We start from the raw sequence: 144,179 nt of genomic DNA, 5'->3' as shown, positions 1-144,179 counted from the left end.
ATTAATAAAAAGAAAAGAAGTCTAAACAGTCTAACCTTCAGCATATAATCCTCTTCGTCAGAAACAGACCTCCTCAATACTTCGATTGTTGTTGGTGACCGCTCTGCTGAAGTACCCTGCTGCAAATGGGACAAAACATTTACTATAGCAAGGGGCGTATATTTTTGTGCAAGTTCTGACGAACAAGTGCATTTCAAAAGTCAGAAAATTCACCTTTTTCTCAAACAACGCAAAACCAGCATCTGCTGCTGCAGACTCCTTCCGCTCGTCCTCTCTAAGCCCCCCAATGGGCTGGAAGCTGGTTTTGAAATTTTCTTTCTGTTTGTTCAAACTCTTAGCCCATCGTTCCATGTCTTTGGCAATCTGAAAAGACATTAACAAATTAGCATCTCTTTTCAGCATCAACATCACAAAAAGCAGCATTTGGTGAACTGAAACATGCATAAACAGGAGAGCAATAAGGCAAAGGTTAGCACATGAGCTCAGTGTGCAGTGAACTGATCCATTAAGATTGCTCAAAAATAGGTTCATGGCACTTCCAATTTATTTTGTTCTCCTGCCTCCTCTGTACAACAGAAATTCAATTTCAGCAAAAGGCAAAGGAAGAAAAATATTAAAAGACGTGACAGTTTGTTGTATTCATCTGCTCCACAAAGTGGAGGTGAAGTGGGCTGGTTCTTGCCAATTTTAGAAAGGAATGAAATCCTGAGCTGAAATTTAGGCTAACTGAAAATGTCATTTTAGGACACACATTTCTGACTGATTGGGAATTTTTAAGAGTTAATTCTCAAAGATTAGCCACCCTAGAATATTTTTTTTTAAAGGGAAAACGTTGAAGGTGCTAAATCAAAGAGGGAACTGGGATACTAATGAGTGGGTCATTGAAATTGTTCTCTGAAATAATATACAAACACGTGAATTAGGAGGAGTATTCTTCGAACCTACTCCAGTCAATAGAAGATCGTGGCTGATCTGAATATAACTACAATCCCACATTACTGCCTACCTTCTGATAACCTTACACCCCTTTGTTAATCAAGAACCTATCAAGCTGACTTCCGGTAGCCGCACGTTCGGCAGCTCTCGCTAGAAACGGACTTTTGGGCTCTTTTTAGGGCCCCCAGCGGTGCTTGATCGACGATTCCCGACATGGGAAGGGGTCTGCAGTAGATCCCATGGGTTCTATGGTCCGGACCAGGAGTAGGGCGAGCAGAAAAGCAGTGGCAGCGCCTCTGGAAAAGTGGGGGAAGGAAAGCAAAATGGCGGCCGGCGGAGCCCTCGAGGAGTGGAGGCAGTGGGCGCAGGAGCAGCAGGAGACTCTTCAGCGCTGCTTTCAGGAGCTTAAGGTGGAGCTGCTGGTGGTAGTTGAAGGCTACCACCGGCAAGCTGCTGGAGACTCAGACAGCCCAGGGGGCCGCAATCTGGGAGCTGCAGCAGCAAGCCTCCGAAAGAGAGGATGAGGCCGCGGCCCTCGCGGGGAAGGTGGAGATGCACAAGGCGCTCCATAAAAAGTGGCAGGAGCGGTTCGAGGAGATGGAGAACCGGTCGAGGCGGAAAAGTTTATGGATCCTGGGCCTCACGGAGGGGCTGGAGGGGTCGGACTTGGCGGCCTATGTGGTTCGTTTTGCTGAACTCGCTGATGGGAGCTGGGTCCTTCCAGGGACCCCTGGAGCTGGAGGGGGCCCACAGAATACTGGCCAGGAGGCCCAAGCCGAATGAGCCGCCACGGGCGGTGCTGGTGCGGTTCCACCGGTTCGTTGACCGGGAGTGCGTGCTTCGGTGGGCAAAGAGGGAGCGGAGCAGCAAGTGGGAGAACACGGTGGTGCGGATCTACCAGGACTGGAGTGCGGAGGTGGCTAAGCGGAGGGCCGAGTACAATCGGACGAAGGCGGTGCTCCACAGACAGAGTGTGAAGTTTGGCATGTTGCAACCGGCGCGTCTGTGGGTCACCTACAAGGACCGTCACCATTATTTCGAGTCCCCAGAGGAGGCATGGGCCTTTGTGCAGGCCGAGAAATTGAACTCAAACTTAGGGTCAGGGATGGGGGTTTTGTATGTAAATGTAACTGTGTCTATTTTTTGGAGGGGGGGGGGTTCTCTGTTTCATGCAGGATGTGTGTTGGCTTCAGGGTGGGTGGGGCGATGTCGTTTTGTATGGGTCTGGTGGACGGGTTAGGGCAGGGAGGTAAACTGGGAGTGCGGGGAGCTGGTGGTGGGGACCGGCAATGGGAGCTGCCCTAGAGGAGGCGTGGTTGGGCAGGGCGAAAGCGCGGACTTTCCTCTTGTTTCCCGCGCTGCGGGGTGATGGGGTCGGGGCTGAGAAGCGTGGGCCTTTGCTTGTTTTTATTTTCCCGCGCAAGAGCGGGGGGCTGCTGATGGGCACGGAGGAGTAGTAGCCCCACGTGGGGAGGGATCAGAGGTGTGGCGGGAGTCGCCAGGGTCAGCAGAAGTTAGCTGGGGGGTTACCGGGTTGCTGCTGAAATGGCCAGCAGGAAGGAGCTGGAGTATGCAGGGGGTGCTTGGGGGGAGAAGAAAGAGAGAGAGAGAGAGAGAGAGAGAGAGAGAGAGAGAGAGAGAGAGAGATGCCGCCGTGGGGAGCAGGCCGAGCGGGGGGCGCTGGCCAGTGGCGGGCAGGGGGTGGGTTATGGCTAGTCGGCAGGGTAGGGGGGCAGGGAGCCCTCTGATCCGGCTGATAACTTGGAATGTGAGGGGGCTGAACGGGCCAGTCAAGCGGGCCCGGGTGTTTACGCACTTGAAGGGTGAAGGGGCTGAAGGCGGATGTGGCCATGCTCCAGGAGCCGCACCTGAAGGTGGCGGACCAGATTCGACTGAGGAAGGGATGGGTGGGCCAAGTATTTCATTCAGGGCTGGATGCGAAGAGTCGGGGGGTGGCGATACTGGTGGGAATGAGGGTGTCGTTTGAGGCGTCAAATGTGGTGGCTGACAGTGGCGGGAGGTATGTGATGGTGAGTGGTAAGCTGCAGGGGGAGCGGGTGGTACTGGTGAATGTCTACGCCCCGAACTCGGATGATGCAGGGTTTACGCGGCGCATGTTGGGCCGCATTCCGGATCTGGAGGCAGGTGGCATTGAAGGCGGTGATCAGAGGGGAGTTGATTTCCATCTGAACCCATGGGGAGAGGGGAGAGCAGAGAGAGAGGGAGAGATTGGTGGGAGAGATTGGTAGGGGAGATGGTGAGGGTGGACAGGAGATATGCGGAGGCTCCGGAGGAAGAATTGCTGGGGGTGCGGCGTAGCCTTCAGTCCAGGTTCGATCTACTGACCACCAGAAAGGCGGAAGCTCAGTGGAGGAAAGCACAGGGAGTGGTGTATGAATACGGGGAGAAGGATGCTGGCACACCAGCTCCGAAAGCAAGACGCGGCCAGGGAGATTGGGGGAGTGAAGGATAGAGATGGGAAGGTGGTGCGGAGGGGGGTAGACGTTAATGGGGTCTTTAGGGACTTTTATGGGGAATTGTACTGGTCTGAACCCCCGGTGGAGGGAGGGAGGGAATGGGGCGCTTCTTGGACAAGCTGCGATTTCCGAAGGTGGATGCGGGGCAGGTGGAGGACTGGGGGCGCCGATTGAGCTGGAGGAGCTGGTCACTGGATTGGCAGCATGCAGTCGGGGAAGGCGCCGGGGCCGGATGGGGTTCCGGCCGAATTTTATAAAATGTATGCGGACCTGTTGGGGGGAATGCCGGAGGTGATGAGGATTCTCGGCTAATTTGGGGGCTTTTCCGGGTATAAGCTCAACCTGGGTAAGAGCGAGCTGTTCGTTGTGCACCCGGGGGATCAGGAGGAGGGGATTGGTAGGCTCCCACTGAAGCAGGCAGGAAGGAGCTTTAGGTACCTGGGAGTCGAGGTGGCTAGCAGCTGGGGGGTCCTGCACAAGCTTAACCTCACGAGGCTGGTAGAGCAAAATGGAGGAGGAGTTTAAAAGGTGGGATATGTTACCGCTGTCGCTGGCGGGTAAGGTGTAGTCCGTCAAGATGACGGTGCTCCCGAGGTTTTTGTTCCTGTTCCAGTGCCTCCCCATCCTTATCCCGAAGGCCTTTTTTAGGAGGGTCAATAGGAGCATCACGGGGTTTGTATGGGCACACGGGACCCCGAGGGTGAGAAGGGTGTTTTTGGAGCTGGGCAGGGATAGGGGGGGGCTGGCGCTGCCCAACCTGTGTGGGTATTACTGGGCTGCCAACGCAGCAATGGTGCGTAAGTGGGTAATGGACGGGGAGGGGGCAGCATGGAAGAGGATTGAAATGGCGTCCTGTGTGAATACGAGCCTGGAGGCGCTGGTAACGGCGCCGTTGCCACTCCCTCCAACGAGGTATACTACGGGCCCGGTGGTGGTGGCTACCCTGAAAATTTGGGGGCAATGGAGACGGCATAGGGGGGAGGTGGGGGGCTCGATGGAGTTCCCGATACGGGGGAACCACCGGTTTGTCCCGGGGAGCGTCGATAGGGGGTTTCTCAGCTGGCACAGGGCAGGTATTAGGAGGTTGAGGGACCTGTTTATAGATGGGAGGTTTGCGAGCCTGGGTGAGTTGGAGGGGAAGTTTGGGCTCCTCCTGGGGAACATGTTCAGGTACATGCAGGTTAGGGCGTTTGCCAGGCGGCAAGTGGCGGGGTTCCCTGTGTTGCCCCCGCGGGGGGTTCGGGACAGGGTGCTCTTGGGGGTGTGGGTTGGAGGGGGGAAGATTTTGGACGTGTACTATGTTATGCAGGAAGTGGATGAGGCCTCGGTGGAGGAGCTGAAGGGTAAATGGGAAGAGGAGCTGGGTGACGAGATTGAGGAGGGGACGTGGGCGGGTGCCCTGGAAAGGGTGAACTCCTCCTCTTCTTGTGCGAGGCTTAGCCTCATACAGTTCAAAGTGCTGCATAGGGCTCATATGACCGGGACGAGGATGAACAGGTTCTTTGGGGGCGAGGATAGGTGTACTAGGTGCTCGGGGAGCCCAGCGAACCAATCCCATATGTTCTGGGCATGCCCAGCGTTGGGGGACTTTTGGAAGGGGGTAGCAAGCACAGTGTCGAGGGTAGTAGGATCCAGGGTTGAGCCAGGCTGGGGACTCGCGATATTTGGGGTAGCAGCGGAGCCGGGAGTGCAGGAGGCGAAAGAGGCCGGTGTTCCTGCCTTTGCGTCCCTAGTAACCCAGCGTAGGATTTTGCTTCAGTGGAAGGATGCAAGGCCCCCAAGCGTGGAGGCCTGGATCAATGGCATGACGGGGTTCATTAAGTTGGAGAGGGTGAAATTTGCCGAGAGGGTCGATGCAAGGGTTCTTTAGGCGGTGGCAGCCTTTCCTGGACTTCCTGGCGGAACGGTAGGGAAATAGGCCGGCAGCAGCAGCAACCGCGGGGGGGGGGGTTTGGTTCGGTGGGAGGGAGAATTGTGTACATGGGTTTGTTGGATGTGGCAGGTGTTATCTCTTTCCTTTTTGCTGTTTTCTTTTTTTTTGTTTTGGGGGGGGGGTTGGTTTTTGTTCTTTGGTTTTTACTATGGTTGTTTGGTTAATATTGTTTTGTTGTTTATATTTTGTGAAAAGCTTAATAAAAATTATTTTTTGGAAAAAAAAGAACCTATCGAACTTAGCCTCAACAATATTCAAAGCTCTGTTTCCACTGCCTTTTGAGAAAGACTTGCGACTCGGCGAAGAAATTTCTCGTGTTTGAAATGAGTGACCCCTAGTTCTAGCTCTCCAGCAAGAAATATCCTCTCCACATTCACCCTGTCAATACCCCTCAGGATCCTAATCAAATAGCCTTACTCTTCTAAACTCGTGGCTAAAAACCCAACATCTCCAACCTTTCCTCATAAGACAGCCTACCCATTCCTGTATTAGTCTAGTGAACCTTCTCCGAACTGCTTCTAATTAAGTTACATATTTTCTTAAATCAAGTGACTAATACTGTACATAATACTCCAAATCTGGTCTCATCAATACCCTGTACAACTGAAGCATAACCTCCCTACTATTGTATTAATTTCCACTCACAATATCATGGGACAACAGGTAACGTTACTATCTCATTTCAGATTTAGGAACTCAAGCTTTTGGACACTTAACAAAAGGACCAAGATCTACAAGATTGAAGAGACCTGGTTAAGTCAAGTGGGTGAAAGGAGCAACCAAGCCCAAGGCAGTTTGCCTTTTAAAAAAAAAATTGAGCTGACCAAATCTGGTCTGATTTGATGCCAAAAGCAAATGCATTTATCCAGCTCAACTAAGACAGAATTACATGGTTCATTTTATTTACTTTTCATGTATAGATGGGGATGGAAGTGAAATTAAAATGCAACTGTTAGAACTGCTGTTTCTTGGTCCTAAAATAAAACTGCATATCTAAAAGTGTTACTCAGTTTCTCATTTTGAAGATTCGAAATTTGCACATGCAGGGATCACAACACCCTTCTCCTATAACAAGGGTTCCAAATGTTACAGATTGCAAATTTAGATACTGGAAATGAAAAGAAAACTTGCTATTGTAGGTAGCGTGATATCACTTGTACAAGACCAGTGGCACTACTTCGAGGTAGATCTGAAATGCTTTAAATAGAGCTCTAAACATTAGAGATGTCTGCCGTACATTTTTTTTTTTTTTACCTGCTGTGCAGTTTTGCTCTTTGGTTTTTCTTTCTTCTCTTTACCATCTTTATTAGCTGCACTAGCAGCAGCATTCTGCTGTGCAGTATATTCGGATGCCGGCAGGTACTTCTGCTTTGCTCCATCCCAGTACAAATATTGTTGAGTTTGTGCATTGTAGTAATACTGAAACAAGTCAAAAAGTGAATACAACTGCATCATCTGGTGTTGCTTTCAAACACATTCCAGTGATTACATATGAACATTAATCGAAGTAGTTTGTCATTTAGAACCAGAGAGTTTGAAGCATGTGACTCAAGGTAGGGAAGGAGTGTTTTTTTTCTTGAAGCTATCAAGAAATAACATTGCAAGGGCAGCACGGTGGCGCAAGTGGTTAGCACAGTTGCCTCACGGCACTGAGGTCCCAGGTTCGATCTCAGCTCTGGGTCATTGTCCGTGTGGAGTTTGCACATTCTCCCTGTGTTTGCGTGGGTTTCGCCCCCACAACCCAAAAGATGTGCAGGATTAGGTGGATTGGCCATGCTAAATTGCCCCTTAATTGGAAAAATGAATTGGATACTCTAAAAAAAAAAAAAAAAATGTTTTAAATAACATTGCCGAAATATATGAGTTTCCTGGGTCTTTGAGCATAAGTGACACCCAATAAATGAGTGATCATAGAAAGAACTTTTTTTTTTAAATATGCTTCTGCATCACAGAAGGAATCATAATAAGGCATTGAAAAGATGACAGTGCATCACCATTAAACTGAGGGAAGATTATTTTAACCACACTGTCACACAAAACATTTTCTACATTATATTTGGAAAGATCAGCCACGGCTCAAGCCCCATTCCAGAGATGGATTTGGATGAGATCCTATGACAATGTGCGAAGCAGAGTAGTGAAGTACACCAACCATCCTGAAAAAGGAACAATTCCTTAATCAACACCACTAACGCAGGTTATTTATCTCTGATATTTGTGGGTCCTTATTGTGTGAAAACTGGTTGGTGCATTTGTTTATAATTGCTGCAATGATTACAACACTGGGAAAGTGGTGTGAAGTGCTTGGAGTTGACGTGCTCATTTGAAAACCATTGTTTAAATGAAAATCCTTTCTTTCTTTTGTATGGTGCAAAGACATTTTAGTGAAGAGAGCTTTTACCTGTGAGCTGGGATCATAGTAGAGTCCAGTCTGTTGATCATAGTAAAATCCAGATGAATCATCGTACTGGTAACTGGAAACATCAGGTACCGCTATAAAAAAAAGGGCACCAGTACATTTAGGGATGGGATCCCTGACAGTTATAAAAAGTGTAAAATAAACTCAACTTACTGGAACGTGTCAACCGATTGACATTCCCAGCATACAGAAGTACATCCAGAATTGGAAACTGTGTATGGATATTTTTAGTTACAAATAAAATACTTTCAATTGTTTACTTACAGAATTTGGATTCTGAAGCAGCAGAACCTGGATCTGTAGCCTGTTGACCAGCAGGTGTCGACGGCCGTCCAGCATCAGCCTGCAGAGTACAAAGTAATTCCATAGCATTGCTCTGTAACTTTACTAAACTTCACATTTTAAGCATTCCTTTAATAGACACTCAGTTCAAAAGATTAAAATAGATTTACAAAACATTTTAATAGTTCAGAACGCAACAGGATATTTCTGGGCATTAGGGAACATGATGTGAGGAGCCTGGGACCATTTCCAATCCACTCCTTCAACCCTATATATGAGCTTTTAATGGGAAAAAAGGTAAAAGTGGTTTTCTGAAACAATGAGCATCAAAGCACAAAAATGCTGATCTCCATTGCAGAGATCCAATAAAGGGATAGAGAATCATGGATTCATGTTTAGACAATGCACAAAATAGAAAATGCTAGAACTGGAGATTATGTTCAGAAATCAACGTTTTGAAATGAAACACAGCTTTCTTTCCACTTCAACAATCCTTTTTTTCTGGCAGGGGCTGTTTTTTTTGGGGGGGGGGGGGGGGGGGGGGAAAGAAGACAAGAGAGAGAGAGAGAGACAACGACAATGATATTGGAGTAATTTCTACATAAAATGTTTGTTCAGTGTGGGTCATGGGTCTGCGATGTATGTGCACTGCTCCCTCAAGCTAATTTCTATGTCTTAATAGTAAAATCACTGACCCACACAAGGATAAGAGATTAGGTAGTCGTAAACACTAGGATGAATGCATGGACATGGCTTTCCCATTACCCAAGCTAGAGGAAGACCTTTGATGTCAGAGCATCTGAAAAGTTCTTTCAATTTCTTAACATAATGCTGTCTATCTTTGTCAGAGTAGAAGGAACAGCAGAGGCAAGGACAATGCAACTTTTGAACAGCTCAAATGATCTTACCTGAGCACTTTGCTGGTAGCTTTGCGCACCTTTTGAATATACCTGAACCTGTGATCCAGGTGTGTTTGTAGAAGTATTAACAGCACCACCTGCATAAAAACAAGGTTTTTTTTCTTAATAGCATTATATAGTGCAATGCAGATTTAAACAGAAAAATAAACCCCACCAGCTCTACGTAAAATACTTGAGCTTGTTGAATTCAAAGCAGCATATTTTTGATATTTAAAACAAAACATGATTACATATGCAGTTAACTATTAGGATTTCCATTCCATATCCCACCTAATATCCCTATTGTTTATCTTTGATTCATGGAAAGTTAAGAACACATCATGACTATTGCTGCTGCTGTTGCAAAAAAAAACTTGCTACTGTCACGAACCAAATCCTTTTAATAAACATCCAGAATGGAACATTGTTCCAACTAGGAATCAGCTACGGCATATATAAATACCTAAAATTATTCAAGATTTTACAGTTGTCTTTTTAAATATTTGGGAAAATAGCACAAATTAGAATGTAACTTAATCTACCATATATTTCTGCAGTCAACTTCAATTACACAGACAACACAACCTACTCCTCCCTATTAATGTTCCAAGAGTATAATTTGGAAACTGGAAAGCCCTTGCCAATCAACTTGCACTATATTTAAATCGTGCACATTAACCAGTTCAGATGAATTGAATTCCAAACATTCGTGACTAAATAGCATTCCAATTGTCGAAAACAGTTCACAATGTACAGCACTGCAACGTACCCAGTTTTTGAAAGCGAGTAGACCAAACCACTGTCTGTTTTGTACATCACCTCTATTAATCAATCAACCAACACAATCCTAAATGTTATAAAAGGATGTCTCAAAACTGAAGTTACTGGAAATTACTAACCCATGGCATTATCTTTATGTATCCTATGGTGTTCTTGAGCTACAATGCTTTAAATGTTACGTTAAATATACTTTTCCTACAAAATGTTCTATATCTCATCCGATGTTACATGGATCAAAATGCTCTCTACATAGTGCATACTATATAGCACACCACAAGTGCATACTCTCTTAATTGTTCTCCTGGGATGCTTTTCTACAGTACAAGTAGACACAGTACAATTACAAATATTGCCATATTCCAGAAACTCCGAGTGACCTTGCTGCAATCAGCAACATAACAGAAAATAAATTACATACACGTGCATGTTTGTTCAAGTCAGTTTCTAAAACATGGAAACATATACCAGATTGTGTAGGGACTACATAATGGTATGGAATGTATTCACTGCTCCATTACCCAAAATACCAAGATAGCAGCCAAAAGTAAATCTTGTTAAACAGGTTTATGCTGATATTTGGATATGTTTGAAATGGCTGTAGGTGAACAGAGTCAGTCACATTTGTAACTTGCAGTTTACAAAAAAAACCAAATTAATTATACATTTCTCAGGACTCAAAATTGCCAACACTTGCATAATTTCTTCTTTGGCTAAACCTGATTGAATGGTTTAGTAAAGGAATAACATTGCACCAACCTCTCAATTCAGTCTTTCATTCTGAAAGAGAACGCTGACACCCTACCTGTGAGAGTAGCAGCTGCCTGGTATGTGACAGGTGGTTGTTGACTGGGGTCCACAGAGCCTTGTTGAAAGTACTGGTATTCCTGCGAGTACTGTGCCGATTGCACACATTTCATAGTTAGTGTGGTGCACATAGAAGAACTCTAATTAAGATGCACTTTAGAATACTGGTATATAAAATACATACAAGGCACTGTCCTGCGATTCCCAGTGAAATAAAACAGAGCAGAGTTTATGGGTTTGCTTTTTTTTTTCCTCTTCCCTTCACCTTTTCAGGAACACCTTTGCCAGCAACATTACATGGATGAGAAGACAGGACAATAACCTGTTCCCAGGTTTTTGTCAGTGTTGCTCCGTAACTGGCAACAAAGCGCAAAAATCCATCCTAATGTGACTAATTTATTATTCCTTCTTTTTGTGCAGAGTTTCTCCTGATAACTGCTCTATCACCCACACCCACTGTTGGTAAAACTTCATCTGATTTGTTTTTAACTGTTGAGACTTTTAAATACTAATGTCCAGTAACAATATATTGTATGTATTATGAAGAACAAATGCACAGCAATTTAAGATAATAGCATGCTCCAGGACTGGGGCCCAACATAAACTATTCAAGCTTTGTTTTAGCAGTTTAAAGCATCAGATCCCCTGGACTATTCAATTTGTCACATTTGTCTGACGCATTTAAATTTTTGTCAAAATTGGGGAGCAGGCAATGCTGACTGCACAGAGCAGCATATCCACACACATCACTTTGTTGCCATTTTTGTGCAAGTTGGCTCATGCCAAGGTCTGGAGCACTTTATATCTTATACAGTTTAAAGTGAAGAGCACGGAGCTCTGTACCAGGTTGGCTCACTTCCTTCATTGTTAAAACTGAAGTTCATTGTACCCCAAGGTAGTATGAAAATATCTCTGGTGGTTGTAAAGTTAAGTAAGGCAAGTCGGGGCAGTGTAATTCCCTTCCAAAGGGTATAAGTCACAAGCACAAAATAAACAGGAAACGGGCAACAAGTTGGAAAGCTGACTCAAGCTCAACAACTGGCCCAACTGAACATGATTTGGCAAGGCAGGTTCTTAACAGCAAGTACCCAAAGTGGAAAAAATCCCATACCACTTATATTCCTCTGACACTGAACATAAGAGCGTGCCTATATAAAATGTGAAAATAAATTTCCTAGGGCTGGGGTAGGATACCATCTGGCTGCACAGAACTCACAACTAACAAGGCCCCAACTCAAGAGTACCTCGAACAGTGTTAGCATAGCATGCCTGGCTGAAACAGGCAATCTGGATATAAACCATGGGGTCATGAATATAATTATCATTGAACTAACTATATTTCACATCATGGCTTAAAATCTTCTTTTACCAGAAGGAAAACTAAGCTTGGAAATTTCTGCTAAAAAATAACCCCCCCCCACCGGAGGCAAGATATTTCTCACTTAGCCATTATGATAAAAGGAGTGCACATTTTGGCACACAATGGGGAAGAAAAACATTAGTATCACCAGGATTGTGTGAATGTCTCAGCAGCCAGTTAAACAGCATGGCTGTTTGTTTTAAGACCCTGGCAGTAGTTAAACATAGTCACACAAGAAACATTCAAATGCCAGATCAAATTCAGGAAAGCTTTGAAAGGGGCAAGATTCCTAGTGCACCCAAGCACAAAAGAACAAATCCCTATACAAAATCAGACTCCAAAGAAAGGACGCCAAGTCAAGCTAAATAAATAGCTGAAAAATTGTTGAGCACCATTCTGATGATGTTACCACAGCAGTAGTTAACATTTATATTAATAATAAATTGCTACTACAATTTAGTTACCTTTCTTTTCAGTTATTTCTCCATGTTACAAGCTCCATGTACTGTAACGCTGGCAAAAAAAGATACTAAAGAACCGGTGCCAAAGTCTACTCTGTAACTAGGGGCTGGTTTAGCACACTGGGCTAAAGAGCTGGCTTTTAAAGCAGACCGAGGCAGGCCAGCAGCACGGTTCAATTCCCGTACCAGCCTCCCCGAACAGGCACTGGAATGTGGCGACTAGGGGCTTTTCACAGTAACTTCATTTGAAGCCTACTTGGGACAATAAGCGATTTTCATTTCATTTCACTAACCACTTGAGTGAGTGGTCTTTGGAGGCAAGTTATCATCGATCTCTCTGATGTAGTATTTCACCACTCATCCCTCCCTCCACTGGTAATAGGGGTTGCTTGATTTTGTTTTTGAGCATAAGACAGGGCATCTGAAATACTGCACTATTTCCAGATCCAGGCTTCAAATCCTGCAATTTTATTGATTCATCAGAAGTAACCACAGGAAATTCATAGGATCATAGAATTTACAGTGCAGAAGTCTGCACCGGCTCTTGGAAAGCACCCAACTTAATCCCACACCTCAACACTATCCCCATAACCTAGTAACCCCACCTAAAGTTTTGGACACCGAGAGGCAATTTATTAAGGCCAATCCACCTAACCTGCACATCTTTGGACTGTGGGCGGGGAGGAAACCGGAACACCCAGATGAAACCGACGCAGACACGGGGAGAACGTGCAAACTCCACAGAGACAGTCACCCAAGGTCAAGAATTGAACCTGGGTCCCTGAAGCTATGAGGCAGCAGTGCTAACCACTGTACCACCTTGCCGCCCGATTCACACAACAGTTAACAGAATGGCTTAGAAGGAATAAGTGGATAATTTGCATGCATAGCATTTAAACACGGCTCAGCTCTGTAAACTACTTAAATAGAGTGCAGCCAATTACCAAATTTTTTAAAAATTTAGATTACCCAATTATTTTTTCCAATTAAGGGGCAATTTAGCGTGGCCAATCCACCTACTCTGCACATTTTGGGTTGTGGGGGCGAAACCCACGCAGACACGGGGAGAATGTGCAAACTCCACACGGACAGTGACCCAGAGCCGGGATCGAACCTGGGACCTCAGCGCCATGAGGTGGTTGTGCTAACCACTAGGCCACCGTGCTGCCCCCAATTACCAAATTTAAAATAACTTTATTCCTTCAGAGTTAATAATCTCAAATCACTAACCTCAAGTGGTTTTGATCTCAACTGTTAACGTATTAGTGGTCAACAGAAATATCAACTGTGTTCTTGAATGTGGGCTTAATGAGACAAATTTAAAGTCACATTTATGCAACATGCACTCAGTCATTTATGTTCCCTCTGCGATTTGAGTCTTCATTGTGCAAAATTTAAAACCTACACTACCCTGAGTAACTGATGTGGGTCTCTTTTTCCCTTATTCCCATGGTTCGTACAAAGTTTTTTATTGGGTTATACTTATTGCCCCGGATCCATTACCAACCTGTGTATAATGTTGACCACAGCTATCCAATCCAGATGGTGGGGGGTAATTGTAATCCACCGGATCTGAACCCTGCTGAGCCTTAAAGAAATTACACAAAATTGAACAAGTCAAAAGTAGAAAGCATTATCAAAGAATTGAGAAAAAAAACTAAAAATACATGTTAATATCAGCCACATTACTACGTGATTTGCTCAAAATTGGAAAAAAACTAAGCACATCAAAGAAGATTACACTTACTGGTGCTCCCTTCTACCAAGCTTTTGTGTTGTAACACAATCTAGGAGCAGATATTTTGTAAAGAATGCTGTATCACGCAGTACTCTGCAGACATTTAGAATCGCTTAAGAGATTTTACATACACAACATTCAAAGATAATCAATCTGTCAGCTCTTCAGGTCAGGACATCAGCCATTGAACAATAGAGCACCAGATTACTGACTACATATACCAGACAATTTGGCATTGAGGAGTTTCATGTACTTTGCACATAGCATAATATTCCAAATTAAACCAACAGAATGTGCAAAAACTTGGGATGATTTACTCCTCTATTTCACTTTATTGTGCGATGGAAAGTCTGAAGGCATTAATGTACTCAAGGTACCATAGTGAATCTAAAACTGGGCTGTAGTCGTGCTAATCTGCTGTTGGAAATCCCTGCCTCTTGTGCACAGCACCACCAATATCAAGTCAGTCCTTGGTTCCGAAATAGAACACAGTATTATCATTTCACAATATATTACTAAATTAAGATATTGTTTGTGGTTTCCATTAAGTTTTTCATAAATGAACTGAAGAAAACCCTTAAGAAAATCACTGAATGTATACGTTTAGCTGCAAGATTTTACCTGGCTTGATGACCACTGAGCTGCAGCAATGGCTGTACTTGCAACAGTCATGGCACTGATCCGATTTCCATCACCAAGGAAGAGGTCCCTGAACAGGAAAGTAAGTTGAACATTAATCCAATGATCAAAATACCCAGTCATGTTTGATTTTGACCAAAGCCAATACGGGAACAAATCTAGGTTCCATAACGGTTTCAATGTAGGCAACTCAACCATCTATTGAAAAATTTAATGAAGTGTTTGTGTCTATCCAGTCATACGCATTCTAACAATATGACCATGTGACTGTGCAGATAAAATTTTCTGCTGCTTCGGAATGGAACAGAAGCATAAGACACACGAGATTGCTAGGACCACCTATCATTTTTCACACGCAAGTTATTCAGTCCTGAATAAAGTACCTTACAAACTTCTTACGAAAAGGAAAAGGCAGAAGAACAAACTAATTGTGTGCCCTTATCCAACCCAACCTGCATTTGAACAGAGTTTTTCTTTAAACCATAAACATATGTTATCTATACGAGTTACGTGCAGCTCCAATCTGGTATACAAAGTGACAGCACACAAGAATGGGCCTAGAATTTTCCAGTGAAATCTCTAAAGACTAGTCACTAGAAAACATGAAGCAGAGATTAAGGGGACAATTTTCAGCCTGTGAGAGAGAATGGCAATGGAGGCTGAGAAGCCAGAGAAAACTCAGGACTTGAAGCTCTCTCTGGAGAGATCACGTTTCCTGATTTCCCACCTACAAAGGGCAGGACCTCACTTAAATGGATTTGAATACATTTAAATATCAACAGATCTCCGTGTCATCTGAATTCCCCCTCCTTCACTAAATATTCACATCTCGTCAACGTTTGGCAAAACGAGAAACACTGGAGGGTATCCCTTTGGGGAAGTAACAGCTAAGTATAGTCCGGTGGGAAACGGACGTGCCAGGGCAGTGTTGCTAGTTTTGGGAGGGGGTTAGGAAGGGATGAGGAGCTGTCCCTGATACCGCCATGGTGGGGGCAGTTAGGTTTCATTGATGGTTGGGGTACCCTTTAAAGATGCCGCCCCAATCTTTGTGGAGCCAGGTGCTGCTATTGGGTGGCACAGTAGCACAGTGGTTAGCACAGTTGCTTCACAGCTCCAGGGTCCCAGCTTGGGTCACTGTCTGTGCGGGTCTGGACATTCTCCCCGTGTCGGCATGGGTTCCTCAAGCTTCCACCCACAGTCCAAAGATGTGCAAGTTAGGTGGATTGGCCATGCTGAATTACCCTTAAGAGTCCAAAAGGGTTATGGGGATGGGCTGGAGCAGTGGTTTTAACTAGGGTGCTCTTTCCAAGGGGTGGTGCAAGCTCGATGGACTGAATGGCCTCCTTCTGCACTGTAAATTCTATCAGGTGCCGCCCAGCCAGAATGCCAGCGTAATCCCCAATCACTCATTCATTCCCTCCCCCCTCCAGTCAGAATGCCATCACAAACCCCACCCACTCACTTATTCCCAGTCAGAATGCCAGCATAATCCCCGCCCACTCACTCATTCCCTTCCCTCAGCCAGAATGCCAGCGTAAACCCCATTCACTCACTCATTCTCCTCCCCAGGAGAAAACTGGTTTGTGCAACTGGAAAGTTACATGCTGGTTGTCAGTCTGAGCCTGACCAAATTCTGGTAAGATTCCGCCCCAGGAAAGAGGAGGGAGTAGGTCGAGAAGATCAATGAAAATTATTCATTTCATTAATGTTCTTGCATACCTCCAGCACCTGGAAATGCAGCTGCAATGTGGTCTATGATTCCAGCATGTGGCACAAGGCAGTGTAACCTACACGGTTGGTTTCACACCCCTTTTTTTACTTACTCAGTCTTCTAGATTCTCAATCTGATAGCTAGTCCAGAGAAACACTGACAGTTTGAGGGCAGGTTTCCAGCTAAACCTAAATTTTGGGGTAAAATAATGGTATCAGTTTAGCGACTAGTTACTTACTTCCTTGCGCTCTTTGCAAAATCAACTCCAATAGTTTTGCCATCAATGCTCAGTGGTGGCTGTAAGGACTGCAGTATCTGAAGAAGCTGAGACGCCTCCTGTAAATTGCAGAAGAGGAGGAAGACAGTGATTGGTGCATTTTATTGCACTAAAGATACGTTTGATTGAGATGGTCATCAATGCAATATTCATGGCTGGAGGAGGTGATCTGACAGGCAAGATTCCCATTCTCCAACATTTTCTTTTAGTGGATTTACTGGTTTTTAACCTTGGCATCCTTTTAAGATTTTAAAATTGTTCACTCTTATTTCAGCATTATTAATAATTATACATTTAGCTTTAGTGAGCAGCAATGTTCATAATGAGGCTAGAGTTGTGATAATTTGCTGTTCCTCCAATTGTTTTATTTGGCTAATTCAAGGAACTTAAAGCAAGTGTATACTAACAACAGTTCTTATTAGTTCAAAGAAAATACTTTTGCACATTCAATCCCCACAAGGATAGATGGGAACTGGTGGGGATAAGGGGAAATTTACATTCCCTTGCACACAGCACAGAAGGTAGGCATGCACTTGTAGTGAATAAATGGCTCAAATCACTTCACACAAATTATTTGGAAGGCGTGTAATTATTTAATATATCCAGCAAAGGATCAAATTAATGAAGCGCACACCCAAATTCACTTAATCAGAACAGGTCTTTTTAGGGAAGGCAAACAGGGAAATGGGGCTCCAAAACTGTACTCTCAACCAAAGAGATTACTTTGTAGAACAGTAAGAAGTCTTACAACACCAGGTTAAAGTCCAACAGGTTTGTTTCAAACACGAGCTTTCGGAGCACTGCTCCTTCCTCAGGTGAATGGAGAGGTATGTTCCACAAACATTTATATAGACAAAGTCAGAGATGCCAGACAATGCTTGGAATGTGAGCATTTGCGGGTAATCAAATCATTACAGATCCAGAGATAGGGGGTGATCCCAGGTTAAAGAGGTGTGAATTGTCTCAAGCCGGGGTCTTGGATTCATATCGCATTACATTCACCCCCCACCATCTGGCCTGGACTTGCAAAATCCTACCAACTGTCCTGGCTTTAGACAATTCACACCTCTTTAACCTGGGATCACCCCCTATCTCTGGATCTGTAATGATACTGTGCTCACCCGAGTCCAACGCCGGCATCTCCACATCATGGCTACTTTGTAGAAAGCAAGCACAAGACGTTATCACATTACTCAAGAACCTGTATTAAGTATTTTACAACAAGGTACCTGGTACAAATTGCAGCTTCTAGGGTGCAGTGATTTGACAGTGACTAGTCAAAAGAATTGCTTGACTGAACAGTAGACATTAAATTAATCCATATCCTTGCCCGCTTATGCAGTTTTTTAAAAAGCTACGTGTTTTTTTATAAAAACACACAAAACATGCCACATCCAAGTATCAACATCACTGGTTAGGAAAGCCAGTGCTGTAAAAGGTACAGGCAGGCAATTAGGAAATGTGTATTTAAATACAGTGTGCGCTGGCTTCTCGCCTCGGAGATCCAGATTGAATGGTTTTTTTATAGTGATGGAAAGTAAACCTCATATTCTTCACAATGAAAAATCAATTCTACTCTGTTCCTGGTGTGCACAGGCCCAAAACATAAAACTGTCAATTGGTATTAAATTCAGAAAGGCCATGGCAAAGTTGAAATGGGAGATGGAAAATGTCAAAAATACTGGGGTGCTCTGGGTACGTGGTTACATCGCTCATTGCGCCAATTTGGGAGCATTTAGTTTTTCATTTGAGTATTCCGCAATTAGGCAGCATATAATTCAGCATTAACCAAAATACAGTTAACAGAAATTACAACCCAAATCACCCAAAAGATAGATCACTGTGGTATTTTGTCTGAAATATAATCTGCTGCAGTTCAGCATTTGCAGGTTTCTCAGCCCGAGGAACTGTATGGTGAGCTATGCAAGGAGATGAACAAATAACTCAAAACCACATGGCTTACCGCTAACATATCAATTAAATGATTAACAATAAAAACTCACCACAATAGAAGCAAGCTGCACAAAAGCAAAGCCCCTGTTCAGTTGGGTCTGCTTATCCTTAATCAGCCGAATATTGGAAAGAGACAATGCAGCATATGGAGAAAGAGCACTTAAGATGGACTCCACTGAAGTGTGAGAGCTAATGTTCCTTAAAATGACAGCTGTTTAAAAGAGGAATAAAGATTTATATAAATTGACAAGATATTACCGGAGCAAACACTACATATTCAGCATATCCATACAGTTAATTATGGTTATGTTAACGTCAATATCAATTACAACCAATGTCTCACTAATTTCTAATAGCCCCGATTGTCCAATGAGTAGATGACAAGGGGCGTCAATGGGCGGAACGCCAAAGGGCAGAGCAGGGGGTGCCAAAGGGCAGAGTGGGGATGCCATCATGGTGCCCAGGAAGGGAATTTCATAGCAAGTACAGATACCAACAGAGGGCGGCACGGTGGTTAGCACTTTTGCCTCACGGCACCGAGGACCCGTGTTCGATCTCAGCCGCCAGTCACTGCCTGCGTGGAATTTGCACATTCTCCCCATGTCTGCGTGGGTCTCACCCCCACAACCCAACGATGTACAGGATAATTGGTCATGTTAAATTGCCCCTTAATTGGAAAAAAAATTGGGTACTCTAAGTACAGCTACCAATGGTGGAGTAAAGGAAATTCTGGGTGCATAAACGGCAAGAATGGAGGAATGCATAGCATTTAGAGGTATGGAGCAATGGAGGCGGTTATAAGAATGGGGACAGCTGTGCCCATGAAGAGATTTCAGAAATGAGAATTTGAAATTTGAAGCATTTTGGACCAGGAGCCAACGTAGGGCAGCAAACCACAAAAGGCAGGTTTTGTTCCAGTCAGGACAGTCTTTTTTAAATTAAATTTAAAGTACTCAATTCTTTTTTCCCCTCCAGAATTAAGGGGCAGTTTAGCTTGCTCAATCCATCTACCCTGCACATCTTTGGGTTGTGGGGGTGAGACCATGCAGACACGGGGAGAATGTGCAAACTCCACACGGACAGTGACCCGGGGCCAGGATTGAATCCAATCCTCAGCACTGTGAGGCAGAAGTACTAACCACTGCGCCGCTGTGCCGCCAGTCAGGGCAGTCTTGATTAGAGCTTCTAAACGGTTACATCACACCTGCACTCCCATTTGTGTGCAGAAATAGGTCAACCATAGCTTCCTGCCAGTTGCTGCTATGACACACTGAGCAAGTTTAATCACGTGATGAGTTAGGCACGGAGGACGATCAGCATCACAAAAACATCCTTCAAAACTACCACAATCTGTAACCTCATGGCACATCTCCCACACAACCATTATCGCAAACCTTGGTTCAATGAAGAATGCAGGAGGGCATGGCATGTGCAACACCAGGCAAACCTAGAGAAAAGGTGAAGCTAAAACACACGACTACTTGCGTGCCAAACAGCACAAGCAGCACTGAACTAAACGATCCCGCAATCAACAGAACAGATCTAAGCTCTGGTTCTGTCACATCATCGTGAATGGTAGAGACCAAAAAACAACTTACTCAAGGAGGCGGCGCGACAAAAATCCCCATCCTCGATGATGGAGGAGCCAGCATTTCAGTGCAAAAGGTTGGAACATTTGCAACTATCTTCAGCCATAAGTGCCAAGTGGATGATACAGTTCGGCTTGTTCCAGAGGTCTCCAGCAACACAGATGCAACTCTTGGGCCAATTTGATTCACTCCACATATTACAGAACTGCTGAAGGCACTGGATACAGCAACTGTTATGGGCCCTGACAATAATCCAGCAATAGCACTGAAGACCTGTGCTCCAGAACCTGCTGCTTCCCTAGCCAAGCTGTTCCAGTATAGCTACAAACACTGGCATCTACACGACAATGTGGAAAATTTCCCAGATACCTTCTGTACACAAAAAGGCAAGTCAAATCCAACATGGCCAATTACCATCAGTCTGTTCTCGGTTGTCAGCAACAGTGCTATCAAGCAGCACTTGCTTGGCAAAAAATCTGCTCGCTGAATCACAATTTGCGTCCAGCCAGGGCCACTCAGCTGTACAACATCGCTGCAAGAGTTCCTCAGGGTAGTGTCCTAGGCCCATCCATCTTCAGCTGCTTAGTCAATAACCTTCCTTCATAAGGTCAGAAGTGGCGATGGTCATTGCACAATGTTTGGCACCATTTGCAACTCAGACATAGAATTTACAGTGCAGAAGGAGGCCATTCGGCCCATTGAGTCTCCACCGGCCCCTGGAAAGAGCACCCCACCAAAGCCCACACCCCACCTAACCTTTTTGGACACGAAGGGCAATTTATCATGGCCAATCCACCTAACCTGCACAACTGTGGAAGGAAACCGGAGTACAGGAGAAAACCCATGCAGACACGGGGAGAACGTGCAGGCTCTGGTGAGACAGTGACCCAAGCTGGAAATCAAACCTGGGAACCTGGAGCTGTGAAGCAACTGTGCTAACCACTGTGCTACCACACCGCCTCGGATACGGAAGCAGTCCAATCCAAATGCAGGAAGACTGGGACAATAGACATGCTTGGGCCGCAAGCAGCAACTAACATTCGCACTACAAAAGTACCAAGCAATGGCAATCTCCAACAAAAGCGAGTCTAACCATCGGAACTTGACATTCAATGGCATTCACATCACTGAATCCACCATTATCAACATTGAGGTTACAATAACCAGAAACTGAAATGGGCTACCCATATAAAATGTGTGACTACAAGAGGTCAGAGGCTAGGAATCTTGCACTGAATTACTCACCTCCTGAATCCACAAAGCCTGTCTACCATCTACAAGTCACAAGTCAGGAATGTGATGGAATACTCTCTCCTTGCATGGGTGAGTGCAGCTCCAACATTGAGTGTTTGACATCATCCAGTACCAAGCATTCCACTTGATTAGCACCCATTCACCAGTGATAGCAGTGTGTACCACCTACAAAATGCATTTCAGGGGGCAGCACGGTGGCCTAGTGGTTAGCACAACCGCCTCACGGCGCTGAGGTCCCAGGTTCGATCCCGGCCCTGGGTCACTGTCCGTGTGGAGTTTGCACATTCTCCCCGTGTCTGCGTGGGTTTCACCCCCACAACCCAAAGATGTGCAAGTTAGGTGGATTGGCCATGCTAAATTGCCCCTTAATTGGAAAAATGATTGGGTACACTAAATTTAAAAAAAAAATGCATTTCAGGAATTCACCAAGGCTCCTTAGGCAACATCTTCTAAACCTAACGACCGCTACCTCGTAGAAGGAAGGCAACAGATACGCGGGAACACCACTGCCAGCAAGTTCCCCAAGTCATTCACCATCCTGACTTGAAAATATATCGCCGTTCCTTCACTGTCACTAGGTCAAAATCCTGGAACTCCCACCCGAGTAGCACTGTGGGTGCACCTACACCTCTGCGGTTCAAGTCGGCAGCTCACCACCACATTTCTCAAGCGCAATTAGGGATGGGCAATAAATGCTGACGGAGCCAGCGACACCCACTTTCCGTAAATGAAATTTTAAAAGATGGATGGTGAACAACTGGATGAATATAGTTTGTAATTATGGAGAAGAAAGCTGGAGAAAGTACAAATCTCTTAAGATTTAAATGTATTTGAATATTCTTCTAAGGTTTAACATAAAACATGATCTTCCCACTGGCAATATAGTGTAAGATTTATTACTGGAAAGTTATTGCAATGATTACCAAGAAATTCTGCAGCTAATGTACATCATAAATGTTAACAGAACTATTTTCAAAAGATATCAAATAAACAGGCAGGAAATTCTCAGAAAACCAGTTTAGCTTACTATCACTGCAGTAATCAAGTGATTGTTGAACTTCGACTGATGCAGGGTGCTGATCCTGTTCAGACTCTGGGTAAAAGAAAAACAGATACCAAATTTCATTATAAAATGAATAAATCAGTGACTATTGAATAAACTGGAAATCATGCAACAGTACAAAAGTCATAGTGAGGGCAGCATGGGGGCGCAGTGAGTAGCACTGCTGCCTCACAGCACCGAGGTCCCAGGTTCAATCCCAGCTCTGGGTCACTGTCCGTGTCGGGTTTGCACGTTCTCCCCGTGTTTGCATAGGTTTCGCCCCACAACCCAAAGATGTGCAGGATAGGTGCATTGGCCACGTTAAATTGCCCCTTACTTTGAAAAAATTAATTGGGTACTCAATTATTTAAAAACGTTTGCCTGTTTTATGGAACAATTCTGTAAGTGGACACATTTTCCATCTCAGTCCTAAATGACTGACCCTTTATCGTGAGACTATGCGCCATAGTTCTAGATTCTCTAGTCAGATGAACAGCCTCTTGGCTTCTATCCTGTTAAGTCCTCATATGATCTTGACAGCATAGGGTTCAATTCCTACTTGGGTCACTGTCTGTGCGGAATCTGCATGTTCATAGAATTTACAGTGCAGAAGGAGGCCATTCGGCCTATCGAGTCTGCACCAGCCCATGGAAAGATCACCCTACCTAAAGCCCACACCTCGACCTACCCCCGCAACCCAGTAATCCCATTTAACGTTTTTGGACACTAAAGGCAATTTAGCATGGCCAATTCACTTAACCCGCACATATTTGGACTGTGGGAGGAAACCAGAGTACCCCAAGAAAATCCACGCAGACACACGGAGAATGTGCAGATTCCGCACAGTGACCCAAGCCGGGAATCGAACCTGGAACTGTGAAGCAACTGTGCTAACAACTGTGTTATCGTGCCGCCCATGCTCTTCCCGTATCTGTGTGGGTTTCCTCCGTGTGCTCCAATGTCCTCCCACAAGTCCAGAAAGACGCGCTATTAAGTAATAGGACATTCTGAATTCTCCCTCAGTTCACCCGAACAGGTGCATGTTTCAATGGTATGGGGTTATGGGAAGAAGGTAAGGTATGAGAAACATATCAGCCATGATTGAATGGCGGAGCAGACCCGATGGGCCGAATGGACTAATTCTGCTCCTAAGTCTTATGGTTATTCTACTTGATGTCTTCTGAGGCCATCATTCTCAAACCAGGAATTAATTGTCAATCTTCATTGCATCAGTGCTAGGCTAAGTATGTTCTCCAAATTTCTCATCAGTAGTGCCAACCATTAATATTAGATTTTGTTTTGAAAAATATACTTTATTCGTAAATCATAGAATCGCTACATTGCAGATGGAGGCCATTCGGCACATTGAGGGTGCCCTGGCCCTGGCTCAGATAGATCACTCTACCTAGTGGTCCAATTCCCCACCCCTATTCCCATAACGCTACCTAACCGTTGGGCAATATTAGCACTGCCAATTCACCTAACCGGCACATCTTTGGACAGGAAATCAGAACACCTGAAGGAAACCCACACAGACACAGGGAAAACTCCAATCACCAGAGGTCAGAATCGAACATGGGTCCCTGGCGCTGTGGGGCAGCAGTGCTAACCACTGTGCCATGAAATGATCTGAAAGAATATTTCAAAGCAGCCATCACACAAAACGCAACAATATTCAGGTTTTCTGCATAAATCATGCTACACTGTGAGGTGCTTCATTACAGTCAAAGAAACATTACAGGCAGTTCAGCATTAATATTAGATGAGCAGCTCGACAGCATCAAATGCAATCCTCCATTAAATGTTTGGAATATTTTTATGGGCGGCACGGTGACCCAGTGGTTGGCACTGCTGCCTCACAGCGCTGAGGACCCGGGTTAGATACCGATCCCAGGTTACTGCGTGTGGAGTTTGCACATTCTCCCCGTGTCTACGTGGGTCTCACCCCCACAACCCAAAGACGTGCAGAGTAGGTAGATTGGCCACGCTAAATTGACTATTAATTGGAAAAAAGAATTTTTTCTAATGCTCTAATTTTTTTTTTATAAATTCGGAATATTTTTAAGTTACAAATTCGGCTTCACAATGAAGCCGCCAGTATTCTTGGGTAACTTCTCTAAGCTAAACTAGTGTTTGTCCCTTGAACTTTTTGGTTTGCTAGGCCCTTTCAGAGGGCAGTTAAGAGTCAAGCATATTGTTGTGGGTTTGGGGTCACATGTAGGCCAGACAAGGTAAGGAAGGCAGATTTCCTTCCTTAAAGGACATTAGTGAACCAGATGGGTTTTTACGACAATCGGCAAAGATTTCACGTTCATCATTAGACTTTTGCGTCTTGTGGAGGGGGAAGCACATTTCTGTGAACTGTTCATAGATGGGAACACTGCCAGTTTCAGCAAGCTGATTTACCTAAATCTAGTCCCTTATCGCCATTTCCAAGATTGTGGTTTTGTCCGCTCGCACTTTCCATCCTTTCCTCACCTATCCCCAAGTTTGTTTGAGAGGATTCTGTTTGTGCCCAAACCAGTAGTGGTTCTTTCTCAAGGCTGTATCATCTCATGGTATCCTCCGGGCCCTCCCCTCTGTAGCAGATAAGAGGACTGGGAGGCTGAGCTTGGGCTTTGTCTCACTGACGAAAGGTGCACTCGGTTAAGTTTAATTCAATTTAAAGTCCTGCATAGAATTCACTTTACTAAAGCCAGAATTAGCAGGTTTTTCCCTCATATAGACAAACAAACACTTGCCCCACTGACCACACCGATATGTTCTGGCTGTTCAGATCTAGTCATCTTTTCATCTTTTTTTAACAACACCCCGACCAATATTCTGGATATTGGCCCAAGAGCCCAATCCTTTTAACAGCCATATTCGGAATTTCATCCATACCGACCAGTCTCACTAATGAAGTCACGTTACCACATTTGCTTCATTGATAGCTCACAGGCGGATTTTATTCACCTGGAAACCCCGCAAACTATCCAATGCTCCATCCTGGTTAGAAGTCTTGATGTCCTCTTTATGTATGTCATGAGGGATTTAACAGAGAATTTTGTTTGTAGATTGCAATTGTTTGGCTCGGTCTTCAAGGAATTGATTGCTGTTGACTATTAAGTTCCATTTTCTTTTTTTATAATTTTGTGTTGTATATTTGGGGATGGGGGGGAACTTAATGGATGACTCTGTATTGCTCGGTTTCCCTGCTTCCTTCCCCACTTGATAACCAATAAAAATGTGGTTTTTTTTTAAATCATTCAGACTTTTAATTCCAGATTTATTTTAATTCAATTACATTTCCACCCACCTGCCATGGTGGGATTCAGACCCAGATCCCCAATGCATTACCATGGGTCTCTGGATTACTAGTCCAGTGACAATACAAGACAAAATGAATCAAGGGCAGCATGGTAACACAGTGGTTAGCACAATTTCTTCACAGTTCCAGAGTCCTGGGTCTGGTTCCCGGCTTGAGTCACTGTCTGTGCGGAGTCTGCATGTCCTCCCCATGTCTGCGTAGGTTTCCTCCGGGTGGTCCGGTTTCTCCCACAACCTAAAGATGCGCGGGTTAGGTGGACTGGCCATGCTAAATTGCCCTTAGTGTCTAAAAAGGTTAAGTGGGGTTACTGGGTTACAGGAATAGGATGGAGGCATGGGCTTGAGTTCTCTATCCAAGGGCCGGTGCAGACTCTATGGGCCGAATGGCTTCCTTCAGCACTAAGTTCCATGATTCTATGAAATAAGGCTATAGAGAGATCTTAAAATTTGAATTAGCATATAAATTAACCAAGCAGGTGGAAACAAGAGGGCGATGAGGACAGCATTAATTCTAAAATAATGAAGATGCTGATCAGGGCTTCAGCAGCAGCAGAGGTAATGTACAGGTAAAAGCATTCAATGTTACAGAAGCTACAGTAAACAGTTGATGGATCAGATGTAACAATATGTATACTTCCAGAAGTAGTTGAAGTGGAAATGTAGGATGATGGAATAAATTAGTCAGAAACCTAGGTTCTGGGAGGAACCATAAGGAAAGGTGTTGGTTTTAAAATTAAGCAAAAGGAAATTCAACTCATCCAGAAATTAGTTGGTGTTATCACACATGTAGAACGCTGTTCCATTTTACCAAGGGATTATATGAAATTGCATTCAGTACAGAAACAAGCCATTCAGCCTATTACAAAAATAAAGGTAGTTTTAAGTTATAAGTGGGTTCAATTTGATGTTTCTGTGTCTTGAAGGATAAATCGCAGATTTATGCTGGACAAATGCGTTTGTGAGTGGGGGTTGGTTTCAATTCAAACTGCGATTCTAGTGTGCTTAGAGAGGACTACAGTATGAAAAGTAAATAAATCACCAGTGGTTGTTTAGTAACTGGAGCCTTGCAAAGTAAAGAAGCTTTTAAGTTTTAGTTCAGTTAATTTGATTGCAGTTGGAGATAAGTAGTGAAAGAGAAGGCAGCTCTCTCAGCTTTATTAGAAGTAGTTAGCTTCGGGGGGGGGTTGTTCTTTTTGTTCTTAGAATTTTCTGTTACTGTTTTCTTTTTTGTGAAATTGTGAAAATTTGAATAAAAATTATTTTTTTAAAAAAGTAGTTAGCTTTAGAAGGATATAGAGGGAACATTTCTCGCAGCCTTGCTCGACAAAAAGCCATACTATGAAGTAATGGTTAAGAAAATAGATGCCGGAAATCTAAACACCAGCTAGTCAAAGAAACTAGATAAATAAGAAGTTTCCAAGAAGTCTGGAGTTAACAGAACTGGGGACCAGACAGATTACTGTTCAGTAAAGTCAGAGTTGAAAAGGCATTGGATTGTGAGAGGTCAAAAAGATATCTACAGTCATGTTAAGGGTTGAGAGAAATTACTGCAGTTTGGGCGATATTATTTGAAATAATTGTGGAAATCGGTGGCCGGACCTCAAAATTTGTGTAAAAGCCTTTCAGACAAAGGAAACCTGAAGGGAGAGGTGTAAAACTGGAAAATGAAAGCTTGATGGAAACAGCGGAGGGAAAGCATAATTTAAAAGAAGATTTGAAAGTGTGACTTTGAAAGCGGAATTTGAAACCACTTGTGATGAAGCCAGAGTTCGGTGAGACAAGGGGGCTCTCAGTACAAGAATAATCTCGGGGGAGGTGGTGGAGAAATCCAGACATTCACTTCGATTCAGGAAGGAGTATCTTTTTACCACAGTTATCTTGTGTGCTTAAAAAGGGCTGTGTGTTAATGAGACCATTGTAGTTTAAGATGGGCTTTGTAATCAGTGTTAATCCAAAACCTGTGTGCAATTGGTAAACTAAAGGAGTATTGTGTTATAGTCCAATTATTTTTAGCGTTTAATAGGTTTTTTTTATTGTTGTTAAAACTAATTAGCAGTCGTGTGATAGTTCCTCCAAATTTTATTTTTAAAAGTGCAAGTTACAGTCTTTTGAGCCAGTGTTTCATTATGGGATTTTCCAGTCGAGTTTTTCACTGGGATCATAACAAGCCCAACCAGCATTTATGCTTCACTCAAGCATCCTCACATCCTTCATCAGTCAACATATCTTCATTTCCCTTCCGCTACATATATATGCATCTCATCTCAACTACTTCTTGTGGCAACATCTTCCATATTCTCACCACTCTCCAAGACCTTTCTTATGAATTCCCTGTTGCATTTCTCGGTGACCGTCTTAGATTGATGGCCTTTAGTTTGGCTCTTCCCCGCAAATAGAAACACACTGACACCAGACTATCAATGCTTTTCAACATTTTTATGGCCTTTATGGGGTCACTAGCTTTCTCTTGCCAAGAGAAAAAGAGACACTGCATGCTCATCCTTATAATCACCTCTCAGTTCTGGCTTAAATTTTGTAAATCGTTTTTGCACCCAACCCGTTGCCTAATTTCTAACATGGTGACCAGAACTGTAGAAATTACTTCAATTGTTCTCTAACCGAGGTTTAATACAGGTAGAGTATAATTTCTCTACTTTTCAATTCCATTCCTCGAATAATAAACTCTACTACTTGACCCTATTGAACGGTGTTACAATTTCCAATGATTCATGCATTTGTGCTCAGACCGGTTTGCTCATCTACCCACTTTAGATTTAAATGTTCTCATTTGGGAACAAATTCTAACTAAAATATATTTCACAATTACCAGCCTTGAAATTCACTTGCCAATTATGTGCCCATTCTAACGGTTCATTACAGCTTCTTGTTTGTTGTAGTCTTCCACAGTGTTAACTATCCCTCTCAATTTGTAGTCCAAATTTGCATGTTCTGGCCTTACCCATTTGTCTATTATCATAGTCACACAGCCCTTCGGCCCATCAAGCCTCCGCCAGTCAAAAACTGCTACCTAACTATTCTAATCTTATTTCCCAGCACTTGACCCCATAGCCTTGGGATCGCAAGTGCACATCTAAATACTTAAATGTTATGAGGGTCCTGCTTCCACCACCCTTTCAGGCAGCGAGTTCCAATTTCCAACCACCCTTGGGAAGGTTTTTGCTCACATCCCCTCTAAATCTCCTGCCCTTACTTTAAATCTAATACCCCACTCATTGATCCCTCCACCAAGAGGAGTTTCTTCCTGTCCATTCTATCGTTGCCCCTCAATTTTATACATCTCAATCATGCCCCCCCCCCCCCCCCCCCTCCCCCCAGTCTCCTCTGCTCCAGGGAAACAATCTAATCTCTCTTCATAACTAAAACTCACGAACCCCAGGCAACATCCTGGTAAATCTCCTCTGCACCTTTCCCAACGTTATCACATCCTATAATGTGGATTCCAAAACTGCGCAGACTACTCTAGCTGTGGCCTAACCAATGCTTTATACAGCTCCAGAATTTTCTCCCTGCTTCAGCTAATAAGGGCAGGTATACCATATGCCTTCTTAACCAAGGTATCTTCAGGGACCGGTGTACATGCACACCAAGGTCCCTCTGATCCTCAGTGCTTCACAGGGTCCTGCCGTTTATCATGTATTCCCTTGCCTTGTTTGTCCTGCCCAAGTGCAACACTCACACTTCTCCGGATTGAATTCCATTTGCCACTGATCAACCTATCTGACCAGCCTCACTATTTACCACACCACCAATTTTTGTATCATCAACAAACTTACTGATCCAACCCTCCTACATTCATTTCTAAATCATTTATATAAACCACAAACAGCAAGGGCCCCAAAACGGATTCCTGCAGGACCCTATTGGACACAGGCTTCCAGTCAGAAAAACACCCCACGACTCTGTTTCTTGCTACTCAGGGAATTTTGGATCCAATTTACCAAATTTCCTTGGATTCCAAAGGCTCTTACCTTCGCTATCAGTCTCCCATGTGAGACCTTATCAAAAGCTTTGCTAAATCCAAGCAGATTATGTCAAATGCATTTCCCTCATCTACACACCTGATCACCTCTTTGAAAAATTCAATCAAGTTGGTTACACATGACCTCTCCTTAACAAAACAATGCAGACTGTTCTTCATTAAACCTTGCCTCTCCAAATGCAAATTAATTTTGTTCCTCAGAATTGCTTCCAATAGTTTCCCTACCATGGAAGTCAGGCTGACTGGCCTGTAGTTTCCGGATTTATCCCTTCTTGAATAAAGGTACATTAGCTATCCTCCAGTCCTCTGGCGCCTCTCCTGTACCCAGAAAGGAATTGAAAATTATTGCCAGTGCCCTTATTTCCTCCCTTGCCTCACTCAACAGCCTGTGATACATTTAATGTGGCCCTGGAGATTTGCCTCTCTATGTTAATCTGTATAATCTTAATAGTCTTTCTCCCTGATTTCAATATCCACACTGTCCCTCATGAGTGAACACTGGCACAAGTATTTTTGAAATAAATTTAGAGTACCCAATTAATTTTTTTCAATTAAGGGACAATTTAGTGTGGCCAATCCATCTACCCTGCACATCTTTTGGGTTGTGGAGGTGTGACACAAAGTATTAATTGTGTATAATTACCTATATCCTCCAGCTCCATACACAAACTATCACTGTGGTCCTTAATGGGCCCTACTCTTTCCCTAGTTATCCTTTTATTCTTAATACTCGTAAAACTTAGGATTTTCCTTTATTTTACCTGGCAGTATCCTTTCATGTCCCCTTTTTGCTCTCCTGATTTCCTTTTTAAGTTCCCTCTTGCACATTCTATACACCTCTAAGGCTTCTGCTGTTTTGAGCCCTCGATATCTGCCATAAGCCTCCCTTTTTTTCCTGATCCAATGCTGTATATCCCTCGATAACCAGGGTTTACTAGATTTGTTGGTTGTGGTCTCACCCTTTTTCTTGATTGGAACATTTCCTTCTTGAATGTGTCCCACTGTTCTGTCACAGATTTACTTAGATGTGTCTGCTCCCAGTCCACTGGCCAAATTAGAACTTTGATCTCAGGCCCATCATTGTTCTTTTCCATAACAACCTTGCATCTCACAAAGTTATGATCACTGTCTGCACTGCATTATGAGGTACTTTGTCAAAGGCCTTTTGGAAATCTAGATACATCACATCTACATTTCCCTGGTCTACTATCGCTGCTACTGCTTCACAGAATTCAGTCAAACAAAACTTTCCCTTCAGAAATCCATGTTGACTCTTGTATTTTTGACTTCTAGATGTTTTTCTACTTCCTCGTTTAGCAGGGATTTCATTATTTTTCCCACAACTGACGTTTAGCTGACTGGTCTACTGTTCCCTGGATATGCAATCTCTCTTAAACATAAGAATGTCAGAATGGTATAGGAGTAATGAAGAGGTAATCAGGCAGAGACTCCTGTACCTCAACAAAGGTCACTGCAGACAATTCCAGTTAAGAAGTTGAGCTCCTTGAAATGGAATTTAAGCTAGAACATGGTAGTGAACCATGAAGATGGCACAATGCAATTCAGTGCACTGCCAATTCTGGATAAGCACGGAAGCTGATATCAGTTCATATTTACTTACCAGATTTCGAAGCCCCACATTTGAAACATTTTTCTCGCCTCTTGAAGTTATATATGCCGCACTGTATTCGCAAGTTTATAAAATTTACAAATATCAGAAACTGACTTATACATGAAATTCAAGTCTACTATCATTTTAAATTAGTAACTAATATAGAAAATTACACTCCAATATGCAAGATGAAATGTAGTGAAAATTTTACAATGACAATCTATTTTTAGGGTGTCATTAATTAACAGCTATTTCATATTTTCCCTTTCCAAATAACTTGAAATATTTACTGATATTAAATACTGGGGAAGTATTTAGGTTCTAATGCAGTAAAACGACAACATCCAACACATGGAAATTTAATTCATTAAAAATTACTTTGATTTAATAACTAATTAAAAGTAATACAAGGTCAGCCTGTAGACGTAACATTACCCACCCTTGAAATAATCATGGCACGTTCTAATATATTAATATTTTTAAAAAGCATTCAAATAGATCACCACCACACTAAACCAAAATAACCACTAATGGTGAGTAATCAAAATACCTTGCCACAAAGCCAATCTTCATAAGCCTTTGGTCTTGGATTGCTGTAGTGCATGGTGACATACTTCCCTTGTATAGTCAGATATTTCTGTAAAAAATTAATCATAATTTAGTACTGTTTCAAGACAAAAGTATCAATATTCCCATGGCAGTGCACGTGTAGGAAGGGAGTTATTTCTCCCAAATTAGTGCTTGAATGCACAATTATGCATTTATGTACATAATGGGAAAGGGAGCTCAGGGGATTAGGTTACCTACACTTAGCCCATCCTTATTAGTCTTCAATAAGATGGAAGCAGGCCAAGTCACAAGGTCCAGTAAGAGTAAGCATCTGGAGTGAGACACGCTCTATTATGTTAATGCTTGCAGAAAAAAAAATTAAATTATGTTTTAAAATTACGAAAATGTATTTTAAGTCATGCTTTGCCTTAATAAAATGAAAGCTATTCTTGTCCTTTTTTAACTCAGTAGGTGCTAACCTCAGCAGAATCTGCAGCCTCATCTAACATCACTAATGGAGACTTTCCAACCCATTGCACAAGTTGAACAAAGTTCAAGTAGCGTGAAGGTGCTGCAAAATCTCGTGACGAATCTGCCACTACCTTGAACTGGCCAGGTACTTCGTCCTCTACACTAGCAATCTCTATTGCACCTTCTTAGAAACCAACATGCACGCCCTTATTTTTGGAAAGTCATCTGTACTTTCAAGCTTATGAATTCAATATGGACACAATAAAATTTGATTTACATGTTTTGCTTTTGGCAGTACAACAGAAGGAAAACAAACCCTACATTTAGTAATGGTTTGCTGCTACCACTGAAAGCCGATGTTACTGGATAGAAACACCACAAGCATTGAATTATTACAAATTAGATGTGCAAAGGGTTTACAAATTTTGCTCAATGGGCAACACAGCTGGTTTGTAATGCAGAGCAAGACCAGCAGCGCGGGTTCAATTCCCGTACCAGCTTACCCGAAAAGGGGCTGGTTTAGCACACTGGGCTAAATTGCTGGCTTTTAAAGCAGACCAAGACAGGCCAGCAGCACGGTTCAATTCCCGTACCAGCCTCCCCGAACAGGCGCCGGAATGTGGCGACTAGGGGCTCTTCACAGTAACTTCATTTGAAGCCTACTTGGGACAATAAGCGATTTTAATTTTCAAATTTTATATTAAAACACAAGTTGTGAACTGTGGGTTTAGTTTACAATGCACTTTCAGGATTTAGCCAAGTAATTGAACCAGTTAGGAACAGCAAGAACTCATCAGCTGCTACTGCTGAGTCAGTCCTAGCAGATAACCCAGTGTAATCCAGGAACCTCGTGGTTAAGATACTTATCCACAAGTCACCCCAAAAGGGAAAAATGCTCGATTGCTGATTAAATTTTGTGCTGTTAAAGATCTTACACTCCTCAATTCAAGCTCGCATGTCTATATATTTTCAACTCAACAGTATTTTCTGTTGGGCAAACAGTGGACCTCATGATATAATTGCACAGAAACGAATCCTAATTTCTGAAATCTGTCAAGGCATTAAGTCAATAATAGTTTCAGAATAGTAAATTTATGCATAAGATAGCTGGCTATACTTGAGTAAAAATGCAATTGTTTGATAGGTTACATCATAATATACAATATTCCAGTCATAGTATAAATTGTACATTGTAATAACGAGAGCTTTATTGAGCAGCTTGAGTTATGGGTTTTCTCAGGATTGTTTCTTGACGATAAATATTTTACATCACAGATCTATCATAATAGATCTCTGCCCACGGTTGCACTGGTAAAACCTGTTTTTTTTTTAATTAAAAAAACAGACCTTTTTCCCCCCACGAAAGGATTTTTCCAGATAAGACTTGCGAGAATTTACACTGCGTAACAAATTTTTGAAGCGATCCCCAATATTCCTACGCGCTCAAACTTCAAGGGAAGGTCTGATCATTCTTATTTAAAAATTAGAAATATGGGAAAACCTCGAGGTAAAATGGGTTAACAGACTAGACTGTCTTTTCACCGGAGGCTGTAATGACCTCCATGAAGTGTGTAGGTGGCACCATCCCAATTCCATAGCATAAAACTGTCACGACAATGGAATTTCAAAACTTTGTGCATTACACTATCACCAACTGAAAATACAGGGAGTGGGCTTGCTGTCATACCTCTTACAGTACTATTCTCCTGTACACCACGTCATATAAATTGATGTAAAAGAGTGACTAACTTCAATTCTGTGGGAAATTCAATAAATAAAAGAATAGCGTAAAAAGATAATGTATGCGTGTCATGGAGGCACAACCCGGCTAGCAAAAGATGCTGCAAACATCAAAAATAGCAAGCACCCTATTGAACGAGAACTAGAATGCTTTCCTATATCACTTAACTCAGTGGCATTTCAGGCTGGGTTTCCTCAAACCTGCAACTCATCATTATATTCCACTGAATTGACACATTGTGCTTGAACCAGCAACTGATCCCTTTTCTTGGCTAAATGCCAACAGCCAGATCAGCAACATCACCTGAACAGAGCAACTGTCAAAAGTCTGGCGATACAAAGCAAACCCACCAGGCATGTATACAGAATACAAACAGCAGTATATTACTATCACATTTGGCACCCTCTGGAATCAGTCCAGATTTCCCTTAGCTCAAGCTGCTCAATAAAGCTCTTGTTGTTACAATATACAATTTATACTATGCCTGGAAAATTGTATATTATGACATAACGTATCAAGTAATTGCATTTTTATTAACTAAATTAATCTCCCACCTCTCACAGAAACAGTTAGGCATTGGTTAATTATCTTAAAACCCAATCCCCATAACGTGCCTTAATCCCAATTTAGTATCTCCTAGAATACTGCATTTCTTACAACGTCCATCCCTGTACATCACAACCATTCCTAAATTATGGAAAATTTGTTCTGAACTCACGGCCATTTAGTTAAGGATCCAGACTGCCAAAAAAACACTCACGTCAAGATTCTTAAAGGTGCTAGAAGAGTCTTTCACCCAAAAACGCGGGGCCAAATTTAAATCCAAGCCAGAGATGTGAAAGGGCAGTGTTTGCTATCCCGTCTCATAAGGATACTTGCTAAAGTTCAAACTTAGTTGCAAAGAAATTTCAAGTCATTCCAAAACTGATCTCATATACTTCATAGTGGCGGTTTCAAAGCAGGTTTGAGGCCTAGGAGCAGATCATTCAGCTGCCTTCAACAATGGTACAATGTGCATTTGAAAGGAGCAGAAACTGGTGAAGGAAGGATCTAAAATAACTCATTTTAATCACTTACTACTAAAGCTTGTTCCTGACCTTCTGATGCTCAGCAGCAACTTGCTTCATATTTATGTTTTTTTAGGCTGCTCATGACCTTGAGTGTATCATAAAATTTAACTTGTATTTTAATAAAAATGCCTTTGACACAATGTCATTGTTCTGTATAAAGCACAAATACATAGATCTGATAACAAGCACAAAATGTAGTAAGTAATTTAGAAGTTGCTAAATACAAAGTTGCCTATTTTATTTTAAAGGAAAACTGTTCTGCTTGAGCTTTTGTTATCCTTTACCAGGAAGGTCCTAGGATCTATTTGGAAATGAGGCATTGCACCACATTCGTGTACTGACACCTCACAACAGGAAATGGGTTTATCAGTGTGCATGCACAATCAGTCAACACAACAACCAGGGGAAACGGTTTTCAGTTGAACGGCAAGTCAATCCATGCTGCCGCAGCACATCTTCCATCAAATCGGTCTGGGGCACCAGACACCTTGGATCAAGTGACTTGAATTCCTGATCTCTTGAATGGGAAATAACATTTAAGTTAAGGGCAATATAGAATTGTTGCTGCTATTTGCACATGCATCCCACTGTCTTTGTAGTTTTTGACTTGCTCACCTACATACTAAAAAGTTTTATGATCGGATAGTTTTGATATTGCTCCAATCAAGTGGAAAAATTGGCTTGTTCTCAGCTAACTGAATGCTAGCCTGGACATTGTTAGCGTCATTCCAATAAGCTCATATTCTGAACCAAACAGTTTCATTATAAAGAAAACAGCGCATGCATCCACAAAACTCAATGATAAATTTACATTCAGTTTATGGTATAGCCCCTTATTTTCACCACTGTCTTTTCACTGCCTCACATAATTTGAACCAATGCCCTAGCTGTGGTTTATACTCATTTATAAAAGGGGCTGTACTTGAAATCAGTCCTATGAACCTTGCAATTTATACAGAAAAACAAAATCTAATTCTCTTGTTTTGGAAAAAAGCCCTCGTGTCTCATTACATCAGTTTTCAATACAGACAATTTGATCCTTTTTATTTTTTCTCCAAGAAATCTAGACTTGTGATGAAGCAACCTGATTGGCTTCCATCCATCTTGTTGCGTCCTGCAAGTGATTAAACTCCACGAAGGCGAAACCACGGCTTTGACCTAGAGACAGCATTCAGATATAGACGGGATTGTGTTAGTCAATGGGTTTTAAAGCAGCCATTCTCAGATGAATCTCTCAAGTCACCTTCCTGCTTCAAAGCGTCTCCATTTACAATTTTGTGAAGCAGTGTTTCTCTGTGATCTCATTTTTTTTCCTTTTCTTTGCCATGGCAAGGAATTGAACAGTGCAAAAGGTCAATGTCTGGGAGTAACAATACTTCTACAAAAGGAACGGAAAAGGTTGCAAGGAAAAAGGCATCTTTCATGCAGACCATGACAAATTGACCTTAGAAACAACAAATTCTGTATGTGGTACCCACCTGCAACCCAGTTTTCATTGGCATTACATTTTTCTGTCAGTCACTTCAGCTGTTACCAGCACCACCACCCCTGTGCATGGCATGAAGGGAGTGCCAGTAGAGGCAAATGTACAGTATTGAAGTAAAAGAAAGAGAAAAGCAGAAAAATAAAAATACAAGAAAAAAGTGGGAACTGATATTGTGGGAAAGGCAACGCAGCTTTTCTGACCCTTGCCCTTAAGCGACAGGACCTCTTCAGTCCTGGGTTATAAGCCACTGTAATTTACAAGATGAGAAAGTCACAGTGACTACTATTGTCACTGCATAAATAACATGGAAGTTACAGCTTGCTATTAATTTTACTTTTCACGTTCCTCAGCCATGGCAAATTTTTGTGTTCTAATTCTGAATTCTCAACCACTGGGTAATGCTTTTTTGGGGGCTTTGGGGGAGGGAGGGGAGAAACCTGGAGTGGGAACAGAAATCTCACCTGACATTTTGCTCCTCATTAGTCGCACATCTCTTGGCTGAACTCCATCATAAGGCTCTAAAAACCGTTTCGAATCTACAAAGGAAATGGTTTTCAGTAAGCTAACTCAAATGATGGATCAAACATACAAACTGCTCTGGTCAGAAACATTAAATTTGGATCAACAGTTCTGTCTGAACTTCAATTCCTGATTGAAGTAATAACCAAACCAGCTCTTCATCTTCTGGCCTTGTTACATTGTGTTAACTGACACCGATTGCCTTTTACGACCCCACACTTCAATTTTAATTCTTATTTTAAACTAGCTACAATCTAACATCACAAAAATTACTCCACCTCTCCGAATTGTTCTTGAAAATATAACCGTTTATAACACATACAAAACCATGAATCCAAATAACTGTTTTGCACATCAAAACAATACTGTCTTTCACTGCCAGTCTTCTGAACTTAATTTTTGTAAATTTACCAATTAAGGGGCAGTTTAGCATGGCCAAACCACCTACCCTACACATCTTTGGGTTGTGGCGGTGAAACCCACGCAGTAACAGGGAGAATGTACAAACTCCACACAGTGACCCAGGGTGGAGATCAAACCTGGGTCCTCAGCGCCAACCACTGCATCACCATGCCACCCATCTGAACTCAAATCTACAGTGCTAATACGCAAGTGCTGAATAGATCAAACTTTTGTGCTGCAACATGGTATGATTTACAAACAGCTGTAGTACCACTGAAGAACAAGTTTGCATTTATGTTGATCTTTAATGGATGTAGCGCAATCTAAAATACTTCACCAGCAATGGAAGTATGTGGAAAATACTTTGACAAATGTAGTTAGTGGTTTCGTTTGAGAGATAAATGCTGCGTGCAACATCTGGTTAGCGCATGTTAACTTACAAAATACAGTAGTTCTTTCTGCTGGAGCTCCAAGGCACTATAGTCTCAACTTTAAATTATTTCACTAAATCAGCTTTTATCTAATGAATCTGTGGTTTCAGAACAGACATCACCAGGTATCCACATTTTCGGAAAATCAACATAGAATCCCGAAAATAGTTAGTTTCCAAGGACTTCCAACAATTAGAAAATTCACAGCTCAGAATTCTTGGAAAAAATAGACACTATTACTTTTTGTTCGTATTTTAAGCAGCTAACAATGTTGCAGTAAGTATGTCACTTTCTTTAGTATCAGAGTAGCAGGCAGATAGGAAACAAAAAGTTTAACAAAAGTAATAAAACTGCAAGAGGTGAAAACAGCCAGGGATCACTTTACGTGGTGTCTATTCAAAAATGCTTGTTTTGGCCCTTGAATGAATGTAGTATTGGGCTAAATGGCATCAATCACGTTTGAGCTCCTGGAGCAAATTATTCCCTCCCTAACAGGACACATTCAAAACACCATTCACACATGATGAGAAATGCTACCAAGCCCCTGAAAACACAAAAGATGACAGCAAGCCATGCAATATATTTACTAAACTAAAAGAAAAGCTACCACAAAACTTTCCTAGCTTCTTCTAATTCTTTCGCTCTACTGCCCAGCTATTATCTCTATTTTTTTTGTCATGTTTTATTTCTAAGAGATATCATTACTATCATTAAAGTATATAAACACTAGAGAGAAAAAAACCTACATCATCCTCAGTTGTAGATGAGGGAAGTCCTCGTAACATAATAGTTTTGCTTTCTTTTTCATTGTTCAGGTCATTCCGGTCTGGATCCTTATAGTCGCCATCTGAATGGTAACCACCATCTGACCTGTCACTGCTTCTTCTCTCCTGATATCTCTAAAAGAAAAGAAAGTTGAACCAAAAATGTTAGCATAACAGAGCTAAAGAAACTCTCAGAGCAACGGTGTTTAGACCCTCGACAAGTGTGAAACTAACTAGGCATGCAAAAGCAAATATAGCGGATGCTGGAAATACTTTTTAAAATTAAAATAAAACCAATCTGAAACATTAACTATTTCTCTCTCATAGTTTCTGCCAGTATTTCCAATATTTTCCGTTTTATTTGCCTGACAAGGCATTTTGGGTATTAAAGTACACACTGCCACATAAGCAAACGCAGATTTAATCAGCCCCATCTAGCCATTGTTGAGAAGTCATGCACCTTCCTGCTAAAAAATAAATCGGGGAACTCCATTACTGGATTGCATGACTGACTTTAATTCTTCTTCAGTTGGTATCTTTAAATGGATATTGGTTTTAAGACATTAATGTGCACTAGATGAGAATTCATATCCTTTGATGCCTTGCACCATCACCCCTTTTGTCATTTAATTACTTCTGCCCTCCAATCAAGAGCCTTCCTTTTGTTCTTTCCCTGGTCTTTTCTTTCAATAATAGCTGTTCATCTCCGGTATCTTCTGGTTGTGAATGAAAAACAATCATTGACGTGAAACATCAACTGTGTTCGCTCTCCAAAGATGCAGACTGACCTACTGAGAGCTTTTAGCATTTTAATTCAGGTTTTCAGGATCCACAGTGTTTTGCTGCAGAAACGGTGCTTTGCTTTCCTTACTAGGTAATTACAGACCAGTCAGGGCGGCACAATAGCACAGTGGTTAGCACTGTTGCTTCACAGCTCCAGGGACCCAGGTTCGATTCCCGGCTTGGGTCACTGTCTGTGCGGAGTCTGCTCAGATCAAGGACCGAGTTGAACGGAGACCGGAGGGACTGGGTGCTCCGGTTTCCTACCACAAGTCCTGAAAGATGCGCTGTCAGGTGATTTAGACATTCTGAATTCTCCCTCCATGTACCCAAACAGGTCGTAGTGTGGTGACTCGGGGATTTTCACAGTAACTTCAATGTAGTGTTAACGTAACCCTACTTGTGACACTAATTGGTTTTTTAAAAATAAATTTAGAGTACCCAATTATTTTCCTTTTCCAATTAAGGGGCAATTTAGTATGGCGAATCCATCTAACCTGCACATCTTTGGATTGTGGGGGTGAAACCCACTCAGACACGGGAAGAATGTGCAAGCTCCACACAGAGTGACCCAGGGCTGGGATCGCACCAGAGTCTTCAGCAACATAGGCAGCAGTACTAACCACTGCGCCACCCTACTTGTGATACCAATAAAGATTAAAGTTCATCATTAGTCATGAGGTCTGACATCGTTCAGAGCCTGTGGCTAAGCAGTTAGTCAAGTGGAAGTTAAACTAAGAGCCAACAATTTTCATGATGGGTTGGTTATGCCTGACTAAGCTAGTTTAACTTTTTGAAAGGTCACTAGCATAGTGAATAGGGAAGTGGCTTCGAAAGATTTCTGGAAGGCATCAGTTCTGATAAAGTTCTAATAAAATGGATAGAAAAGTGAAAGTGCAGACAACTAGGGGTTATCCCGTGATGACTTTGATAACTGGTTGATGGTAGGAAACAGATCAGGAATAAAGTGAGGAAATGTAGCGTTCCCAAGAATGAGTATTGGAGCCTCGGCTTGTCGCCTTTATATAATGATTTTGATGTATATTTATTCTATATTGAAGTCAGCAGGAAAAGGGTAGGAGGTGAAGCAAGTTGCATAATGGGAACAGAAAGTTAGAAAGAACATGAATTGAATGTTCAAAGCAATGGCCAATTATGCAGCATCTGTCCACAGAACAGATTCATCGGCCACAAAATGTCAATTTCCAGTACATTTTCACTTACACCAACTTCAGAACTCTCAGAGTTTCGATGATCTTGATTTCGACGACTACGGCGTTCATCACTAGAATTTCTGTAATCATAGTCCCGATCAGTGCCCCTCGAGCTCCGGTCCCTCCGGTCTCTCAGTTCAACTCGGTCCTTGATCTGATCGGATCCATATCTGCCATTCCGTTCAGTTCTACTTATTCTGTAGAGACAGAGAAAGCTAGGAGTTAAAAGCACTGACCACATAGGGAAAAGATTAGACCAGGGGTGGGCAAACTACGGCCCGCCAAAGGTCTTTATGCGGCCCACCAAGATCAAGTCATTAAAAAAAAAAAAAAAAATGTTTTAAATAAGGTTAATGGGGGGGGGGGGGGGGGCTGTTGGGTTACGGGTATAGGGTGGATACGTTGACTTGAGTAGGGTGATCATTGCTTGGCACAACATCGAGGGCCGAAGGGCCTGTTCTGTGCTGTACTGTTCTATGTTCTATATGAGGCGCCCAGAATCATAACCAGGTGAAGCGCCATTTTTGAAAAGTAGAGAAAAAGAGGGCTAAAGGCAGGATGCCGCCGGGAGAAGCGCTGAGGTATATGCCGCACGCTAATTGGTTACAACCGGGACTATTAATTAATATACTATGCGGCCCTTTAAAATTGTGAATTTCTGAATGTGGCCCTTGCACGGAAAAGTTTGCCCACCCCTGGATTAGACGATAGAAAAGTTGCAATGGCATTCTTAAAAATATAAGTACACGCAGTCCAACTAAATTAACAGATGTAATTTGCCATGTTTATTTGTAACATTTCTAGGTAAATGACTAATACAAACCAGACATCCAACTCATTTCCCAGCTACTTCATAGAATTCATATTGCAGATGGAGGCCAAACGGCCGATTGAGCCTGCAGCGGCCCTTGGAAAGAGCGCCCTACTTAAGCCCATATCTCCACCCCATCCCTGTAACCCCATCCAATCTTTTTGGACACTAAGCACAATTTAGCATAGCCAATCCACGAAACCTGCACATCTTTGGACTGTGGGAGGAACCGGAGCACCCGGAGGAAACCCACGCAGACATGGGGAGAATGTGCAAACTCCGCACAGACAGTGACCCAAGCCGGGAATCAAATCCAGGTCCCTGACACTGAAGCAACAGTGCTAGCCACTGTGCTACCGTGTCGCCCTACTTGAATTAGTTCATCAATGCTCCCGATAGGAGTGCTAAAATTGCCTTATAGGCTCCTTGCACTGGACATTGGAGAGAGGGATAAAAAATGAGATATAATCTGAACTCCACTTCTGATCACCATCGAGTTATCTCCACATCATTGGTTATTTTTAGTATTTATCTAGTTACCACCATATGTGCAATTTCTAACTGGCGAGAACTGCACATAAAGAACACTAGGCTGTAATTGGACTGTAATTCTCCTCCTCCCCCCCATCTCTCTCTCCCCCCCCCCCCCCCCCCCCCCCCCCCCCCCCACCCGCAAGACAAAATACAACTGCTCTTTGAATGACATTTACAGAATGATCACCTGAGAGGGATACTTGGGGAAATCTTGAAACTGAAACATAAGCAAAATGTAATACTTTTGCAAGAGGATTAGAATAAACTTTTTAAACAAATAAAAAGGTGACAAATACATATCGGTTTTAAATGTATACTATGGTGCTGGGTACACAAAGTCAGAGCATGCAATGCACAACTGCATTATTCTACCATTGAAGTAGTTAAATGTTCAAGTTTGCATGTTACAACCTATTCAAAACCAATACGTTTTCTTCTTATGCGTGATCCATATACATCAGCTGTATCATTTGTGCGGTGTAACATCCAGACTTGAAGACTAGTTGGTCTTGTATGGTGATGGACAAAGAACGCCGTTAGCTATTACAAAAGGTAGAAACTTAAACCCAAGGCATTGAGATCATCATCATTATTCGTCAATCTTAAATGTACTAATGTTTCATAACAACTCAAAACCTTGCAGGATTCAGAATGACTGACAATGAGCCAAAGCCAGTACAGCTAGGATAAAGTCTAGATGGGACTCTCACCTATAAAGGCGCTGTACCAAGCTAGGTCTGAAGCACAAGAGCTGAACGGTCTTCCAAAAATGGTGGCAGGCTTAACCTGGTAAGCTAGCCACCCTGGTTCCTCAATTCGGAATAAATGCTGTGTGGCTAAACTGTCCTCCATAAAACTAGATTGTCCAACTAAATCAAACCATGTGAGAGTAACAGGGACGAAAACATCCAAATGCGACCAATGCTTTCAAATATAAGGATCTAACATTTGAAGTCATTTGCAACAAAGAACCTGAAGGAAAACCAGGGGATGCCACTTTTCCAATGGCATATAGATGCCCTCATCACAGACCCATTGTACAAGTCTTGACTATGATGTTAACCATTACACAATGCATGCTGCCCCACTACAAGCAAACAGAATAGGAACATACAGCTCGCCGTGAAACACCAGTTATACCAGCTGAATGAGACTCCATGGTTTGCACTGCCAGATCCATCTCTGTTGTAAACACAATTGTTTTATGTCAAGTTATTTGCTGTAAAGCATAATACACCACATCTAGGCACTCGGGAATACCCCTACATTTACAGTCGTGGGTATCACACATCTACTGCACTATCATTTCATGCTAAGCTACCAGGGCCTATAAATTCCCACAATACCATCCTAAGGCTACTGAATAACTAGAACAACTATGATGGCTGCTTAAAGTCATTGACACTTTATAAAGTTCCCTCCCTGCTTTGTTTTAATTTTGAACTGTTTCAATTTTTATTAGACCACTTACTACATTGAGAAACAGGAGTGCTTGGAGTTTAGGGTTTCTCAGGGGCAGACCAAGAAACTGAAAGATACAAAAACCAAGGCACCATACTAATACCACCTGCAGGAGTGTGTAAATATATTCACATGGGAAACATCCATCGTAAATATAGGTGTAAGAGTTTACAATGGGAAACGATGACAAAGGTTTTTGCAGACACGTACAACCAAATACAATATTATATGCATACAGCAACCACACGCTATGACTGTAGTTTGAAAAAACTATTTAAATTTGCAATTGTATTCATTTTTAAAATACACTTAGAGTACCCAATTATATTATCATTATTATTTCCAATAAAGCATGGCCAATCTACCTACGCTGCACATCTTTTGATTGTGGGGAGAAAACCCACGCAGGCTCGGGGGAGAATGTGCGAACTCCACACAGACAGTGACCCAGGGAAGGGATTCGAACCCGGGTCCTCAGCGCCACAGTCCCAGTGCTAACCACTTGCGCCACCGTGCTGCCCTTGCAACTGTATTAGTGACCTTTTTTTTGCTTTGCTCTCCAAGGAGACAAAATAAGATTATGACTCCTGGATTACAATCTCAGTTTCACTTGTCGAAATGCTGTAGGGTTTCAATATCATGATGAGAAACTCAAAGCCTGAAGACCTCTGACCCAACTAACAAAAACAGCAGTACCTAACTTTTAAAATCAAATTCAAGAATGTCAATTTGTGCTGGGAGTTGGAAAACATCTCCTTTTGAAACCCCGTGTCAAGGTTAAATGCTTCCAAGCATCATTGCCATCAACCATGCAATTTTTTTTTCTTTTAAATTTAGAGTATCCAATTAATTTTTTCCAATTAGCGTGACCAATCAAACTACCCTGCACATCTTTGGGTTGTGGGGGTGAAACCCAAGCAAACACGGGGGGGAATGTGCAAACACCACACGGACAGTGACCCATACCCGGGATCGAACCTGGGACCTCGGTGCCGAGAGGCAGCAGAGCAAACCACTGTGCCACCATGCTGCCCGCAATGTTTTTTTAAACTCGAAATCGTCAAGAACAATTTCTACCACATTACTGCAATGCTTCATTTTCCCCCAGAGACTAACAAATGGATTCAGGATACTCACCTCTTATTGGAACCCATCCTTCAAAATGACTCACACGCGAGAACAGCTTCAAAACGATGACCTGTGCTTATAATCTGGTTTTAAAAAAGAATGTAAATCAGCACTGGCATACAAAGTTAAACCAAGTTCAACATAAAAAACACTAGTACTTTGCAACAAAGCCACAAGCTCCTTTTTATTCTGGGATGCCACTGCATTTCATTTTCATTTTTCAGTGTTTTCTGTTCGGCGACTGCTCTATATAACCTTCCTCGCCTTGGGAGCATCCAAGAATCAATCTTCCCAAGTTTATCCAATTATCTATGTCTGGAAAATGAGTAAAGGCTGCTCCTCAAATGATGGAAAAGAGTTGCCCCGACGTGGAGGAAATGTATCAAAAAAACTGACTACTGTATTCCTTTTAAACCTCCAGTCATAAAAAATTCAAGCAGCTGAAGCCTATGTAAAAAGAAACATGGGCAAAAGCATGCAAATAATAAATAATCTGTCTAAAGCTTTGAGAGTCTGAAATGGAGATCTTGTAGGCTAACATCATGCCTGCAGACTTGTTGATTTCATACATTAAACATACTTTCCATTCCACAGTTTTGTTCAACACAAGAAATATATTCAGACATGTTTCAATAAGATTTGACAGGCCAAGCCATTTCATGAGACAGGTGATCAGAGAATGGTCCCAAAGCATTGATGTGGAATGGCTTCTGTGCTGACAATCAGTTCATGATCACAAACTTCTACAGCTCTTACAGAACATCTAAACCCAAAAAAAGGTACACAATTTGGGAAAAAGAACTCCCAGGTCAGGTTAGCCCATGCCACAGTAAAGATGTCAACTGGAGACCAGCCACACAAGCCAGAAACCTTATTTCTGGTAAAAGTAAACAACTTGCATTTATGTCAAACTTTTAACATAGATAAAAGGAAGAACTTGCATTTATAGCATGCCTTTCATTACAATTAGATCCCCTAAAATGCTTTATCTTTGATCTTTTTATATGAAAATTACCTTTGATAGTCAGAGTTACAATGCAGCAGTTAATTTACATACAGCAAGTTCCCAGAGACAGTCATAAGGTATATAACCAGATGGAACAGCGGAGTAATAAATGTTGACCAGTGCAACTGAAGAACGTCCATGCTCTTTGAATAGCAAGATGTATTCTTTGGTGCTCACCAATGCCAATACTTTAAAACACTTTGACATGTCAGCAAATGCAACTTCTCACCTGGCAGGCATGTATGATTGCAAACCAGAAATTAGGATTTACCAGATGGCAAAATTCATAGGCAGCTATGTAGTCTATTCTGTTGCCAAATATTTTCAGGCAAGGTGTGAAAGAATGCAATAGCTAAATTGCAATAGTCATAGGATAGCTTCTTAAACAGGAAGTGTTTGGTCCAGAATCCGTTTATTCCCCTCAAAAGAATCAAAGCACATATGTTGAACTTTAGCTGCATATAAAGGAATTCTTTGGGTAATTATAGTAGCTCTAATTTGCCTTTAACAGAGCATTTGAGCCCGTCCCAAAATGTTTGCAAACATCTTAACTTTTAAATCTTGTGCTCAAATTATGGAGATTAGAGAAGCTCCATGCGTTAAAGCAACTTTGAATACAATTGAAGTTAGATGTGCCTAAATTATTAAATAACCTTCAACGATTGTAGTGTGGGATACTGAGCCATAAGCCAGGACAGTCTAGGCATAATATGCGACCCATGATATATTAACTTTTAACAGAAGATCCATAAATGGGCATGTCTTTAGGTAACCCCTCACATACTGGCTGAACAGGGCGAAATAGGTAAATTCACAATTCTTTTCAGGGAAATTTTTCTTCAGAGTAGAGTATGCATAATTGCAGACAGATGCAAAGCAGTTTCAGAATTTGTTTTAAAATTTAGAGCACCCAATTCTTTTTTTTCCAATCCAATTAGTTTTTTGCCAATCAGGGGGCAATTTAGCATGGCCAATCCACCTACCCGGCACATCTTTTAGGTTGTGGGGGTGAGGCCCTCGCAGACACTGGAAGAATGTGCAAAACTCCATACTGACAATGACCCAGAGCTGGGATCAAACCTGGGTCCTCAGCGCATGAGGCAGCAGTGCTAACCACTGCACCACCGTGCCAGGAAATAATAGTTTTATATAAATTTAGAGTACCCAATTCATTTTTCTCCAATTAAGGGGCAATTTAGCATGGCCAATAATCCACCTTCCCTGCCCATCTTTGTGTTGTGGGGGCAAAATCCACACAGACACGGGGAGATCCACACGGACAGTGACCCAGAGTCGGGATTGAACCTGGACCTCGGTGGCGTGAGGCAGCAGTGCTACCACCGTGCTGTCCCCTGGAAATATTCTTAACCCTTCAATGGGCAGCACAGGGGTTAGCCCTGCTGCCTCATTGCGCCGAGGGTCCCAGGTTCGATCCCTGGCTCTGGGTCACTGACCGTTGTGGAGTTCCCTGCGTTTACACTTTCATGCAATGCTAACTCATTTCATCAAAAGTCTGCTCACCCATCATCCTTGTGATCACAGACTTACATTGGCTCTTGGTCCAATGGCTGAATTTCAAAATCTCAGCCTCCTGGTTCAAAACCCTCCATGGATTCAAACCTTTCTATCTCTGCCATTTGCTCCAGCCTTACAACCTGCCGAGAACTATGCCTTCTTCGCTAAAGTACAACAGAAACCACAAAATTCTTAAACTGGTTGTCGTCCACATTGGAGCATCATGAGGCTGCAAGAAATGATTTTTTTAAAATATAAATTTAGAATACTCAATTTTTTTTTCCAATTAAGGGGTAATTTAGCATGGCCAATCCATCTACCCTACACCTCCTTTGGGTTATGGGGTGAGACCATACAGACCGAAAATGTTATATAAATGAGTCATTTTTGCACACTTCCCACTTTTCTCACCTCGCCATTTATGCCTTCAGTCTAAATTCAGATTCTTTCATCTTTCAACAATAAATTGTATAAAGTGCATTGAACCCAGTCAGACATCCCAAGTGGCTTCACTGGCACATTATTAAACAAAACCCAAGACTGAGCCACATAAATATCAAAAGCTTAATCAACGAATTTTGAGAAAAGGGAGGCAAGGGAAAGCATTCCAGACTATAAGGAAAGATCATCAATCTGAAATATGAAGTGCTCTCTGTCTCTCTACAAACGCCACGGTAATGGAGTATTCCCAGCCTTTTTTAGTTTTATTCCAGAGTTTGGTGGCAAGCTCAAGGTGCAGCCACCGCGCATGGTGGCGCAACTGAAATCAAGAAACTCGAGGGGCAAGAACTGGAGGGAGTCTAGCTCTCTCAGACAGTTGGAGGTTATGGAGGATTGAGATTGTGGAGAGACTTCAAAGCAAGGATGTAATGAACAACTGAAGTAAGCAGCAAAACCTAAACCCCTCTCATTTTTAAGATACATTGCTAAACCCACTCCTTTGATCACCTGTCCCAGTGTCTGTTCCTCTCTTTGACACTGTTAATGCTCATCTGATTGGGGTATGTTTTTTTTTAAAACATTGCAACCAGGCCAGGCCAGTGATTAATAGAAAAACAGCAAGTCAGACACGTCAAGGGAAATATTTGGAAGACATTTGAACCTGAACAGGGATCAAAGTTTTAGAACCAAAATGAAATGGCAAAAAAAATGAACAATTGAAAATCTAAAACGGGTTAACCTGAAGTGACCAAAACACAGCGAATCCCAATGCCGAATAAATGAGTGTGGATGCTTCCCAGTGCAAACTTGTGAACGTGGAGCTTTGCTGAAGTCCTCGAAACGTTAGTTAGAGCACTCCAGATGCTGTCAAAGCTGCTGAGATTTTCCAGCATTTTCTGCTCGACATTCCAGCACCCGCGCGGCGGCTTGCTTCTAAACTGCTCGACTCGCTTCGCATGAAAAAAACAAGGACGGGGCCGGAAAAACAAAAGGAGCTCACCTCCCCTCCCTGCTAGGCCTCAGCCGGAGGCGCCGTTCAAGCCGATGAAAGCTGGGAGGGGTGGGCCTTCCTCCAGCGCCCGATTCCCCAACCCTGCTCGCGGGGGGAGGATGGGGGTGGGTAAATCGGCTGAATCCTTAACGTTGGTTCGAGAAATCGACACCCGCCCTGCTCTGTCCCGCCCCTCCCAATGTTCCGCCTGCCGCAGCGATCTCGCACCCAATCCCGCCCGGCCAGGTCTGGCTTCACCTCCAGTCAAGAGCCCCGACCACCATTACACACACACAGGCAGAAACAGGCGAGACAAGATGGCGCCGGGCGGCAGGCTGGCCCGGCGTGCACCGCGGCACAATGCGCCCTCCCTGATTGGTCGACACCTTGCATTCTGGGAGCTGTAGTCCGTTCCTCGCCTCCAGCCGGTGGACGCGCGCAAAATGGCGCCTGAGGCAACCACAGGGCCTGCATTTCTGTGGTGCCGCTTTCAACACAACCAAGTCCCCAGGAGCTGGGTTTTTTTTATTGCACCGGCCGAAATTTCATTGTCTACTGCTTCTTCTTCTCAGCAATCCCCTATTTTACTCTTGAACGTACCACTTTTGTATCATGTTTAATCTATTGAAAGGATAATAACAGCAAAATACTGGGGGACTCTGGGAATCTGAAATAAAACAGTAAACGCTAGATGAACTCAGCAGGTCTGGCAGCAACTGTAGAGAGAGGCAGAGAGACACAGAGATAACATGCAAGATTCTCTGGCCTCCTGATTGCGGGAGGCGGCCCGCCATTGGCCAGCAGCGGGTTCTTCTGGTCCCGCCGCTGGCGATGGGGTTGCCCATTGAATCCACCCCCAAGCCATCGGGAAACCCACAGCAGGCCGCGCAAGGATGGTTTAGCACACTAGGCTAAATTGCTGGCTTTGAAAGCAGATTAAGGCAGGCCAGCAGCACGGTTCAATTCCCGTACCAGCCTCCCCGAACACGCGCCGGAATGTGGCGACTAGGGGCTTTTCACAGTAACTTCATTGAAGCCTACTCGTGACAAGCAATTTTAGGGGCTGGTTTAGCTCACTGAGCTAAATCGCTGGCTTTTAAAGCAGGCCAGCAGCACTGTTCGATTCCCGGACCAGCCTCCCCAGACAGGCGCCGGAATGTGGCGACTAGGGGCTTTTCACAGTAATTTCATTGAAGCCTACTCGTGACAATAAGCGATTTTCATTTCATTTCATCAGCAGGACCGGAAGATCCCGTCAGTGTGAACAGCCGGAAGTTCTCACCCATTGTTTCATGTATATACAACATATTAATGAGTCTCATAAGTACTTGTGTCTTAGTGGCACTCTCGAAAAAAGGTGCGTGGCTAAATTCTCGCGCCAAGGCTTTGACGAAGAGTCATCCAGACCCGAACGGTTAGCTCCGTTCTCCCTCTACAGTTGCTGTCAGACCTGCTGAGAATTTCCAGGATTTTCTGTTTGCCAAATCTACCTGCTGAGGTGAATGTAAAAGATCCCAAGTACACTATTCAAAGACGGATAGGGGGGTTTTTCTGCCCAATATTGATCCCTCTATCAACATCATAAATAAATATATTATTTGGTCATTCTCACATTGCAGTTAATGGAAGTTCGCTGTGGGCATATTGACTGCCATGTTTTCTACATTACAATGGAGACTACACTTCATAAAATAGTTAATTGGCTGTAAAATGCATTGAGTCATCTGGTGGTTGTGTAAAGCACAATATAAATATAAATTATTGTCCATAAAATATTGACAATAAATCAAATCAAGAATGCCCTACGAACCCGAGGGGTCTTAACTGCCCAAACAAAAGTAGATATTATCTCATTGACCCGACCAAAAAGAGCCTTAGAAAAAAAAAAATCAAAGGAAGGGCATCCTACCTTTTCAAATCAGGCTTCACCCCATCCACGAGACTGGCCAAGCCAAGTCCATGCAGCGAGGCCCAATTGTGGGCCACCTGAATTCCCAGATACCCGGAAACTAATCCTGACCAGATGAAGTGGCAGCCTCCCCAGATCAGCTCCCCTCCCCGGGGATGGACAGGAAAAAATTCAATCTTGCCCAGGTTTAACATATACCCTGAAAAGGAACCAAACTTCCTGAGCTCCACCATTATCTCCTCCACATTGGAGAGAGGATCCTAATGTATAAAAACGAATCGTCCACATATAGGGACTCCCCTATGCTCCCTCCCTTACTGCTCTATCCCGCTCCACTTAGAAGATGATCTCAGCGCAATGGCTAACTCTGCAATTGCCAAGGCAAAAGTTGATAGTACCCCAAGCTCAGGGAATTGGTATTGACACTCACAGTGGGGGCCTTATATAAAAGCCTAACCCAAGATACAAATTTTGGCCCAAACCCAAATTGCCCCCATAATCTATATAAGGTACCTCCACTCAACCCGGTCAAACACTTTGTCCGTGTCCATCGAGATAATCGAGGAAGGTGGCAGCACCACATTCAACAGCTGCCGGCCAGTAATGGCAAAGCAAATCAAGGCTTGGATACAGTAGGAGCCATTGTTATCAAGGCTGAAGCAAGGACTGGATCCGAGGACAACCCTCTGATGACATGCAACTATACCTAAGAGAGAAGAACTCAGTGTGGAGGATGGTAGAATTTTGGGGAATCCTGGGTAGTTGTTCCCTGCCCATGATGGTACCCAGTCCTAATGGAATTACATAACAGCCACACTGGGGTTTCCAAAATGAAGTGCTCACCATGAGCTACGTTTTGTGGCCCGGGCTCGACACAGGAATCAGGGACCTGGTTAAATGCCATGCCATGCATAAAGATGCATGGCATTAAGGGTAAAGTAGTAGCATGGATAGAGGATTGGTTAATTAATAGAAAGCAAAGAGTTGGGATAAATGGGTGTTTCTCTGGTTGGCAATCAGTAGCTAGTGGTGTCCCTCAGGGATCCGTTTTGGGCCCACAATTGTTCACAATTTACATAGATGATTTGGAGTTGGGGACCAAGGGCAATGTGTCCAAGTTTGCAGATGACACTAAGATGAGCGGTAAAGCGAAAAGTGCAGAGGATACTGGAAGTCTGCAGAGGGATTTGGATAGGTTAAGTGAATGGGCTCGGGTCTGGCAGATGGAATACAATGTTGACAAATGTGAGGTTATCCATTTTGGTAGGAATAACAGCAAACGGGATTATTATTTAAACGATAAAATATTAAGCATGCCGCTGTTCAGAGAGACTTGGGTGTGCTAGTGCATGAGTCACAGAAGGTTGGTTTACAAGTGCAACAGGTGATTAAGAAGGCAAATGGAATTTTGTCCTTCATTGCTAGAGGGATGGAGTTTAAGACTAGGGAGGTTATGTTGCAATTGTATAAGGTGTTAGTGCGGCCACACCTGGAGTATTGTGTTCAGTTTTGGTCTCCTTACTTGAGAAAGGACGTACTGGCGCTGGAGGGTGTGCAGAGGAGATTCACTAGGTTAATCCCAGAGCTGAAGGGGTTGGATTATGAGGAGAGGTTGAGTAGACTGGGACTGTACTCGTTGGAATTTAGAAGGATGAGGGGGGGATCTTATAGAAACATTTAAAATTATGAAGGGAATAGATAGGATAGATGCGGGCAGGTTGTTTCCACTGGCGGGTGACAGCAGAACTAGGGGACATAGCCTCAAAATAAGGGGAAGTAGATTTAGGACTGAGTTTAGGAGGAACTTCTTCACCCAAAGGGTTGTGAATCTATGGAATTCCTTGCCCAGTGAAGCAGTTGAGGCTCCTTCATTACATGTTTTTAAGGTAAAGATAGATCGTTTTTTGAAGAATAAAGGGATTAAGGGTTATGGTGTTCGGGCCGGCAGGTGGAGCTGAGTCCACAAAAGATCAGTCATGATCTAATTGAATGGCAGAGCAGGCTCGAGGGGCCAGATGGCCTACTCCTGCTCCTAGTTCTTATGTTCTTATGTTCTTATGTTCTTATGTAAATGATGTAACTTATGCCAGGAAAACTGAAAACTCCCCCTTTGGCCTCCCTAAACCCATGGGAGTAGCCAGGCAGGCAGGCCATGGCTGCATGTAGACTTTGCCAGGCTTGTCTTAGGGTCTATGTTCCTGATCTTGTTGATGCGCATTCCAAATGGATGGCGGTACATCACATGACCTCACCCGCCACCATCGAGAAACATTGACAAAGTTTTAGCACATATGGCATACTGGAGGTCTTGGTCTCCGACAATGGCACGGCCTTCACTAATGGGACTTCCTGGTCAATGGCTGGGCGCACGGTGGTCCAGTGGTTAGCACTGCTGCCTCACAGCGCCGAGGGCCTGGGTTCGATCACAGCTCCGGGTCACTGTCCGTGTGGAGTTTGCACATTCTCCCCGTGTCTGCGTGGGTCTCATCCCCACAACCCAAAGATGTGCAGGCAAGGTGAATTGACCACTCTAAATTGCCCCTTAATTGGGGGGAAAAAAAAGAATTTGACACTTTAAATTAAAAAAAAGAAATCAAGTGGCATCAAATGCATTAGGACGGCCCCATATCACCCATCATCCAATGGACTGGCAGAAAGCAGTGCAAACCTTCAAGAACGAAATGAAGCAGCAGCTGGCCGCATGCAGAGAGACTAGGTTGGCACAGTTCTTATTTGACTACAGGACCACTCCCTAGACCATAGAACATAGAACAGTACAGCACAGAACAGGCCCTTCGGCCCTCGATGTTGTGCCGAGCAATGATCACCCTACCTAAACCCACGTAACCCGTATACCTGTAACCCAACAATCCCCCCATTAACCTTACACTATGGGCAATTTAGCATGGCCAATCCACCTAACCCGCACATCTTTGGACTGTGGGAGGAAACCGGAGCACCCGGAGGAAACCCACGCACACACAGGGAGGACGTGCAGACTCCACACAGACAGTGACCCAGCCGGGAATCGAACCTGGGACCCTGGAGCTGTGAAGCATTGATGCTAACCACCATGCTACCGTGAGACCATGACAATCATTCGCCCCGGCAGAACGGGACGACAGCTTCACACCAGGTTAAGCTTGGTGTTTCCAAACTTGGCAGGGAGGGTGGAGTTTCAACAGGAAAATCAAAGTGGAAATCACAATGCCATAAAATCTGAGAGCGTGTTCAAGTCTGATGACACAGTCCACATGCAGAATTTTGAAAATGGCTCCAGTTGAGTCCCTGGAATCATATTAGAGAAAACAGGCCTGTATCCTATAAGGTCAAGGTTCAAGACAATGTTCTGAGGAAGCACCAAGACCACTACAGAAGTAGGGAGCCAGCCCCCATTGAATCTACAACTCCAGTGGTGGCTGCCACATGCGCAGGGCGCTGGCGCAAGGCTACAGCTCACAGAGGACCTTATGTCTGTCTCCTCCGATTGGAAGACTCTGGTTCTGACATGGAGGCCGAGGAACTAGGTATTCCTCCGAAAGCCAATGCCGAAGAAGAATCCACATCAGCAGCGTTTCAGCGATCCCTGCAGAAAGGAAGATCAGAGATCCTTTACCCACCTCCCAATCTGCTCCACCTACTAGGGACTCAATGCCAAATGCGAAGAAGCGGAAGAGGTTTGCCCAATAGGATCCATTCAGTGGGAGTTTAAAACCCACAGTTTAGACCGGTCCAGCGTTCCCAACGGTCTCCGAGCTGGGATACAAGCATTGTCCCCTGTAGCGGCGGTTCTTTCCATTTTCATTCTTTTCATTGTTCAAATAAACAAGGGTTTTGTGTGAAGCCTTGGCGGAGTTATTACAACTTTCATTTTTTAAAATAAATTTAGAGTGCCCAATTATATTTTTCCAATTAAGGGGCAATTTAGCGTGACCAATCCACCTAACCTGCACATCTTTGGGTTGTGGGGAAAAATCCACGCAGACAACGGAGAATGTGCAAACTCCACACGGACAGTGACCCGGGGCCAGGATCAAACCCGGGTCCTCAGCGCCACAGTCCCATTGCTAACCACTGAGCCACCAATGTTCTATAACAATTTACAGTAATTTAATCACTTTAGAAGTGACTGTTGGAGACAAACAATGCATTCCCTCAGTATTACATTGAAATATGATCATGTGCTAGTCTCTAAGGTGGTGTTTATGGCCACAAACAAGAGCTTTGCGCCAAACTGACATTCACAAATAATTTTGTGCCATCAGTCTCTTTCAGTGATACCTGCACAAGGGTGCATGGAAAGGATTTAGCAAGTGTGGTGAATGTAATATATGTTAATATACATGTTAATTCACACTGTTGTTGTAAGCGCAGTAGCGCTGTCCTACCACTAGGGGGAGTAGCGCTGGGAGCACTTAGGAACTTGTACTGGGCTCCACCCTTGGTTCTGCTCACGACTCCTCCCCCTAGTGCAGCTGTATAAGTACCCGTGTCCAGAGTCAGCCTGAGTTCACTACGAGTTCATCGACAGGTAACAGGCTGGCTCTGAAGTAATTCGATTAAAGCCTAGATTCACATCGGAAACACGTGTCTGGTGAATTGACAGTTCCATCAGCAAGCACCTGCCCCACTTCCCAATACAGGAGATACACACAAAAGGGGATGTAGATCCAACATAACAATTAGCTTAATTCCTCTCCCATCCCGAATAACAGTGATTACCCTCAGAGAAAATTAATCAGAGAAGACATCACAATGCAAAATGACATCATAAAGCAATCTCAACTGATTTCCTCAGCATAGAAACAAAACAATTTTGACGAGAAATACATCTAGAATACTGCGTACATTCTTTTTAATCCTTGCCAATAATGAGCTACGTCGAGTGCCGCAAACATGAATCATAAAATTGTATCACACTTCAGGACTTGAGCACTTATTGAAAGGCTGTAACCTTCAGGATAGTAATGGTCGTGCTATACACTGGCTGAAGAGTCATATTTCAGACAAAACTTTAACCTGAACATCACATACCGGCTCAGACGAACATGAGAGACTTCATACGACACTATAAGGGAAAGGGTTCTTTTGATCTTTGGGTCAAAATGTATTCCTCAACCAACAACACCCAAAAAATATATTAACTGCTAATGTATTGCACTGATGTTTGTGGGTAATGCTATATGCAAATTGGTTGCCAAATTTGCCTACATAACAATGACTTCACATTGTTGGCTGTGAAATACTTAGGTGTCCTCTCTGAGGGTCACCATATAACTACAAACTCTTTCTTTACTAATAACTTACCTGTTAGCTATCTGGTCATGTGCGCATGTGTCAGATCCCCACCCTCGATAATGCTGTCCATTTGGATGCTCCCACACAGCTGCAATGCAATGCATCCGATCGACCATCACTTGATGACCTGGTGTCCCATTTTGCATCGACATATAGTGGAGTCATCCGAAAACACATCAATTTCGATTTGTGCACTGAAAACACCGATTTCTACCTCACCTGTCTTTACATTTGTCAGACGTGGTTAGCACTGCTTCCTCACGACGCCGAGGACCCGGGTTCGATCCCGGGCCGGGGTCACTGTCCGTGTGGTGTTTGTACATTATCCCCGTACCTGCGTGGGTCTCACTCCCACGACCCAGAAAGATGTGCAGATTAGGTGGATTGGCCACGCTAAATTGGCCCTTAATTGGAAAAATATAATTGGGTACTCTAAATTTATATTTTAAAAATAAATTTTGTCAGACTACTTGGCCGGCAATCAGTACTGGAGGAGCAGAAATCGCCTCCAAGTAAACATTGAGAACCGTTTACAAGCTCCATCCCTCTCCTTGGCAATTGTCTGAGGCTGAAGCAGAATGATTGCGCCCTTGGTGTCACGTGGCCCAGAGATGAGCTTCTGACCGTTTTCCATGTCACCACTAGTCTCACCTGATGAAGGAGCTGCGCTCCAAAAGCTACTAATTCCAAACAAACCTGTTGGACTTTAACGTGGTGGTGTAAGACTTCTTACTGTGCCCACCACAGTCCAACGCCGGCATCTCCACATCATGTCACCACTAGGCAGCCTATTTCCATCTCTGTAACATTGCCAGACTTTGCACCCAGCTCAGCTCATTTGTTGCTGAAACCTGTTGCCTCTAGAATTGACTATTACATCGCAATCCTGGCTGGCCACCCACGTTCGACCCTGCGTTTTCAAACACCCCTCCATGGTCTCGCCCCTCCCTATCTCTAGAACTTCTGCCAGCCTGGCACCTCTCCGAGATATCTGTGCTCCTCTAACGCACCCATGGCTTTAAATATTCCACCACTGGCGCCTTCCGTTTCCAACCCCAAGCTCTGGAACTCACTTTCTGAACCTCTCTGTATCTCTATCACACTTTCCTCCTATAAGACACACCTTAAAACCTACCTGTTCGATTCTGGTTAAAGCTGACCTAATATCTCCGTATGTCCCTGTGTGACTTATTTTATAATGCTCCTGTGAAACATCTTGGGACCCTGTATTAGGTTATACATACAATTTTGTTGCTAGATTAAAGCCTACTAAAATACATTTCGACAGGGGATGACATAATAATAACAAAAGCGGCATCATAAAGAGGTTTGAACTGATTTCGGGAAGTGAACAAATCATTTTAATTGAAAACCACTGTTAGATATTCCGTCATTAGGGCAGCACAGTGGCACAGTGGTTAGCATTGCTGCCTACGGCGCTGAGGACCTGGGTTCGAATCCCGGCCCTGGGTCACTGTCCGTGTGGAGTTTGCACATTCTCCCCGTGTCTGCGTGGGTTTCACCCCCACAATCCAAAAGATGTGCAGGATAGGCGGATTGGCCACGCTAAATTGTCCCTTAATTGGAAAAAATAATTGGGTACTCTAAATTTAAAAAAAAAAGATATTCCGTCATTTGCAGAAAGTATAACCGCCTTGAATGGATAAATAATGAACACGATAAACTATCCCACTACAATGGGCTGTCTTAAACAGATAATGCCTCTCCTATATCCAGGGTAGAAACTCCCCTTCCTGCAGTCTTCAATTTCACAATATCACAATCCAGTTACAAACTGTCGTTTGGCAGCACAGAACCGAAGTATTGCTGAAAAAAGACATTTGTCAAAACTTTCTGTCCCTGGGGTGTAGGTACACCCACAGTGCTGTTAGGGAGTTCCAGGATTTTGACCCAGTGACAGTGAAAGAGCAGCGACATATTTCCAAGTCAGGGTAATGAGTGAATTGGAGTAGTGACTTGAAGACTATAGTGGTACATTGTATTTTTGAATCTCAGCTTTGGAGACCCCGACCAGCACCCCCCCCCCCCCCCACCCACACCCCCACCCCCACAGCCTAGACCAGGCATTTTAAAAGTGGGAGACGTGACCCGCAGGTGGGTCGTGGGCGGGTGTCGGGAGGGTCACCGAGCCATCCATTGCGGTGTTCCCGATCGCGGGAATTCAGGCGCAACAGCCGCAGCAGCCGGCTCTTAAAAAGGCCGGCTGCGAGCGGCTTTAAAATTGCCGGTTGCAAGTGGCTTTAAAACTGACGTGCGTGCCCACTCACCAGTGCGCATGCCTGGAGCCCAGAGAGACACGCTGCCTCCTCCTGACGTCAGAGTGCTGACCCAGGAGATTTTTTTCTGAAATTCATTTCAGTCTTCCTCCATCTGTAGAACATAGAACATAGAACACTACAGCGCAGTACGGGCCCTTTGGCCCTCGATGTTGCGCCGACCTGTGAAACCATCTGAAGCCTATCTGACCTACACTATTCCATTTTCATCCATATGTCTATCCAGTGACCACTTAAATGCCCTTAAAGTTGGCGAGTCTACTACTGTTGCAGGCAGGGCGTTCCACACCCCTACTACTCTCTGAGTAAAGAAACTGCATCTGATATCTGTCCTATATCTATCACCCCTCAATTTAAAGCTATGTTCCCTCGTGTTGGTCATCTCCATCCGAGGAAAAAGACTCTCACTGTCCACACTATCTAACCCTCTGACTATCTTATATGTCTCTATTAAGTCACCTCTCAGCCTTCTCCTCTCTAACGAAAACAACCTCAAGTCCCTGAGCCTTTCCTCGTAAGACCTTCCCTCCATACCAGGCAACATCCTAGTAAATCTCCTCTGAACCCTTTCCAAAGCTTCCACATCCTTCGTATAATGTGGTGACCAGAACTACATGCAGTACTCCAGGTGCGGCCGCACCAGAGTTATGTACAGCTGCAGCATGACCTTGTGGTTCCGAAACTCAATCCCCCCGCTTATAAAGGCTAGCACACCATATGCCTTCTTAACAGCCCTATTAACCTGGGTGGCAACTTTCAGGGATTTATGTACCTGGATGCCGAGATCTCTCGTTTCATCTACACTACCAAGAATCTTGCCATTAGCCCAGTACTCTGCATTCCTGTTACTCCTTCCAAAGTGAACCACCTCACTTTTCCGCATTAAACTCCATCTGCCACCTCTCAGCCCAGCTCTGCAGCTTATCTATGTCCCTCTGTATCCTATAACATCCTTCAGCACTATCCACAACTCCACCGACCTTCGTGTCATCTGCAAATTTACTAACCCATCCTTCTACACCCTCTTCCAGGTCATTTATAAAATGACAAACAGCAGTGGCCCCAAAACAGATCCTTGCGGTACACCACTAGTAACTGAACTCTAGGATGAACATTTGACATCAACCACCACCCTCTGTCTTCTTTCAGCTAGCCAATTACTGATCCAAACCGCTAAATCACCTTCAATTCCATACTTCCTTATTTTCTGCAATAGCCTACCGTGGGGAACCTTATCAAACGCCTTACTGAAATCCATATACACCACATCAACAGCTTTACCCTGATCCACCTGTTTGGTCACCTTCTCAAAAAACTCAATAAGGTTTGTGAGGCATGACCTACCCTTCACAAAACCGTGTTGACTATTGCTAATCAACTTGTTCTTTTCAAGATGATTATAAATCCTATCTCTTATAACCTTTTCCAACATTTTACCCACAACCGAAGTAAGGCTCACAGGTCTATAATTACCAGGGTTGTCTCTACTCCCCTTCTTGAACAAGGGGACAACATTTGCTATCCTCCAGTCTTCCGGCACTATTCCTGTCGACAAAGACGACATAAAGATCAAGGACAAAGGCTCTGCAATCTCCTCCCTGGCTTCCCAGAGAATCCTAGGATAAATCCCATCTGGCCCAGGGGACTTATCTATTTTGACATTTTCCAAAATTGCTAACACCTCCTCCTTTTGAACCTCAATTCCATCTAGCCTGGTCGACTGAACCTGAGTGTTCTCCTCGACAACATTGTCTTTCTCCAGGGTAAACACTGACGAAAAATATCCATTTAACGCTTCCCCTATCTCCTCTGATTCCACACACAACTTTCCACTACTATCCTTGATTGGCCCTAATCTTACTCTAGTCATTCTTTTGTTCCTGATATACCTATAGAAAGCCTTAGGGTTTTCCTTGATCCTATCCGCCAATGACTTTTCGTGTCCTCTCCTCGCTCTTCTTAACTCTCCCTTTAGGTCCTTCCTGGCTAACTTGTAACTCTCAAGTGCCCTAACTGAGCCTTCATGTCTCATCCTAACATAAGCCTTCTTCTTCCTCTTGACAAGTGCTTCAACTTCCTTAGTAAACCACGGTTCCCTTGCTCGACAACTTCCTCCCTGCCTGACAGGTACATACTTATCAAGGACACGCAGTAGCTGTTCCTTGAAAAAGCTCCACATTTCGATTGTACCCATCCCCCACAGTTTCCTTCCCCATCCTATACATCCTAAATCTTGCCGAATAGCATCATAATTGCCTTTCCCCCAGCTATAATTCTTGCCTTGCGGTATATACCTATCCCTGCCCATTGCTAAAGTAAACATAACCGAGTTGTGATCACTATCACCAAAGTGCTCACCTACATCTAAATCTAACACCTGGCCGGGTTCATTACCCAGTACCAAATCCAATGTGGCCTCACCCCTTGTTGGCCTGTCTACATACTGTGTCAGAAAACCCTCCTGCACACACTGCACAAAAACTGACCCATCTATAGTACTTGAACTATAGTATTTCCAGTCAATATTTGGAAAGTTAAAGTCCCCCATAACAACTACCCTGTTACTCTCGCTCCTGTCGAGAATCATCTTTGCAATCCTTTCCTCTACATCTCTGGAACTATTCGGAGGTCTATAGACAACTCCCAACAGGGTGACCTGTCCTCTACTGTTCCTAACCTCGGCCCATACTACCTCAGTAGACAAGTCCTCAAGCGTCCTTTCTACCGCCGTAATACTTTCCTTGATTAACAATGCCACACCGCCCCCTCTTTTACCATCTTCTCTGTTCTTACAGAAACATCTAAATCCTGGAACCTGCAACAACCATTCCTGTCCCTGCTCTACCCATGTCTCCGAATTAGCCACAACATCGAGATCCCAGGTACCAACCTATGCTGCAAGCTCACCCACCTTATTCCGGATGCTCCTGGCGTTGAAGTAGACACACTTCAAACCAGCGTCCTGCTTGCCGGTGCCCTCTTTCGAACTTTTAACCCTATCCCTGACCTCACTACTCTCAACATCCTGTACACTGGGACTACAATTTAGGTTCCCATCCCCCTGCTGAATTAGTTTATACCCCCCCGAAGAGCACTAGCAAATCTCCCCCCCAGGATATTGGTACCCCTCTGGTTCAGGTGAAGACCATCCTGTTTGTAGAGGTTCCACCTACCCCAGAATGAGCCCCAATTATCCAGGAACCCAAAACCCTCCCTCCTGCACCATCCCTGTAGCCACGTGTTCAACTCCTCTCTCTCCTTATTTCTCACTTCACTAGCACGTGGCACGGGTAACAACCCAGAGATAACAACTCTGTTTGTTCTAGCTCTCAGCTTCCACCCTAGCTCCCTGAATTTCTGTCTCAAATCCCCATCTCTCTTCCCACCTATGTCGTTGGTACCTATGTGGACCACGACTTGGGGCTGCTCCCCCTCCCCCTTAAGGATCCCAAAAACACGATCAGAGACATCACGAACCCTGGCACCTGGGAGGCAACACACCAACCGTGAGTCTCTTTCGTTCCCACAGAACCTCCTGTCTGTTCCTCTAACTATGGAGTCCCCAATGACAAGTGCTCTGTTCCTCTTCTCCCTTCCCTTCTGAGCAACAGGGACAGACTCTGTGCCAGAGACCTGTGCCCTATTGCTTACCCCTGGTAAGTCGTCCCCTGCAACAGTATCCAAAACGGTATACTTGTTATAGAGGGGAACGACCACAGGGGATCCCTGCACTGCCTGCCGGTTCCCTCTCCCTCCCCTGACGGTAACCCATCTACCTTCTTCTTTTACCTGAGGTGTGACTACCTCCCTATAACTCCTCTCAATAACCTCCTCCGCCTCCCGAATGATCCGAAGTTCATCCAGCTCCAGCTCCCTAACGTGGCTCTCGAGGAGCTGGAGTTGGGTGCACTTCCCGCAGATGTAGTCAGAAGGGACACTAGAGGTGACCCTTTCCTCCCACATTCTGCAGGAGGAACATTCAACTGCCGTAGCCTCCATTCCCACTGAACTAACTTCCCAACTACTGAAAAATAAAAATAAAAAACTTGTTAGTTTAGCAATCCAACGGACAGAACTTTTTTTTTTTTTGGTTAGAGGAGGTGGGAGACACTACATAAGTAGTGTTTCGGGTAAAGCTGTCACTCGAGAACAGCCCCTTCACAAACCACCTTCAACTTACGCTGACCGCACTGCACGTATGCAAATCTCCCCGGAACAGCCAATCAGAAGCTCTGCTCTGCTGCCCCCTGCTGGATGCTTGACTTCCGTCGAACTCCTCGGGTCACTGATGCAGGTGCACCTTCAACTTACGCTGACCGCACTGCACGTATGCAAATCTCCCCGGAACAGCCAATCAGAAGCTCTGCTCTGCTGCCCCCTGCTGGATCAATATCTGTCTTGAATATGCTCAATGGCTGAGCCTGCAAAACTCTCTTTGAGATTTTAGAGATTCACAATACTTTGAGTTAAGTAATTCCTCCTCATCCATGTCTAAAATCGTCACATTGTAATCTACAGACTATATCCCCAGACTGTAAACTACCCATCTGAGGAAAACTTACATTCTGCATCTGTTCTGTAGATGTTTGAAAAACATTGGCCTAGACAGCCACCCCAGTCCTACAGTTCCCCACACTAAAATGCCCCTTAAATTGTTCCACAAGTGTTGGTCGCTCTGGGATATAGAGCTTCACTCTGGGATATATCGAGGTTGCTTCTAACTGCAATTACGTAGTTCTGACAAAGGGGTTAGGGTTATCACCTTGAAATCTGCTAATTCTGCTTATTTCCATACTGACTGACTGTCCCCCTGAGTGTTTGCCAGCATTTTCTGTCAAATTTCCAAGATCTGCTCTATTTTGCTTTTGACGGTCTATTTTACCTTTAGTGCTGAAAGACATCCCCGGTTGCCCCACATATGAGCAAAATATAGATATATTGAACCAAAGACATTGAAGGAGGAGATGGTGGGAATTTTGGTGAAAATATCTGGATAAACTTGTGTCAATCGTTACCAAACTAGGATCAAAAATTCCTCATTGAAATTTTAGGAATGCACTTGTGCACTTTTTCCATTTATCTTCATCAGCTGTATTAATTTCCCTTGCTCTATTTGGAGAGCTGGTGCAGATACAATGGGCCGAATGGACTTCCTCTGCACAGTAACCATTGTGATATTTTAATGGAGTATTAAGGATCATTTATTAAAAATAATTTTTCCCCTGAAAGGATTTGAAGAAATGTATTTTAGCAAAAGTTAAATACTGCGGATGCTGGAAACCTGAAATAAGAACTGAAAATACTGGAACTACTCAGCAGGTTTGGCAACATCTGTGGAGGGAGTAACGGTTAACATATCAAGTCCAATGTGACTTCTACAGAGTAGTACTTTTTAAAATATAGAGAGCCCAATTAATTTTTCCAATTAAGGGGCCAACCCTGCACATCTTTGGGTTGTGGGGGCGAAACCCACGCAAACACGGGGAGAATGTGCAAACTACACACGGACAGTGACCCAGAGCCGGGATCGAACCTGGGACCTCGTGAGACAGCAGCACTAACCACTGCACCACCGTGCTGCCCTTGCAGAGTAGTATTTTTATTGGGTTTTTTTTAATGCTGTATTTTTAAAGGCAATGAGTATGTTTACACAGGAATGTTGGTTAATGTGTTAAATGGCTGAAAAACATACTCCAAGCCTAACCAGTGGCTTCACTTTGGAGATGGAGATGTTAGGAAGACCAAATGTGCTCAAAACAAATAAATACTCAGGGCTATATATTGTATTTATCTGAGAATGAGATTGAGGGAGGATTTTTTTGGAATGTCTGGAAGTAATTGGAATTGGAAATAAGCGTGACTGTTTTCTGTACAATAACAGCAGCCAGATCAACCTCTTTGAGGAAATGACAACATAAGTGGACTGAGAAAGACACAATGTGCCTCAGTTTCCAGAAGGCTTTTGATGAAGTTCCGCATGAAAGATTATTGAAAGTTAGAGATTTAGGGTAAACTCTTGGAATAGATAAGAAATGGAAGAAAACAAAGAGAGTTGGGGCAGGATTCTCCCGCAACTGGCTGGATGGCCCGACGCCAAGAGTGGCGTGAACCACTCCAGCGTCAGGCCGATTGGAAGGTGTGGAATCCTCCGCACTTCAGGAGGCTAGGCCGGTGCCGGGGGGATTGGCACCACGCCAACCGGTGCTTAAGGGGCCAACCCTGCACATCTTTGGGTTGTGGGGGCGAAACCCACGCAAACACGGGGAGAATGTGCAAACTACACACGGACAGTGACCCAGAGCCGGGATCGAACCTGGGACCTCGTGAGACAGCAGCACTAACCACTGCACCACCGTGCTGCCCTTGCAGAGTAGTATTTTTATTGGGTTTTTTTTAAATGCTGTATTTTTAAAGGCAATGAGTATGTTTACACAGGAATGTTGGTTAATGTGTTAAATGGCTGAAAAACATACTCCAAGCCTAACCAGTGGCTTCACTTTGGAGATGGAGATGTTAGGAAGACCAAATGTGCTCAAAACAAATAAATACTCAGGGCTATATATTGTATTTATCTGAGAATGAGATTGAGGGAGGATTTTTTTGGAATGTCTGGAAGTAATTGGAATTGGAAATAAGCGTGACTGTTTTCTGTACAATAACAGCAGCCAGATCAACCTCTGAGGAAATGACAACATAAGTGGACTGAGAAAGACACAATGTGCCTCAGTTTCCAGAAGGCTTTTGATGAAGTTCCGCATGAAAGATTATTGAAAGTTAGAGATTTAGGGTAAACTCTTGGAATAGATAAGAAATGGAAGAAAACAAAGAGAGTTGGGGCAGGATTCTCCCGCAACTGGCTGGATGGCCCGACGCCAAGAGTGGCGTGAACCACTCCAGCGTCAGGCCGATTGGAAGGTGTGGAATCCTCCGCACTTCAGGAGGCTAGGCCGGTGCCGGGGGGATTGGCACCACGCCAACCGGTGCTGAAGGGCCGGCACATGTGCAGAACCGCCGGCGTATTCCTGCGCATGCGCTGGGGAGTTCTTCTCCGCGCTGGCCATGGCGGAGCCCAACAGAGGCCGGCGCGGAAGGAAAGAGTGCCCCCACGGCACAGGCCCGCCCACAGATCGGTGGGCCCCGATTGCAGGCCAGGCCACCAGGGGGTCCCCTCCTGGCCGGATCCCCCTGCGCCCCCCACGAGGCCTCACCTAGCCAGCCTGCAAGCCAGATCCCGCCGTGATGGACCATGTCCATTTCACGCCGGCGGGACTGGCCAGGAAACGACGGCCGCTCGGCCCATTAGGGCCCGGAGAATTGCCGGGGGAGCCGCCGCCAACGGCCCCCAAACAGCGCGGTGTGATCCCTGACCCGGTGAGGGGTTGGAGAATCCTACCCTTGGTGTTAGAAGAGTTGCAGCAGAGTGGATAAAGAATGGAGTGGGATACCTCAGGATTGGTGCAGTGACCGCTACTAATTCCCTACATAAGCGACGTAGAATTCAAAAGTTAAATGAAAATTATTACATTTGGAGATCTTATCAAACCAGGGATTGCAGTTTAGACAACTCACAAAATACATAATGAGATTGACAAAATACATCTGGGCAGATAAAGGTTAATGCTGACAAGTGCACAGTGCTACACACAGGCAGCACAATGAGTGGCCTAGCTAGAAAAAGGATTCAACAGAGGTCAGAGATTGAAAAATAATTGGTGGAAGGATTAGAGGTAGCACAGTGGTTTCACAGCTCCAAGGTCCCAGGTTCGATTCCTGACTGTGCAGAGTCTGCACGTTCTCCTTGCGTCTGTGTGGGTTTCCTCCGGATGCTCCGGTTTCCTCCCACAGTCCAGATGTGCGGGTTAGGTGGATTGACCATGGAAAATTGCCCTTAGGTTAGCTGGGGTTGCTGGGTTACAGGGGTGGGGGTGTGGGCTTGGGTGGGGTGCTCTTTCCAAGAGCTGGTGCAGACTTGATGAGTTGCATGGCCTCCTTCTGCACTGTAAATTCTATGAGGTTGTGGAGTAACTTTTTAAACCCAGCAGGTGGCAGGACTCTGGAATCCGCAGCAGGAAATCGTGTCAGGAACCTTCAGTGCTTCACAAAAAACACTTGGGGGTGGGGGTGGCATTGAGTCCAGAGTTGGCAATGGTATTTGCACTATGTTTATATTTTCGTGTACATTGTTTATATTGCTGCTGTTACAATGTCAAAAAAACCTCAATAAAATTTTTTTTTTTTTTAAATGGGGAAATAAGAAACTGTATAATCTTAAAATGGAACACCAGAAAAAATTGGGAAATAAGAATACTGAACCAAACTTTTTTTTTCCTATTGGGTAGGCACTGGACCTGAATCCGCAGAGCTATGAAGTGGGATTAGACGGAATGGCTCTTTTGCAGCTGGCAGGGGTGCAATGGGCCGAGTGGTCTTTCTTCAGCCCATTGAGCCTGTTCCGCCATTCAATGAGATCGAGACTGATCTGTTTGTGATTCCCATCTCGCCCTGACTACCTTTGAATCCCGTACCTCACGGAAATTTGTCTAGCTCCGCCCGGGGAGAGCGGTGCTGGCTGGACAACCTGCCTGTGTCCCCAGGGAGAGAAAGGTTACTGAAGCCGCAGTTGCGCAAAAAATGGCCACTTCTTTTACTCTGGAGGACCAACAGCCCTTCCTAAACTTTTCCTTCAGCGGCGACAGAACATTGCGATTTGTGCGGAGCCAGTCTTGCCCTATAAGTGTTTGGCGAAACAAGCGACTCCATTTTATTGCCGACTGGCTAATGGCCACCGAAGCGAGACAGCAGCCAGCCCTCAGAAGCAGGCTGGCACCCACAGCTTCACACTATAGAAAGCCACTTCCTCTCTCTCATTCTCCTCACAACAGCACCAGATTCAAAACAAAGACTTATCTGCGGTTTGTTTATTTGCTTTAGACTGCTCTCCAGAAGTGCCACGCCCCCTGATTAATATTAAAGTCAAATACTAAAGCTATTGGAAATCTGAAAAAACAGAAAATACTGGAAATCCTCAGCACGAGGGGCAGCATGGTGGCACATCACAACGCCAAGGACCCAGGTTTGATCCCGACCCTGGGTCACTGGCCCTGTGGAGTTTGCAGTCTCCCCATGTCTGAGTGGGTCTCACTCCAAAATTGCCCCTTAAAAGAAAAGAATTGGGTACTTATTTATATTTTTTAAAATCCTCAATAGGTCTGGAAACATCTCTAGTTAACATTTTGAGTCTGCATGACTTAATCAAAGTCCATGATTGATTGATGGATGGATGCAATCAGAGCCCATGATTGATTGACAGATATATACATGTACAGGCTGACAAAACCCAACACTAACCTCAGCAGTCTCAATCCCTCCTCTGTTGCTAAAGGACTGCTTATCCAAGTTCCCTTGGCTGCACTCCTGCTTCAAACTCCATTCCCTATCTACTGATTCCATCCCTCCACTTGGCAACAGACCAAGTCTGTTTGACCTCATATTGATCACATATTTGAAGACCACTTATTTCCACCTCCCTAACATCACCCAATTTCTGCCAGTCTTGAGCTCAGAAATCTGTGTTCATGCAATACACCACTGGCTGGTTGACAAACTTCTACCCTCTATTTAGATCATCCCAAACTCTGCTCCCTGTGGTTCCATGTCCTGTTCACCCATCATTCTGTGCTTACAAACCTACTTCAGTTTCATGTCGAGCAATGTCTTAAATTTTAAAATTCTCATCCTTATTTTCCAATCCCTCCCTAACCTGGTAGATTAATTGCCACCCACAATACCATTGCAAAAACAAGCTGGAAGAAATACGTAGAATACCATAATTGGTCTCCAGGTATACAAGCCATTCCTTGCCAAAAACTAAAGCATAAAAGCTCATAGGGCATGAAAGCTCAGAGTATGATTCAGAAATTTACAGACCGCTCGTGTTAATAGCTGGGATGCAAAATATTTTTTAAATTAGGGATAAAATTGGTTTCCATTTATAAATAGAATAAACATTGTTTTTAAAAAAAACTTTAGATCTCTGTTGCATCACCTGTAAAGTGGGCCCTTGTGCTCTCCATAACCAAAATCTACTAAAAGTTGTGGGTCAGGTGACCTCCATGATATACTTTGGTGTTCTCTAAACCCTGGCCCATAAGTGTATCGCTAGACTGTCTATACAGACTGACATGTCTCAAATTATACAAAATACCATACATTTTATATTAACTTAATTATTAAAATACAGTTTACACAATTAAACTGCTCCTGTCTCAGCAGTTCCATCACATCTATATTGATTCTTTGTGGATGATCTCAAGTGCTACAAATTATATCTTTGTAAAGAGCAAGCTGACTGCAAAGAAAAATGCTTGGATTCTTTTCAAAATTTATTTTGCAAAAGAAAACAGTAGATACATTATTATACACTTGATGGACAATACAAAAATGTACATTGTACATTTAACATAAATAAGATTTAATCAAAGCAAGAAAATTACATTTCCTACAGACAAATTGCACTGCTTACTCAAGTACATACTCAGTAGCAAAAAATTAGGAAAAATATTTACATATTTACAATCACGGTCAAATTACTCCAATTCATTAAATCTTGTAAACATAGCTTTTTTAACAGCATCTTTGTAAGAATCTGAAGTAGTAACACCATATGAACTTCCTCGTGCTCCCAAACCAGCACCCTTCATCCTTGTTTGAGCCTGAAATTAAAAATAAATTGTTACCACATTAAACTGTGTGGAAATCATGCTTAAACATTCGGTATCCCCACCACACAAAACAAAGATACTAGCTCCATGCACCCAGATTGCTATGGAATTAATAAACAGTGCAGCTCCGGAGTTCATTCGCCTAGAAACAGCTCATTGTGATAGGAAGAACAACTGCCTCTCACAACTCCCCAATTAGAACGGATGAGCGTTGCACAAAAGTTACCAGCTCGCACTGGTTAAGACTGCTTTGAGTTTATATCAGGCCACAGCTTGCAATTTTAGGCCCATTTAAATTTGTTTCCATGGTGCATACATCCATCAAAACTACTAATAGAATCCTCTTTTGTGAACCAAATTGAATTGGTAATGGTCCATCAGTTCCCCAATTACATTCAGTAATACATGAATTAAATGAAAAGGAATAACACTACCTGCTGTTAGATAAAATTCAGAATGCTGTGTGAAAAGTAACCCCCTTTTGTGAAATTGCACAATTACTTCTAATCAATTATTTCACAACGTAGGAAGTCCGGAATAACATTTCCAGAGTACATTTAGAAATTGACTGAACAAATGCATTCACCTGCACTCGTGGATTAACATTTAAGTTTTTAAAAAAAATCTTAGTTCTTTCCCCATTTCCCTCCCACCTGCAGCCCCAATCTTGGGAGTTTCTTTGCGAGGCATGTTCAAAACGTATTGGGTTACCCAGGCTGATGGGCATGCAGACTATTGGTCTCTTCAAATACTGCTCTAATTGGCAATCACAGAACACCCTACCACTCCACCCCCCAAATAACGATCTCAAGTATACCCATTCCATTAAGCAGCATATTTTGAAGTGTCTGTTCATCAAGATGCTCGAGAAGCCATAAAGATACTAGTATTCACATTATGGTCAAAGATTAGTGGGTACAGATAATATTCCAAGTTCAAGGCCTAATACAATACAAAAAGTAAAAACCAAAATGAAAGGCTTTTGCAAGTGGAACTGTGGTTCTAAAAAAAAACTTTACACCTATTCTGTATTTTAAAAATAAATTTAGAGTACCCAATTCCACAATGTGAACTGCATCAACAAATGACAATAGTTGAAAACAGAACCTCATACCTGTATAGGAGCTATAATGCCTTGCTGATTTCGACCCAACCCAGAGCCTTCTTTCCAACCCATAGCTTGTAGCATCCTGCTTCCAATGTTGTCACTGTTAATACCATTTTTTGTTGGCTGCTCAAAGTCACTGTTGTAACAAAAACATCTTGTATTGATTTCTGACCATCATAAGCATTCAGAGAACTCAATGACAGCACTGCCAGAAAGTAAGTTCAATTTGCCAATGAGAAAATGATGCTCATCATATAATAGGATATCCACTCCAAATTTTTTAAACCCCTTTTCAGGAAAGGCAGCTTGATCCACATAAGAAATTAACCGTACTAATGCCTACGTGATCCATAAGAAAGTAAAAAATGAGAACAGGGGTTTTGCCCCTCGAGATTCTGCTGTCATTTAGTAAAATAATGGTTGATTCCTGACCTGACCATCACTTTCTCACCCAATCCCCACATCAATCAATTTCTTTAAAATCCAAGATTTTTAAAAATAAATTTAGATTACCTAATTATTTTTTCCAATTAAGGGGCAATTTAGCATGGCCAATCCACCTACTCTGCACATTTTTGGGTTGTGGGGGCGAAACCCACGCAGACACGGGGAGAATGTGCAAACTCCACACAGAGAGTGACCCAGAGCCGGGATCGAACCTGGGACCTCAGCGCCATGAGGCGGTTGTGCTAACCACTTGGCCACCGTGCTGCCCTTTTAAAATCCAAGATGCGGAGATGCCGGCGTTGGACAGGGGTGAGCACAGTAAGAAGTCTTACAACACCAGGTTATAGCCCAACATGTTTGTTTCAAACACTAGCTTTCGGAGCACTGCTCCTTCCTCAAGTGAATGACGATGTATGTTCCAGAAACATATATATAGACAAATTCAAAGATGCCAGACAATGTTTAGAATGCGAGCATTTGCAGGTAATTAAGTCTTTACAGATCCAGAGATAGGGGTAACCCCAGGTTAAAGAGGTGTGAATTGTCTCAAGCCAGGACAGTTGGTAGGATTTCGCAAGCCCAGGCGAGGTGGTGGGGGATGAATATAATGCGACATGAATCCCAGGTCCCTGTTGAGGCTGCACTCATGTACGCGGAATTTATGGGCGGCACGGTGGCACAGTGGTTAGCATTGCTGCCTACGGCGCTGAGGACCCGGGTTCGAATCCCGGCCCTGGGTCACTGTCTGTGAGGAGTTTGCACATTCTCCCCGTGTCTGCGTGGGTTTCACCCCCACAACCCAAAGATGTGCATGTTAGGTGGATTGGCCACGTAAAATTGCCCCTTAATTGGAAAAAATGAATTGGATATTCTAAATTTATAAAAAAAAAAAAAAATGTACGCGGAATTTAGCTATAGAGCAGAAACTTATAGCTAAGTTCTGCACACGAGTGCGGCCTCAACCGGCAAATGCTCGCATTCTAAGCATTGTCTGGCATCTTTGCCTTTGTCTATATACATGTTTCTGGAACATACCTCTTCATTCACCTGAGGAAGGAGCAGTGCTCCGAAAGCTAGTGTTTGAAACAAACATGTTGGACTTTAAAATCCAAGAATGTCATCAATTTCAGCCTCAAGTGTAACTAAATAGGCATGCATAACCCCCAAGTGAATTCAATGATTGCCAATCCTTCAAATGTAGAAATTTGTCTTCAGTCTTAGTGGCTGATCTCTTACATGGAGACCATGTTCCTAGTTTTAAACTCTCCAGGCAGGCCAAAAACACAAGTCAAAGGCAACAGACAGCTGGCATAGTGAGAAACCTAATTTACTGCTAGCTTTTTGTCAAGAAGCAAATGTCTACAGCAAAACTGCCAATGGAAGAAATGGTGTTTAGGTCAGATTCCTCCTACTATCGCAGGAACCAAGTTAATAATTTTGTTCTGGAGAAATTTGCTACCATGAATTTGGCTCCCCTCCGAATTGTCCTCACATTAAAGCTGAGCCTTTGGCCCATTCATATTTTAATGGAAACACCATCTCATATACCAATTCTTTTTCTAGCAATAAAAGTTTTAAATAAGCAACCGGAACAAAAACAAGGCCTTTTCTTAATAAGAATTACAAGATAACTGAAATTTTGTTTTAGCAACTGGAATTTTGTTTTAGTAACCGAATACAGCACGGTAGCATTGTGGATAGCACAATCGCTTCACAGCTCCAGGGTCCCAGGTTCGATTCCGGCCTGGGTCACTGTCTGTGCGGAGTCTGCACATCCTCCCCGTGTGTGCATGGGTTTCCTCCGGGTGCTCCGGTTTCCTCCCACAGTCACAAAGATGTGCAGGTTAGGTGGATTGGCCATGATAAATTGCCCTTAGTGTCCAAAATTGCCCTTAGTGTTGGGTGGGGTTACTGGGTTACGGGGATAGGGTGGAGGTGTTGACCTTGGGTAGGGTGCTCTTTACAAGAGCCGGTGCAGACTCGATGGGCCGAATGGCCTCCTTCTGCACTGTAAATTCTATGAATAAGAAGCACAAAAATACAGGCTAATTACTGCAGATGCTGCAACATGAAACAAAAACAGAAAGTAATGGACAATCTCAGCAGGTCTGATAGCATCTGTGGTGAGAAAAGGGAGCTCACGTCGAGTCATCCAGACTCAAAACGTTAACTCCCATTTCTTTCTAAAGAAGCACATAAACATAGTTTTCACTTTATAAGATTCTCAGTTTTAATTGGTGATGGAGTTTGGTTTTTCATTCAAATCTACCGTACTGCACGTTTTCATCCCTCAACCAAAGAACATTCAAAAGATAGATCTACTTTTTTTGACATTTTAATATATTAGGTGCCTGGATGCAAATGTAGGAAGAATTCAGCAATTTAGAATTAAAATCCCAATGTCAGAAAATGTTCTCAGAGGATAACGGCGAAAAGAGTAAACAAAGTAAACATAGTTCAGATTGAGATCACAAGTTCTTCTCTAGCTGTGATCAGGATCTATTAGTTACCTATTTTTGGGCAATTGGGACAGCTGTACGGAGAATAATAATTAAACTTACATTACGGCAGCATTATTAAACCTCTTCCGCTTGGGCTCTGGTGGTTCTGGGATTCCATACTTCTCTCTTCGTTCTGCTGCCCTGTCTCTATACTTCATCTTTGGAGGGGGAGCGGAAACAACACATTAAATACATTTTACGGTACAAGTCATTTAATGCTACTTCAAATGTTATGTAATTTAATGCAAAACAATATTGTTAAAACCCCATGCAGGTATTTGCAGTATTTTCACTAAAAACTGATACTACTCTTTTCAGCTCAGATGTTTCAAATAACACCCAACTTTGATCCAGTTACTGAAAATGAAAACTTGCATTTATCTACCATATTTAACATAATTAAATACCTAAAAGCACTTTGCATAATGTGATCAAACAAATAACAGCCACAGATAGTGGCCAGTCAGTTGGTCAGAGGCAAGCATTAAGTAGCACCACAAAGAGGCAATCAGGGAAGGAATTCCAAAGCTTATGGCAACGGCATGAAATGACTTCACAAGGTTGAGAATTTTAAATCCATGTGTTGCTAGCCAGTGGTCACCAAGCAGAATGATGGATGAGTGACTTGGCTCATCTTCGGGCACATGTATCAGAGTTTGAGACAAAGATTATAGATGATGGAAAGTGGGAGGTCAGCCAAAGTATGATTGCAATAGGCAAGTCTGGAGACAGCAATGGGCACGGATGAGGATTTCAGCACAATGTGGCTGAGGCAATGAGGCTGAAATGCAAGGATGTGTATTGGTAGCTGAATGTCAGCTCAGTTCAAACATGATGAGGGTTCAAAAATCTTTGGTACAGCTTCACAAAGTCACCAGGGAGGGTCAGTAGCCAGGGAATTAAGCATGGTGCAGGGGCAAAAGACCAAATGACTTTGGTCTTCCACATATTTAATCAGATGGAATTTCTCACTATTTTTTATAAAACAAACATCCTAATATAAAAACAGAAAATGCTGGATAAACTCAGCAAGTCTGGCAACATCTGTGGAGAGAGAAACAGTTTAAAAAAAAAATAAATTTAAGAGTCCCAATTCATTTTTTCCAATTAAGGGGCAATTTAACATGGCCAACCCTGCACATCTTTGGGTTGTGGGGGCGAAACCCACGCAAACACGGGGAGAATGTGCAAACTCCACACCCAGAGCCGGGATCGAACCTGGGACCTCAGTGCCATGAGGCAGCAATGCTAACCACTGCGCCACCGTGCTGCCCTGAAACAGAGTTAACGTTTCAAGTCCATAAGACCTGTCCACAGAACTGATAAAGATATTCTTGTAGCTATTTCTAAAAATTTTTTAAATGATCCTTAAAATGGCAAAATCAATGTCTGTGAACCAAAACAAAAGGAGCTATCTGGCAGTTTCACATAAACTTGCACATAGTTATCTCTGGGGAGCCATTAATGAGCTCTTTGTGGGCTGCACAGAGCAAATTCAAAGACAGCTAAACAATGGTCATCGACATTTCATGACCCAGTCTGGCCAACAAGAATTTGTGCATCTGATAAGACAATGGGCCCTGTAACCTTCCTTTCAATTCTTAATTTCACACGGTTGGATCATTCCATAATATAGTACTTTACCATTACCTTTTGGTCTCAGATTCATTTTGATGCATCTTTTCAAATGTGTCAGTGTGGTGCATGTTTTCTCATCATAGACCAAAGGATCACACAGATTAACTTTCAAGTACAATTATTGTAATAGGTTCGATATCAAGGAAGCACGACATAGATGGAGGTCAAGAAGTACTGAGGTGATATTGGAGACATTTAACAATCTTGGGGGCACCAGAGGGATACACATCCTTTGTCAAAGAGTGTGGGGAAAAGTAGGATTCATGTGGCATGGGCCTCTGGCTTGTGGAACCAGTAATATTGCGTTGGTAAACTGCAAAGTTCAGTCTGCCGTTTACCATCTGACTGGCAGCCACACGGAAAAAGAACTCTGTCCACATTGAACACTTGGCCCCATCGACACTGCTTCTGCTGGAAATTCTGTGCCATCACTTACAAGACTGATTCATCTCTAAGCGTGCCTCAGTATGAAGTCAACACCGCTGGAAAAGTGAATTAAAAAGTACTTTGATCCTGGACTCTGGATCCCTTATGAAACAATAATTGTTTTCTATGGTCTGTGCACAAATCATTTTTCGTCTATTGCTGTTTACAGTCCTGAGTGTGAAGGCAATGTTGCGACCCTTCTCTCCAGTTTTGAATGCGTGCAAATAAACTAACCCCCTGAATTTATCGTATCTTGAATTTGTGTGGGGTTAATAGAAAATTTGATCACTCAAAAACAGAGGGGTAGGGAAATACGCTACTGCTCATAAAGGGGGAAATAAATCAAAAACAGCCTTCTGTTCATGGATGGTGGCGAGAAGAGAAATTAGTTATAACCCCCCCTCCCCCCAACAACAGCTGGGTATGGTCAGCATACAGATTGAACATAATGCGTTTTGAATGCAGTTGCTGAAGGGGACCTTGTAGATGAGAAATAGGAGGCAGCTACATCACTTATTACAAGCATTTTGCTCTTGTTGCTTTGATTACAGGTGAACTTACTTCATTTTCTGTTTTCTCTAATGCCTCAAGTTCTCGGTCAGACATTCTCGACCTTCTGCGGATCTCTAAATTTTGCTGTGAACATAAAAAGCGCAGTTATGGCTAAGAAATGTATTGGCTGCAATATGAAAACTGCTGTTCTCCCTCCAAGACCTTGTACATCATTCGCAGAGGTGACAGGCAAGCCAAAAGTCAATTATATTTGGTAGAACTAGCAGCAAAAAAACCCCCAAAAAAACTGTCCTTCTATTAGTGTAAATAGGATTAGATTTTAAAAGTTTTGTAAATTTACCAAATTCCTAATGGATGCAGGGTACAAAAGAGGATTTTGTCCATAGCTTATACTTTGGGTAGAGTTTAACTCTAAGGCTTTATACCATTGCAAAATTTTAAACTGAAGGCAAACCACTCATTCCAGGATTCTCTCTCAATCGTTTGTCTCAGATTCATTTTGATGCATCTTTAATATCAGTGTGGTGCATGTTTTCTCATCATAGACCAAACGAACAGCAAGTAAAATTATTGTAAAACTCAATATCAAGGTGGCACAACATAGATGATCAAAATGAGAATTCAGTCAACTAAAGTGCTTTGTGTCATGAACCTACATTGATTTTACACATTATTTACACAATGATTATTAATTTTGTTCTCATTACCCTGTGCAGGTCAGAGAGTTGCTGATGCCGGGTAAGTGCCTCTTTGTTAGGAAACTGCCTTCGGCACAGTAGACAAGCTATTTTGTTCCAATCTGTCAGCCTTTCTTCCAGGTCTTGAACTGTCTCTTGCTCTTCGTCATCACTCTCTCCACTGTATGATGCCACAAGTCCCTGTGGTGGGCTTGACTTTCTCTACAAAGTAGACACCAAGGTTCAGTTCAAAATATGCATATTTCAGAACAAATGACACCTTTTCAATGAAATCTTGTGGATAATGAAAACTGACAAGATAATTGTGCACCACAAATGACAGTCTTACATTACATAGAAAATTGGAGTAGGCCATTTGGCCCTTTGAGCCTGCTCCACCAATCATTATCATGGCTGATCACCAAATTCAACACGCTGATCCTATCTCTCTCTCACCCCACCCCCATATCCCTTGATCCCTTTAGCCTTCAAGAGCTATATTAATTCCTTCTTGAAATTACACAACATTCTGGCCTCAACTACTTTTGTGGTAGTGAATTCCACAGATTCGCCACTCGCTGGATGAAGAAATTTCTCCTCACCTCAGTTATCCTCAAACTATGACCCCTAGTTCTGGACTCCCCAGCATTGGGAACATTCTTCCTGAACCTACCATTTCTAATCCTGTTCGAATCTTATAAGTTTCTATGCAATCCTCTCACTCCTAAACTCCAATGAACATAATCCTAACTGACTTCAGTCTCTCCTCATAGGACAGTCCCACCATCCTATGAATCAGCCTGGTAAACCTTCGCTGCACTTCATAGCAAGAACATCCTTCCTCAGATAAGGACACCAAAACAATACTCCAGGTGTGGCCTCAGCAACGTCCTCTACAGTTGCAGAAAAACATCCCTATTCCTTTACTCAAATCCTCTCGCTATGAAGACCATCATACCATTTGCCTTCTTTACTGTCTGGCTGTAGGTTAGAAAGTTCAGGATCCAGTCGCAGAGGGAGGAGCCGAGGCCAAGGAGTTTGGAGATGAGTTTTGAAGGAATAATGGTGTTGACGGCTGAGCTGTAGTCGATAAAAAAAAAAGAGTCTGACATGGGTGTCTTTGTTATCTAGGTGTTCCAGGGTAGAGTGTAGGGCCATGGCATCTGCTGAGGACCTGTTGCAGCGGTAGGTGAACTGTAGTGGATCAAGGCAATCCGGGAGGCTGGAGTTGATTCGTGCCATGATTAACCTTTCGAAGCACTTCACGATGATAGATGTCAGAACCACTGGACACTAGTCATTAAGGCACGCTGCTTGACTTTTTTTGGGTTGAGGGATGATGGTCGTCTTCTTGAAGCAGATAGGGACCTCAGATTGTTGTAAAGAGAGGTTGAAGATGTCTGCGAATACCCCGCCAACTGATCCGTGCAAGACCAGAGTGCTCACCCGGGCCAGTGGCTTTCCGTCGGTTGACCCTCGAGAAGGCTGCTCTTGGTCACCTTGGAGCCATGCCTCCATAATCCCAACTATACCATACCCTTCATATCTATCTGCGCAACTAATTCATCCATTTTATTTTCAATGTTCCGAGTGTTCAGGTACAAAATCTTAAGGCTAGTCCTTTTAACGTTCCTTGTCCCGTCCATTATATTTTTACTGTATCCGTATCTGATTCTGGCCTTTGATTTCTCTGCCTATCATGTCAGCCTTTCATATTAGCGCAGAAGTACAGCAGAAATTGAAGTGAAGACAAGAACATTACAGAAGTATTGTTAACTTACATTTGAGATGAGATTTAAAAAACCTAAACTCCCAATTGCATAAACCAGAATCATTTAATTAACAAAATCCACCTGCACTTAAAAAATAACTATTGATTTATGTCATCTAATTTCATTATGGTTTTGTATATTCTCATTTAAAATAAGTTATTTAATGTACCCACTTTTTTTTTCCCCAATTAAGGGGTAATTTAGTGTGGCCAATATACCTGCCCTGCACATCTTTGGGTTGTAGGAGTGAGACCCACATAGACACAGGGAGAATGTGCAAACTCCACACAGACGGTGACCCGGGGCCATGATCGAACCTGGGTCCTTGGCACTGAGGCAGCACCCTCACTGCACCACCGTGCCGCTCACCGATTTTGTATATTCTCATATGCAAACTGAGAAAGTGGAGTTGGCTTTAATAGTTCAGTTGGAGTTTACGGGTTGAGGAAATCTCAACACTCAGCAAAATGGCATACATCAATGTAGCAAGCTATGGCATATAAAGGAAAAATAATGATCTTTCAAACTGTTGTTTTATACAATTCCAGGTCCATTTCTACCTTCGGGTCAAAATTTCAAATTTCAGCTGGCTTCAAATGGATCAAAGTGTGGTCATGGTTGTCCTCCAACAGTTTGTATTTCTGGTACCTTTCCATGACCATCGTCACAAAGGATAAAAATCATGAGGCATTACCCTGTTCTAAAGATTTCTAAAAAAAAAATTTAGAGTCCCCAATTACTTTTTTCCCCAATTAAGAAGCAATTTAGTGTGTCCAATCCACCTAACCTGCACATCTTTAGGTTGTGGGGGTGAAACCTACGCAGACAAGGGGAGAATGTGCAAACTCCACACGGACGTGACTCTGGATCGGGATTCGAACCTGGGTCCTCAGCGCCGCAGTCCCCGTGCTAACCACTGCGCCACATGCCGCCCCCTTTTCCAAAGATATGCATCACTTAGCAGAATTTGCACCAGCGAAGGGCAATTAAATGGTCGTCAGCCAGTCACCTCAGGCAGCTAAACTGATGGTTTAAAAAAGAAGCAAGCAACTGAGACTTGGAAGATATTCAAACCTTTAATGGACTTTCATCATCATCTCGTAGGTGCTCCACTAAACCACTGAACGGTTCTAGTACCATTGGCTGCCGTTCCATCATCCCCTGTAACAGATGAGTTTAATACCCATTAAATTATTGCAGCTTTGAAGAACATTTGAGGAGAGAATTGAAGGCAGGAATGATGGATATTTTAGGACACAATCTGGCTGTGCAACAAAGTTGCAGCCTTTTGCAGCAAGTGTTTTAGCGATGAAGTACTTACCATCAGCCACTAGGAACCCTCAGTGGATTACAAAGAATTACAATACAAATAGGGTGTGTCTCTCTGTCCTAAATCTCACATTTGTATCCCCTCATTCTAGATCCTTCAACCACTGACATTGCACTTTTATCTTTGTCACATATCTTCATTTAAAAAAAACATCTTTATGTAAGGCCCTCTGCCCTAGCAAAGACAGCTGAATGCAAGTTTTTCTTTGCACTCTCTCCGAGCAGGTAGCACCTTAGTGAATCCGCATTGCTTTCTCTCCATTGTCCCAACATTCTTCCTGTAGCATGGAGTCCAAAAAAGCATACAGTATTCTAAATGTGGTTGCACGAATTCACAATTATATCTCTAATTCTGTACGCCTTACCATAAAACAAAGTATTCCATTACCGTCTTATTGTCTTCTCTACACGAGGTACTGCTTTTAATGGCTTGTCAGCCCCGATGCCCCTAAAACCATCTGCTCTCACAGACCATCTCGTCTTGCCCCATAATAATTTTAAAAACATACTACCCCACATTTAGGACACTGAATGACATTTACCATTCAAGTGTCCACTCCACCATCTTATCAATATCTCCTTAATGTTTCTTCAGTCCTCGGTATTGGTCATTACATTATGCCTCCTTTGTAATCCACAAATCTGGGCACCACTGTCTTAGATCTATACTCAAATGATTGATGCACATAGTGAACAGCAGAACCAGGCAAGAACTTTGTGGCTGCCACCCACTCGTGCACTGTAAATCTTGCTACCCTGTCCCTAATTTCACAACTTATTCTCCAGTACAATAATTTTTCAAAGGCTTTCTGAAAGTCAGTGTACACACCCACTGCATTACCCTCATATCCATTTGCTCATCAAACTATCAAGGCTTCTCTAACAACCACCCTTTTCTGAAATCAACAATGGCTGCTGCTTCTCTCTCTCCCTCCCCCCCCCCCCCCCCCCCCCCTCCAATCCAGATATGGAGCAACTCCTTCGTTAACTACTACATTTTTTAAAACTTGAAAACCCAATTATAATTTTTTTCCAATTAAGGGGCAATTTAGTGTGGCCAATTCACCTAACCTGCACATTTTTGGGTTGTGGGGGTGAAACCGACAGGCACAGGGAGAATATACAAACTCCACATGGACAGTGACCCAGGGCCGGGATTCGAACCCGGGTCCTCAGCACCGTAGGCTGCAGTGCTAACCACTGTGCCACCCCTTCATGAACATCTGGTTAATGGGCTGATTTAGCACAGTGGACTAAACAGCTGGGTTGTAATGCAGAACAAGGCAGCAGCGCGGGTTCAAATCCCACACCGGCCTCCCCGAACAGGCGCCGGAATGCGGCGACTAGGGGCTTTCCACAGTAACTTTATTGAAGCCAACGTGACAATAAGCGATTACTATTATCTATGGTGGGGTCATGTTGTAGCCTTTAAACTAGCTGGCCTCTTATCACCCAGTTTGGCACTGTTTGAAAATAGATATTACAATAGAACCTAAAAATATAATTTGTATTATTTATTCCCCAATTTCCTTCATGATTTTCATATAATCCTATTAGAACCCAGTAATTTGTCATCTTTAATTGCATATTGTCTTATTACGGCATTTCTAATCTCAAAATTTAAACCAATCCAGGATTTATCTCCTCAAGTTTCCTTTTTGTAAACAGAAGCAAAGTACTGGTCCTTCAGTTTGTTATCGAAGTGACTCTTCTCTCAGGGGGTGCCACATCATAATTTTATTTTTTGCATTTGCAGAAAACCTTTTTTTTTGAGATTCTGTCCTCATTCACCCTCTATTTTCCTTATCCACCTTCAGCTCTTTCTGCATTCCCTTATATTCAGGCATCCTCCCTCACCCCATCCCCGCAACAAAAGAAATGCGTCCAACTTTTGAATTCCACAATCGTACCCTTTTCTCAAACAAAGCAAATCCTGCATCAGCTGCTGCAGATTCTCGCCTCTCTTCTTCTTTAGATGCAATCATCTGCAAGGCGGTTTTGACATTATCTTTCTGTTTGTTCAGACTCTTAGCCCATCGCTCCATGTCTTTGGCAATCTACAGGTGAAAGGGGAAAAAACTCTTCACTGACATGCCATCTTTAGCTTCCACATACCCATCAAATACAAGGGCAGCACACTATCAATGCAGGTTTTTTAAATGCCAAACTAGCATGTACAGAAATTCTCAGGGTTTTAGCACGAAGCAGAGGGCTAGGAATTCCCCACAAGGAGAAGTAACCAAAGTAAACTCTGGTAGTAATTCATTCATCACCTTCCGGTACATCCCAGTAAAAGTTCCACTGGTGCAAAAACAATTAATGTGTTGCAGCAGCAATGAATAATTGAGGGGGGAAAACAAATCCATTAGTGTTCATAAGCTGCTCACAAAATTCTCACCTGTTGTGCTGTCCTGCTCTTTGGCTTTTCCTTCTTCTCTTTTCCCTCTTTGCTTTTAGTCCCGGGGTTTGATTTGTTCTGCTGTGCAGTTTGATCTGGAGCAGGCAAATAGGTTTGTTTCTCTCCATCCCAATACATGTACTGCTGAGTCTGTGCATTGTAATAGTACTGGAAGAAGAAAATATTTTACAAATACGTTACTGCCTACAATATATAATCATTGATTCAGTGTTACGTTTAATCATTTAATTGGGTTATTTTAAAATTTTGTTCACCGTAGAATCAGTTTGCACTGAACAATTACCAATTCAGAGGGGTGGTGTCACTTGACATGGATTTTATATAAGGAGAAAGGTTTAAACCAGGTGAATAATCCCAGTGACCAATTTGTTCTTATTTGGTTTCTGTTGGAGGGCATTTTGTGATACTGGACTATGATATAAATTATAGGTGGCCCTGTAACTACATTTGTGCTCCGATATTACTTTTGAATAGTTCTGATGAAACAAAAAGGTACTCATTGGCTTAGATGCCTGTTTAGAAGAGGCAATTTGTAGAAATAGATAGTGTATACACAATGCTGTTAATACCAGAAAAGACACAAAATGGCTGTTAGCTATTTTGTGATATTAATGACACCCACTTTAACCATATATGTAATGATTGACTGCATATAATGTGTGACATGAATATAGTTGATTGATTGTATGTAAATGAGAAAACAACTAATTCCACCCCTTGAATCTGTATATTATATCCGTGTGAGCTTTAGCTCAAGTGAGGGAAGGTGCTGTCAAAGGCTGCGGAGTCTGAGACCTTCCCTCCCAGAATTCTGACATAATAAACTGCTTTTTAAAATTTAGTCTTTACATTCCGGCACCTGTTCGGGTATACAGCGGAATAATTCAGAATGCCCAAATTACCAACAGCACGTCGGGGACTTGTGGGAGGAAACCGGAGCACCCGGAGGAAACCCACACAGACACGGGGAGAACATGCAGACTCCACACAGTGACCCAAGCTGGGAATCGAACCAGGGACCCTGGAGCTGTGAAGCAACAGTGCTACCCACTGTGCAACCCTATTTCCAGAGAGAATCTAACCACCTATGACATTGCTGAATCCCCCACCATCACGATCGTGGGGTTAGTAACCAAAAACTGAACTGAAGGACTTCGAGTGGCAGTTATGCAGCAATAAGCCACACATTTGGAAGCTCCCGTTTTAAAGAGATTTTTCGGCTCTTTTGAGAGCCCAAAACGGAAATTTTTCGACGTCTCCCGGTGGGGGAAGGTGTGCTGAACGACTTTCCCTGCAGTCCATGACTCGAACTCGGAGTGGAAAGGTGGAAAAAACACAGCAGCAGCTCCTCAGAAAAAACGGGGGAAGGGATCCAAGATGGCCACCGACAAAGCTCCAGAGGAATGGAGACTCTGGGCCCAGAAACAACAAACTGATCTCCTGCGCTGCTTTAAAGAATTCAAGGATGAAGTACTGAGCTCTCTGCAGGAAACAAACAGAAGGCTGTCAGAGATTCAGTCCACCCAGGGTGCTGCCATCAAGAAGTTGCAGACGCAGGCCATTGAACGAGAGGAGGAGGCCGTGGTCCTCGTGAGTAAGGTGGAGGGGCACGAAGCACTCCACAAGAAGTGGCAGGAACGCTTTGAGGAGCTGGATCACCGCATGAGGCGGAAAAACCTGCGGATCTTGGGCCTTGCAGAGGGGCTGGAGGGATCGGACCTGACAGCCTATGTGGCTGTAATGCTGAATTCGCTAGTGGGGGCCGGGATCTCTCCATTTGCCCTTGGAGCTGGAGGGAGCGCACAGGGTGCTGGCCAGGAGGCCCAAGGAAGATGAACCCCCGCGTGCGGTGCTGGTGAGGTTCCACCGGTTCAGTGATCGAGAGTGCGTGCTGCGCTGGGCCAAGAAGGTGAAGAGCAGCAATTGGGAGAATGGGGTAGTGCGGATCTACCAGGACTGGAGTGCGGAGGTGGCTAAGCGGCAGTCCGGATTTAATCGGACGAAAGACGTGCTTTATAGAAAAAAGATAAAGTTCGGAATGTTGCCGCCCGCGCGCCTGTGGGTAACTTATTCGGACCGGCATTATTATTTCGATTCCCCGGAGCAGGCGTGGGCCTTCGTGTGGACGGAGAAACTGGACTTGAACTAGGGGTTGGGGGTTGCGAGGTCGGCTGTAAGATATTAGCGCTGGATTCTGCTGTTGCTGTGTTCTCTTTTTCTTCTGTTGTTTTCTTCTTGTTTTAGTACTTTTGCAATTTCGATATGGTTATTTACGGAGGGGTTGTTCTGCTATGTTTTTGTTTTTGTGCTGTGGGACATTGTCTGGGCTGTGTATCTTGAGGGGAGGGTCGGGGGGGTATGTTGTATTCTATGCCGGAGTGGGGGTATGGAGTGGGGCTGATATTTGGGAGCTGCGTCAGAAGGGTGTGGTGGGGCAGTGCAAAAGCGCAGGCTTTCCTCTGGTTTCCCGTGCTGCGGGGTTGGGGGGTGGAGATGGTGACGGGGGAGGCGGGGCCTTAACTGGTTCTTCCCCGCGCTGGAGTGGTGCCAGGAGGGGGAATAGATTGGGGGATGATCCCACTTCGGGAGGGGTCGGGCTATTGGCGGGAGTTTCCGGGGTCAGAAGTTAGCTGACCCACGGAAGTACAATGGAGGACGGTTCGTGGCTGGGAGGGTTCCTAGCCTGGGGGGGAAGGGAGGGGGGGAAAAGGGGAATACCGGGTTGCTGCTGGTAGGGTCAAGAAGGAGCTGGTGGGGGCTGGGGGGACAGAGGTGAGGGGTTGTCGCTATGGGGACGGGGTCGAGCAGGGGGTGCTGGCCTGGGGCGGGCAGTCAACGGGCTATGGCTAGCCGACGGGGGAGGGGGGCGGGACGCCCTCTGATCCGGTTGGTCACCTGGAATGTGAGAGGGTTGAATGGGCCGGTGAAGCGGTCGAGGGTACTGGCTCACCTGAAGGGGCTAAAGGCGGATGTGGCAATGCTTCAGGAGACCCACCTGAGGGTGGCGGACCAGGTCCGCCTGAGGAAGGGATGGGTGGGGCAGGTTTTCCACTCGGGGTTGGATGTGAGGAACCGGGGAGTGGCGATTCTGGTGGGGAAAAATGTGTTGTTTGAGGCATCGGAGGTGGTGGCGGATAAGGGGGGTAGGTATGTGATGGTTAGGGGCAGGCTACAAGGAGAGAAGGTGGTACTGGCTAGTGTGTATGCCCCAAATTGGGACAATGCGGGCTTTATGAGGCGTATGTTGGGACGGTTCCCGGATCTGGAGGCGGGAGGTCTGATCATAGGGGGGGGACTTTAATACGGTGTTGGATCCTTCACTGGATCGGTCCAGCTCTAGGACAGGTAGGAGGCCGGCGGCGGCCAAGGTACTGAGAGGGTTTATGGACCAGATGGGTGGGGTGGATCCATGGAGGTTTGTAAGGCCGAGGGCACGCGAGTACTCTTTCTTCTCCCACGTACATAGGGTCTACTCTCGGATAGATTTCTTCGTGGTGAGTAGGGGACTGATTCCGAGAGTGGAGGAGGCCGAGTATTCGGCCATTGCAATCTCCGACCACGCTCCGCATTGGATAGAGTTGGAGATGGGAGAGGAGCGAGACCAACGTCCGTTGTGGCGGTTGGATGTGGGGTTGTTGGCGGAGGAGGTGGTGTGTAGGAGGGTCCAGGCAAGTATTGAGGGGTACCTTGAGGTGAATGATACGGGGGAGGTTCAGGTGGGGATGGTCTGGGAAGCCCTGAAGGCAGTAATTCGTGGGGAGCTGATATCCATCCGGGCACACAGGGAGAGGAGCGAGAGGAGTGAGAGGGATAGACTGGTGGGAAAGATGCTGGAGGTGGACAGGAGGTATGCAGAGGCACCAGAGGAGGGACTGTTGGGGGAGAGGCGCAGCCTGCAGGCTAAATTTGATTTGCTGACCACTAGAAAGGCGGAGGCACAGTGGAGGAAGGCACAAGGGGCAGTGTACGAACATGGTGAAAAGGCGAGTAGGATGCTGGCTCATCAGCTCCGTAAGCGGGATGCGGCTAAGGAGATTGCTGGAGTGAGAGACAAGAGTGGGAATGTGGTGCGGAAGGGGGTAGAGGTGAATGAGGTCTTCAAGGACTTTTACGGGGAACTGTACCGGTCGGAGCCAACAGGGGAGAGGGGGGGAATGAAGAGGTTCCTCGACGGGCTTTCTTTCCCGAAGGTGCAGGAGGAGAAGGTGGAGGGGCTGGGTGCGCCGATTGAGCTGGAGGAGCTAGTTAAGGGGATCGGGCAGATGCAGTCAGGGAAGGCACCGGGGCCGGATGGGTTCCCGGTGGAATTTTATAAAACGTTCGTGCACCTAGTGGGCCCCTTGCTGGTGCGGACACTCAACGAAGCGTGGGAAGGGGGGACTTTGCCCCCGACTATGTCACGGGCACTGATCTCGTTAATTTTAAAGGACAAGGACCCCCAGCAGTGTGGGTCATACAGGCCCATATCTCTCCTCAACGTGGATGCTAAGGTGCTGGCAAAAATCCTGGCCACCAGGATAGAGGACTGTGTGCCAGGGGTTGTGCATGAGGACCAGACAGGTTTTGTGAAGGGAAGGCAGCTGAACACGAATGTGCGGAGATTGCTGAATGTCATTATGATGCCGGCGATTGAGGGGGAGGCAGAGATAGTGGTGGCGCTGGATACGGAGAAGGCCTTTGATAGAGTGGAGTGGGGGTACCTATGGGAGGTGTTGGGGAGGTTTGGATTTGGTGATGGGTTCATTAGATGGGTAAGGCTGCTATATGAGGCCCCGATGGCGTGCGTGGCCACAAATAGGAGGAGGTCGGAGTACTTCCAGCTTTACCGAGGGACCAGGCAGGGTTGCACCTTGTCCCCCTTGTTGTTTGCACTGGCAATCGAGCCGCTGGCGATGGCATTGAGAGATTCAGAGAGGTGGAGAGGCTTGGTGCAAGGTGGAGAGGAACATAGGGTGTCGTTGTATGCCGACGACCTGTTACTGTATGTGGCGGACCCGGTGGGAGGGATGCCGGGAGTGATGGAGTTACTAGCCGAGTTTGGGACCTTCTCAGGTTATAAATTAAACTTAGGCAAGAGCGAGGTGTTTGTGGTGCACCCTGGAGACCAGGAGGAAGGAATTGGTAGGCTCCCGCTTAGGAGGGCAGGGGAGAGCTTTAGGTACCTGGGGGTGCAAGTGGCCAGGGACTGGGGGACTCTCCACAAGCATAACTTTACCAGACTGGTAGATCAGATGATGGAGGAGTTCAGGAGGTGGGACATGCTGCCATTGTCGTTGGCGGGGAGGGTGCAGTCCGTCAAAATGACAGTGCTTCCAAGGTTCTTGTTCCTTTTTCAGTGCCTGCCCATATTTATCCCCAGGGCCTTCTTTAGGAGAGTGACCGGCAGTATTCTGAGCTTTGTGTGGGCACATGGGACTCCGAGAGTGAGGAGGGTGTTCCTGGAGCGAGGAAGGGATAGAGGCGGGCTGGCGCTGCCCAACCTTCTGGGGTACTATTGGGCAGCCAATGTGTCAATGGTGCGTAAATGGGTGATGGAGGGGGGAGGGGCGGCGTGGAAAAGAATGGAGATGGCGTCATGTAGAGGTACGAGCCTGGGTGCCATGGTAACGGCACCGTTGCTGCTCTCCCCCAAGAGGTTTACCACGAGCCCGGTGGTGGCGGTGACCCTAAGAATCTGGGGACAGTGGAGACGGCATCAGGGGGAAACAGGGGGCTCGATGGAGGCTCCACTGGGTGGCAACCATCGGTTCATCCCGGGGAACACGGATGGGGGATTCAGGGGATGGCAACGGGCGGGCATCAGCAAATTGAGGGACCTGTTTATTGGCGGGAGGTTTGCGGGCCTGGGGGAACTGGAAGATAAATTTGGCCTTCCCCAGGGGAACATGTTCAGATACCTGCAGGTAAAGGCGTTTGCTAGGCGACAGGTAGAGGGATTTCCTTTGCTGCCCTCGCAGGGGACGATGGACAGAGTGCTTTCGGGGGTGTGGGTCGGAGAGGGGAAGGTGTCTGACATCTATAAGGTAATGCAGGAGGTGGAGTCGTCGTCAGTGGAGGAGCTGAAGGCTAAATGGGAGGAGGAACTCGGGGAGCAGATAGAGGACGGGACTTGGGCAGAGGCCTTGGAGAGAGTCAACTCTTCCTCCTCATGTGCGAGGCTTAGTCTCATCCAATTTAAGGTGCTGCACCGGGCCCACATGTCCGGGACTAGGATGAGTAGGTTCTTTGGGGGTGAGGACAGGTGCACCAGATGTTCGGGGAGTCCTGCGAACCACGCCCATATGTTCTGGGCATGCCCAGCACTGGAAGAATTCTGGAAGGGGGTGGCGGGGACGGTGTCGAGGGTGGTTGGATCCAGGGTCAAGCCAGGGTGGGGACTCGCGATTTTTGGGGTTGGGGTGGAGCCGGGAGTGCAGGAGGCGAAAGAGGCCGGGGTCCTGGCCTTTGCGTCCCTAGTAGCCCGTCGAAGGATTCTGCTACAGTGGAAGGATGCGAGGCCCCCAAGCGTGGAGACCTGGATCAGTGACATGGCGGGATTTATAAAATTGGAAAAGGTCAAATTTGCCCTGAGAGGATCAACACAAGGGTTCTATAAACGGTGGCAGCCTTTTCTGGACTTCCTGGCTCAGAGATAGGTAACTGGGTCAATAGCAGCAGCAACCCGGGGGGGGGGGGGGGCATTATTGTAGTGTTTATTCTGTAACTTTATAGTGTGTTAATTTGCGTTGTTGTTAAAATGCTGGGTTGTTCATGGGGATGGGGCGAATGTATATGATTGTTAATATTATTATTTTCGGTATTTTACTAAGGTGCGTTATTGTTGTATAAAATCAAAATTTCTCAATAAAAATTATTTTTAAAAAAAACTGAACTGAACCAGCCAGATAAATACTATGGATACAAGAGCAGGCCAGAGGTTGGGAATTCTGCAGTGAGTAACTCACCTCCTGACTCCCACTGACAAGACAGAAGTCAGGAACGTGAAGGAATACTTTCCAATTGCCTGGATGAGTGCAGCTCCAATACATTCTCAAAGCACAATATCATCCAGAACAAGACAACCCATCCAACATAGACACACTGCGGCAGTATGTACCATCTGCAAGATGCATTGCAGTAACTAGCTAAGTCTCCTCTGACAGCACCTTCCGAGGACAAGAGCAGCAGGTGCATGGGAATACCACTTCCTGCAGGTTGCCCTCCTAGTCACATGCCATCAAGACTTGGGAGCCATAATCAATGCCCCACAACTACTATTCCAACAGCACTGAGTGTATTTTACAACATACGGACTATAGAAATTAAAGGGTAACAAATGCTGACATTGTCAGCAACACACATTCCATGAATGAATAAAAAGGTATATCACCTGACAAATTTTTAATTTTTTTTAAAATATAGAGTACCCAATTCATTTTTTCCAATTAAGGGGCAATTTAGAGTGGCCAATCCACCTACTCTGCACATTTTTGGGTTGTGGGGGCGAAACCCACGCAGACACGGGGAGAATGTGCAAACTCCTCAGGGACAGTGACCCAGAGCCGGGATCGAACCTGGGACCTCGCGCAGTGAGGCAGCAAGGCTACCACTGCGTCACCGTGCTGCCCTCAATATAAAATAATTAACCCAAATTACAATATCAAAGAGCTCGACAGTCAAAAGTACAAATTAACTTAACCCCCACCTAACAACCAACAGTGACTAGTTCTTTAAAAAAAGGAAACAAGTGGCTGCCATCTTAGGTAGAACCTTTCTACCGACCTCCTAATGGTGTGCTTGACCTTCTCCAAATGTAAGAATGATGAGCTCCAGGGTCCCAGGTTCGATTCCCGGCTGGGTCACTGTCTGTGTGGAGTCTGCACGTCCTCCCCCTGTGTGCGTGGGTTTCCTCCGGGTGCTCCGGTTTCCTCCCACAGTCCAAAGATGTGCGGGTTAGGTGGATTGGCCATGATAAATTGCCCGTAGTGTCCTAATAAAAGTAAGGTTAAGGGGGGGTTGTTGGGTTACGGGTATAGGGTGGATACGTGGGTTTGAGTAGGGTGATCATGGCTCGGCACAACATTGAGGGCCGAAGGGCCTGTTCTGTGCTGTACTGTTCTATGTTCTATGTTCTATGAGTTCACGCAACTAAGCCGAGGCCCTGGGCAGAATAGGCGACCTCCACCCAAGCAGGACTCGTCACCGGACTATTAACATTGCAAAGTCGCGGACACCTGCCTTCACCCCCACCTGCACCACTGGCGAGACTGATACCCCAAAAATGCCACCAGCAGACATGGCTCCAGATCAAAGTATTTCTGACATGGTGAAGAAAAAACCCAAAAGGCTTATGAACTTGGAACAAGACAAGAACATGAGTGTGGTTAGTCGGCACCAGAGAACAATGCTTTCACCTGTCCTCCACCACAGAGAAAAGTCCACTCATCCTCACCCTGGTCAGATGATCCCATAAATTGGATCTGACCCAGTCGAGCACATGAGGATGTGGAGTTGACCCTGTGAAGAGCCTCGTTCCAAACATCATCCAGAATGGGACCCAGTTCACCCTACCATTTCAGCGTTACCTTGTTCAACAGAGCAGACTCCGCTGATTTATACCCAGAGAAGGTACCAACGCTCCCAAACAGCTTAATTATCTCATCCATAGAGGATGCTGTGTCTGTAGTATAAAGAAGCAGGTCATCCGTGTACAAGGACATAAAATGCTCCACCCCATCCCAATTGATCCTCCTCCACTTACTGGAAGACCTCATCACTATGGCAAGTTGTTCTATTGCTAGAGAAAACTTGAGTGGAGACGATGGACATCACTGCATCGTGCCCTATTCGGGAGCAAGTTGAATTCAAAGCATTTGTGTGGACACTAGCAGTGGGGGACCTAACAAATCCAGGACATAAATTTTTGTCCAAATCCAAACCTCTCAAGAATCTCAGAGACATCCCCACTTCACCCCATCAAACACCTTTTCAGCATCTAGGGAAACAATCACGTCTGGTTCGGACACCGATAAAGGGAAAGGGGACAACATTTAATAGACAAAGTATATTGGATGACAATTGCCGACACTTGACGAAGCCTGTCTGGACCTCCAAGATCACTTCTGGGAGGCAGGGCTCCAACCAGAGTGCCAGCACATTTGCAAGTAACTTAGCATCTGCATTTAGAAGTGAAATAGGTTGGTACGACACACTCTGTAGGGTCCTCATCTTTCTTATGCATTAAGGAAATAGAGGTCTGCGTGAGGGTAAAGGACAAGGAGTCGCTAAACATATCTAAATTTAGAAGCTCCCCAAACTTCTTCTAAAACTCACTGGGGGAAGCCATCAGGGCCAGGAACCAATGCATTTCCTAATTTCCTCTGGGTCCAACTCTTCACACCTCGCTCCACCACTGGGGTGGACAAACCATCCAAAAAAATCTATCATGGCCAAACTCTCCAACGGAGGCTCAGATCGAGAGAACCCGATAAAATGTTTCAAAACCACATTGACCGGAGACGGGGCGGAATCTACTCTTAGTCCTGTACCAGCGCAATCTTGCAGAAAGCCAGTGAGCTGAGGCGACTGACATTCTCCCAGTGTTCATAAAATACACCCCTCAAACTTCGCAGCTGGCCAGCCGTCTGATCAGTTGAAAATTCAAATGGTGTCTGCAACTTTTTCCTGCTTGCCAATAACTCAGGGGCGGAAAGGAGTACTGATGGTCAACCTCAAATCAAGGGTGGAGTCCACCAGCTTCTGCCGTTCCACCCTGTCTTTTCCATGTGCACTTTGGAGGAAATGATCTCCCCCTGATAACCACCTTAAGGCCTTCCCACAGCTTGAAGAGGAGATACTCACTTTTAATAAATTTAATATAATCCCCAATGGTGGTGGATATGCATTCACAAAATCTCTTGTCCATTAATAATGCATATCCAATCTCCATGGTGACGCTGGGAGGGACCGCTCGCGTGCCAAACCAACTAAATGCAAATGTGAAGCATGGCCGGAAATCACAAATCAGAGTAACCCGGTCCCCCCACCAAAGATAGGGAATGCCCATCCACCACAAAAATCGATACACGAGTATACCTGGTGCACATGGGAAAAGAAGAAAAAATCTTTTATCACCTGGGTACAACCTACCCCTCCCCCAAAATCTGAGACATGAAATCCAACATCACCCATGCCACCCTTTAAAATAAATTTAGATTGCCCAATTATGTTTTCCAATTAAGGGCCAATTTAGCGTGGCCAATACACCTACCCTGCACATCTTTTTGGGTTGCGGGGGTGAGACCCACGCAGACACGGGGAGAATGTGCAAACTCCACACGGACAGTGACCCAGAGCCGGGATCGAACCTGGGACCTCGCGCAGTGAGGCAGCTGTGCTAACCACTAGGCCACCGTGCTGCCCTCCCTGGCCACCCCTGATGGGAGTCAGGAGATTTGGACCTTGGTTGGTCCACTCTGGCTGGGAACCAGAACACAGTTTAAGTTAGCCCCCCAAAATAAGCTGAAGCAAATCTGAATCAGAGATGGAGGACAGCAGCTTATTAATAAAATCCGTTGTTGTCCCAGTTTGGAGCATGGACATTAAACCAGGACCACCGAGGTGCCCGCCAAAGATTCATAGATAATAACATGTCTACCACTGGGGTCAGCCAAGATCTTTACAGCAGAAAATAGAACCCTTTTATTGTTTAAAATTACCACACCAGGCTTTACCATCAAAGCCTAAATTTAAAAAATGTGCCCCACCCACCCCACATCTGTAGGCATATAACCTCAACATTTTCACTAGGCCATTCAACTGACGTTCCAGGTGACCAAACGAATTGGGAGTCTCCCAACCCTCCTTGATCTGGAGTCATTTCCACCAAGAGAGATTACCCCAGGACAGATTACCCAACAGTTACATAGAAGGTAGAGCAACCAGGCCCATCCAAGATGGCCACCTAACCCACTAGCAAGATTAAACAAAGTGAGATCTACATCGACTGTCAGCAAACTACCCCTGCCCCCTCCCCTCCTACTCGCCGTCCTCCGACACTACTGCATCCAAATATGCATACAGAAAACAGTACAGGGAACATAAATTAAAGCCTACTCCTAATAAAACACAAAGCTCAATATCTAAAATGAGCTGCAATCAACCCCTCAGCACCACTCCCATTAGCTAACTCTTCAGCTAGCAGGGAGGGTCACGCTTGGAGTGAAGACAAAAAAGACACAAGGTATAAAAACGCCTTGAACAAAATAGTACTCCAACAGGGAGTTTTATATATTATCACAACAATTAGAATAACACAAAACCCCATCCAAAACTAAACACCCCATCATCCAAGTCCAATTTGCAAAACAGTCAACACAAACAAGAACAGAAAAATGCAAACATGGACAAGGAACTCTGAAAATTCCACATACCAACATGTCCACCCCCAATATTCAAATACACTTCACAAAAGAATCCGCCTCACCCATGCATCAAAGAAGTATTGTGCTGGGCAGCGTTGGCCTTATTGAACGCAGCAGCTTCTTTGCCAGCTCCCCTCCCACATCCTGGTAAAACCTGATGGCCTGGCCTTCCCAATTGTGGTTGCGATGCTCCATCTCAGGACCCACTCTTTTCCGTGGAAACGGTGAAATTTCACGATTATTGCTCGCTGTGACAAGGCTTGTTAGAATCTAGTGAAGGATGCCATTTGGCCCACAGAGTCTGCACCGGCCCTTAGAAAGAGCATTCTACTTAAACCCATGGCTCCACCCTATACCCATAACACAGTAATCTCACCTAACCTTTTGGACACCAAGGGGCAATTTAGCATGGTTAATCCACCTAACGGGCACATCTTTGGACCGTTGAAGTGTCCAGTGGGCTGGGTCCAGTTCAGGAGGGGAGTCTATCCTCCACCACTCATCTTCCCAAACATCTCCAAAGGTTGGGCCCCTATCCACTCTGACAGCCCCGCAACTTAGATATTTGCCTCCTGGAATGATTCTCCAGGTCATTCACTTTGGCTGTCAGCGCTTTAGAGGCAATCTGGTCACTATGCCTCGAAAATTGTGAAATCCACAAGCGTGCACTAGTCTGGATATTTGAGAAGATTGGTGTAACACAAGGCAACACCTCCATGTCACCACTTTACAGTTTTGTTGGTCCTCTCCAAAACTAAATAAATGGTAACCAAGGCCTCTTGGAGATATCCGACACAACCAATCAGTGTTTGTTAAATTCTGCCACCAAGGTGCTGTAAGCATCTCAGCTGTTAGTGAAGTGGTCCAGAGTCCTAGAGGCCGTCTCTGCCACCTTTTCCACTGATGGGCCCTGGGAGCCATCTTGTCCATGTCTTCCCCATACATTGTCACTGGAGTCCAAATCTCAAATATTTTAAAATGTACCTGTCAAACCTATTGTTTCAATGCTCAAAATATTAAAGGCATATTTTAGATACCAAAATGTTTCACTGATTATTAAGTCATTTCCTAGACAAACTAATCGTAAGCGCTGCTTAAAATAATGCTCAAGTTGACATAATTACTTCTGTGACAAAGTATTAATTGCCTGAAAGAAAATAGCCCTTTAACCTAACCCGTAGGACTTCATCTTAACAATGCATCTTGGGACCCCACAAATTTTAAAACCATACTTGCGGGGCAAAGCCACACAAGTTAGAATGTCAAAAACTTAAAAATTAGGGAAAATGTCCAGATAAGCAGCAGCATAGTACACACTCTTGCTGATACGCATCCCTGTCACTAAGACTAGTTTCATAGTCATAGTTTGAGCTGAAAACTGGTAATGGGAACCTGAAATACTTAGGCCCACAGAATTAAAAAGTTAACTTCAACTTAGGTCAATTTATTAAATCGTAGCTTTCTCAGAATTGTGCTGCTGTTAATTTCATTGCAGTGTCTTGTTTAACCCATTGCACATTTGCGGCACTCAAGTCATCAAGTCTCATGTTCTAAGGAATCAGAACAGTTCAAGCAATGTTTGCTGCTTTGCTCAATATATATGTACCTGGGAATTTGGGTCATAGTAGAATCCAGTCTGTGCATCATAGTAAAATCCTGATGATTCGTCATATTGATAAGTGGACACATCTGGTACAGCTGGAACAGAAAAACAGCATGACTCAGCAGCTAAATAAAAAGTACTCCAATAAACCCAAAGTTCTTAGTAAAATCTGGGCAGGTACTCACGATAACTTGAATCCTTCAAATCAGAAGAACCATTTGGTGGAGTGGTATCTGCATTCTGCGACTGACCTGCTTGATGTGCCTGAAAAACATTTATCTAGTTTTAAAAGTATCAAGTTACAGAATCAATACTATAAACAACACCCATGATGTGAGCAGCTAGTATGACAGCCAAATTCCCACAGCCATCGTGCATAAAAAGCAGCAACTGGGTACCCTTTGGTCAAGGAAGGCTGGAGGGAAGGAAAATTGAGAGCACAACACTAAAAAACAAGAATTTGTCAAGGCGGTTCGAACGGGATCACTAAATCACTTTTGGGATTGATTGGGTGAACTGAAGAGTACTTTTTTATTTCCTGGTGTACAGTAATTTCAAATACCCATAAAACAGGAGAATACAAGAAACTTTTAACATACCTCAGATTGTGTCTGCGGCTGGTAGGGCTGACCATCGTGGGAAATTGTTGCAGGTTTAGCAACTGTGGGAGGGGCTGTCAAGAAGAAAAAGTGAATTTAGAAACCTACTGAGGAACTAGGTGATTAAGCATTGTCCAATTGCATCAACAGGAGACCAAAAGCTCTATCAGAAATGCTGCAGTCCCACATGACCAAACATATTTCAGAGGTGCAAGTACATTGTCCAGGTCTCTTCCTTAACCAGGGTTTTGCTCAATTTCATTCTAATGGAGGTAGAGTTTAACCATGTTCATGGTTGTTAGTGAGCGAGAAAACTTTCCACAGTGGGAAAGGGAGATAATAAATAAATAATCGTTATACTTGTCACAAGTAGGCTTACAGCAACACCTCAATGAAGTTACTGTGAAAATCCCCTAGTTGTCACACTCCGGCGCCTGTTCGGGTACACAGGAGAATTCAGAATGTCCAATTTACCTAACAAGCACGTCTTTCGGGACCTGTGGGAGGAAACCGGAGCACCCAGAGGAAACCCATGCAGACACGGGGAGGATGTGCAGACTCCGCACAGACAGTGACCCAAGCAGGAATTGAACCTGTAACCCTGGCGCTGTGAAGCAACAATGCTAACCACTGTGCTAACATGCCGCCCGATATTGGAACTGAATGGCAATTCAATAATCAAAAAATAAAGTTGCTGAGAAATACAGCATACAACACAGACGGTAGGAGCAAAAAAAATGCTAAAACATTGAATGACGAATAAATTGCAAGATGGTCCAGTGAGAAAAAAAAGGGCAAAAGAAATAGTAAATATGAAACAAAAAGAGCTCCAAAGTCTGGGCAGCAACATTTATTCAACTCTGCAACACTAGCAATCTTAATGGATGGGACAGCACAGTGTAGTATCAATGTTCTTCCTCCAAAGCGGTAAGCCTCAAGTTTGTATCCATATCAAACCAGACCATTCTCCAGTTTCAAGTGTGGAGAAACACTAAGTGGAGGCTAGGCAATTTCTCACAAGGAACAAGGGAAACTGAAAACAAAAGTTGCGCAATGTTAATCTGGCACATTCAAGGGCATTGTTGCAGAGAGCGCAGGTAAATAGAAAGCCATCAATAAAATATTCCGCAGATAGGGAAAAACAGTAGTTCCACCTGAGATTACTGCAGGAGCCTGGTAGACTGCTAATCCTTGTTGAGTGGAATCTGCAGAGCCACTTTGCTGTCCATAATCTTGTGCATAGGACACCTAAATGATACAAAAATAAAAACATCATGGCTTTTGCTTTGACTAAACATTATTGAACTCGCCTTTCAGTGCAACAATTGCACCTTTTTCACAGAAAAACATCCAGCGGGGTTTACGAAAATTCCACTACTGATATTTCCCAATTTGTTCCATTCAATAGTAAATTATGCTTAGAAATGTCCAGCCATTAACATGTGTTGCAAATACATTTGGTTACATTTGCGGAGACCAATTTGATGGAGAATCAGGAAATCTACACAGAATATTTTCACAGCATTCATGCAGTTTACTCAATTGTTTGTTTTCAGTGCAATACTCGAGCAGGACTGCAGCCTTCAGTGCCAGTGATCACACCAAAATTAAATGAAAGTCATGCCACCCCAAAATATTTGTCCACTGCACATGAAGTATTTTGAAACACGAGGTGTGAAACGCTGCACAAAAAGAGCCGTTTTGCATGGAACGCAAATCATCAAAATGGCAAAAGGACAGACTTATTACAACTTTTTATAATATCTTACTACTGAAGTCATACATAAATTTTATATTAGCCTCAAAAAGCCTAGAATTAGGACATTTCAATATCCCCTCTTCTTGTACATACTTGATCATATTGATTGTAGCCATCCTGTCCAGGCTGGAAATAGCTGTAGTCAATGTTTCCATCTTCTGATCCTTGCTGTACCTGCAACAATTAATTAAAAAATCTTTGGGTGAAAAAAAGTCAATATTTAATTCCCATCCACTATCCTGTCACTTATCGATCAAGATGAGAAGCGGATCAGGTGCAGCTAAATTAAACCTCGGCCACAAAATGAAAGGGTACTGTGCCCTTGGAACTACAGCTCCAGTATAGGTTATGAAAATAAAGTTAGTTTTAAGGGATTTATATTTGTATTGGTAAAATTAGAAGGTATAGTATTAAGCGGGTTTAATTTAAATGTTTCTGTGCCTGGAATAGCAAAACACATCGTTAGATTCATGCTGAACATATCTGTGGAGGTTTGTTAAGTTCAAACTGTGTCTCCATTGTGCTTTGGGAGGGCAATGTCATGAAGAATAAATAAGAAATAAGAATGTGGGTGTTGCTGAGCAACTGAGCGAACAGCTCTCAACTTAGCCAGAAGAAGCTAGACAGGTCAAGGGAGCGGCAAAGATGCAAGCTTCCGAAGGAACAAGATACAATCCAGATAACCAGGGAATTGGGACAGAAAGAATGAGTAAGACACCTGAAGTTAAGAGAACATGGACCACGGTATTGTTCAGAAGAATTCAAGGAAGACTAAATCTAGTTACTGCATAGCAGAGTGATTAGCACTGCTGCATCACAGCACTGAGGACTCGGGTTCGATCCCGGCACCGAGTCACTGTAGAGTTTGCATATTCTTCCCATGTCTGAGTGGGTCTCACACCCACAATCCAGAGATGTGCAAGGTAGGTGGATTGGTCATGCCAAATTGCCCCTTAATTTGGGGGAAAAAACAATTGGGCACTTTAAATTTAAAATAAATAAATAAATCTAGTTATTGCAATTGTTACTATGTTTAAAGTCGAACAGCAGAGAGCAGGTAGATAAAACATTTAAATGGTAGAGCTGGTTTAGCTTAGTGGTCTAGACAGTTGGTTTGTAATGCAGAACCAGGCGAGCAGCACGGGTTCAATTCCCGTACTGGCTGAGAATTCTGAATTTTCCGTGTACCCGAACATGTTCCGGAATGTGGCGACTAGGGGCTTTTCACAGTAACTTAATTGCAGTGTTCAAGTAAGCCTACAGGTGACAATAAAAGATTATATTAATGTCATTTTAATGCAGTCTGAGAAACGAGAATTAAAGCAATTTTGACCTGTTTGCACAACAGTCAAAACAAAGAAATCCTAATGGGGTTGGTATAGCTGTCAAAAATAGAGAGAAGATTCATTTTAAGGTGTCATTGGGAAAACCAAGTCTGAATTTCAGAATGCAAACTGCTAAGAGAGGATTTTAAAGTATGTTCTTTGGATTGAAGTTTGGAAACGATCACGTGACAATCATCTGGGGAAACTCCGAGGAGAAATCCACACACAGTAACTTGGGTTCAGAGCAGAGTATGCATTTGACCACAATCTTCTTGGTTGCTTAAATGGGACTTTTTGTTAATGAGACCGTTGTAGCCAAGATGTAATTTGTAATCCATGTTCATCTATAAATCTGCGTTGTTAAACTGGGGGGGGGGGGGGGGGGGGGGGGGGGGGGGGAGAAAGAGAGAGAGAGAAAAAGAGAGGAGAGAGAGAGAGAGAGAGAGCGCGAGAAAAGGAGTATAGTTTAATAATCCAACTTGTCACGTTTAATACATGTTTTTATCTTGTTGTTAGAACTAATTAGTGGTGCGGTAACTGTTTCTCCACGTGTTATCTGGAATCTTCCCGCCCAGTTATATCAACAGGATCATAACAGGGTTAAAACTCAGCAGAAAAGCAGGTGAAACTGGAAAAGATGCAGCCTATTAGTTCTTTTTTAAAAAAATATAATTTTTATTGGAATTTTTTACAGAAAATATAAAACATAACGACAATGAAATGCAACAAAATAACCGTACCACCCCCAGACCGTATCGACGCATGTATCCCATCCCCCACCCCCCCAACCCCAACGAACAACAAAAGAACTTCAAAATAAATTTAAATTAAATAAACAAACATAGTCATTGTCCGCCCCCGCCCCCCACCTTTTCCCTCCCCCTCCCCCGGGTTTGCTGCTGCTACTGTCCCCGTACCCTATCGTTGAGCCAGAAAGTCGAGAAAAGGTTGCCACCGCCTAAAGAACCCTTGTACCGACCCTCTCAGGGCGAATTTGACCTTCTCTAGCTTAATGAAACCCGCCATGTCATTGATCCAGGTCTCCACGCTTGGGGGCCTCGCATCCTTCCATTGTAGCAAGATCCTTCGCCGGGCTACTAGGGATGCAAAGGCCAGCACACCGGCCTCTTTCGCCTCCTGCACTCCCAGCTCCACCCCAACCCCAAAAATCGCGAGTCCCCATCCTGGCTTGACCCTGGATCCCACCACCCTCGACACTGTCCTCGCCAACCCCTTCCAGAACTCCTCCAGCGCCAGGCATGCCCAGAACATATGGGCATGGTTCGCTGGACTCCCCGAGCACCTGACACACCTGTCTTCACCCCAAAGAACCGACTCATCCTCGTCCCAGTCATGTGGGCCCGGTGCAGCACCTTGAATTGGATGAGGCTAAGCCGCGCACACGAGGAGGAAGAATTAACCCTCTCCAGGGAATCAGCCCATGTCCCGTCTTCGATCTGTTCCCCCAGTTCCCCCTCCCACTTAGCTTTCAGCTCATCTACTGATGCCTCCTCCGCCTCCTGCATAACCTTGTAGATATCAGATATCTTCCCCTCTCCGACCCAGACCCCCGAAAGCACCCTGTCGCTCACCCCCCTCGCGGGAAGCGAAGGGAATCCCTCCAACTGCCGCCTAGCAAATGCCTTTACCTGCAGATACCTGAACATGTTCCCCGGGGGGAGCCCAAATTTCTCCTACAACTCCCCCAGGCTCGCAAACCTCCCATCAATAAACAGGTCCCTCAGCTGTCTGATGCCCGCTCTGTACCAACCCTGAAATCCCCCATCAATGTTCCCGGGGACGAACCTATGGTTCCCCCTTAACGGAGCCTCCATCGAGCCCCCCACTTCTCCCCTATGTCGCCTCCACTGTCCCCAAATCTTGAGGGTAGCCACCACCACCGGACTCGTGGTATACCTCGTAGGAGGGAGCGGCCACGGCGCCGTTACCAGGGCCCCCAGGCTTGTATCTCCACAGGACGCCCTCTCCATCCGTTTCCTTGCTGTCCCCTCCCCCTACATTACCCACTTGCGCACCATCGACACATTGGCCGCCCAATAATACCCCGAGAGATTGGGTAACGCCCCCCCCCCCCCCCCATCTCTACCCCGCTCCAAGAAGACCCTCTTCACCCTCGGGGTCCCATGCGCCCAAACAAAGCTCATGATGCTGCTCATAACCCTTCTAAAAAAGGCCCTAGGGATAAAGATGGGCAAACACTGAAAAAGGAACAAGAACCTCGGGAGAACCGTCATTTTGACGGACTGCACTCTACCCGCCAACGATAGCGGCACCATGTCCCACCTTTTAAATTCCTCTTCCATCTGCTCCACCAGCCTGGTAAAATTAAGCTTATGGACAGTCCCCCAACTCCTGGCCACCTGCACCCCCAGGTATCTGAAACTCTTCACTGCCCTCTTAAATGGGAGTCTCCCAATTCCCTCCTCCGGATCACCCGGGTGTACTACAAATACCTCACTCTTGCCTAAATTTAACTTATAGCCCGAGAAGCCCCCAAATTCCGCTAACAGCTCCATCACCCCCGGCATTCCCCCTTCTGGATCCGCCACATACAACAGCAGGTCGTCCGCATACAGCGATACACAATGTTCCTCCCCACCCCAGACCCCTCCATCTCCCTGACTCCCTCAACGCCATAGCCAAAGGTTCAATCGCCAGTGCAAAGAGCAAGGGGGACAGGGGACACCCCTGCCTGGTCCCACGGTAGAGCCTAAAATACTCCGATCTCCTTCCATTTGTAACTACACTCGCCATCGGAGCCACGTAGAGCAGCCTCACCCATTTGATGAATCCCTCCCCGAATCCGAACCGCTCCAGCACCTCCCACAGGTACCCCCACTCAACTCTATCAAACGCTTTCTCCGCATCCAGCGACACCACTATCTCCGCCTCCCCCTCCACTGCCGGCATCATAATAACATTTAGCAGTCTCCACACATTCGTGTTGAGCTGCCGTCCCTTGACAAATCCTGTCTGATCCTCGTGTATCACCCCTGACACACAGTCCTCTATCCTGGTGGCCAGGATCTTCGCCAGCAACTTAGCGTCAACATTGAGGAGCGAGATAGGCCTGTATGATCCACACTGCAAGGGGTCCTTATCCTGCTTTAGGATCAGAGAGATCAGTGCCCGCGACATCGTCGGGGGCAAAGCCCCCCTCTCCCATGCCTCATTGAAAGCTCGCACCAACTTTTTATAAAATTCCACCGGGAACCCGTCCGGCGCCTTACCTGACTGCATTTGTCCAATCCCCCTGACTAGCTCCTCCAACTCTATCGGCGCCCCCAGCCCCTCTACCAGCTCCTCTTGAACCCTTGGGAACCGTAGCCTGTTCATGAAGCTCTCCATCCCCCCTCTCCCCATCGGAGGTTCTGACCGGTACAGTTCCTCGTAGAAGTCCCTAAAGACCCCATTTACTTCTGTCCCCTTCTGCACTACATTCCCACCCCTATCCGTCACTCCACCAATTTCCCTAGCCGCATCTCGCCTGCGGAGCTGATGCGCCAACATCCTGCTCGCCTTCTCCCCATACTCGTATACCGTGCCCTGCGACCTCCTCCACTGTGTCTCCGCCTTTCTGGTGGTCAACAAGTCAAATTTGGCCTGCAAACTGCGCCGTTCCCCCAGCAACCCCTCCTCCGGTGCCTCCGTGTATCTCCTGTCCACATCCAGGAGCTCCCCCACCAGTCTCTCCCTCTCCTTCCTCTCCCTCCTTTCCCTATGGGCCCGGGTGGAGATCAGCTCCCCCCGGATCACTGCTTTCAGAGCCTCCCAGACCATCCCCACCCGGACCTCCCCCGTATCATCGGTATCAAGATACCCCTCAATACTTCCCCGGACCCTCCTACACACCTCCTCATCAGCCAGCAGCCCCACATCCAGGCGCCAGAGCGGGCGCTGGTCCCGCGCCTCCCCCATCTCCAGATCAACCCAGTGCGGAGCATGGTCTGAGATCGCTATGGCCGAATACTCTGCATCCTGCACCTTCGGGATCAATCCCCTGCTCAGGATGAAAAAATCTATTCGGGAATAGACCCTATGGACATGGGAGAAAAAGGAATACTCCCGCGCTCTCGGCCTCCCAAACCTCCAGGGATCCACCCCTCCCATCTGGTCCATAAACCCCCTCAGCACTCTGGCCGCCGCCGGTCTCCTACCCGTCCTTGAACTGGACCTGTCCAGTGGGGGATCCAGCACTGTGTTAAAGTCTCCCCCCATGATCAGGCCCCCTGCCTCCAGGTCCAGAATGCGGCCCAACAAGCGCCTCATGAAGCCGGCATCATCCCAATTCGGGGCATATACATTAACCAGCACCACCTTCTCTCCCTGCAGCCTACCCTTCACCATAATATATCTGCCCTCCTTGTCCGACACCACCTCAGCCGCCTCGAACGCCACCCTCTTCCCCACCAGGATCGCCACCCCCCCGGTTCTTTGTGTCCAATCCTGAGTGAAAAACCTGCCCCACCCACCCCTTCCTCAGACGAACCTGGTCCGCCACCTTCAAGTGGGTCTCCTGGAGCATAGCCACGTCCGCGTTCAGCCCCTTCAGATGAGAAAATACCCTGGTTCTCTTAACCGGCCCATTCAGCCCCCTCACGTTCCAGGTAATCAGCCGAATCAGAGAGCAACCTGCCCCTCTCCTCCGCCAGCTAGCCATAGCTTATCGACTGCTCGCACCAGGCCAGCTCGCCCCGCCTGACCCGTTCCCCATGGCGATAGCGCCTCTCCTCTACCCCCCGGCCCACGCCAGCTCCTTCCTGGCCATTCCAGCAGCAACCCAGTATCCCCCCCCACCCCCCCCAGGCTAGGACCCTACCTAGCCGCGACGCACCCTCCATGCAACTTCCGTGAGTCAGCTGACTTCTGCTGACCCGGCAGCTCCTGCCAAAACCCATCTCCTCCCGGCATGGGGTCATCCCCCTCTTGCCTTGCCACACCTTGGCACCGCTTCAGCGCAGGAAAGAAAACCAGTAGAGGCCACGCCCCCACCTCCAGCTCCACCCCCCCCCCCCCTGCCCTGCAGCGCGGACAACCAGAGGAAAGCCCACGCTTTCACACTGCCACACCCCACCCTTCCGACGCAGCTCCTCAAAATCCAGTTTCACCCCAACCCCCAGCCCCGTACAGAAGAGAACATATAAAGCACATACCCCCAACGTTCCCCACATACCCCACACCCATACCCAACAGACAAACCCACCCGGAAACAGAGCAAAAAGAAAAGCAGCATAAAAATAACACCTGTCAAAATTGAAGAACAGCAACGGCCATAGTGTGTCCCCAGATCCTAGTTCGAGTCCAGTTTCTCCGCCTGTACAAAGGCCCACGCCTCCTCCGGGGACTCGAAGTAGTGGTGCCGGTCCTTATATGTCACCCACAGACGCGCAGGCTGCAGCATTCCAAATCTGACCTGCTTGGCATGCAGCACCGCCTTCGTCCAGTTGAACCCGGCCCTCCGCTTTGCCACCTCCGCACTCCAGTCCTGGTAGATTCGTACTACCGAATTCTCCCACTTGCTGCTCCTCTCTTTCTTGGCCCAGCGCAGCACACACTCCCGGTCACTAAATCGATGGAACCGCACCAGCACCGCCCGCAGGGGTTCATTTGCCTTAGGCCTCCTGGCCAGCATTCTGTGAGCTCCCTCAAGCTCCAGGGGCAAATGGAAGGACCCCGCTCCCATCAACGAGCTCAACATCGTGGTCACGTACCACGGGAGATCCGACCCCTCCAGCCCCTCCGCCAGGCCCAGGATCCTCAAATTATTTTGCCTCGTGCGAACGTCCAGCTCCTCCAAGAGGTCTTGCCACTTTTTGTGAAGTGCCTCGTGCAACTCCACTTTCCCCACGAGGACCACGGCCTCCTCCTCCCTCTCAGCAGGCAACTCCCGGATAGACACCTCCTGGGCCGCCTGAGCTCCAAGCAGCTTGTTGGTAGTCGCATTCAGCGAGTCCAGCAACTCAGCCTTCAGCTCCGCAAAACAGCGCAGAAGAGCAGCTTGCTGCTCCTGCGCCCACTTCCACCAGTCCTCGGGTGTTCCGCGGGCCGCCATTTTGTCCTTCTTCCCCCGCTTTTCTTGTGGAGCTGCTGCAGCCTTTTCCTTTGCCCCACTCTGGGTGAGCACCATAAATTATGGGGAATGCTCCTCTAGACACCTTCCCCCACCGGGATTCGGTGCGACAGCGCCGTTTGGGACCCTCAAATCGGCCCAAAAGTCCTTCAGTAGCGGGAGCTGCGGTGCGGCTTAGCCACAACTGCAAAGCCGGTTTTCTAACCGCTCCACTCCTAGTCCAGGCCATCCACCGGTGGAGATCTGAGAGGGAGTGTTCCTACACGGGGAAAATTCCAAACAGCACCACTACGAGCCCTTAAAAGAGCCCCAAAGTCCGAAAATAGTGGGAGCCACTGAACGTGCGGCTTAGCTCCGCATCACCCCTACCGGAAGTCCGTCTCCGCTTCTTCAATGGCCCTGGTGAGATCTTTTCACAGTTCTTCCCTCTGCTGCTAGAATTCAGCTTTCATAAAGCCCCTCAGGTCAGCTTGAGACCTATAAGCTGGCCCTTCCCCCGCTAGCATGCTTGCAGAGGCTTTTGTTTGTTGCTGTTCAGACAAATCTTGCACTGTTTCTGAGGGTCTGATAACCAAGAAACATCCTATTCCTGGGGGAAAATACTCCTTAAACATTCACCCACACCTTTTCATCGAAATTCCAACCCGTGCTGCCCAAAAAAAAGTTCTTTTCTGCAACCGTAGGCAGGAGCTGCCTCTGTGTGCTCACTGACTTCATGATGCACACCGGAAGTTACCGCAGCCTATAGTTCTTTACACCAGTTCACATTTATGACGAATGTAGGAAAATTCTACCCACATAATGTAAGTCACAAATATCATCAGACCAAGAGCACAAACTTCAGTAAGCTAGTGTAAATCAAATTAAAAATACTTGAGCTGTTGTTGTCACATTAATTTACTAAATGAGCAGTGCAGATTCACACAGGGAAACCACATAAAAGTTGTTACCTGGCTTGACGACCATTGGGCTGCAGCTATTGCTGTGATCGCAACAGTTGACGAACTGATCTTATTACCATCAGAAAGGATATGGTCCCTAAGATAAACAGTTAATTGTGGATTGTTGAGTGCTTCAGAATGAATACAGGAGAAATTAGTTTATATTTTACTTAGATGGGAAAGCTTGTACACAATGCCCACAGCTAATTTCTTTAGGTGCAACAATATCACTTGCACCCTTTTACACTTTAAACCACGTTAGCCTGAAAATTTTCAACTCTCGGTCAAAGTTCTTGTGGCTATTTCATGATTTGAAAAACTGAATTATAAACAGGGAGTCAATAACAATGAATACTGGGGTAGTAGGTGGGTATAATCAAAACAAGGAAGCACAGCCCACTGCAGCAGTACTTGGCATTACTAAATTGGAACATAATATTTGCCAGTGAGTTGAGGGCTCCACTGTAGCCACACTTCTGGACTAGTGCCAACCAAAGTGGATAAATTATAAACTTGCTATGTACAGTGTTCATGGAGTCATGCATATGGGAAAGCAAGAAACAAAATTAGAGTTGACTTTGGGTCACGTCAATGGTTAATCAGTTCAAAGTGACATAGTTGGAAGGGTTTGGGATAGCCCACCACATACCAAAAACCTGAGGGATGATGCTTAGGAGCTGCACGATATAAAAAGTGTTAAAATGCAAGATATCTTAAAGCTCAGCAGGTACATTGAACACAATAGTCTAGCCAAACTTAAAATGGAGACAACCTACTTCTTTAAAGATTTGGCAAAATCAACATTAATGGTCCGACCATCAATGTTTAACGGAGGCTGTAACGCAAGCAGTATCTGAATAAGATGAGAAGCTTCCTGCAGAGGGGGGGAGAAAAAATTAGTTTTAAAGAATGCATTCTGTGGCAGCCTTTTAAAACATTTCCACGCTCAATGGTGCTCATCCACCTGGTGGTTCTCAAGCTATATGCCCATGAAGCATACTAACCTACTAAATATTCTACAGTGGCCTTTTAATCCACTATGATAATAAACTCAATGGTTGGTGCCAAGGCAATACCCCAAAGAGTAGGTAGATGACAGATAAAGTATTCCATTTTGCATTTAATTAGGCAACATTTCTGTTACACAAACTCGGATGGGAGCTCAAATTTCCATGGATAAAAGCAAATTACTGCGGATGCTGGAATCTGAAACGAAAGAGAAAATGCTGGAAAATCTCAGCAGGTCTGGCAGCATCTGTCGGGAGAGAAAAGAGCTAACGTTTTGGGTCCGATGACTCTTTGTCAAAGCTTTGACAAAGTCATCGGACTCAAAACGTTAACTCTTTTCTCTTAAATTTCAATGGAATCTATTAAAAAAGCAACGTACTGTATTCTCAATGAACCCGTCATCAACAAACCTGTTCCCAAAGCCTTTGAGCAACCTTGTGCCCTCTAAAATCCTCCACCCAATTAGCTGTAGCATAACTTTGAGATTTATTGGTCAAAGTTACAAATGATCATGATTCCCTCTGCTCTTCCTAGTTTTATTTATATTTAAAAACAACTTAAAGTGCCTTTACTGGACCAAGATGCTTCAGAGATTGTAAAATATGACACTGAGCCACATGACTAAAAGCTTGGTCAAGAAGTAGATATATTATAAAATATTCATAAAGCAAAGAACTGATTACAGTGCTTTTTAACAACATTTGCTGCAGTCTCTCAGTTACAATTATGCCATGGAAACAATCACATTTTGTTAATAATCACAAAAAAGGAAAACAAAAAACTTACAAAAGATGAATCCAGCTGAACAAAGGCAAATCCCCGGTTTAATTGGGTCTGTTTGTCCTTGATCAACCTGACATTTGCAGCAGACAGTACAGCATATGGAGCCAATGCACTCAGGATAGATTCCATCGGCGTGTGTGGACCTATATTTCTTAAAATAATGGCTGTTGAGAATTAAAATGACTTTTATTAGAATACAATGGTAGCTTTGAAATGCAGAGTCAATTAATATGGTTTCATTGTTACATCATATTTATAATTTACAATTAAAATTAGTTATTGGCAGAATATTGGTGAACAAATAAAACCAACAAAAGGTTCTAAACATTATGAAATACAGAGTGGCAGCCAGTTAAGAATAACCCCAGAGCCCTATACCTCCCTTTACTGGACACGGACATTGAGACTCAGAAATGGGTAGTGGATAAATTAATCAAGCTTGTACAGTAAAGGTATTCTGCTGAGGATAGAGTTAAGTTACAAGATCACTACAGTGCAGCAAAAGCTCTACTGTGTGCAACACCCAATTGGTATTGTTTGATAGAGACAGCAGATGGTTACAGTGGAAAACATTACAACCTGCTGACAACACAGCTTGAGCAAACAAAACTAAAAGATGGACACAGTAAATGCACTCATTTTAGAAATAGAACACTCAACTATACACGGTTATATTTTTGTTACTTGAAGGGCAGCACGGTAGCATTGTGGATAGCACAATTGCTTCACAGCGCAATAACTTACCATAAGTTAAATATAAGTTAAAGAAAGAAAGTAGCACTTCTAAATTTATTTAAAAATCTATGCATGTGCTTCCCATTGTGAGTCTACGGGGGGCGGGGGGAGAGATCAGACCCCCGTAGACTCACAATGGGAAGCGCATGCATAGATTTTTAAATAAATTTAGACGTGCTACTTTCTTACTTTAACTTATATTTAACTTATGGTAGCATAATGTAATAATTCTGCAGTCAACTAAAGTAAGTTCTTATCAGAACTCTGATCGAAGGTTTTATCCAATGCTTCCGGTCCAAAAAAAGTTGCAGAGCCAAAAAACGTCCATCGTGGATATCCGCGGCTCGGATGCAACGCGGGTGGCTGTCTTGGACCCCAACACCCGCGTTATAACGGGGGACTACTATAATGAGAAAAGTCCAGCAACTGAATCACAGAAACAAGAACTTTTGTTCTCCGTTCTAATTGACTTCATTTTTTTGACAAGGGCGGATTCTAATTTTCATATAAATTGAAAATCCTCAACTTTAAAAATCTAATTTGAGCAAGGCCCTGCTGAGAATAAGCCAAATATTATTTTTTAAAACATACCCTGAAGACTAGAGTTTGAAATCTTGCACAACTCAACATGCATAAGCAGAAAATATGACACTGGGGTTTAAAAAATATTTTGCAGACAAGCAAACCAAGACTGGATCAGACACTAATCAGATCAACAAGACGTAAAGGTACATCTCAGGGGAGAAATAAAAATGAAATAACCAAAAGGCCACAATAAGTTTAGCAGAAAGGAATCAAAGGGTTTTCAGAACTCTGAAGAACTTACTGTCGTTTGCATAGTCAGACATAAACGGTTCGCCTTGTACACGAACTTGCTCTTCTTCAGTTTCTGGAACAAATTGAGAAACACAAGTCATCACAAATTATGAAATAATTGAGGTGGAGGAAGAGTGCAAGATCCAATAGCAATCGCGAATCCATTGAGATGGAGGTATCCTTTCATGCTAAAAAAAAAGGGATAAAGTTAAATTTGTTTGCTTGCAATTAAATTATCATTTTAAAGATTTTAACTGAAATGATATTGCACACCCAAAGGTTTCTGTGGATGGACAGAGAATCTTACTAATGACCTAGACACCTAATTCAGTATTGGTTCAGTGATAAAGGGGAATTATGAGAATGAATGATTCTACCCTCTTGATTTCCCCAACCCAATAGTTTCTCTACAGCGGAGATGGAAACTGTAACCAAAAAATGCAGACTTTGAGCCTACGACAATGGCCACCATGGGACCCATCAAGCATCTGAACTAAACCCGCTCACCGTACTTTCTGGAAAACACTCCACCTGACTTACCAGGCTTCTGAGCATCACATTTAAAGCATCTCTCTCGTCGCTTGAAGTTAGTCACTCCACACTGCATAAAAAGGGGAAAGGTTTATAGCACTGGAATATACAACGCAAAAGTACTCTTATTACTTCACACAAAAAATTATTTTGCACCCAAGCTGTCTTTGCACAGGACACAACGTATAAATAAGTGGCATTGAGATTTCAAATTTGTGAAATAGAGGATAGATTTGTTTAATTGGTTAAAATATGGCCTGTTTTAATGTGGCCTGGATTTTCATCTTGCCTAAAACAAGTTTAAAGTCTAATTTTGGGTTACAAAGGACAGGGGTTGTTCAACTCACATTCTGGTGGGTATAGACTGTAAAATCATTCAGGGCATAAGCTGAAGTGTTATACAGATACAAGCACAAAATAAATTGTTAATTTGGGGATTAATGTTCAATACCAAGACAATGAATATGATGCAATACCTCTGTATTCAACCCTGGATGGGGTTAAAATCCAGGTGCTGAAATGCAGAAAATGTTTCATTCCCAATATCAATAGCCATGCAGTTGCAGTCAACTGTTGAATTCCAGACAACGGCATTTGTCTTCTGCCAATCAGAGAACAGATGATCTCTTGCAACTCTCCCTAATTAAAACTCTGGTCCTCAAGAGGCAGAGTAAACAACAGCTCAATGGCACACCTCTCACCGATCTTCCCACAGGGAAAACATGGCGAGGTGTAAATACAGCCACGGTTAATCACTAAAACTCTTCTTTCTGTGGATATTTTTTCAACTGGCCACTTTCCAATATCAACTGGACTATTTGATGAGGCACATTCCAAATTCAAGTAAACAAACAATTTTGTGCATACACCTACGAGCTGTTCAGAAATGATAAAATCATAGAATAAACAGGGAGAGTAGGCTATTTAGCCCCTCAAGCTGTTCAGAACTCATTAACACATTGTAGATGTGAACTCCATTTCACGCCTTAGAACTTCAACAGCCTCAAAATCAAAAATCTCCAGTCTTACTGATGTCCCAGTATCTACAGCCTTTACGATAGAGAATTCCAGCCTTTTACCATCTATTATACAAATTCCTGATTTTCCTCTAAATTGGCACGCTTTAATTTTAAGATTACATTCCTTTATTCTCAATTTTCCAAGCAAGGGTAATATTTTGTGATTGAATTCTTTAAACAGCTTGATCCGATTAAAAATGGGACGTGGCTAAAAATAGTGTCCCAGGGAAACGCGAACCTCAATACAATCAACCAACATTTTCGCCCACCAACCCAATTTTTCAATTTTTGCGAGGTGGACTGCTCTTTGAGCTGAACTTTGCAAATGGAAAGACACATCGTCTCCCATCTTTGGGACAATCGTCGTCCCAGGCCCATAATAATTTGCTTTCATAACCTCATGGATCGCCAGGTCTTGGAGGAAAGGCATGGCAGGACCTGGTTCCACGAGGAAAGGCATGGCAGGACCTGGTTCCACGAGGAAAGGCATGGCAGGACCTGGTTCCACGAGGAAAGGCATGGCAGGACCTGGTTCCACGAGGAAAGGCATGGCAGGACCTGGTTCCACGAGGAAAGGCATGGCAGGACCTGGTTCCACGAGGAAAGGCATGGCAGGACCTGGTTCCACGAGGAAAGGCATGGCAGGACCTGGTTCCACGAGGAAAGGCATGGCAGGACCTGGTTCCACGAGGAAAGGCATGGCAGGACCTGGTTCCTTGAGGGGGCGAAGATCAAATTTTTCCAGGACATAATGATGGGGACACAGCAGAAGCTTCGATGAAGTTTAAAACAACTCAAAAGCAGCTGGATTGAATTATGCCTGTTTTATCTTGTGCACTTTGTGGTGCCTCTGGTGTGTTTTGGTACACGCCTAACGTGGCACGAAAATCCAATCCTATATTTCTTCTGGGGGGCAGCACGTTGGTGCAGTGGTTAGTATTGCTGCCTCACGGTGCCGAGGTCCCAGGTTCGATCCCGACTCTGGGTCGATCCCGACTCTGGGTCACTGTCAGTGTGGAGTTTGCTCATTCTCCCCATGTTTGCGTGGGATTCGCCCCCACAACCCAAAGATGTGCGGGATAGGTGGATTGACGACGCTAAATTGCCCCTTAATTGGAAAAAATGAATTGGGTACTCTAAATTAAAAAAAAATAAAGTGTTCTTCTAGGTGAAAAATGATGTGCAGGATTTTTGGGGAGGGATGGGGGGAAAAAAAGAAAAGAGTGGCATGGTTGTTAAGAGTCTCACATATGGAAAACCTGTCTCAATAATGATTTGAGTGTGGCCCTCCAAATCATTCCCCACCCAGAGTTTGTTACTGAAGTCTTCATTGACTTTGCGGAGTTGGCCTCCGCTAATTCTTTTGTGGGCGGGGACTTTGTCACTTAAATCCCTTGGTAGATAAGCTCCCAATAACTAGAAATCCCCCCATTTCTTCAGGCAAGGGTGTTGCCGTTGGTTCGAGAGGAGGCAGGTACTTAAGACCTGTGGAGAACACCATGTCCTAGAGATAAAGAATTCACGTTTTTCTCAGCTCATCAATGTCATACTAGAATTAACTACTTCTTTGTACTTAGAGCAATCCTACATTCGGTATCCTCTTGCACTATAGGTAGTATTGTGATCTCTGACCATGTTCTTATTTTTCTAGAGTTTTAACTCAAAGCCCTCCCTCCCGCCCCCACCCAAACTAGGTCATGGCAATTTGATGGGCCATTGGTTGGGGATAATTTGTTTACTACATATCTCAGAGTTTGAGCTTTTTCACTAGGTCAACTCCCTTTCTGATGTGATGCCCTAGATTTTGTGGGAGACTTGCAAAGGGGTTGGTTATTTCCTATACAGCCAACTAAACGAGTAGAATGGTGAAACGTCAATGCCAGTTGGAAATTAGATTGGCAGAAGTGGAGCAGGAGTAAGGGAGGAACCCCAATCAGCAGTTTAGTTAGATTAACATGGTTTGGGTGGTGCTGGATTCCTTGTTGACCTAGCGGGCTGAGAGGAGTTCATAACACAAATTGTATGAGTTTGGTAACAAATAGAGTAAATACTTGGTTTTCTTGACTAATTCGAGGGTCATCTCTTCTGTACGTGATTCCAGGGGTAATAAATTAAAACAGTGGACATTAATAAGACATTCGGGGATTTTTATGCTGAGTTATACAAGACAGGCCAGTTTGGCATTGTATGGAGTATGTAGCACGTATTTTCTTCCCCCGAGCTTCGTATAGCATTGGAGCAATAGCGGGTCCTAAATGCTCCCAACTCTAAAAAGGCGTCAGCTGTGACCATTAGGGAGCTCCAACTGGGCCAAGACTCTAGGCTGAATGGTTTTGGGTATGAATTTCACAACTGATATTATCCAGTCTTTGAAAAGCAGGCGTTGGGTGGGTTAGTCATTTCCCTGGACGCAGAGAACGCTTGTGGCCAGGTGGAATGGAACTACTCGGTTATACGTTGCCTAGATTTAGGTTATTAGGCGGATACAGCTGCTGTATCATAGCCCTGTGGCAGCAGTGTTTATGGTTATAGATCTAAGAATTTTAGCCTCAGGAGGGACTAGGCAGGGATGACCCTTATCCCCCTTGTTCACTGGCTATAGAGCCTTGGGGCAGGAGCCTTTTGTTTTTGGATGCGCAGCGGGGGGTTCCAACATAAGATCTCGCTGGATGCTGACAATATACTGCTGTTTGTATTGAAACTGGACTCCTCGGCTCCCGCCATTATTGATGTGGTAGATAACGATTCTGCATTTTCTCCGATTACCAGATGAATTTTACCAAGTCTGAAGCTATGTACCAAGTCTGAAGCTATGCCAGATTCCCCCAGGGTTTACTTATCTGGGTGTTGTAATGACCCCTTTCTTTAAGCAACTGTACAGGGTAATTTTCTTCAGTTGATTACATCTATTAGGTAGGACTTGATTTGTTGGCTCTCCCTGATGATATCATGGCTGTGTAGAATTGCACTGCTTAGAAAGGGCCCATGTCAATTTTGGTTTGATATTGAAGGAGGCCAGTCGGTGTATCCTTTACAGGCCTTACTATTTTACAGTGAATTCCTATAGTGAGATTCCTATAATTAACACTCAGTGTGGAGGATGGTCCATCAATTAGAAGGGAGATCTAAACTGACTCCAGCTTTCACCCATTCAGGGTAACCTGGACTTTCCACCAGGCCTGATGGACCAGGTTTCTGATATTTGGAGACACAGAAACAGTTGCAGGCTGGGAGATATGTTCAGTGGTGCCTTCTCATCAGTCTTTGGGTAGCTGTGTCAACAAAATGACATTGACTCTCCTTTTCTAAGTATCTGCAACTTAAGCGATGTTATTCTTAAATGAAGACAACTATGCACCTTGACAAATCCTGACTCCTGTGAGGCCTAAACAGTTAATTAGCAAGTTAAGATACCTTGTATTCTTGATCCTGTCAGAATATATTGACTACCTTGCAGTATTGGGAGAAACGGCAACCAACTTTGATGAGGAGAATATGGGTTGGTGCATGGGAATATGCAAATAACATTTCCTCTACTCCTTTAGTGAGAAGTGAACTTCGATTCAAAATTGGCAGAAAATAGTTATGGATTGTATTCCTATGGAATTCATAACTTCTGTAGTCCTTTCCAAGTCAGATTACAGTCAGACACAGTCTGGGACTCCATTCCCAACTGTATAGGCTCCTCTGTCGGACCTGCTCCTGCAAGGTCCTCAGTGATCCTCGTTGCAAGTTGATTTTGCTGTACGTAAAGGTGTGCATCTTGTTATGTCATTCTACCATGTTTGCAAGGCTTTATCCTCTCTTTATTGCACATCTTTAGGTTGTGGGGGGGCGAAACCCACGCAAACACTCTTCTGCAACTTAAGCCCCAACTCTGATCAGTTATGTAATTAGAGGCACCGGTTGTTAAGGACCATAGTTGAGATTATCCTGTCTTTCTCTGTTCTTATATTTGAAGAAATAATTTTTCTGTACTGTACCAGTTTGTGTTTTGAAAGTTTCTGGCATATCTGTAAAAATTTTTAAAACTCTAATAAAAACATATTTTTAAAAAATTGTCAGAGCCTGTGGGAATATCTCTGGTCAGGCGGCACGGTTGTTAGCACTGCTGCCTACGGCGCAGAGGACCCGGATTCAATCCCAGCCCTAGGTCGATGTCTTTGTGGAGTTTGCACATTCTCCGTGTCTGCGTGGAACTCACCCCACACCCCGAAGATGTGCAAGTTAGGTGGATTGGCCACACTAAATTGCCCCATAATGGGAAATAAACAATTGGACCGTTAAATTATTATTTTTTTTTAAAAAAAAGGAACGTCTCTGGTCTTCGAGGGCAACAGTGCTGAAATTGGAATCTCAAACTTGTGCCCTCTTAATCTATAGTACGGTGCACTACAGGCAAACACACAACACCTTAAACTTGGCTCCAAACAAATGGCACTGTAAAATACAGAATCGCTACGTTAACCAAGGAGATTTTTAAAAAATCAATCGCAAGCATAAAAGATTGGTTGCAATGAGAAATATACTTTTACTACCTTGTTGCAACTCCAGTCTTCAAAAGGCTTGGTGCTGTAATGCATCGAGACGGACTTTCCAAGAATGGTGAGACAACGCTGCTGGAAACAAAAGGCAAGTCACAATCTGCACAATATAGCACAAATTTGTCAACACAGATCACACTGGCTCCAAACAAGGGATGAAAACTACTCTCAAATATATAAAAAGATCTCCTGGATGCAGACGATCTAGTCACCTAGGTAATCAAGTCATGATTTAACTTCAAAGATGAAAAGTGGGTCTCAACTCTTGGAAGATGAAGGATACAGATGATATTTGTTCTACCTAGATGCAGATCTAAGCAAGTCTGGTTTAACTGACAAACTGTTGATTCTGCTTTGCTATATGAAAGTTACTTGTGGCTTTTGCTTGCCTCCTATATTTTCTTCCCACTTAATCTGCAAGGATAAAAGTTATCCTGAGATTCTCACAGAAAATATCACGAATGTTTGAGTTAACAATCTCACAATATTGGGCATGTTATGTACTGCACTGTTTTATAGTCTTCTTTCCAAAGGGAAAGGTTTTTAAATATACATTTGTTTACCACTTGAGAAAATCAAGGATGCGCACATTTCCACAAAAACCTTCAGCCTCTCGTTTAAAAGTATGGAACTTAGACATTTCACTTGACAAAGATACTGAATCGGCAAATAAGTTGCCAATTACAGCGCATCCTTCAAGTCAAGCGATAAGCAACAATATTTGCAGTCTAATCCTAATTCATTAGCACATGCATAAAGCTCCATTTCAGTAGCAGCCAACACATCTTTACCGTATCAACTGATGGTGGGTAAACTGATTAAACAATCAAGTAATAGGATTTATTTAACTAAACTGAGGCACTTTAAGATACCTTAGACAACTATTAACAATGCATGTATGGCATTTGTGCAGCCCACAGTGAGTGGAATCTACAAATTTATAGTCATTAAATAGTTACACGGTACAATAGTAATGTCTAATTTCCCCTGGTGCCATGGGAACTATCGTGATTCTGAGGTTCCACCTCCTGCTTGAGATAGAAATCTGAGAAACTAGAAGTCACATCCCTGGAAATTAGACCAGCTAAAATCAGCACAGATGGCCAATTACTGGACATTTCATTGGAAACTATGCATCACCCCAGATTCTTTGCAGATGGAAGAGGAAAAGACCCAAAAAACAGGCATTTGATGGTCATCAATTTTTCCCACATGTTAAAGGATCTTTCCATAACAAATTAAATGGTGCAGTGTTGCATTTCACAGACAGGTACTTGGGGGTAGGTGCCATATGACAGAGGCCATTAGAATGAGCACCAAGTAACCACTATTAGTTTGTTTTACTGCAAGCAGTTATCAGGTTCATGGCCACAAAAGCACAAAAATACAAACACCCAAATAACAACTTGTGTCTGTTTTACAAATGTAATCAAGAAGTACTGATATTTGAGGGAAAGGACAGGATAATATTTGGTCCCTCTGGGTCTTTTCTGCAGCGGAAAACACTTGATCCTTCCCCCTTTCAATAAATCTAGACTTGTGATGAAGCAACCTGGTTGGCTTCCATCCATCTTGTTGCGTCCTGCAAGTGATTAAACTCCACGAAGGCGAAACCACGGCTTTGACCTAGAGACAGCATTCAGATATAGACGGGATTGTGTTAGTCAGCGTGTTTAAAGCAGCCATTCATTCTGTCGCCACGTGTTATGTACAAATGTCTATTTGTGTGGCATGATAGAGGCCTTATTGTCTTTTTTTTTAAGAAACCATGGGAGGGAACAGAATAATTCGAACTGTTTTCATAAATGCACTTAAACGTTTACACATTCTTCGTAGCATTTGTCATACAGGTATCAGTATCACCTATCATCTTCCAAGTTTACGGTAGAAATCATTGCAATGATTTATTTAGCTAAGATTGCGAATATATTTTTTTTTCATCATTTGTAACCTACCTGTATCAAAACATTTGAACCCTTCAAATAGGCGATTTCCAATGGTACATTGATCCCCAGTATATTCTAATAACCCCTCCAGATAATAATTAGGGCACGTAGTACCGAAAGTCGTGGCCCTGTCTTCTCAGTCCAATATCAGAAGCCCCCTAGGGGCATTGAGTCCATGCTGCGACATTATATATTTTACAAGACAGACTTAATTTGAAGTCAAACTGATGAGTATTGGAACTATTACACCATCACATGCAGTATCTTTGCATGAATGGAGGCAGAGTCCTAAGAATGTGTGTACTTTTGTTATCAGTGAAGAACATGTGCATTTGTTCTACACCACTAATTTTTCTAAAAAGCTAACATCAATCCCAATATAAAGAACTATATTTCGGGGGGGGGGGGGGGGGGGGGGGGGATACCAGTACACTTCAAAGTAACAAGTGGCAGATTATGTTTTAAACGGGCTAAACTCAAGCTATTTTATTTTATATTCTTCCTAATACTCCTCCATTAACTGGATTACATAGTTTCAAACTGGTCATAGAAATGGAAAGGACTTTTCAGATCCCATCTTTCCTATTTATGAAATCCAGCTACCCCAGATTCACAGTTTTAGAATGCAATGAACAACAAGGCAGAATATGACACTACAGCCTCATAACTATTAAAAGGGGTGGTTTGTTTCAACAGGTTCAGGACTGTGCAGCACTATTGAGGAATAAAATCCTCACCACTGCTGAACGTAACAGATACTGCCAAATGATATGTTCAAACTGTCATATAAATTGTAGTGCTTCATGGGGTAAATTGCAGTGCTTCATGGGGCAAATCGCCCCTTGGCTCAAATGGCAACAAATTCTGGGACCCAGTCAGAGTTGAGGCTGCTCTGCCCACACCAAAATCGCTTAGCAAAAGCATTTCAGCAAGCAAATATCTATATCACAAAAGGAAGATTGTTTTCTTCAATTTCAAAACTGTGTAAAAGACAGTGGTTATGGCATTTAAACAGCAAACCACAGAGGAGATTCTGGGAAATTGAACTGGCTAGCACAATTATGCAATAATTTAAAGTATCAATAGTTATCTCCATGTACTAATCTGAATCCTTAAAAGTGTGATTATTTCTTGCGTTATCATAGAATCCCCAGAGCAGAAAGAGGCCATTCGGCCCATCGAGTCTGTACTGACACTTTGAAAGACCACCCTACCTGGGCCCAATCCCCGCCCCGTAACTCCAGCCTAAGGGACAATTTATCACGGCCAATCTGCCTACCCTGCATATCTCTGGACTGTGGAAGGAAGCCGGAGAACCTGGGAGAAACCCACGCAGACACAGGAGAATGTGCAAATTACATACATCTACCCGAAGTCGGAATTGAACCCAGGTCCCTTGAGGCAATGCTAACCACTGTGCCACCCATATATCTGCAAAGTAATAACTGCACAAAGGTTCTGCATTATTTTATATGCAATTTCAAGTATATAGATTCCAACTGAAAAAGGGACAACAATAAATTGCAGGTTTTAATTATTTTGCCCATAATTTTAGTGACTGAAGTTTTACTGAGATAATTTAAAATGGTTGCATCCATTATACTAAGATACTATCTTTACATTCTGGATGAGAATTTTCTTTAGTATTTTTTAAATTCTGGTGTCAAACAGCTACTTAGAATGTGAAAATTCTGAAACTCTGCCTTTGCCATGATCCCTGCCTGCTGACATTTAAGATGGTGTGTGAAGTGCAAAAAATACTACTTTCATACCTACAATTAATTTCCCCTTTTATTCAAATCCAAATAAAAATAATAAAAATAATTTGAAGACTCAGCAGTCTTGAGCTGGTTTTCAAATTTCTGAACAGGCATCAAGTATGGAGAAGACAGCAAACTAGCTTAAAACCAGTCCAGCTCTACCCAGCTATAGCTATTGGATGTTTAACGGTGGAAGATACTTCAGTTCTTATTCTAGGAGAAATGGAAGCGGTCCCGAGTAATCTCTGCCCAAGCAACAGTGTCACTTCATTTTGGAAAGGAAAACTCTAGCCTACAAAATCACATAACTAGGGTTGGATAAAAAACGTTTTGCATGCACAGTAAAAAGTTTCAAAGAGGGTGGCGTCTTCTACATTAATTAAGGCAATTAGCTGTTTTAGGTGATCATCAGCCCAATACAAATTAGTTTTGCTAAGAAAATAAAAACATAAAAGTTTCCAACGGTAATAGTCCCAATTTCCTTCCCCCCCCAATCTATGCTGGCAGGTTTCAATATCATTAACACAGGATTACTATCCCACTACATCCTAAGACTATTTAATCAATACTCTCAGTAAATGGAAAGAATGGCTTCAAAATTCTTGTTAATGTTGAATTTAATTACACATTGTGCATGCTTGGGTAGCAAACAGCACAGAGAATACCTGCTTAAAAACTCACATAAGCTTTTGTGGACACCATACCTTGCATATCATTTCCTCTTGTTGCTTGAATCTCAATTTCTCCTACCCAATTTCGGTTGGAGGACAAAGTTACTATATGAACAGGACTGATGGGATGCAGCGTGGTTGGTGAGGCACCTTTGGTTAACATCCACAAGCCTTAAATGCTTCCTAATTGCCCTTTCAGATACTAAATGTGTGACATCATCCCTGTACAAGTATCGTCTGCAAAACCTATAACCAATGAAGCAGATCAATAAGATCTTGACCTAAGACAGGTCCTTGGAATTATCCAAGACTCTACGAGATGGTCTGAGCCTACCCCTACCTCAAATCATCTGCTACTGAAACACTCACCTACACCTCATTACCTCTAGACTTGACTATTCCAGTATATTCCTTGCCGGCCTGTCCCCAGTAAGTTGAGGTCATTCAAAATGCTTCTGCCTGCTCACCTGTCACTTTTGCGCTCAATGAATTACATTGTGAGCAACATATTGATTTTAAATTTCTCATCACAGCTTTAAAACTGCGCCATGGCCTTTGCCCAGCTTTAATCTCCTCCAGCCATAAAGCTTTGTGATATCTGTGCTCAACTAATTCTGCTCTCTTAAGCACATCTACATTTTACTTGCTCCACTATTAGTAGCTATGCCGTCAAATGCCCAAGTCCTGAGCTCTGGAATTCCTTCCCTAAACTTCTTTCTCTTTCCTTTTTAAAGAGACTCTTTAAACCCTGCCTCTACTACCATGCTTTTGGCTAGCTGCCTGAGTCGCCTCGATGGCTGAGTGTTTTGTAGCACTGAGAAAGTGGCCTTGAAATGTTTTGTTGTGTTAAAAGGTGCTGCATAAACACAAGTAGGTATTGCTGGAATGAAAACAACCCTGATGCTGGCTAAAAAAAGGTATTGCAGAGAAATAACAACACCCCACCTAGGAGCATATTATTACTCATGGGATTATAGAACACAAAGTAATAACAAAGCTTGGTTTATTTTGAAGTAGCTCACTCTCCGTTCAGAAGTGTAGTATGAAACAATGTTTTGAAGTGAAATGCTACAGTCAACAGGTTCAAGCTGACAAAACCTTCTTGAAATGGAAGCTCAACTTTCAACAGTTGACAAGATATAGAATTACATTAAAAGGGCTCAACTCACTATAAAGAAATAGACAGATTAAATCCATTTGAATGTGAAAAGCTCTTAAAAGGAAAAAAATATGTTTGCAACCAAGAGTTGCTAGGATTAACTGAATCTGCGTTCGAGAAATAAAACCTCCCCAAAAGATTCCCTCATCCGAACACAGTAATCCCATCAATGCGAGAAATGAAGAGGTTCTGGCAATCAGAGTGCTTCATGGGGCGGCACGTGGTGCGTGGACTATGGTGCAAAATTTATTCTATGAATACAAATGTAATTTTCAAAATATAGAAGTCATGGAACTTTTGTTCAAGAGTTGCCTTGTTGGGTAATCTACTACTGTAATACCACGCAAATCTTTGCAATTTAACCATTGTAGATTAAGGCAAGTTCATTTTTAACTGGCTAAAACAATCACATGTACCTCAGCCAGGGCAAAGGTCTTTCCTGAATTGGAAAAAGGAAATGGGATATTTTTCTCTCCGAGAATACCTGCAAGAGCAGCCAAAATCTCACCTGATACTTTACACTTCATTACTCGCACATCTTTGGGCTGAAATTCATCACTGTCCTCAATATTTCAAGTATCTGAAAGGAAATTTTAAATACATTGTTTTATTTTCCTAGAGACTGTAACAGCATATAAATATTTATACTTTTACTAGTCATTAGAAACTAGCTCTGACATACACATATTGGAAAGTATCAGGTTAAATTGCTGCATTGTTTCAGAGTGATGGGTAGGACAATAACGACTTCAGTGACATGGCTGGACATCAGAAGATGGGATCAACAGTGATGACTTCTGAGGCTAAATAATCTTTTGGCACTCACTACTACAGCTTACATGTGACTTTGGAACAGACACTGGAATGCAATTGGTTAACTCAATATGAAATCAATACCATGGAGAATAACATTTGAGAAAAAGGTGCTTTGGACCTCAACAGTGAGTGAGTTGGAAACATTTGCTCCGACTTGCAAGGCAGTCTGAACCTAGCCCCATTGCCTAGCATACAAATCCATTGCACAAAACAGGGTAGAACTCAGCAACTGCAAAGACCCCCAAAGGTTGGTTGCTTTTAACAGGTTCAGCAAAATCCAGCTTTATCAGTTTGGGTAAGAGGAGCTTTCTTCACCTAGCTCATACACTACACCTGAACCAGAAGTGCTTGATATTTCAAAGTGTAATTTCCCCACAGAATCTAGTAATAATGTTGGTGCTCAGAAAAAAAAGTAAATTGCGATTAAAACTTACAACTTGTTTTGTACATTTACAAATAGAAAGCATAACCAATTATGAATACATTCTATCCTTTTCGCAACATGTAAATGCTCCATAACTACAATTATATACGCTGTATCGTTGCTTTTGTATTGGTACTAATTGGAAAACAAAAGACAGAATAGAAGAATACAGGCTGAGAGATAAGAACATCATCTGTTCTGAATGAGTAAGTTGAATCTTACTTGGTCCCTTCACAAGTAATTAATTTAAAAGACTAGTTTGTTGATACAATAAATATCGACTTAGGACAATTACTTATTTGACCGGAAACGACATGTAGCAAGCAACAGGTTACCACAATCTGCAGATCTGAACTTTACTGAGTCTTCACAAAAGTCCTGTAAAATGCCACATCTTGCATTACAGCAAGGCCATGTGCCAGATAGCTTGCAACAGGATACTGCCTGCTGCCATGTACTCAAATAAAGCAAAAATATAAATGAATAGTTGTGCAGTGGTGGATATTAGTGGTGAATCACTTTTAATGCTACCGTTGTGTTCCAAATCAATTGCTTGCCAGATGACCATTTCATACAAAATTAAGTTACTAATTTTCAAGTTGCTGCTCAATGCTTAGTAAACCAATGTACATGTATTACAAACATGTGGCTTCCCTACCTCCTCTAAATAGTTTTATATGTTCTCCTCGCAAAAGCAAACCTAACAGACACTTTAACCCACAACTATACTGTTCAGAATCTTTCCCTCAAATATTCCTGCAATTCCAATAAACCCAAATGTATGTGAAAATTCCGTTAAACATATACACACATCCTCTCTGGTTGTGGACGGCAGAAGACCTCTCAACATAATTGTTTTGTTTTCCCTCTCTTCGGTTCCATCATTTCTGTAATCGTGGTCCTTGTAGTCACCATCATAGTACTGGCTTCCCTCGGATCGTTCATATCTGCTGTCATCGTCACAATTCTGGAGGCAAAGACATTTTTGCTCATTGTATAAAATTTCCATTCCCACTTCAAATAGATACATTTTACTCTGTATCAACATTAGAATTCTAGTAAAACATAATGGTGAGTATGTGAAATTTCAACGTAATACCCATTTTAAATGGCAAAAAACATTTCAGCACAGGTGCCAATGTTTTCCTCCCAAACTTGGTTTGTGGATGGTAAATATTTTCAATTGGATAACACTCAGATGAAGCATGAAGCGTTAAAAAATCTGGAGGCAGAGGTTTAATCCACATTACGCGTATTGTGTTAATTAGATTTTTGCAAGAAGTCATAGCTGAACATTGTCCATATACTAAACCTACCTACATTAACCGATTAAAGCTACGGTTAAACTGGGGACTAACCAGGTGATTAACAGAGAGTGATTAACAGAGAGGAATCTCAGTTTAGCTGATGCAGTAAATGAATTGCATTCAATCACAAATTATTTGTAATTGCTACCTGAACCCAGGTAGATCTTCAAATCCCTGCCACGATTCAAGACATGGAACTCCAGGGGCAGAATTAATTAATTTGCCAGCCGATTAGGGCAGGTGCTAATACACACGCCCAATGAACTTTGTGAATGAAGCATTCCGCCAACCGCGATGAGGCATTAAAACCACCATGCAAGTCTGATTACAAGACAGGATGGTGGCGCAGGTGTTAGCATTGCTGCCTCACGGCACCGAGGTCCCAGGTTCAATCCCGGCTCTGGGTCACTGTCTGTGTTGGGTCACTGCCCGTGTGGAGTTTGCACATTCGCCCCGTGTTTGCGTGGGTTTCGCCCCTACAACCCAATAGGTGGATTGGCCATGTTAAATTGCCCCTTAATTGGAAAAAATGAATTGGGTACTCTAAACTGTTTTTTTATAAAAAGGCTGATTACTATGAAGTATCAGTTTTTAAACTCTGGAATCAAAAAAGGATTTTTAAAACTTAATTTAAAAATCTTTAGCATGCTACAATGACATCAGATTGAACGGCATGTCTCTGGATCCAGGGGTGCAGAAAGGCCAACCAAGAATCAACTGCAAAATAAAGGAATAACCAGTAAACAGGTTGAGGGAACTAAACAGGCAACCCCACGTCCCCTTTCATGCTTCGACTGACAAACAAGCAAGCCAGAGTTCTACTAAAAATGGATACTTAAAAATTCAGTGATCCAGTAATACTACACAAACAAAGCTTGAAATTCCTGTCGCAGGGAGGCACTATTACAAAACTGAATAGCTGGTCCAAAAAAAAAGCTGAAACTATTAAGGCCTCTGCCAATTATTGTCTAAGAGACCCCTCTCAATCAAAAAATTGAAGGTGTCATCAATAAGAACATAATAACTAGGAGCAGAAGTAGACTGTCGGCCCTTCGAGCCTGCTCCGCCATTCTATAAGATCATGGCTGATCTTTTCGTGGTCTCAGAACTACTTACCCGCATTCTCGCATATCCCGTAATTCCTTTATTTTCAAAAAAAACGTCTACCCTATCTTTAAATATATTCAATGAAGTAGCGTCTACTACTCCTTTCGGTAGGGAATTCCATACTTTAACCATCCTCTGAGTGAAGAAGTTCTCCTTGATTCAGTCCTAAATCTGGTCCCCCTAATCTTGAGGCTATGCCCTCTTGTCCTACTTTCACCTACCAGTGGAAACATCCTTTCTACTTCTATCTTATCCATTCTTCAAAATTTATATGTTTCTATTAGATCCCCCTCAACCTTCTGAATTCCAGTGAATATAATCCAATCTACTCAGCCTCTCCTCATACGATAACCCCCTCAACTCCGGAATCAGCCTAGTGAACCTCCTCTGCCGCCCCCTCTAGTGCTAGCACATCCTTTCTCAAGTGTGGAGACCAATACTGCACACAGTACTCTCCAGGTGTGGCCTCACCAGCACCTTGTACAACTGCAACATTACCTCTACTTTTAAACTCAATCCCCTTCGCAATGAAGGACAAAATTCCATTTGCCTTCCTAAATTACTGTTGCACCTGCAGACCAACCTTCTGTGACTCATGCAAAGTACACCCAGGTCCCTCTGCATAGCAGCATGCTGCAGCTTTTTACCATTTAAGTAATAATCCCGTTCTATTGTTACTCCTACCAAATGCACGACTTCACACTTATTGACATTATACTCCATCTGCCAGACCTTTGCCCACTCACTCAATGTGTCAATGTTCCTCTGTAAGGTTTTACAGTCCTCAGTACACTTTGCTCTGCCACACACCTTCGTGTCATCTGAAAACTTGGATACCTTACACGTAGTTCACAACTCCAAATCATCTATATAAATTGTATATAATTGTGATCCCAACACCAATCCCTGAGGCACACCACTAGTCACTGATTGCCAGCCAGAATAGCACTCATTTATTCCCACTCTTTGTTTCCTGTAGACAACCAATCCTCTATCCATGCTAGTACTCTACCCTCAACACCATGCATCCTATCTTATGCAGCAGCCTCTTGTGCGGTACCTGTCAAAGGCCTTTTGGAAATCTAGGTACACCACATCCACTGGGTCCCCTTTGTCTAACTTGCTCAAAATGTCTTCATAGAAATCCAAGAGATTCGTCAAGCATGACGTGCCCTTCATGAATCCATGCTGCGTCCATTCAATGGGACAATTTCTATCGAGATGCCCTCCTATCTCTTTCTTGATAATAGACTCAAGCATCTTCCCCATGACAGACGTTAAGCTAACCGGTCTATAATTCCCCATCTTATGTCTACTTCCTTTTTAAACGGTGGCGTCACATTTGCTGTTTTCCAATCCTCTGGGACTGCCCCAGTGTTCAGCGAATTTTGGAAAATTACCGCCAGTGCATCTGCTATTACTCCAGCCATCTCTTTCAGTACCCTGGGATGCATTCCATCAGGGCCAGGAAACTTAACTATCCTGAGCTCCATTAGCTTGCCCAACACTTGCTCTTTCGTGACCTTCTTCTCTCGGTCAATTGCTGGCATGTTATTAGTGTCCTCCACTGTGAAGACCGATACAAAATATTTGTTCAATGCCCTCCGCCATTCATCATATCCATAACTAATGACCACTCTCATCCTCTAACGGACCAATGTTTACTTTAGCCACTCTTTTTAGTTTTATATAATTATAAAAACTTTGCTATCTGTCCTATATTCTGTGCCAGTTTTTTTTTCGTGTTCTATCTTACTTTTCTTTATGGCTCTTTTCGTCGCTTTCTGCTGACCTTTAAAGTTTCCCCAATCTTCTAGTATCCTGCTGACCTTGGCCACTTTGTAAGCCTTCTCTTTCAATTTGACAGCCTCATGTATCTCCTTAAGGAACCCATGGTAGATTACCTCTTTTCTTACAATTCTTCCTTCTCACTGGAATATACTTTGTTGAGCACTATGAAAGGTTTCTTTGAAAGTACTCCACTGCTCCTCAACTGTCCTACCATAAAATATTTGTTTCCAGTCTACTTTAAGCGAGGTCCTTCCTCATTCTATCGTAGTCCCCTTTGTTCAAGCATAGGACCCTGGTATTGGATTCTATCATCACACTCTCCATCTGTACACTAAATTCAACCATGCTGTGATCACACCTCCCAAGAGGATCCCTAACGATGAGGTCATTAATTATTCCTGCCTCATTACACAGGACCAGATCTAGGATAGCTTGCTCTCTCGTCGGTTCCATTACATATTGTTCCAGAAAACTATCCCGGATACATTCAACGAACCCCTCTTCAAGGCTAACCTGACCGAGCTGATTTGACCAATCTATATGCAGATTAATATCTCCCATGATAACTGCTGTACCCTTTTGACAGGCATTAGTTATCTCTTCATTTACTGCCCGTCCCAGTGTGATGCTGTTATTTGGTGGCCTATAGACTATGTCTATCAGTGTCTTTTTCTTCTTAGAATTTCTAATTTCTACCCAAATGGATTCAACCTCATTCTCCATAGAACCTATATCATCCCTCAACGCCACCTTGATGTCGTCCTTGATTATTAGTGCTACTCCACCTCCCTTACATACCTGTCTATCCCTCCGAGAGGTCTGGTACCCCTGGATATTTAACTCCCAGTCGTGACCATCCTGCAACCATGTCTCCGTAATGGCTATCAAGTCATATTCATTCGCAATGATTTGCACCGTTAATTCATCAACTTTGTTACGAATGCTACGAGCATTCAGGTAAAGTGCCTTAATGCCGACTTTCTTATCATTATTAGAGAAATTGGACATCACGAGATGTCCTAAGTTATCCTTCTAATAAAATCTTTTCACCATAACTGCTCACAGGTGTACAATGTTCCAGTAGAAATACGGAGGTATGGCAACACGGTGGTACCGAGGTCCCAGGTTCGATCCCGGCTCTGGGTCACTGTTCATGTGGAGTTAGCACATTCTCCCTGTGTTTGCGTGGGTTTTGCCCCCACAACCCAAAGATGTGCAGGGTAGGTGGATTGGCCATGCTAAATTGCCCCTTAATTGGAAAAACTTAATTGGGTAGTCTAAATTTTTTTTAACAAGAAATACGGAGGTACAGGAGCAAGAGGTGACAGGAGTTGATCGGTGGTAAAAGACATCATTCAGCATAGCAGCAACAAATTCCAGAAAAACCGATGTCAATGTGGGTCAAAGGAATAATCTTCCAGCGGTTAACATAAAGTACACAAAGGTGGCTGGCTGCCAGAGGCAATCAATTGCTGTTACAGGGGTTCCTTCTGGTAATAATACATGGTACGTGATTAGCACTGTTGCTTCACAGCACCAGGGCCCAGGTTCGATCCCCAGCTTGGGTCACTGTCTGTGTGGACTCTGCATGTTCTCCCCGTGTCTGCATGGGTTTCTTCCGGGTGCTCCGGTTAACCCCAAAGGGGTGCTGTTAGGCAATTTGGGACATTCTGAATTCTCCCTCTGTGTACCTGAACAAGGCGGCGGAATGTGGTGACTAGGGCCTTCTCACAGTAATTTAGTTGCGGTGTTAATGTATGCCTACTTGTGACAATAAAGATTATAATTATCAATGACCTCTCCAGTTAATATAATAATAATTGCTTATAGATGGGACTTTCCCCAGCATGCAGGCGCTGGAGGAGAAGTTCGGTGTGGCCCCGGGAAATGCTTTCAGATACCTCCTGGTTCGGTACTTTCTCAAGAAACAGGTGGGGACATTTCCGCTGGTACCCCCTCGAAGGAGTGTGGAGACCTGGATTAGCGATATGGCTGGGTTTCTCAGCCTGGCGCGAATAAAGTTTGCCATGAGAGGGTCCTTGATGGGGTTCTCCCAGCGGTGGTAACCTTTCCTCAACTTTCTAGGGGAGCAGTAAATTGTCAGCAGCAGCAACGGGGGCGTGTTGATATAACTTGTATTTTCGTTTCGTATAATGATATCAGCCACCTTGTTTTGTTAAATATTTTTCGTTTACTGTTTCTCTTTTTATGATGTAAAAATCCTGGTTGAAAAAAGCTTTAATAAAAATAATTTTTAAAAAAATAATAATTGCTTATTGTCACAAGTAGGCTTCAATGAAGTTACTGTGAAAAGCCCCTACTTGTTATAAAGCCAGGAATGCCAGAGAGATGCCGATATTGTGGTAATGTCACTGGACTGCTAATCCAGAAACCCAAGCTAACGCTCTGGGGAGATGGGTTCAAAAATGTAAATTAATTAATAGACCTGAAACTATCATTGTCATTACAACCCAACTGGTTCACAATTCCCTTAAGGGAAGGAAATCTGCCATCCTCATCTGGTCTGCCCTACACACTATTCCAAATACAGCAATATGATTAACTCTTAGCTGACCACGGAGGTGGCCTATCAAACCACTCAGTTCAAGAGCAATTTGGGATGAGCAACAAATTAAAAATTTGCTCATGATTCCAGTGTTTGTTTTTGTTTTAAACAACTCCTCTTACAGTAAAGCTGCCCATGTTAGATTACAGCAGTACTTGGGCGTCTCGTTAGTAACATAGAAAATAGGAGGTGGTCATTAGAGCATTCATTCATTATGATCTTGTCTGATCAGCAAGTCCAATATCCTGATCCTGCCTTCCCCCCATTTCCCCTGAACCCTTTAGCCCCAAAAGGTAGATGTATAGAAACATATTATGTTGACATGCTTAGTCAGGGGCTAAAATTCAGGTGCTGCCTACCACAAACAAGTGAAGACTCAACACTCCATCTCCACCCACATCCCAAGAACACAAAGGCTGAGTATGATCACTAAAGGCCTAGCTCCACCTCCAGCAGAGACATCAACTGAGAATGGGAACACTTTCCCTTTGGGGGCCACAAAATCTAAAACAAAAGCAATTTTGTCTATAACCAATGAAGACACATGGAGCAACATCAATTCAAGAGACATAGGATTGCGTACCTCAGAATTCTCATAGTTCCTGTAGTCTTGATAGCGGTCATTATTCCGATAATCGCTGCGGCGTCTATCACGTTCATAGTCCCTATTGTGATTCGGTGGAGCACGATAATCAACATCCTTATAATCATAGTCACGTCTGTTTCGTGACTCTCTATGCTCATCCCTGTTCCATTCGGAACTATAACGGCCACTCCGCTCACTTCGACTGGTTTCGCTGCACAAATTAGCATCAAAAATATTAGTTTGGCAGAACATCTTTATTCAGGCACAAGTGTCTAGATAGACCAGTGATTAATTTCTCGGCCCAATATTACCCTCATTCTTCCCATAAGCATCTAATCAACTCTAAAGCACTCCAAAAATAGTTCACAGCATTTCCAGCTGTACATTACTGGGAGATCAATGGCCTCCCCAATAGTCAGCTAGGTTAATTCAGCAAACAATTGAGCGACACTGCCAAGAAAATCCCAGGCTCAAACTCCACTCTGTGCTGTTGGTCAATTTCAGTTGTAGTGGAGGTGAAATAGAGTCAGTCAACTGATCTTGTTACCCCAGTCTGCCAGGAACCAAAGTTGAGTAGAATGAAAATTAGTTCAGAGGTCTGAATTGCAACAAGTGAACTGGTCCCCATGACATAGTCTTACACCAGGTGGTGCACTGGTCATTTCTGGAGGAAACATGATTTCAATACGACTTCTCATATTAGCAACGTTAGCCATCAACAAAACATTCCAATTTTGACTGGAATAAATTAACTTTGCACTAAGCAACAAAATAACCAGAACAGAATAACTGTGCACCATACTAAAACTCTAGATGGATTACTAACAAGGCATTGCGGTAACTATTTCCCCCAATCCAGGACAGATTAGTAAGCATAATGGCACAATGATCATAGAACATAAAATAAACAGCATGATTTTTCTCTTCCATAAATGCTTAGTCAACAAGGAATCAAATTATTTTCCAAATGGAGAGATAAATGTTGTAAAGATGGATCGTTAAGATGTTTTAACAGCTTTGTTATAAGGGTAAACAAGACCTTCCATTTTCAAAATTATGCAACACTTTGAAGCCAGCAGCTTCACAATCACCCATTAAGGACTATGAATTGGGGATGGGGCAACGGGAAACATGAAACAGGAGAAGGAAACAATTTAATAGAATTCTGAAGTTATTACCGTTTATCATATTTATCATAGCCCATTGTTATTGACGAATGGGAACTCGGCTCTTCCAAAGTCTTTGAGAGAAGCAATCTAAAGTGAAAAAGGAAAATTGCAAAAGCATGAGCATGGGAACAGATTAAGCAGAAAAACTAAATTTCTTTACAAAGTACAGCCATGCAGTCCCTCCCATTCTCCAAAAAGCAGCTGAAACACCTTTCACAACACCTCATGTCACAATACTGACAAAATCCTTTGTACATTGTTGCAGAATGTCTTAATCTTCAAAAAAAATACAGCAAACCTCTTACACAAAAAAGCCCCATAAAATGGAAAGATAAAACATCACATCAGTCACAAATGTGAAAAGGAGATACCAAATTCTAGACCCTATGTTAATTGTCTCCAGTACAGTGCCATGAGAATTTCATAATTCGATCACTGTCTCTGTATAAGAGGGGAACGACCAGGCATCTATCAACTATGCCCTTTTGCAGAAAATGGCTGTGGTCCATAATCATTAACTTAATGGTATCCAACAACCTGGTCCACCTTTTAACAGCTTCAAATTCAGAATCATTGCATTGAAAAAAATTGGAATCTATCCAAGTGTTAACTGACGTAAAGTGACTTGAAGAGATTCTGTGGTGCACATCCTGAAGAATAACTGCTATGGGGTCTTTATCCCAGAATTTGCAAAGAACAATCTCAAACACGTTAGAACATAGAGATAAATCGAATGAGATGATGGAGGCTTAGCCTGGTCATCTGCCTCTTTCACTTCTCACAATAAGTGTCTAACCATTGCCATTGTATAGAAGCATCAAACAAAGGTGTCAGCCAAATTAGCCACTGTCCACTTCCAAGTAACCTCTTGAGAGATGCAAACCCACAAGGGCTCCGGCATGTGCTGACAATGCAAGAAAGGGGAAGCAAAAATTCAACAAACCCAAATACTCTAATTACAGGAGCAGTGCTGTGTTAATACTTTGCTCAGTAAATCTCCGACAGCTACATGACATAATCCAATAGAATCAAAACAAATCCCAATGTACTGAAATAAAAATTATTCCACAGCACATCCAATGGTCCCCATTATTTAATATTGAAGACTAACTTTACCGAATACACTAAGCACTCATCAAACTCCCTTGGCTTTGCACTAAAATATGTATCTTCAGGTGAAGCAAGTTTAGAAGCCAAGGAACAACTCGACAGCATCACAGAGACATAATTCTGGCACGATTTGGTTCTCTTATATTCAAATTGAAATCCCAACATTTCTTCCTGAACTGTAATTACAGCCCTCCAACAGGAGCAGTGTTGTAGTGTTTCAACTAAGGACAGGTGCTATTACAGTTCAACAATCTTTCATAATCAGTTTCCAGTCTCAACATGAGCACAGGAATTTACACTGCAGGAAGCATATCCTTCAGCGATTTCCCCTTGACCCAAGAGTCACAATAAGCAATGAACCAATCCAGAGAAACTACAACTCCTTGAACACTATTTACTTCCCAAACTCTGCTTCCAAGCCATTTACAGTATTACCAAGATACTTGTTTCAAACATCCTGCTTATCTACCATTCTTTTGCAAATTATAGCAGAAATAATCTGATAATACCCCAGCTTGGTGTTAACTAGCATGTTCATCTAAGAAACCTCAGCACTTTAAAACACTATTAAAGAGCAAAAATAATCTGTGCCCATATTGCAGGTATTGTTTTGTCCAAGTGTTCTGTAAAAAGTTCAATAACAACCATTCAGAAGTTGTGTGAATTTAGTGTTGGAGGTGTGAAGTGTCTTGTGATCATACTTGCATTTCAGACATCACAGGCACCAACTGGATGATGATCTCATCATATTATGGCCATACACAAAGTGAGGTCCGAGGACATTTAGCCAGCCGTGAGCACCAGTGGGTCTGTAGTGAATTTTGTAATGCAATGAAGTTAGTGAAACGCCCCTCGTCGCCACATTCCGGCACCTGTTCAGAATGCCCAATTCACCTAAACGCGAGTTTTGGGACTTGTGGGAGGACACCGAAGCACCCAGTGGAAACCCACGCAGACACGGGGAGAACGTACAGACGCCACACGGACAGTGACCCAACCGGGAATCGACCCTGGCGCTGTGAAGCCATAGTGCTAATCACTATGCTACCATGCAGCCCCTGGTAATGGAGACAGAAGTCCTAGAACGTAGTCATAGAGGCAAATCAGGTAAAGGAGAGAGAAGGGTAGAAACTGGAAACAAAGTCAACTAAAGTTCCAGTTCTTGGCAAGGGCAGGACAATATTGTCATCAATGTACCAGAAAAGATGAGGAAGGAACCCAAAGTAGGAATTTTGTTGTGCATGTCCCTCATAAAGGCCGGTATAGCGAGACACCATATGGGTATCCATAACAACACTTCGTATTTGGGGGAAATGGAGGTGAAGCACAAGTTGTTCAATTTGAGAGCACGTTCAGACAGGTTGGGCCTCCATGGTGTAGATGAGACAGTTAGGACTAGCAAATTGGAAATTGTTGAAGTGATGTAGGGAACTGAAGAGTCACAGGCATCGAGGAGAGACTAGGGAGATGAAATTTAATTGAAATATGACAAAATAAGTTCAGTGGGGCAGAAACTTACTGAAACAATGGGTCAACCAGCACAGCCTTGCTTATAGGCATTAGGGAAAAAGTAGAAGTGGACTGGGGGACTCAAAGTCATGGAGGGAAAATGTCCAGAGTGGATGATATCAGTGACCGTCTTGAATACAATGGCTTGATGTTTGGTAGCGGTCCAAAGAAGTGGACACCAAAGCAGTGACAACAAATTACCAAATACCTGTGCTTTCAAAAGATGTTTGCTAAAGGTCCTGCAGAAGAGATCTGAGATAGGGCACAAGTAATTAGGGACGGACAGCAGGCTGGGTGGAAGATGCCTAATTTAAAAAAAGCAAGAAAAGCCTCTGAAATTTCAGGTATGGTAGTAAAATTTGCAGACACTACCAATTTGAGAGCAAAAGCAAATAGAGGACTGCATAAAATTTCAGCAGGATAGCCTTTGCGTGGGTAGTGAAATGGCAAATTAAATTCAATATAGGTAGGAGGAATAACGAGCTACATTCCTGTGAAAAAAAGAAAGCAAATGAGGCACATGAGCAGAGATCTGGAATTACAGATAAACTGCTAAAAGTAACACAAGTTGGGGCGGCACGGTGGCACAGTGGCTCGAATCCCAGCCCTGGGTCAGTGTCTGTGAGGAGTTTGCACATTCTCCCCGTGTCTGCGTGGGTTTCACCCCCACAACCCAAAGATGTGCAGGTTAGGTGGATTGACCACGTTAAATTGCCCCTTAATTGGAAAAAATGAACTGGATATTCTAAATTTAAAAAAATAATTTTAAAAAAAGAGTAACACAAGTTGTCACGGCTAGCGAGTGCAAAGTTGGAAGGAATTTCTGGAGTAATTTAGAATTTGTCTTGGCTAGGCTACACTTGGGTGTGTTGTGCCAAGCGCCACATCACAAAGAATACTAAAATACTGGAGAAGTGCAGAAAGATTTAGCAGGATCGCACCAGAATGGAGGAAACTGCCAGGGAGGTCTAGGAAAGCTGAGCATCTAATAATAAATCTTTATCATAAGTAGGCTTACATTAATACTGCAATGATGTTACTGTGGAAACCCCTAGTTGCCACATTCTGGCACCTGTTCAGTCAGAGAGAATGTCCAAATTATCCAATAGCACATCTTTCCGGACTTGTGGAAAAAAATCCACGTCGAAACAGGGAGAACATGCAGACTCCGCAGACAGTGACCCAAGCCAGGATTCCACCATGCTACAGTGCTGCCCAACAAAAACTAAAAGGAGAGCGAAGTAAAATTCCCAAGCGGTTCATCAGGGCGGATGTGAAGTCTTTTGTGGGCAAGTTAAGGGGGCATAAATCAAATAATTGAGCGAGCTGGAAGGATATTAAACTCGATGCCGCAGAGGAGCACTGACACACGGACGAAACCAAAGTACAAATACTCAAGACAAAAATTGGCAGAGGTCACTGACTGGAGTGGGTGGAGGCCCACGGAGTATAAATTCTGGCGTTCGCCAGATTGATTCTGTGCCACAGATATCAGCTAGTCAGGGACCCAGGAGATACAAATATATATTCGAAATACTGAGTCAAAGCAAAATTATTCGACGCCTTACAAAGGAAAATACGTTAATATATTAAAAGAACACACAGGGCTGAATCCGCAAAGAACAGATTGCAGAATAATTAATAAGTTTGCCTGTTTTGGAATGTGCCCCGTATAAGAGTGGAGGTTTTGAACAATCCCCTCCCTCCCACTGCAGGCTGTAACCCGAGCCGTGTGGCTGAGATGCCAACTACACTATTGGGAGCTGCAAAATGGAGCGCGCCAGGGTCCAGCGGCTGAGGCTTCATGTCTCGGCCGAGATTTCAATTGGCCCAACGAACCGCTAAACACTCGTTTTTTTTCCCGCGGAACCCCGGCCCTCGGACGCTGGGGGGACACGGCCAGCGGCTACGCGCCTTCAACAGACGGCGCCAACGGTCGAGACTTACCCAGTTATCCAAGAAGGCGCCGCTTCCTCCCGCTTCGCCGCCCGTCGTAGCCAACACCGACAAAATGGCGCCGTCTCCCCGTCCGAGCGGAACCAAAGCACGCCGGGAAGAGGAAGGTGCGCCCGTTGCCTTCGACCAGCGAGAGGTGGGTGGGGCTGTGAGGGCGCCGCGCTGCACGCCGGGAAGAGGAAGGTGCGCCCGTTGCCTTCGACTAGCGCGAGGTGGGTGGGGCTGAGGACGCCGCGCTGCACGCCGGGAAGAGGAAGGTTCGCCCGTTGCCTTCGACGCGCTGCACGCCGGGAAGAAGAAGGTCCGCCAGCCTGAGAGTCGCAAACAAGAAAATGGCTTCCTGGGAACTAGGTGGGTCAAGATGGTGGCAGTTCTGCAGTCTCAGGCATTTCACGCAATAAAAAGAGACCTGCTTCCATTGCTGCAGCTAATTTCTTCCTCCAACAATTTTTACCACGACCTTGTCCTTTTTCCATGATGTGGAGATGCAGGCGTTGGACTGGGGTGAGCACAGTAAGAAGTCTTACAGCACCAGGTTAAAGTCCAACAGGTTTATTTCAAACACGAGCTTTCGGAGCACTGCCCCTTCCTCAGGTGAATTCTGTTGGACTTTAACCTGGTGTTGTAAGACTTCTTCTTGTCCTTTTCCAATTAAGTCCATAATCCATTGCCGGAAGGAGGACTTTTTCAAAATGAATTTAGAGTACTCGATTAATTTTTACCAATTAAGGGGCAATTTAGCGTAGCCAATCCACCTACCCGGCACATCTTTGGGTTGGGGGTGTGAAACCCGCGCAGACACGGGGACAATGTCTGCCTCGCCGGAATGTGGCGACTAGGGGCTTTTCACAGTAACTTCATTGAAGCCTACACGTGACAATAAGCGATTTTCATTTTTCATTTCATTTTCAATAACTCTAGACCTACTTAATCCTATTCCAATGTTCTGAAAATTTAGGATATCTGAGATTTCTCCTTCAGACGGGCAGCACGGTGGCTCAGTGGGTTAGCACTGCTGCCTCACAGTGCCGGCATCCCAGGTTCTATCCCGGCTCTGGGTCACTTTCCGGGTGTAGTTTGCACATTCTCCCCATATCTGCGTGGGACTCAGCCCCACAACCCAACGATGTGCAGGGTAGATTAATTGGTCATGCTAAATTGCCCCTTAATTGGAAAGATTACAAAAAAGGTGATTTGAATCATAGAATCCCCACAGTACAGGAGGCCATTCGGTCCATTGAGACTGCAACAACACTTTGAAAAACTACCCTACCTAGGCCCAATCCCCCTAACCTATTCCAGCATCCCCACCCTAAGGGGCAATTTAGAATTGGCCAATCCATCTAACATGCACATATTTGGACTCCACTCCGGTTGGATGGGTCCGACATGGCTGATAAGTCCAATGAACTGGAGACCCTACCTCCACATACAAGACAGATGTGGTGTTCGAAGCATTTGAACAGAAATGTTTGGAGTTTCGTGTGTTCGCCAGCACTTCAACCTTACTGTACATGTTCCTGATGTAGGTTGACCAGTAGTGAAAATAGGGCACAAGAACATACTTGGGAAGGTGATGTACATGTGTGGCATCCAATAGCAAGAGTTTGGGGAAAGGGCAATTTAAGGTAGGAGGTCACGTGATAGCATCTCCTAAAACCAGTCCAGCAATCGGAGACAACTATGAAATTATTGAAGACATCAGTTAGGAACCACAGACATGTTTTGGCAACATTTCTGCTTCATTTTCTTAAACAAAACTGAAGCAAGACCTCATAGAGTAATAGAGCTTTACAGCATAGAAACGGACCCTTCAACCCTTTGTGTCTATGCAGGCCATCAAGCACCTATCCTCGTCACATTTTCCAGCACTTGGTCCATTGCCTTGTATGTTATGGCGTTTCAAGTGCTCATCAACATGCTTCTTAAATGTGAAGATTCCCGACTCTACCACCGTTTCAGGCAGTGAGTTCCAGATTCCCACCATCCTCTAGGTGGAAACGTTTTCCACAACTCTCCTCTAAATCTCCTGCTTCATTAGTCATAAGATCCCTGAATCTACTCATCCATTCTAATTTTACTGTGCAATTGTAATACTAATCTCCACTTAAAGCCAAATTTATTTTCATTTGCACATGGGTTCTAACAATAGACATTTTAAGCCAATAGCTGGTGATGTGTTGGGTAGGCTGGGTCTATGTGGACTGCGTTTGATGCTGTGTAGCGAGACACAGACTTCCAACACTTGATGAGATGCAACACGATTTTATTTAACATCTAACTATTTTACATGTTCAACTGTGGGTTGACACTATGCTGACTTGACTGGAGACCTGAGGCTAGGCTGACCAGACTAACTGACTACCACATGGTGTTTGTACTGGCCATGCTCACGAGCTCTGACTGTCTCAGCGGCTGGATCCCGAGAGAGCGGGAAAACTGGTGCCCTCTGGCTTTATAGTGGTCGTGTCCTGTCTGGTGATTGGCTGCTGTGTTCTGTGTGCTTACTGGTCATCCTGTGTGTCAATCAGTGCCTGTCTGCACTCCATTATATACATAGATGTATATTATGACAGCTGGGTTTTAAATGATGAAACTTACCTCAGGTGTGGCAGATTTTGTTTACAGCCAAAGCTACAATTAAGCAGGACAGTATGCAATCTTTCAATGACAAATTTGGGTGAATGTGCCACGGCTCAACAAAACTTACCTGCCACCATCCCCAACTTGGTGATTGGTGGGTTATTGATGGTCGTTGTCCGATTAACTTTTCATTTGCGGTGAGCACAAACCACTGTCAATTTTCCATCGTCACCCAGAAGCCTATTCCCGCCCAGATCCCAGGTGGTCATTGGGTTAATGTACATGAGGTTATGGTTAGCGCCGAGGACCCGGGTTCGATCCACGCCGCGGGTCACTGTCTGTGGAGTTTGCACATTCTCCCCGTGCCTGAGTGGGTTTCACCGACACACCTAAAGATGTGCAGGTTAGGGCAGCACGATGGCGCAATGGGTTCGCCCTGCTGCCTCACGGCACCGAGGTCCCAGGTACGATCCCGGCTCTGGATCACTGTCCATATGGAGTTTGCACATTCTCCCCGTGTTTGCGTGGGTTTCGCCCCCAGAACTCAAAGATGTGCACGCTAGGTGGATTGGCCATGCTAAATTGCCCCTTAATTGGAAAATATGAATTGGTACACTAAATTTAAAAAAAAGATATGCAGAGACCATGGAGGGATTTGGAAACAAGGATACGGATTTTAAAATCAAGACGTGGATTACAGTGTATCTTTATGAGAAAGGTCCGAGACCCATTTTTTTTTTAGAGTATCCAATTCATTTTTTTCCAATTAAGGGGCAATTTAGCATGGCCAATCCACCTAGCCTGTAGATCTTTGAGTTGTGGGGGTGAAACCCATGCAGACATGGGGAGAATGTGCAAACTCCACACAGACAGTGACCCAGAGCTGGGATCGAACCTGGCACCTTGGCGCCGTGAGGCAGCGGTGCTAACCACTGCGCCACCATGCTGCCTGTCGGAGACCCAGTTAAGAAACATCTTGATTTAAAAATCCGTATCCTTGTTTCCAAATCCCTTCATGGTCTCTGAAACCTCTAACTCTGTGACCCTCCAAGTCATCCATGCTCCTTTAATCCTGGCCTCTTGAACATCCCCCATTTTAGTTGCTGGACAGTTTATGGTTGCGTGCCTTCAAGTGCCTCGACCCTAACCCCCCTAAATGTCTTTGTTTCTTTAACTCCATTTCCTCCTTTAAATCGCTGATTAAAACCTAACTCTTTGACCAGCCTTTTCATCTTCATTTCTCTTTATGTGACTTGGTGTGTACATTTTTTTTTATCGCTCTAGTGAAGTTTCAGAGACATTGTATTACGTTAAATACAACATGTTGCATAAAGTATCACATTGAGACTGTTGAAATGAATTTGCAAGTACTAATTTGGTGCTCCAAATCATTTTAACATGGAGTGGAGTATATGGCTTTATAATCAAAGATGCTTGACACAGTGAGATATAAAATCAAGGAGATACCTTTTGTAAAGATCTTGAAGTACAACAACAAGAACAGAATTATAGGTTTGTTGGAGAGATTTGGGTTATAAATTGAATGTAGGGAAAAGTGAGGTGTTGCCAGTGAACGCAGCAGGGTGGGGGTCAAACCTGGGAGCGCTACCATTCAAGGTGGCAAGGGAGCGGTTTCGGTATCTGGGGATTCAGGTGTCACATGAGTGGGCCACAATGCACAAGTGGAACTTGACAGGGTTAGTGGAAGAAGTCAAGGGGATCTTAAAAGGTGGGATATGCTGCACTTGATGTTGGCAGGGAGGATGCAGGTGGTGAAGATGAATGCGCTGCCAAGGTTTCTGTTTGTTTTTCAGTCCCTCCCAATTTTTCTCCCTGAAGCCTTTTTCTGGAAGCTGGAGGCGCTGATCTCGGAATTTGTGTGGGTGGGGAAGGCACAGAGAGGGGGAAGGGGGCGCTGCTACAAAGGCAGAGGCAGTGAGAGGGGTAGGCGCTCCTGAACCCGATGCACTACTATTGGGCAGCGAATGTGGAGAAGGAAAGGCATTGGTGGGGCAGGGAGGTGGCGTGGATCAGGTTGGGGGAGCAGTCCTGTAAGGGCTCAGGTTTGAAGCCCCTGATGATGGCCCTGTTGCTGTTAGCTGGGAGGAAGTATACGGGGAGTCTGGTGGTGGAGTCGACCATCAAGCTTTGGAACCAGCCGGGCAGCACGGTGGCGCAGTGAGTTAACACTGCGGCCACATGGCGCCGAAGTCCCAGGTTCGATCCCAGCTCTGGGTCACTGGTTGTGTGGAGTTTGCACATTCTCCCCGTGTTTGCGTGGGATTCGCCCCCACAACCCAAAGGATGTGCAGGTTAGTTGGATTGGCCACGCTAAATTGCCCCTTAATTGGAAAAAAATTAATTGGGTACTCTAAATTAAAAAAAAAGAGATTTGGAACCAGCTGAGGAGGCACTTAAAATTGGATCAAATAGGGCGGGGTGGCATGTGGCGCCGTGGTTAGCACTGGGACTGTGGCGCTGACGACCTGGATTTGAATCCCAGCCCTGGGTCACTGTCCGTGTGGAGTTTGCAAATTCTCCCCATGATTGCGTGGGTTTCACCCCCACGACCCAAAGATGTGCTGGGTTGTGGGGGTGAATTGCCCCTTAATTGGAGAAAAAAAATAATTGGCTACTCTAAATTTTAAATAAAGAAGAATAAAAAATTGGATCAAATGTCGGTGTTGACGCCATTGTGTGGGAACCATAGGTTTATGTAAGGGGGACGGGGGGGATGTACAGACGGTGCAGGGAGGAGGGGTTGGAGCGGGTCAGGGATATGTTGTCAGAGGGGAAATGTGCTGGGTTGGATGAGCTGTGAGAGAGGTTAGAGTTACCGAGGGAAGAGTTTAGATACTGGCAGGTGCGGGTCTTTGCACAAAAGGAGCTGTCAATATTCCCCCAATTACTGGAGTACGCGCTGATGGAGAAATTGCTGCTCCCAGATGAAGTGGAGGGGGGGGGCAGGATTGGGGGCATTTACGGGTGGCTTGGAGAGCAAAGCAAGGCGTTAGGGGAAAGGATTAAGTGGAAGTAGGAGGAGGAGTTGGGAAGGGAGATAGGATGGGGACTCTGGTGTGAGGCAATATGGCAAGTGAGCTCAACCTCCTCCTGTGCCAGAATCAGCTGGATTCAGTTTAAAGTGGTGCACAGGGTCCACATGATGAGTGGGTTCTTTCCAGGGGTAACAGAGGGATGTGAGAAGTGTTGGTGGGGGCCGGCGATATGTTTTGGGGATGCGAGAGTTTGGAGAGTTACTGGGAGGTGGTGTTTGGAACCTTACCGAGGATATTGGGGGCCGAGGTGAAGCCGGTCCCTAAGGGGGCGATCTTTGGAGTTTCGGAGCTGCTGGAGGAGAGGGGGCTGATATCATGGCCTTCGTCTCTCTGGTTTGTTTTTTAAATTTAGAGTACCCAATTGTTTTTGTTTCCAGTTAAGGGGAAATTTAGCACAGCCAACCCACCTACCCTGCACATCTTTGGGGTGTGAGGGTGAGGCCCACGCAGACACGGGGAGAATGTGCAAACTCCACACAGAAAGTGATCCGGGGCCGGGAACAAACCTGGCTCTTCGGTTCCGTGAGGCAGCAGTGCTACCCACTGTGCACTGCTACCCCCCCCCCCCCTTCCTTCATTTATAGTGATCTGCTCATTTCGCATCTGTCTCCCTCACACTGGGGTCCTCCGACCCTCTCTCTGGGGTTTTCTGTCACCCTCTCGCTGGGGTTTCTTGTCCGTGGCACTTTATTGAGAGTTGCCCTCTCTCTGGGGTGGGTTAGCACCATTGCTTCACAGCTCCGGGGTCCCAGGTTCGATTCCTGCTTGGGTCACTGTGCGGAGTCTGCACGTTCTACCTGTGTCTGCGTGGGTTTCCTCCAGGTGCTCAGGTTTCCTCCCACAAGTCCCAAACGGCGGAGTGTGGAGACTAGGGGATTTTCACAGTAACTTCATTGGAGTGTTAATGTAAGCCTACTGGTGACACTAATAACGATATTTATTATTATGTCTTGTGGTCTGACAGGTTCTTTGACTATGCGTCACTGAGGGTTCTGCAATTATAGTACTTTTGCTCACCCATCTTTGTCAACTCATCAGATTTTTGTACTTTGAATCACTTGGGAACCTGCTTCTTTCTTTGTAGATTTCCTCACCCATATCTTTTACTCTGTGCCACTCAGGTCTTCCAATCACTGGTGAATGCCTCAACTTCTAAGCCGAGTGAAACTTCTTTGCTTTATTAAAATTTTTCTTCTTAGGCACATGTCTCTCTCTGGTCCCACTTCAGTTACATTTAGTCTTTCATATCTTGGGATTCTGCTGTAAGTTCATCATTTAAAATGCCACCTTTCATATTACTGTTGCTCACCATGTTGTATTATAGTGCATCCGCTGACGGGAAGAGGGTTTAGCTGGATCTTTATTGGGAGAGAGTTTCTTAGATCTCTCCATCATATTGCCAGAGCCAAGACTTTTTTTAAAATTTAGAGTACCCAAATCATTTTTTCCAATTAAGGGACAATTTAGCGTTGCCAATCCACCTACCCTGTGGGGGCGAATCCCATGCAAAAATGGGGAGAATGTGCAAACTCCACCCGGACAGTGACCCAGAGCCGGGATCGAACCTGGGACCTCGGTGCCAAGAGGCTGCAGGGCTAACCACTGTGCTGCCCGTACCAGAGAAAAAACTGAAACAGAACTGGAATCCTGTGAAAACATTCCAGTGGGATCATAGCCAATCACCACCTGCTACCAGGGAGACCACAGCCTTTTGGGCCAATTCACTGGCTACCAGCCAAATCAATCAAACCAAGGCACGGTGGCACAGTGGTCAGCACTGCTGCCTCAAAGCTCCGGGAACCCGGGGTCAATTCCTGCCTCGGGTGACTATGTGGAGTTTTTACATTCTCCCCGTGTCTGCGTGGGTTTCCTTCAGATGCTCCGGTTTCCTCCCACAGTCCAAAGATGTGCAGGTTAGGTGGATTGGCCATGCTAAATTTCCCCTTAGTGTCCAAAAGGTTAGGTAGGGTTACGGAGATAGGGTGGTGGTGTGGGCTCAAGTAGGGTGCTCTTTCCAAATGTTGGTGCAGACTCGATAGGCCGAATGGCCTCCTTCTACACTCCTTCTAAACCCTATGATTCTAAGCCCCAGCCAATCTCTGTCGTTAGTGCCAGACAGTCCACAACTCCGGTTTGAAGCATCACAGACTAACACAGTGGTATCTCCTGCTGCTGAAATTCTCTGCTTGATTTAAAGGCACAGGCCACTGCTTTCTTCTGCTTGAATTAAAGATACAGGCTGCCTCAAACATGTCCATCAATCATCCGTGGATCAAAAATATAACGGCAAAAATAAAAGAAAGTGGAATAAGGGAATAGAAACAGAATAAACAGAAAGGACCCTTACACAAGTTTGTGGCTGACAAAAATGGAAATGATTAATTTGGGAAGGCAACAAACATGTTGAGAGCTTTTGCCAGAAAAACAAAACATGGGACGGCACAGTGGTTAGCACTGCAGCCTCAGTGGTTAGCACTGCACGCAACCCAGTCTCGAAAAGGCTGGCAACAGTCCAAGTGATCACCGGGGCAATCCCGTGAGGGAGGCACAATGAGCTGTGCAAAAAGGACTGTCATTGACCAGGCATATCATGTTTATGGACACCCTAGTTAAATCTGTTTATATTGTTTATGCTTATCACAAATGTATAAAGTGACAATAGTAATCATGTCTGCCTACAAACATCGATATCTCCAAAGAAAGGAAGGGGTAATTATGCCTGTAGATGTTATTACATGTACTCAGCAGTGGGATCTTGCACCAGCAGGTGGCCATGTACTCAGCAGGGTGACCTCCCACCAGGTGGAGGCCAATGTAAGTCAGGTGACCTCCGGCTACCAACAGAAGGTTGTAAGGCGTACGTGAAGATAGTCGTAGTTCCAGGAGAGTCTAATGTTAATCTATGATAACTTGGTCTGTTTTAGATTGTTACCCTACCACATGTGCATTAATAAATCCTAGTTCTGGCTAAGTCACCAGCAGGTCTGTAGATTCATTGCATGACAAAGAACACAGAACACTACAGGGAAGAGCAAATATTGTGTGGTCGTCAGGGAGGGGAAGCAGATTTGGGGGATTGCCATTTTGGTTAGTGGGGACTAGTTTTTGATACTTAGGGGTCCAAGTGGCTGGGGATTGGGAATGGCTCTGGAGGTTCAACTATATAAGCTTAATGTGTCGAGTTAAGGTGGACCAGCAGAGGTGAGATAGTCTCCCATTATCTTTGGCGGGTGAGTTCAATCGGTTAAGATGGACATCTTGCCAAAATTTGTGTTTTTATTTCAATGTCTCCCGGTGTTCCTGCCCAAGTCTTATTTCCTGAACGATCAAGCGGCTTATTTACGGCTTTATTTGGGCGGGTAAGGCCCTGAGGAGTCGGAGGGTGGTCCTTCAGAGGGACAGACCGTTAGGGGATCTAGCACTGCCAAACTTGCTATATTACTGGGCAGCCAACACGGAGAAAGTGTTGGGGTGGTGCAGGGACCCGAGGGCTCTCTGGGTTCAGATGGAATCTGGGTCATGCTGAGGGTCATGTTTGGGGGCATTGGTAAAGGTGCCACTTCCGTTGGTGCCAGTGAGGTACTCGGTGAACCCAATGGGAGTGTCCATTGTCTTGGGAATGTCACTTTAAGAAATGTTTTTGCTTATCACATAGCTTAAGTG

At 44.2% G+C, this 144,179-nt stretch overlaps 2 protein-coding genes and 1 long non-coding RNA gene across 10 annotated transcripts in view; all 3 read right to left on the bottom strand.

Annotated features, from left to right (window-relative positions):
* Positions 1-49,085, bottom strand: part of LOC119973857 (RNA-binding protein 5-like) — a 53,869-nt gene extending 4,784 nt beyond the window's left edge. Inside the window, exons 1-20 of one of the 5 annotated variants that reach the window (XM_038812346.1) lie at positions 48,799-49,085; positions 44,846-44,919; positions 40,913-41,099; positions 38,887-39,043; positions 37,254-37,328; positions 36,391-36,464; positions 32,026-32,112; positions 31,485-31,545; positions 22,540-22,605; positions 18,720-18,880; positions 16,678-16,775; positions 14,711-14,798; positions 13,859-13,939; positions 10,529-10,619; positions 8,956-9,044; positions 8,030-8,108; positions 7,748-7,839; positions 6,601-6,765; positions 214-363; positions 36-116 (exon numbers count right to left, since the gene is read on the bottom strand). In XM_038812346.1, the coding sequence (XP_038668274.1) occupies positions 36-116; positions 214-363; positions 6,601-6,765; positions 7,748-7,839; positions 8,030-8,108; positions 8,956-9,044; positions 10,529-10,619; positions 13,859-13,939; positions 14,711-14,798; positions 16,678-16,775; positions 18,720-18,880; positions 22,540-22,605; positions 31,485-31,545; positions 32,026-32,112; positions 36,391-36,464; positions 37,254-37,328; positions 38,887-39,043; positions 40,913-41,099; positions 44,846-44,862 (1,899 nt within the window). In that variant the 5' untranslated portion in view covers positions 44,863-44,919; positions 48,799-49,085. Of the gene's footprint in view, positions 1-35; positions 120-213; positions 364-6,600; positions 6,766-7,747; positions 7,840-8,029; positions 8,109-8,955; positions 9,045-10,528; positions 10,620-13,858; positions 13,940-14,710; positions 14,799-16,677; positions 16,776-18,719; positions 18,881-22,539; positions 22,606-31,484; positions 31,546-32,025; positions 33,056-36,390; positions 36,465-37,253; positions 37,329-38,886; positions 39,044-40,912; positions 41,100-44,845; positions 44,920-48,537; positions 48,740-48,798 lie in introns of those variants that run through there. The other 4 variants (XM_038812344.1, XM_038812342.1, XM_038812343.1 and 1 more) reach the window with 4 other exon arrangements.
* A 19,570-nt stretch (positions 49,086-68,655) lies between these two features.
* On the bottom strand, positions 68,656-129,210 carry LOC119973853 (RNA-binding protein 5-like). 4 transcript variants are annotated; one of them, XM_038812338.1, is made up of 23 exons: positions 129,131-129,210; positions 122,588-122,743; positions 121,045-121,116; positions 116,553-116,626; positions 114,995-115,075; positions 109,447-109,507; positions 108,917-108,979; positions 107,359-107,519; positions 106,341-106,438; positions 105,574-105,661; positions 97,301-97,381; positions 96,603-96,696; positions 95,449-95,522; positions 95,035-95,113; positions 94,853-94,944; positions 81,824-81,991; positions 81,336-81,482; positions 79,171-79,257; positions 76,355-76,546; positions 75,696-75,770; positions 73,131-73,228; positions 70,129-70,258; positions 68,656-69,005 (listed from the first exon to the last, which is right to left on the bottom strand). In XM_038812338.1, the coding sequence occupies exons 3-23, from the start codon at positions 121,061-121,063 to the stop codon at positions 68,880-68,882; spliced, it is 2,088 nt and encodes a 695-aa protein (XP_038668266.1). In that variant the 5' UTR covers positions 121,064-121,116; positions 122,588-122,743; positions 129,131-129,210; the 3' UTR covers positions 68,656-68,879. The 4 variants fall into 4 exon arrangements, with proteins under 4 accessions (XP_038668266.1, XP_038668267.1, XP_038668268.1 ...); XM_038812339.1 differs by having other exon boundaries at positions 114,995-115,072; XM_038812340.1 differs by lacking the exons at positions 116,553-116,626; positions 129,131-129,210 and having other exon boundaries at positions 122,588-122,719.
* A 1,138-nt stretch (positions 129,211-130,348) lies between these two features.
* Positions 130,349-135,080, bottom strand: LOC119973855. The gene is made up of 3 exons (XR_005462391.1): positions 134,869-135,080; positions 132,114-132,221; positions 130,349-130,389 (listed from the first exon to the last, which is right to left on the bottom strand). It is a non-coding gene; the product is annotated as an uncharacterized LOC119973855 (long non-coding RNA).
* Between the last annotated feature and the right edge of the window lie 9,099 nt (positions 135,081-144,179).

Source organism: Scyliorhinus canicula, chromosome 11 (assembly GCF_902713615.1).
Source record: "Scyliorhinus canicula chromosome 11, sScyCan1.1, whole genome shotgun sequence".
NCBI classification, from domain to species: Eukaryota; Metazoa; Chordata; class Chondrichthyes; order Carcharhiniformes; family Scyliorhinidae; genus Scyliorhinus; species Scyliorhinus canicula.
This window is presented reverse-complemented; position numbering and strand designations above follow the sequence as displayed.

What these genes read in the sequence shown, in the direction of transcription:
- LOC119973853 (XM_038812338.1), bottom strand. An exon ending in GCTACAATCAATATGATCAA is followed by an intron (nt 96,697 to 97,300) that starts GTATGTACAAGA and finishes TGTATCATTTAG; the next exon opens with GTGTCCTATGCACAAGATTA. An exon ending in AGAGCAGGACAGCACAACAG is followed by an intron (nt 81,483 to 81,823) that starts GTGAGAATTTTG and finishes TTTCACCTGTAG; the next exon opens with ATTGCCAAAGACATGGAGCG.